This window comes from Ochotona curzoniae, unplaced genomic scaffold (genome assembly GCF_017591425.1).
Source record: "Ochotona curzoniae isolate NIBS_2020 unplaced genomic scaffold, NIBS_Ocur_1.0 contig_908, whole genome shotgun sequence".
NCBI classification, from domain to species: Eukaryota; Metazoa; Chordata; class Mammalia; order Lagomorpha; family Ochotonidae; genus Ochotona; species Ochotona curzoniae.
The window spans coordinates 17,406,053-17,544,641 of record NW_024466607.1 but is presented as its reverse complement, the minus strand read 5'-3'; the positions used below and the strand labels follow the sequence as shown (position 1 = coordinate 17,544,641).

The window sequence follows — 138,589 nt, the reverse complement described above, 5'->3', positions numbered from 1 at the left end:
ATTTGCTTTTTTTTAATTGGAAAGTCGTATATGCAGAGAGGAAGATCTTATATCTGATGGTTCACTCCCCAAGTGTCTGCAACGGCCAAAGCTGTGCCGATCAGGAGCCAGGAGCCTCCTCCAGGTCTCCGACATGGGTGCAGGATCCCAAGGCTTTGGGCCGTCCTCAACTGCCCTCCTAGGCCACAAGCAGGAAGTTGGATGGGAAGTGGAGCTCCTAAGACTAGAACCGGCGCCCATATGGGATCCTGGTGCATGCAAGGCGAGAACTTTAGTTGTTAGGCTGTTGCACTGGGCCCAAACATAAGTAAAGCTTTAAAAACAAATTTTAAAAGGCATGGCATTTTACATTCCCACTAGTGATATACAAGTGTTACAGTTTCTTTGTTACTCCAACCCTTGTTTTTATTTTTGTTTTTATTTTATACTCAGCACCCAAGTGGATGTGAAATACTCTTACTGTGAATTTGATTTGTGTTTTCATGATAAGTAATGATGCTAAATGTCTTTTCATGTGCATGTTGGCTCTTTCTGTATTTTTAAAGAAATGTCTGCCCATTTGCAAATTTTAAATTAGGCTTTTTTTTTTTTTTTACTAATAATAGTTCTTTATACTGGATATTATCAGATGATTTTAAACACCTGCTATATTTTCAATTTTATGCTACTTTTCTTTGACTCATAAAAATGATTTTGTTTTATGAAGTCTAAGTTTGGTTGGTTGGCTGATATGTTTTAGTTGTCTTATCAAAGAAATCCTGGTCTAACCCAAGGTCATAAAGATTTAGCACTTTTGTTTTCTTCTAGGAATTTCATAGGTTAGCCATTACATTTAGATCTTTGCCCCAATTTGAATTTCTTTTTCTGGAGGTAAGGTAGGAACTCAAATTCATTCTTTCACATGGGATATTATCCCAGGGCCTATTCTGAAAGGACCACTCTTTTTCCCATTAAATTTTCTTGACACCTTTAGTGAAAATCAGTTGATCATCTCTATTAATCCAGAAGTCTATTCTTGTGCCAGAGTTAGTTTTTGTTCCATTATTTAGTTAAATATTAATTCGGTCCCTGTATTTATCTTTTGTTTTTAACATGAGTTATTTATTTTAAAGATTTATTTATTTATTTGGAAGAGTTGGGGAGAGATTTTTTTTACCTGCTGGTCACTCCATATGTGGCTGCAGCTGCTGGGGATGGGGCAGGCTGAAGTTAGGAGCTAGGTGTGTCATCGAAGTCTCATAGGTGACAAGGCCCTGTGTAGTTGGACTCCTGCTTTCCCCAGGCCATGAGCAGAGAGCCAGTGCAAATATTGCAGAGCTGAGGTACTCCAACATGTTGGGCTTATCTTCAGTGCAAACTAGTGAGATGGAATTTGGATCTACTGAAGAACTGGTTTGACTGGCCTGGTATGCCAACATATTCTGGTTTAATTACATGTTCCTCAAATGGCAAAGACCTCCCATCCCTGTTCGTGGGAAGAGTGTCCCTCCCTATTGTGAGGCTTCTTGTATAGCACCCCCAGGTCCCAGCTGAGAGGAAGTACTTTCTGGGGAAGGGGACGTTTGATAAAAAAGATAGGCATATGGATTACATAGGGTAGAGGGGGTATGGTTTGCAGCTCATGACCCTAAGCTACCTGTCTACCTATATGCATTTTCATTCTCCCCTCAGGAAATTTTCAACCCTTAATCTTAAAGGTTGCTGAAGGGTGCATCTTCTGCAGCTACTTCCTGCTGATTAGGATTGCAGACCTTGCCTGTCTCATCTAATGGATCCATCTCTTGAGCCAGAGAATTGTTTTTAAGATTTTTTTTCTTATTGCAGTCATATATATATAAACACATACAGAGAGGCAAAGAGAAAGATTTCCCATTTTCTCATTCACTCCCTAAGTGACCACAATGGCAGTAGCTTGGCTAATCCAAACCCAGGAGCTCTTCTGGGTCTTCCAAGCAGGTACAGGGTTCCAAAGCTTTGGGCCGTCCTCGACTGCTTTCCCAGGCCACAGTCAGGGAGCTGGATGGGAAGTAGAGCTGCCGGGATTAGAATTGACGCCCATATGGGATCCAGGCGCGTTCAAGTCAAGGACTTTACCGGCAAAGCTACCACGCTGGGCCTAAACCAGAGAATTTTTAGTCAGTGCCAGTGTCTGTGTTCCCTGTATGATCCTCATTACTCTGAGAAGTTGTTGGATTCTTTTTGACTTTGAAATAAGTCTTCGGTTGGTTAACTGGAGTAGTCAGGCTATCTTTCCTGTGCACTGGGGTGTGTTCCTTTCCTCTATACGGGAGCTTTCTAAGGTGGTAGAGCAACATGCAATGTGTGCGCTGAGGTCATGGCTCATGCGCTCGGTTCCCTGATGTCTGAGATCTGGGGGCATCCAAGGCCAACTGGATATGAAAGCATTGCTGACCACTTTCTAATGCTAAAGGCCATCGATGGGATCAAGGACAGTTATATAAAGGCAGGTGTTCCGGGAAGACTCAGGTGACTGGCTTCCAGGACTTGTGAGGACAGGGGCAGCAGTGCTCCTGGATTATCCCTGCCCATGTCGCTCTGGATCCTAGACCCTCTGCCAGCCAGACCAGTCGACACCTAGGACAGGACAACCTCTGCTGCTAGTCCCTGTGTTCAAACTTCATAAATATGAAAAACGATCTGAGGTGTAATTTACAGTGCAGCAGACTTTCATTGTTTTCTAATTAGTTTTTAGAAATTATTCTAATCCTGTAAAGAACAACTTAGAAGAATTGCTTAAGTGAATAGAGGTATTCAGAAACCTTTTTGTAGTAATATCACTTAGACTTTTTGAATGCTAACACAAATGCTAAAAATTATTAGTAAAACTTTATCATTTGTCTTTTAAGAAACTTGTAAAATCAAGTAAGATTTCTAGAATCCATGTGTTTTCATTGCTTGATAAGATATTTTCAATGTGCAATATTAATTGCTAGTTGATATGATTAAGAAGTTTACTTTTGATCTGGTTATTTTTCCTAAGCCTAACTTTGAAGACAAAGGAAGTTTTTATTTGATATGTTAATATACTGTTAATTTAAGCTCTTCAGTTCGTGTGCATAGACTTTGAACCAGAAGAACATCTTTTGTTTCAACTTTTAGATCAGAGTACTACAATAGGATTCACTGTGCTTTGCCGTCAGATCTTTGTTTACCAGTTTTCCTGCTTAGCTTTAAAAGAACCGTGAGCATTTTAACTTACATTGAATTATAGGCAACTTTTATGAATGTTTTATGTTTGTGGATAGTGAAAGGAAGTTTGCTGCTTAGGGAAGGAGTCCCATAGAAATGGGTAAGAGTATACTTTCTTCAGTTTTTTTCTAAAATTTAGTAATTTTATCTTGACAGGATGCAAATTCAATTAAAAAAATATTTTACATGAAAAAGGCGGAAATTGAACATCATGAAATGACAAAGTCAAGTCTTCGAATAAGGTAGGTTAAAATATGTAAAGTCTTTGTGTAGTCACATTTGCCAGATTTTCTAGCTAACGAAATCAGTACAGTAGAAAACAAGATTTATGGGGCCCGGCAGCGTGGCCTAGCGGCTAAAGTCCTAGCCTTGAACGCACCGGGATCCCATATGGGCACCGGTTCTAATCCCAGCAGCTCCATTTCCCATCCAGCTCCCTGCTTGTGGCCTGGAAAAGCAGTAGAGGACGACCCAAACCTTGGAACTCTGCACCCGCGTGGGATACCCGGAAGGAGGCTCCTGGCTTTGGATCCGCGCAGCACCGGCCATTGTGGTCACTTGGGGAGTGAATCATCAGATGGAAGATCTTTCTGTCTCTCCTCCTCTCTGTATATCTGACTTTGTAATAAAAATAAATAAATCTTTTTAAAAAAATAAACAATTCTTTAAAAAAAAAAGAAAACAAGATTTATGTTGATTTACAGATTAGTTTTATAGTTGATAATGAAATTCTAAAGACAGAGGTAACCCCTTTGCAGCCCTTGCATAGTAGCTGATGGTCTTCATTTATTATTTTTAAAATTCTGTTTATTTGGGGCCAACATTGTGGTGTGAATGGTAGAACCACTATCTACAATGCCAGCATCCCATATGAATGTCAGTTCAGGACCCGGCTGTTCCATTTCTGGTCTAGCTCTCTGCTGATCTGCCAGGGAAACCAGCAGAGGACTGTAATTGCTTGGGTCCCTTTACCCACATGGTAAACCTGGCACAGCCCTGGCAGTTGTGGCCATTTGGGGAATGAACAAGCAGATGATTCACTCCTCCTATTTCTCTGCTTACCTTCTTTTTTTTTTTTTTAAGATTTTAAAATTTTTATTGCAAAGTCAAATATACAGAGAGGAGAAGAGATAGAAAAATATCTTCCATCCACTCCCCAAGAAGCTACAGTGGCCAGAGCTGTGCCAATCTGGAGCCAAGAGCCAGGAGCTCTTCCAGGTCTCCCACACAGAATGCAGGGTGCCAAGGCTTTAGGCCGTTCTCGACTGCTTTCCCAGGCCACATTGCTTCTCCTTCTTTGTAACTCTCTTTCAGCTAATTAAGTAAATCTTTTAAAAATTGTTTATGTATGTAAGAGACATACATACTGAGATCGTTATCTGTTGGTTCACTGTGCAAGTGTGCTCAATTGCCAGGGCAGGACCAGGCGGAAGCCAAGAGTCAGGAATTCAGTCCGTGTTTTCTACATTGGTGTCAAGAGATCAAATACTTGAGCCATTGCATGCGGCCACCCAGGAATACCATTATCAGGAAGCTGCAATTGGGAGCAGAGTTAGAACCTTAAATACAGACACTTCAGTGTGGTCTACAGGCACCCCCATAGTCCTTATTTAAAATATGTATATGTATAAGATTTAGTATCACTATATGCTTTCATTGCTTTATAAAGACATGAATATATATGTATTATCAGTCACGTGCATGTACTGTATAATGGTATATGCTTTTATTTGTAGTGACTATGTTTAGCCAGGTGGCAGAACATCTGATATCTTACCCTGGCTTTATCTGAAACTGGGACTGGGCCTTTGAGCAAGTCTTAATTCTAGGATTCAGTTTCTTTCTCTGCAGTGGGCAGTTTTTCTGACCACCTTCCAAGTTTTCTTTTGGCCCTGAGGTTTGTTCCTGCCTCAGGTCCTCTGGTCACTCTATAGGACTGGTCCAGATCATTCTCTGCTATGTTCCCTGGTCGAAGAGCAGGGACTGCTGCATAGCAGAGGTTCAGAATATGTTTACGTTTCTATTTAGAGAAGAAGGAAATAGTTGTCTCCCTTTTGTTTGCCCAGCATTATGGTTTCAGCTGTCAGTCTTCTCAACTTTTTTATCTTGTCTCTGGATAGGACTTCATCACATTTGGCTGCAGCCAGACTGACAGGTCCTGCACATAGTAAAAGCAGCCTTAGTGAAGAGAGAAATTCCACTAGCAAGTATTACCGGTGAGACAGTATTTGGTCTGAAAGCTAACCCAAGTTTATAAGGACAGGCATACTAATGTTACCTGGTACCTATTTGGAAGTAATATTTTTTACTATAATTGAGATATTGTAGGGTTTATTATAAAATTCCTTATTTAAAAGGTTTTAGTTCAATACAAATATAACAACAAAAAAATAGGGTGGAGTTCTATGAGTAATTTTCATAAAGTTCTTGGAAGTATATATTAAGCAAAACTATACATGACTTTTCAAATTTTTTGCAAAAAAAAAAAAGATTTTTTTTTCCTATTTGAGAGACAGAAAAATAGATGATTCCTATCTACTCTTTTCGCTCACAGAATACTAAAAGGTTTTGTGTTCATACCAGACTATATGATTGTAAAAACAAGGATCTTAGGTATAAGCTGTGACTGTAACTGAATTATTATTTTCCATAAAGTAGGGGGTAAGTAATGTTATTTCAATCAATAGCAAATCGCAAGTAACTTCTTCCTTTATTACACTTTCCTCATTATACCCCTCCCTCCTTACTGAAATAGAAAAAAGTGCTTTTCTTGACTAAGATCATTTATTAGACATATTAGGAAGCACAAAGATAAGCAAAAGAAACAGTTGAATAGAAATTAGTTCTCTATTAATGTTTTGTTAGCTATTCCTGTTTCTTATGAGTAAACAAATTATTATAATACCATTTTGTGTCTTCTAATAGTTTGTTTTTCTTTGTAGGAATAAAAGAACAGTGCAAGGGGGTCGTTTATCAGCAATTACCATGGCACTTCAGTATGGCTCAGAGAGTGAAGAGGATGCTGCTCTAGCTGGTAGGTATTAGGGCATTATGAGTTATGTGCTTTCTGCATGGGTCCTTCTGGGTAAGCAATGGTGCAGTCACTGACCTGGCCTGGAGTTTGCTGGTTCTTGGGGAATGTAATATTTTATGGCACTTACTTGATTTGCAGATTTACCCAAAAGCTTGTTGCTTTCCTTTGTGTAAAAACCCATGTCTGGGGGGATAAATACTTTCACAGCAGCAAGTGTTTTAGGGGTGGTACTGTGGTGTAATGGATAAAGCCACCACCTGCAATGGTGGCATCCCGTGTGGGTGCTGGTTTTAGTCCCAGCTGCTCCACTTCCAATACTGCTCCCTGCTAATATGCTTTGCAAAACAGCTGAAGGTGGTCCAAGTGTTTAGGTCCTCCTGCCTATATGTGTGAAGTATCAAAGATGCTCCTGGTTGCTGGCTTCAGCCTGGCCTACCCCTAGCCACTGCAGCCATTTGAGGAGTGAACCAACAGGTGAGAGACTTGTCTGTCTGTTGCCTTCTCTCTGTGTAACTGTACCTTTCAAATAAATAAACATAAACCTTTAAACAATGTTTTGGTAATGTAGCAGTTTAAAACCTACAATGGTAAGTAGTGAATACCTGGAGCCAGTGTGGCATTGCATGTTAAACCTCTGCCTGTGATGCAACATTCCATATGTATGCTGACTTGAGTCCCTGCTGTAAATAAAATAGATGTTAGCAATAATGATAATGAATACGTGTTACACTGTATCCCACATCAGGGTATCCCACAGAGAAATGTGTGTCATGTGAGATTTTTTTCAAGCTACTGACCTCTGTCTTCAATGGGCTCTGGTTTCTTGATCACAGCTCATAGTTTAAAGTTAGATATAAATATCCACAGAGCAGTTTGGTAAATTGACATTTAAACAAGCCAATAGAGGAGATGAAGCACTAAAAATCAGTGTAAAGGAGATGTGTTTATTAAAACTTAATTTCTTTATTTGAAAGGCAGGATTACAGAGGGAGAGACAGTTTTTCACCAGCACTCTATTTCCCAAATGGCCACAATGGCCAAAGGACAGACATGTTTGAGCCATGAGCCACTTCTGGGCCTCCTCTATGCAGCACAGAGGCTCAGGCATATCGGCCCTATTCTGTTCCTCAGAAGTATTAGCAGGGAATTGGCTTGAAAGTGGAGTAGCCAGGACTCAACCCAACTTCCCATATGGGATGCTGACAATACGAGCTGTGGCTAAACCTATTTTACCACAGTGATGGTCTGTTCTGTTTTTTGTTTTTCTTTTAAGAATTTTTTTTTAATTGGAAAGACAGATTTACAGAGAGGCCAGAGAGAGAAAACTCTTCCATCCACTAGTTCACTCTCCAAATGGCCACAATGGCCAGAGCTGAGCCAATCTGAAGCCAGGAATCAGGAACTTCTTTCAGCTCTCCAGTGTGGGAGCAGGGTCACAAATTTTTGGGCCATCCTCAACTGCTTTTCCAGACCATAAGCAGGGAGCTGGGTGGGAAATGGAACAGCTGGGACATGAACCAGCACCCATATGAGATCCCAGCACTTGCAAAGGGAGGATTAACTCTAATCAAAACATACTGCCAGCCATCGCAAACTGTTTTTTTTAAATCATTATTTTCCTCCAGCTATACACAGCTGCCTAGGTTACCTTTTTATCTAGGCAAGAATTATACTCCTGGGAAAAAGGCAGCCAGTAACTTGTGGGCATTGTGAGCCTGATTAATGCCACATTTGTGTTAACTATACAAGTATGCCATCATAGTTGCTTTTTTCTTTTCTTTGAAAGTTAAGTGGGGAAGGTGGAGATTGCTAGGCTGGTACACGCATCACTCCAGCTGCCAGGCAGAGAGGCTGTGCATTGGTGAGGGAAGAGTGTCTGGGGATGTATTGGAGTAGAAGTGACTAGGGACCATTTTTGACAGGAGAGGAATGACTTCTGGGTTCTTCCACAGACCAGGCCATTGCATTCTCAAGAAAGCAAGGGAGCTGAGATGGAGTGGTTTAGAAGGGGGAAACCAGAAGCCATGTCTGGATCAGGCCAAGGCACCAACCATGTGGAAGACCTGGGCTAGGCTAAATATTATCACCTACTGGTGCATGCAAAAGCTGGGGCAGATGAGCATGCCTGGTTGTGCTAGGCCACAATACCTGCCCGCCAGTGTTGGAGCATGGGGTTGCGCCACGTCAGGGTGGGCCACAGCACTCACCAGAATGTGAGAAAACCAGATCTGGGTGCAGATTCTGTAGGGAAATTGTGGGGTCCCCACTGGGACTGTGGCATCTGCCAGTTTATGCAAAAAGCTGGAGGTGGTGACTGGCCAAACCAGGCTTGACTACAGAACTCACAGAGTTCCTGTTAGGGAACTCTCCTGATGCTCACAAAAGCTGTGGCTGGCCCTGGAAGCAGGCCAGGTGGGAGCAAGCTACAGCATCCACCAACAAATGTGAAGGCAAGGACTGAAGACATACTACACCAAGCAGGGCTGCTGTATCTGCCAGCACGCATGGGATCTAGTGCTGGAAGCTGACCTGGCAGGGTAACTTGGGGTTCTCCCCTTCTAGGCTACAGTTCCTGTTGGGGAGCACAAGAACCAGGGTTGGCTGTGGGCCAGGCCAGGCAAGACTACAGCACTTGTCAGATTTTGTGTGGACCAGATCTGTGAATGGGACAGGCTGGGACAGGCCACAGCACCAACTGGCATGCACAAGAGCTAGGACAAGTTGTGAACTATGTCCAGTTGATGTTGCTGACCATGCCAGACTAGGTCAAAGCATCCCCTAGCATGCGCAAGTCTGGGCACTGGTAATGGGCCTGATAGGGGAACTCTGGGAATTTCCCTGTCTGGCAGCTCCCACTGGTGAGTGTAAGAGTTAGGACTATGAATGGTTCCGGCTGAGCAAGGCTACAACACCCATTAACATGCATGTGGTCTGGGTCTATGTGTAGGCAAAGCTAGGCTAGGATCCAATACCCACTAAACACTTGCAAGAGCCAGAATGGGTATGGGATGAGCCAGGGAAGCTGTGGCACCTGTGATTCACCTGAGATCCAGATCTGGGGTAGGCCAGTTGGACTAGGCCTCAGTGCCTGCCCTTAAGTGCCAGGGCCAGCCGTATTAGTCTGGGTAGCAGCACCCACCAGCACATGTGAGATCTGTTCCTGGGAGTGGATCTGGTACATGAACTCCCTTCCTAGACCATAGTTCCTGCGGGTGAGTGTGAAAGCTGGGGCTGGGAGCAGGTCTGACCAGGCTGGGCTGTAGCATATGTGTTGCATGTGTGAGCTGGGTCTGGAGGTGGGTTGGGCAGGGTCAGTCCACAGCATACACTGGCACGAGAACCAGGATGGGTTACAGGCAGAACCATTTGAACCATAATACCTGCCAGTATACATGAGGGTGATAATGGGCAAGGCTGGGCTAGGCTACTGCACCTGGTGGCAAGAGCTGGGACTGGAGATGAGCTGAGCTGAGGCAGACTGTAGCACCTACTGCAAATACCAAGCCTGGGGACAGGCTATCTCAGATTGGGCCATGGTACCTGCTGCCATGCACCAGACCCAGGGCTTGGAGCAGGCCTGGTAGAGAGCATTAGGAACTTCCTTGTTGAACCACTACTTCTGTTGATTATGAGAGCTGAGACTGGGGCCTGGCTGGTCTTAGGGCTAGCCAGGCTGAACTAGGCTGTCACACCCACTGGCAAGTGCCTGGACTGGGTACGAATCATCAGGCTGGACTGCAGTATCCCCTTGTGGGCACAAGATCTAAGAGTGAAAGTTGGTCTTGTAGGGGAATTATGGACACTCCTCTGCTGGACTGCACCTCCCACTGGTGAGCATAAGAGCCAAGACTAGGGGCAGGCCAGGCTGGACAAGGAGGTGGCATCTATTGGCATATGTGAGGGCCAGGTCTGGGAGGCATGGCAAGCTGAGCAAAACTGCAGCAGCCAGAGCCAAAAGGGATGTAAGTTTGGTGGGGCTATACCACAGCAGAAGCTGACATGCACAAAAACCAGGTGGACCTGATAGGGATTATTTGGGGTCGCCCTGACTAGGATGCAGCAGCTGCTGCTATGCATGAGAATTGGGTCTGTGGTTGGCTGGCTGGGCTGGGCAACAACACCTGTCAGTTCATGTGAGATTTGGGACTCAAGTGGAATGCTTAGCTATATCCTCCAATATGCATTGACTGGTACTGGTGACAGAGCAATCTGACCCTGCACAGGCTGGTGCACACAAGAATCAAGTCTGAGGTCATCCTAGGTTAGGTTTCTTGGGGGACTGTATAACTAGACTGCTGGACTTAGACCCTGGACACTGGGAAAATCACAAGTTACGTGGTCTTGACCTTGGAATACTTGTGTCAGGTCTGGGCCTCTTCTATTGCTGATGCCTGGGTAGTGGACAGCATGCCCAGATGCACACGGTGGGCATAATAGCCACTTGTCTGGATCAGCAGAGAACATTGAATTCCTCTGCCTTGTCAGAAGATGGACAGCAGAACAGGCTAGACCACTCTCGTGGCCAAGCTTTGCAGTGTGTTTGTGGGCCTGTGAATGTGCGTTGAGGAGGACTTGGTCAGCCAGTAGCCCTTGGGAAGATTTTCTCAATCCTGGTGCAACAAAGCCAACAATGTTCCTCAAGTAACAGTCCTCCCAAACACTTTTCCCCGCATCCCGGGTCTCTAAGGCATCAACGACTGTTCCCTGTTCCCCATTGCTGATGTGACTTTGACAGCAAGGAGCGGTCCCCTCCCCCGTGGACACAATGCTGAAACATTTGTCCCACCCACCTTCCTTTCTTCCTACCTGATCCTCCCCACCCTAATTGAAGACCCAAATGGGTGTGCGTCCCTCTCAACTATATAAACAATATTAGGAAGAAAATTGAAAATTAAGCAAAACAAAACAATATTTTCAAGCGTATGTAGTTAAATATGTAAAGTGTTAAAAGCTTTCAAGTTTAGTTCTTTTGTCCTTTCTTCCCCTTATGGATGCTGTTTTTCTGTCTTTTCAGCTGCACGTTATGAAGAAGGAGAGTCAGAAGCAGAGAGCATCACTTCTTTCATGGATGTTTCAAATCCTTTTTATCAGCTTTATGACACAGTTAGGAGCTGTCGGAATAATCAGGGGCAGCTCATAGCTGAACCCTTTTTCCATTTGCCTTCAAAGAAAAAGTACCCTGATTATTATCAGCAAATTAAAATGCCCATATCACTACAACAGATCAGGTAAGATTTCTTCTTTGGTTTTTTTCTTTTCTTTTAAAAACATTTATTTTCATTTTAATTGGAAGGCAAACAGAAAGGAAGATATCTTGCATATTCTCAAATGCCTGCAATATCCAGGACTGGGCTAGGCTAAATCCAAAATCCCAAGGCTCAATACAGATCTCCCACAAGGGTGTTAGGGATCCTACCTCCCAAGGAGCACATTAGAAAAAACTGGATTGGAATCAGAGTAGCCAGAACTAAGACAGAGCTCTAACGCAGGATGCAGACGTCCCAAGCAGTGGTTTAACTGCTGTGTGAAATGCCCACCACTAGAATTTAGTCATCTTCTACTGACTTGTCCATAGAGCCGATTGAGAGCATTTGATCTAAATTCACACCTAATGCTTCTAGGTTACATTCAGGCTCCAAAACAATGGGGCAGCTTTTATTCCGTGGAACTGTTTGCTGACTTCCTGAATGGTCCAGAAGATGAGTGCCCACTCTAGTTTTAAACATAAGTATCCCATGCCCTTTCTACCTGATATTAAATAAGTGTACATATCCTATAAAATGGATGCCAATGTCTAAAATAAACCAACATAGCTTATTAAATAAAACTTCAACCTCTTCTTTGTTAGTCTACATCCATTAACTCATGATTGATCCTGCACATATATGTTTTTTGGTAAAATGGATAAGGACTTTAGAGGTAAAAAATGCTTTTTACCTGAGTATATAACAGTTCATCTATGTTACAATTGAGCAAAGTGCACAAATTATTTTTTCCTATACCTTGTATTAATGTTTTGATTGGGAGAAGTGTTGGCACAATGGGTTAACCTGCTAATTGCCATGTTATCATCTTACATGAGTGCTGGTTTGCCAGCTCCTCACTAATGTGCTTGGGAAAGCAGTGAATGCAGATGAAGCCTCTAGCTCCTGGCTTCAGCTTGGCCCAACCCTGGCTGTTGCAGCCATTTGGGTGGTGAACTAGTGGAAGGAAGATCTCTTGGTCTCTTTCTCTCCCTCTCTCCTTTTGTAACTAACTTTCAAGTAAAAGTATTTGGTGTTTTGAAGTTATAATTGATGCTACTTCATACTTGTTAGGGTGGCTAAAACAACAGCAAAAGAACCAGAAAATAATATGAGTATGAGGTTATGAAGAAATGGGAACCTCTCTTGGGAATAGCAATGTAAATTGTCTGTAGAACAACATGGTACTTCTTCAGAAAAAATTAGGCATGGGCATTTAATGCAGCCATTAAGCTGCAACATGGGACACCGCCGTCATTGAAATCCCCACCCTGCCACTCATGTGGGGGACCTGGGTTGAGTTCTGGGTTCCTGAATCGGGCTCCACCCTGGCTTTCCCTGAGTGTTGTAGGCATTTGGAGAGTGAGCCAATTAATAAAAGTCTGTCTTTATCTTCCTGCCTTCAAATAAATAAAATAACTGATTTTAAACATTGAAGCGTAGGGTAGGTGTTGTATCATAGTGAGTTAAGCCAACACTTAGAATGCTCATATCGCGTATTGCTGCAGTGGTTTGTGTTTTGTGTTCAGCTTTCTGCTAATGTACCTAAGCAATAGTAGGTGATGGTTCAAGCACTTGTGTACCTGCTCCCAAATGTGAGGCTTGAATGAAGTTCCTGGTTCCCAACTTCAGCCTGGCCCAGCCCCAGCTGTCATGGCCATGAGCCAACAGGTAGAAAATCTCTTTCTCTCTCCATTGTCACTCTAATTGTCATATATTAAAAAATGAGTCTTTTTAAAAGTGATTAAGCAATTACTAGATGATTCAACAATTAGAATTAAAGTATATATTCAGAAAAATTTAAAGTGGGTTCTAAAAGTATTTATTGGGGCCTAGCACGGTAGCCTAGTGGCTAAAGTCTTTGCCTTGCACGTGCTGGGGTCCCATATGGGCACTGGTTCTAATCCTGGCGGCCCAACTTCCCATTCAGCTCCCTGCCTGTGGCCTGGAAAAGCAGTCGAGGATGGCCCAAAGCCTTGGGACCCTCCACCCACGTGGGAAAACCGGAAGAGTTTCTGGGCTCCTGGCTTTGGATCACCTCAGCTTTGGCTATTGTGGCTGTTTGTGGAGTTAATCAGCAGATGGAAGATCTTTCTGTCTCTCCTTCTCTCTGTAAATCTGACTTTGCAGTAAAAACATAATAATAATAATAATAAATCTTTTTTAAAAAGATAAAAACAGTAGGAAATAAGTACTACTATAAAAGATGCCATTTTTAGTTCCCACAATGTGAGTTAAATTCTGGAGTATAAACATAGTCAAGAAACAGAGTAGAGTATCTTCACTGGGCGAGGTTAGCATAAGCTGTGGTGTGTTTATGTGATGTCTTTGTGGCAGGTAAATAAGCTTTCTAAACGCGGGTACAGGCCATCTTCTGCTGATTTCCCAGAACATAGACAGGGAACTGAATTAGAAATGAAGCAGCCAAGACATGAACCAGCAGCACCTATATAGGATGCTGGCACTTGCAGGTAGAGAATTACCTATTAATCAACTATGTCGGCCCCAGCCCTTATTCTTTTTTAAAGGTTTATTTCATTTTATTGTAAAGCACAATTACAGAGACAAGAGAATCAGATCTCCCAGCAACTGACCCACATTCCAAATAGGTGCAACAGCTAGAGCTGGGCCAGTGTAAAACCAGGAGCTGGCAGCTTCTTCAGGTCTCCCAGACAGGTGCATGGACCACCATTTTCCACTCCTTTCCTGGCCACCAGCAGAAGGCTGAATGGAAGACAGAACTGCTGGAATTCAGTCCAGTGTCCACGTGGGATTTCAGTGCCACAGGCAGAGACTGAACCTTCTATGCCATGGTGCTGCCTCCCCTTACCTAATTCCCTAACCAGCACCTTTTTTCAAGTTAGAGAGCTTTCTGATGTAAACTTTGCTACTTAAATAGTCATTCTGTACCTTCCTCTTGGCATGCAAATTGAGGAGTATGAAGAAAAGAAAGTGAGTAAGGCTGAACACACTGCAATTTGAAAGGTTTGGTTTTCAGAGTGTCTGATTGTTTCCAAGGACAGTGAACCAGGGGTGTCTGATAGGGAGACTCGCTGTACTTTATGCCACTGCACCGTCCCCTAGTACCTTGGCAGACTCACTGTACTTTGTTCTCTTCCATTATTGTGTTCCACAGAAAAATAAAGTCTAGGGCAGTGCTGTTTACTAGAACTTTCTGCTTATGAAACTGTTCTTTTGTCTTATAGTGTCCAATGTGACATTAATGCCGTGCTGTTGAGTGGCATGAAATGGCTAATTCAGTTCAGGTGTTAGATTTTAAGTGCTATGGAAATATAATGCTGTTTTGGGCAGTTAAGGAATAAACCGAACAGGTGGAGAATGTCAGTTATATGTTTCTTTCTTGCTTCCTCTGTCTCTTTCTCTGTCTCTCAATTATCTTTACTTTTTAAATAAAGAAAATACTCTTGAAAGTTAAACAAATTGGATAGTTCACCCAGATTCTTCTTAATGGCTCTAAATCTCCTAAATTTTTGCCTTCTCAAAGTTTGCATATTACCATTACTAGAGTTTTTCCAATAATGTTTTCCTTGTGTATGTGTTTCCAAATTGATTATGTAATTTGTATTACTTCTGCATTTTTAAGTAAACTCTCGTACAGCCTGAATGTGGTGGTGCTTTTGCTTCCTCTCTTTATGTCTGGAAAATTATTTTCAAGTTGTCTAATCAGTATCACTGGTAAAGAGACCATCTAGTCTATCAAAATTTTTGCATTGGATTTTCAGGGAGAACGTCTCACAATGTTCATAAAGAAACCTTGTTTGTCTTTCACAGAACAAAGCTAAAGAACCAAGAATATGAAACTTTAGATCATTTGGAGTGTGACCTGAATTTAATGTTTGAAAATGCCAAACGCTATAATGTTCCCAATTCGGCCATCTACAAGCGGGTTCTAAAATTACAGCAAGTCATGCAGGTATGGTTTCTTGTTAAATGTGTTGTATATATGTATAAAATAATCCCACACATGTTCTTTTAAGATGCTTGGTTGTCCCTCCCAGCTGTATCATACTGTTCATTTCTACCACAAATAATGCTGAGATTTTTGTTTCTTGTTTATTTTTGAATTGTCAAGCCCATATAGAATAACAGTGATACTTTAAAAGGAATTAGTTTTGTGAGTGAAGACAGCAGGATTTTGTCTCTGGGTGATGCCCTCTGTAGTCACAAGTATTCCATCATTTAGGCTGTGTGTGTGTGTGTGTATGTTTTTAGATTTATTTATCTTCTTTGGAAAGGCAGATATACAGAGAGGAGGAGAAACAGTGAGTAAGCTCCTCAGTCTGATGATTCACTCCCGAAGTGGCTGCAACGGCCGGTACTATGCCAATCCAAAGCCAGGAGCCAGGAAGTTCCTCCAGGTCTCCCATGCAAATGCAGGGTCTCAAGACTTTGAGTCATTCTCGACTGCTTTCCCAGGCCACAAACAGGGAGCTGGATGGGAAGTGGAGCTGCCGGGATTAGAACCAATGCCCATATGGGAGCCCGGCACATTCAAGGCGAGGACTTTAGCTGCTAGGCCACTGCACTGGGCCCCATCATTTATATTTTATTCCTTTGGGTTCTGGGCTTTCTTAAAGTGGAGCTGATCCTATCGTAGGGTAGTCCGTCACTTTATCAGAGCCTCACTGTGAAGCACACTTGGAAAATTCCTAGGTCATGGGTAAGTAGGGGCTTTGAGACAGGAGCCAGTATTGTGGTTGGTGGGTGAAGCTGCTCGCTGTGAAGTTCACATTCCGTGTGGGTGCCAATTCAAGACCCAACTGCTCCACTTCCATCCAGCTTCCTGCTACTGTGCCTGGGAAACAGAAGAGTATGACCCTGCTGCACCCACGTGGGAGACCAGAGAAAGAGCTTGCTCTCTCTAACTCTGACTTTCAAATAATCTTTTTTTTTTTTAAGTATGAAATACAAATTGAGTGTATCACAGTTTTTGAGAGAATCTTGAAGCAAGGAAGCAATAAAGGCAGTCTTAGATCCCCCATAGAATCATTTTTTGTGCTCAGCACTATGATCCTTAGAGCTGTTTCAGATGTCTTCTTTTCAGTGCTCTGTGGACATGTATTTCCTGAGTCAGCTGTGCTTGTATGTTCAGCTCTGTTTAGCACAATGTCTTTAAAATGCATGTGTTAAAAACTAGATCTGAGGGCTCAGCGCAGTAGCCTAGCAGTTAAAGTCCTCGCCTTACACATGCTGGAATCCCACATGGGCTCCAGTTCTAATCCCGGTAGCCCTGCTCCCCATCAAGCTCCGTGCTTGTGGCCTGGGAAAGCAATTGAGGATGACTCAAAGCTTTGGGGCCCTACGCCCCCATGGAGGACCTGGAAGAGGCTGGTGTTTTTCTGAGTAAATCTAGTATATCTAATATGTCTTTAACATTCAGCATTCAGCTGAGTGAGCTTGACTCCCAGAATCTGCTCTGTTTCTAGGCAAAGAAGAAGGAGCTCGCGAGAAGGGACGACATTGAGGACGGAGACAGCATGATCTCGTCAGCCACCTCTGACACTGGTAGTGCCAAAAGAAAAAGGTATATACTTTTTCTCTTCAGAAACATCTCTGTTGCTAGTTATTCTTTTTTAGACAATTGCAGAGGCAAAAAAAAAAAAATAAGTTAAGCTATCAAGTAGGAATAATTCTTCAAGCTTTAAATATTTGATACTTACCTTTCATATTTTTTATAATACAGATTATTTGCTTTTTTGCTTTGTGAGTACTGTAAAGCTTTTGGATGACGTAGATGGACATTATCATATGTAGTTTGAAAGCACTCTTTTTTTTTTTTGAGCTGTTCAGGCTGTTTTCTTTATTTATTTCTATGGCATTTTTAAGAATACTTAAAATGTGATTTAGGTCATTTCAGCGTGGCGAATTCCAAGTAGGAAAGGTAAGGAGACTTTCAGTGCTGCCACATCATTGCTGTTGCCCTTTGTTTTTCCCTTTTTCTGTGATGTTTCTTTGCCATTCTAAAAATATAAGGTTGAAAACTATCAGATCATAATTTGTTAATAGTTCATACAGTGCTAAGATAGATATAGGGTTGGTTTTGTTTGTTTCTTTCTAACTTTTTTCAGCCCCTCTGTTTCTTTCCTAATGGATTTTATGGAATGGAACCTTACTGTAAGATTCTGACGCTAGACAACTGTAAGAGATCACACAAAGCCATCTCTTTATGTATGCCTTCCAAGTAGAGTTTATCTGGCCTGATCTGTGTGGAACACATTCTCCTTCACCCTTAATTGTCTTACTATCTTTGCAGCAGCAGTCTTTCCAGGGAAGATACATCCCAAACAAGGAATAAACTAAACACTAATAGCAGGGCTTGTCACATTCAGAATCAATGATGAAGTCATTTGTAGCTGTTGACAGATTTCTGTAGATGCTTTGCAAGATCTACTAAGATCAGAAGATTTTAAAAAGTGAATTAGAAAGAATAAGCTGTCTTGTCTGTCCCTCTCACAAAGAACAGTTGGGAAAGGGTTTTTTTTTTTTTGGTTGTTGTTGTTTTTTGTTTTTTAACTTTGCTGTGCTATGCCATGGTAACTAGATTGATTGGTGTACTGTGAGATGTGAGTCTCCTCCATTACTGGCCTATGAATTTCATCCTTCCAAGTTCTTAATTCCTTGTTATACCAGGGACCACGGAGGAAAAATGTGAAACCAGATCAGAGACATCACATCAAGAACATCTTTGAGTGTAATTATATAATTCTACTTCAACATCACCTGTGTTTTCCAGATCAGTCACCAATCAAAGATAAATACTTCTCAGGCAAAAGAAGGTAATGGAGGGAAAAGTGATGGTACAGTTAGTGCCAACACTAGATGAAAACAGAGAGATCTTAAAATAGCAGGTGTTACAAAAAGAATTTTCTAAGGAAGCATTCACCCAAGCCAGATCCATAAAGTTTTTATTGGCTTGTAGTTTGTGGGACACTCAGATGAAATTATTGCGCTAAAATCTGTCCAAAAAAAATTAAGAAAAACAATAAGCTTTATGTTCTTGAAATTCTAAAATCCCATTTCAGACAGAAAGTCTCTTATGAACAGATTTTCCAGGAAGTATTCTGTAAAACAAAATGGAGTACCCAAATAGAGAAAGAACAGCTATAATCTTCTGCCTGAACAGAAAAAGACAAAATGCAGTGTGAAGGCATGAAGGGGCATACAGTGACTGAGAGAATTTAAGTCTTGTGTTTTGGGCTATCAAAAAGAAAATAGCATTATGAACCTTTTAGAAGGTAGTTATGGTGAGAAGTTTTGGCAGTAAGAAACCAGCTTCTCCAGAAGCCAGGGAAATGACAGCTTGGCCAGAAATGTGAGGGCCAGTTGACTTCACTCCTAGATACTGTGTGTGTATGATTCTATCTTTGCCTTGTTTTTGTTTTAATAACAAAGTGTGAGAAAAATTGGATATGGGTATGTTCTCTTCCTTCTGGGAGTGCATTCTTTTTCCCCACCACACGACCCAAAAAATTCATTTTGTCTTCCATGTTGAAGTATTCTAAATATTACGATCTTTTATCCTTCAGACTGAATGAATAATCCTCTTTTTCTCAACCATATTTGGTTTTTGCATGACCCTCCAATGTTGCTTGTTTTATTTCTCTTTACATGTAATGTTTGTTTCTGCTTTCCCAGGAACACTCATGACAGTGAGATGTTGGGTCTCAGGAGGCTATCCAGGTGTGCAGTTCTTTTTTATGCATAAACATACTGTAAAAGGTGTAATTCTTTTTCGGCATGTTCAGTACCTATTAGGGGGAAAGCAAAGCCGTAAGCATATGAAAAAAAAGTATTTGGGCACCAGTTTATTTGAATAAGGGAAGCAACACCGCTAAAAGTTTAGTTAGTGAAATAAATTCTGCCCAACTAGATAAGTTCAGGAGTAGTTTAAATTTATTGTTAGGTTTGCTTAAGGCGGAAAACTCCCTTACCAGTCATTATGGCTATGCTCCTGTAACTAAAAGAAGAGCCAATATGGTAGCGTTGCCAGTGTCCAGGAGCAGGCAGGTGCTTATCCCTCTCAGTGCTATATTTTACTGGTTTGGGGTGGTGGAGGGATGAAAACCATTGACCATCCAAATGATGTCAGTGCATGCGGGCACCTGTGCTCTGGGTTGATGCACAAGCATGAATGCCTTTCCTCATCTCTGGTCTTGTCAAAGTCTCATTTCTTTAAATATCACCCACTTTTTTTTTTTTTTGCATGTTCTTTATTTAGGATTTTAAAACCAAGCTGTGAGTTGCCATGTCATAGTGCTAGTGATAATTGTGCAGCATTTTTGTTTTCACATTTGCTGTGTGACATTCACAGCCAGTTGTTTACACATCAAGAGACTCTATTCTTACAAGTCATGAAAGACAATATTCAGTTTTCCATCTTCCGGGAGCTTACTGACCAAGGAGAGAAGCAGGTTGAAAGCATGAAATTGCATAGAAGCACTGTAGTAAAATAATTTCAAGAGGTACACAACTGTGTGCTTGCATAGGAGTGTTGTACAAGTGCCCAAATAGCTTTAGGAAAGAATATTTCCCCACAATGCTATTTCTTGAAAGTTTAGTGTTTTATAGTTATCTACGTGTTGTTGCCATATGTAATCCATTCTACAAAACTAGAAAGTGATTATTGTCATATTCCTAATATTTTATTAAGAAAATATTTTTAATTAGATGGTATATTCAAGAAAAAGGCCTTGGGGCCAGCATTCTGGCAAAACAATTTTAGCTGCTGCCTGCGATGCTCGCCTAATTTAAGGGCAACACTTGGTGTCCTGGCTGCTCCACTTTCAACCCAGCTCCCTACTGATGCACCTGGGAAACCAATAGAAAACGGCCCAATTTCTTGGGCCCATATAACTATAGGGTAGACACAGATGAAACTCATAGTCCCTGGCTTCAGCTTGTTCCAGTCCTGGCCATTGCAATCATTTAGTGTGTGGACCAGTAGATGGAGGATCTTCTTTCTGTTTCATACCCTCTCTATAACTACATTTCAAATAAATATATACATCCTTAAATAAGAAAAAAGATGGATTAAGTCATTTTTTTCTTTTTTTTTTTAAGATTTATTTATTTTTATTGGAAAGTCAGATATATAGAGAGGAGGCAAGATAGAGAGGAAGATCTTCTGTCTGATGATTCACTCCCCAACTGAGTGCAACCGTGGTGCTGTGCCGATCTAAAGCCAGGAACCAGGAACTTCCTCCAGGTCTCCCACACGGGTGCACGGGTCCCAAAGCATTGGGCTGTCTTCGACTGCTTTCCCAGGCCACAAGCAGGGAGCTGGAGGAGAAGCGGAGCTGCCAGGATTAGAACCGGCACCCATATGGGATCCCGGCGCGTTCAAGGCGAGAACTTTAGCTACTAGGCCACACCGCTGGGCCCTATTTTTTTTTAAAGTTTTGTACAGTGTATAATACTATCTCTAGGTGGTAGTAAAAACAGGAATGTTGAATCTTAATTAAGTAGGATTGTATCCCTGACCTCTGGAGCCTAGCTGCCCAAGTTCAAATCCCATATTCTTTTTTGTTTTTCATTTGTTTGAGAGAAAGCTTGATAAGAATACTTCATTTGCTGGTCTCCCCAAATGCACGTAATAACCAAGACAACCTGGTGAAGCCTGGAGCTGGAAACTTAAATCAAGTCTCCTGATGGGGTAGCAGAAACCCAGTTCCTTGAGCCACCACCATTGCCTCCCAGATTAACAGGAATACAAAATCAGAAGATAAGAATTTCTGATGGAACCCTGACAGTTGAGGTGGAATAGGGCCGTCTTAATCAGCTTTTTAACAGCTGGCCTGAGCACCCACCCTCTGTTCTTGCAAGTTCTGTAATCTAGACCACGTATTAGCTTTTCCTCTCTAGAGGGAGGCAGTGACAGTACCTCCACAGGATTGCTCTGAGGACAAATTGATTAACATGTGTAACACTTTTCAGAACTGCACTTGGATGCAGTGAGTACTTGGTAATTGTAGTTCTGGGTATTTTGAAGCAGTTCCTGTTGACATTGGAACTTGGTATATTATTTTGTTTTTCTCAGGTTACCAGTCTGGAAGACTCATTGAAACAAAAGATTTTAGGTCTTAAAAACTTGAAGGTAAATGTAGTAAGGCTTGTAAAGTGAAGAACCTTTCCATTTACTTAGCTTAGCTGCAAGTACCATTGCAGCTCTAAGGCCCATGAACAGAGTTGACATTGATTAGAAGGTCCTTGGTAAGCAGCAACTCTGGGAAAACTGAGGGACAGGATAAAAGGAACCTGGTGCTTGGCAGCTGATAGGAGTGTCTGATGATTCACTCTGTGGCCTTAGGTTTCATCTCATTTCATCTCTCTAAATCTGTTTTTACATTACAGAGTTGTAGTGGTAGTTCCATTTGCTTCTCAGAGTTTGAAAAATTAAATGACAGTGTGTAATGTTTAGACATGGTAGAAGTGGTAGATGTGGTTATAAATAAGAATGGTTTATACATGTAAATGTAATAAGTAGTATATTTGGAAACAGAATAATGAGTACATTTGAAAAGATGGCCAGAATATTAGGCTCGGAACTAAAGGTTATTTAAAAAAAATGAAAGGAAAATCAGGTCAAAAAGCACTGCGGAAGTCCTTTAGAACTTGATGAGTGAAGATCAGGGTTTAACTGACATTCCTCTGTTCAGATTGGCTTCACTCAGGCAGGATGGTTTTGGGGGTGAGCCTAGAAACCTAGGAATTCATAACAGAGCCTCTACTGGCTAATACTCTTTATACAATCATAAGATACTCGTTTGTCAAAGCACTGACATATATTAAAAAATTGCTATAATATACTGATTTTGTTAGCACAACGCCTTTATGGCTCATCTAGAAAATCCTAGAAGCATATGTTTATTGAAATAAATTTTATGATCTTAATTGGTTTTCCCATAAATGGGCCCCTTGAGGATGACCAACCTTGGTTTTGAATTCCTGTAACATATATTTTGCTTTCATACACTGTAAGATGATGCTTAAGAAAAAATGAGATTTAATTTTATGTACCTTTCCAAAAGCAGAGACAAATGAATAAGCTATTCCCTGTTAATAGTCTGACAGGGAGATAGGATTTATAGAGGATTCCATGAGGAAGCTAAAAAGTAAAATGACATCGAAAACAACAGCCAAAAAGTATCAAACAGGGTCCTTTGGTAACTAATTTTTTGTAATGCAGTTTATATCATTTCAAGAAACAGTTGAAGCTTTCTGCACTCACAGATATAATAAGATCCATCATCCACACTGGAAAAAGATAAAGCAAACATATTGGCCAACCAAAGCTAATACAGTTATTAAATGAGTTCAATTCTGAGGGGTGGGTTTGTTTGTTAGCTAGAGTTAGTTTACTGGTGATGCTCCCTCTCAAAAGCAATATAAGGACCTGAGGGAAAAATGTAAACAGAATAAGATAATTGTATTTGTGTGGAGAAGGTAGTAAGTGAACCTAGTAGTAGAAATACTAAGTAGAACTTAAAACATGAAGGTAGAAATTATATATCACTCCCTCTTTTTTAGGGAATAAATGATACAAATGGAGAAAGGATACTAGTAATATGAGTGTTTAACCAGTAAATTTCAGTTATTGGAACAGTGGAACAGGTTGTTTTCTTTTTTAAAAGATTTATGTATTTTTATTAGAAAGTCAGTTATACAGAGAGAAATGTCAGAAAGACATCTTCCATCTGCTGGTTCACTTTCCAGATGGCCGCAATAGTTGGAACTGAGCTGATCTGAATCCAGCAGCCAGGAACTTCCTCCGGATCTCCCACATTGGTGTAGGGTCCCAAAGCTTTGGGCCATTCTCCACTGCTTTCCCAGGCCAAAAGCAGGGAGCTGGATGGAAAGTGGAGCAGCAAAAACATAAACCAGCACTCATATGGGATCCCAGCACTTGCAGTTAGAGGATTAGCCAATTGAGCCATCATGCCAGGTCCTAAGTTTTTTATGTGCAGGTAGATTTGGCTTCTGAATATGTCGTATTCAGAACTACTAAGTGTGGTTTACTGAGTTTGAGATAATAGATTATTTGAAGTTATTGTACTTTGTTGGCAAAATCCAATTGAAGACCTTCCCTCTTCTGTCTCATAAAAGTTTGTCCTATATTCACTTTCAGATGGGAGTAGTTACAGCAGCTTCATACAAAAAACAAACAAACAAACAAAAAGGACCTAGTAGTAATTTGGTGGCTTGCTAAAATCTGGAAAGAAATAGAAATCCTAGTCCAGGTCTGGATCTTAACCAAACTCTGTTGCATTGACTGGATTCTGAAATTAGAATTGGTTGTACTCTTAGTTGATTATTGAAGAGATTTTGTAAGCACAGGACCTGCAAATTGAATTCTTCAGTCTTATAATTTAAAGTCAGTTCACATGTGAGACCTGCACAAATCACAACTGTCCCTAGTATAAGTTTCAGTGAATTCAAATTCTAAAATTTTCCTTTGAGGATTACAGTCATTTGTCCTCTAATCGTCTGCTCAGATTGTTAGTTTTGTTGAAGCTTCCTGTTGTCCATTTATTAGACAATCCAGCAGACATTTCACGGATACACAGGGAAACAGGGAAGTGGTACAAGAAAAGCTGGCAAGCGCGACCGTAGGACCTCAGATGGAACAAGTGATGAGGATGATCTCAACCTACCAGTGGTGATCTTTTCTTCTTCTCTCCAGAACATCTCATTTTTAGTTTGTTTTGAGTTCCATGATGTTGGAGAAATAGGCATTTCTGAGACAATTAAAAATCTTAATAGTGAATATTTAGTTTTTGATTTGTGATTATTCTTTGAGTTTTGTCTCCAGTTTTTAGAAACATATCTTGAGTCTTGGAGAAAAAAATTGTGGCTTTGACTTCTTCAGGGCTCAGCAGTAGTTCATGTAGTCTAAGGACTGGACTGAAATAAGTACTACAACCACATAGTTTGATCTAGTAATAATTCAACTTATGAGGGTAGGAAAGAGATGTTTTAAAATTTACTTTAATTACTGCTCTGAGAGCTTAGTAAGTTTGTCAAAGAGAAATTAAATCCTGAATCATCCTTCATACTCGTAGTTTTTTGGTTAGAGAATGGCTAGAATTTGTTTCTTGGTATTATACATGTCTATTTACCAGCACCACAATGTGATGTTTTAATACATTGTGTAATGGTCAAATCAGTAATTAGTATATCTGTCACTCAGACATTTTTTTAAAGATTTATTTTATTTTTATTGGAAAGCACCTCAGACATTTATTATTTCTTTGTAGTAAAGACATTAAAAGTTCTCTCCTTGCTATTTTTAAATAAGTATTATTACAAATTCTGTCAGTACCAGAATTTGTTCCTCCTATTTAACTGTAACATGGCTAAAATTTCTTTACCGATGTCCCCAAGGCATAAGAACAGCTAGTTGTAAATCATACTAGAAGATCACCTCTCCTGATAAACTCTTGAGCAGTTTACCTTGAACCAATGATCTAACCTCAAAGAGTTTCTCAACACTTGGGTCACAAGACTCTGCTCCCCTTGATAGTTCTTGTCATGTACAAGAACTATCAGGAATTTGTTTAATTCTGATGATTTCATTGGTATTTTGGAAATACCAATAAGAGAAAGAGGGAAAGAAATAGGGAAGAAAGAAGTCTTTAATCTACCAACTCACTCCCTGAAAATGTCTGCAACAAGCCTGGATCTCCAGGCCAGTCACATGCAGGAACCCAAAGACTTGACCCTCATCAGCTGCCTCAGACACATTAACAGGAAGTTGGATCAGAAGCCTAGAGTCTGGAACTCAGCTGACCACTCCAATATGGGATGTGGGCATCCCAGGCAGCAAGTTTACCTTCTGTGCCCAATACATTTCTCCAGTCCCCTTTTAAACTTTGAGTTTTAATATGTAATTCCCTGTACTTTTTCCTACCACTCATCACTTTTTCAGCATCGCATTTCATGGTGGTCAGTTTGAGAAGAAAACAGGGGTCATATCAAGGATGAAAATAAAAACTCAGGTGAATCACAGAGCATTTCTTCTTTAAGTTAGGTTGGGACTGTGAGATAACAGGTAGGTAGGAGCAAGGGCTATCCCTAACAAGGTTAATGCAAGAGAGACATGCTGGTTATGAGACACCAAGGTGGTCTCCTTCTGTTCTCTGGCATCCAGGATGTATAGGTGTTCAGGGGTGATTGTCTTGAGAGATGGAATGTTTCTCTTTGTTAGACTGCTTTTGTTTGTTAGTTTGTTTGTAAGTTAGGATGTTAACAATAGGGAATCATCAGTTTCCTTAAACTTTTGTTCTGTTTGTCTTAAAAATAGTATTTCAATTGATTATAGAAGTTTATTTTGTTTTGGTGTCAGATTCTTTTTTTAAACATTGCATTTTGTGAAATGTTCTAAATAGATTTGGCCTCTCCTGTCAGTGTCACTGTATTTTTACTGTTTTAAAATTTTCCTAATGTTTACTTATAGCTTCCAGCATGCTGTGTTTGTGGCATTATGTAATCAACAAATTTTAATCATTATGAAGCGCCTCCCCACAAGATTAATTTGTTTCATTTCATGTTCATCCTTATATAAAGGAAACTGAACCTCTTCTCATTTTTTCTTCTTCTGCCCTCCTCCTACCCAAACAGTAAAAAGAACATAAGAAAGCAGCGAATGAAAATCTTATTCAATGTTGTTCTTGAAGCTCGAGAGCCAGGTTCAGGCAGAAGACTTTGTGATCTGTTCATGGTCAAACCATCCAAAAAGGACTATCCTGATTATTATAAAATCATCTTAGAGCCAATGGACCTAAAAATAATTGAGCATAACATCCGCAATGACAAATATGCAGGAGAAGAGGGAATGATAGAAGACATGAAGTTGATGTTCCGAAATGCCAGACACTACAATGAGGAGGGCTCCCAGGTAAGGATGAGGCAGGAGGTGGTCTTTGGGTGGCACATTTTCTTTTGGGTACTGATAAATAATGTATTTTGAGAAACTCAACTTTGGAGACCTAACTTTAGGTAGTTGTTCTTTTTTTTTTTTTTTTTTTTTTTTAATTATTTTGGTCACAATTTTTTGAAATTGTTATTATCATGGAGTGGGTGGTATGTGAGTGGGTGGGTGTGTGCATGGCTACCTCTCCATCACTCTGCCTTTAAAATAAATACTTTTGGGGAAAAAAAAAAAAAAACTCAGAAAAAAAGGAAACAATGGGCCCAATATGGTATCCTAGTGGCTAAAGTCCTTGCCTTGAACGCACTGGGATCCCTTATGGGCGCCAGTTCATGTCCCTTCAGCCCCACTTCCCATCCAGCTCCCTATCTGTGGCCTGGGAAAGCAGTAGAGGATGACCGAAAACCTTGGAACCCTGTGCCCACATGGGAGACTCAGAAGAAGCTCCTAGATCCTGGCTTCAGATTGGCTCAGCTCCAACCGTTGCGACCACTTGGGGAGTGAATCAGTGGATGGAAGATCTTCTCTGTCTCTCCTTCTCTCTGTATATCTGGCTTTTCAGTATAAATAAATCAACTTAAAGAAAAAAAAAGGAAAGCTAAAACTGCAATGATGCTTCTAAAGCAGTTCTCAAAAACTGCATGCATGTCTACGTGTTAGAATCATTTAGGAAGCTTACAGAACAACCATTTGAGAACCCAAAGTCTTCCCTTCAGAGACCGTGATTTTGTTATTTATTTGTTTTTTTTTTTTAACTCCCTCATATATAGTAGTAACTGAAAATAATTTTGAGTGTTTTTGTAAACTACAGGTATATAATGATGCCCATATCCTGGAGAAGTTACTCAAGGATAAAAGGAAAGAGCTGGGCCCACTTCCTGACGACGATGACATAGCTTCTCCCAAACTCAAGCTAAGTAAGGCAGCCTCTTACTATTGGTATTTTCATTTAACCTTTCAAGGAGACGCTAGGAGTTTTCTGAAAGAACCAGTATCTAAGTGGCAAATACATTTAACGCATTCATCCTGCAGCATAGAACTTATTCCCTCTTCTCAGCTCCTCTCTTACTGTACTTCTCCAAGTTGAGTGGAGAGCTTAGATAAATTAATAATATCCAGATATTTGTATTTAAATATATCTTTCCTTATGTCTTTAAAATTTAGGGAAAGGCAACTTTAGTGTGGAATGTTCATTTTCCTGTGAAGAATTTTAAGCATACGTGGATGTAAAAAGAGTAGTACAGCGAGCCTCTGTATTGCCTGTCATTCAACATTTATCAAGACCATGCCATACTTACTTTCTATACGCCTTTTTTTCCCTCTGCTTTCTTTTTAAAATTGTTTTAATAGTAGATATAATTATGTCATGTGGAATGCTGCTGCTGCAGGCTGTAGTTTAGCAATTTAAACCACAGTGTCAGGCCCCTTTCTACATATCATTATGAACGACTGTTTTTTTTTTTTTCTGAGTTTTAATCCATTTTAGTTATTCCACTCATCAGTGCTCATACTGTCTTAGGCCAGCTCCTCTGTTCTGTTAACATGACTATTATTTAAAAAAATTTATGGCTAGAGAACTGGTATCATGATGTAGTAAGCTAAGCCTCTGCCTGCGATGCCAGCATTCCGTGTGGGCACCAGTTCATATTTTAGCTATTCTGCTTCCCATCCAGCTCCCTACTTGTGGCCTGAGAAAGCAGTGGAGAATGGCTCAAGTCCTTGAGACCCTGCACCTGGAAGAAGCTCCTGGCTCCAGGCTTTGGATTGGCGATTGTAGGTGTTTGGGGAGTAAGCCAGCAGATGGAAAATATTTCTGTCTGTCTTCTCCATAACTCTGCCTTCCAAATAAACCTAAAATAAGACTTTTTTTAAAAAAAAAAAGTTATTAACTTAGTTTTTACTGTATCTTATTTCAGAACACACCAGACTTATAATTAGCAATTTATCAAGAATTACTAAACTTTTTGTGTTACTGCTAAAAGACCAGGGTTACTTGGAAACAAATAAACTTTTAAAGTTCTAATCCTAAGATATACTGCTATTGAATTGGACATTAATTAGAAAAAAAAATTAGAGAATTAGAGCATGCGCACTCATATTTAAAAACAAAATGCATCATAATTCATGCATCAAAATTCATTTGAGGTTCCAGGCTATGACGTTTTTAACTTGTTCTCTGCTTCTCCTGTGATGAAAGTCTCGCTTCTCAGGAACTTCAGAGATGATGGAATGAGTATACCATATTGCCACTTTATTCTGCCTTATTCACAGGTGCATGGGCATGGTAGTACTTGATGTCCCCTCAAAAATAAGATTTATGAAAACAGTTTTAGAATTCTTTGTATTTCACTAAAGACATGCTAATTACTATATCTTACAACTTATTTGTTCCTTTCTAAGGCTATGCTGCCAACTGTACAAATTTAGGTTCATTTATAACATTTCATCCATTTAATGTTACACCTCTTTCTCTAGGTAGGAAGAGTGGCATTTCTCCTAAAAAATCAAAATACATGACTCCTATGCAGCAGAAACTAAATGAAGTTTATGAAGCTGTGAAGAACTACACTGATAAGCGAGGCCGCCGCCTCAGTGCCATATTTCTGAGACTCCCCTCCAGATCGGAGCTGCCTGACTATTATCTCACCATCAAAAAGCCCATGGACATGGAAAAAATTCGAAGTCACATGATGGCCAACAAGTACCAAGATGTAGACTCTATGGTAGAAGACTTTGTCATGATGTTTAACAACGCCTGTACATACAACGAACCTGAGTCTTTGATCTACAAAGATGCCCTTGTCTTACACAAAGTCCTGCTTGAAACTCGGAGAGACCTGGAGGGAGATGAAGACTCCCATGTCCCGAATGTGACCTTACTAATCCAAGAGCTTATCCACAATCTTTTTGTGTCAGTCATGAGCCATCAGGATGATGAGGGAAGATGCTACAGTGACTCCCTAGCAGAAATTCCTGCGGTGGATCCTAACTTTCCAACCAAACCTCCCCTTACTTTCGACATAATTAGAAAAAATGTTGAAAATAATCGCTACCGGCGGCTTGATTTATTTCAGGAACATATGTTTGAAGTATTAGAAAGGGCAAGAAGGATGAATCGGTATGTTTTCAAAACCATTTGTAATTGAGGTGATGATGCTTCAGACCAGACAATTGGGTAAATGCTATTTTAACTGATGCAGGTTGGGGCTAATGAGGAGAAGGAGAGTAAAAATGAGAATCTATTATTTGAAGCATAAATTTAAAATACAGCCTTTTATAGGACATTTTTTCTTCTTAAGGATAAACACTCCTACTTTATTTAGGAATTAGGGGACCTAGGGCCCAGGCTCAACAGAATAATTATCCACCTTTCAGCGCCGTTAACCCATATGGGCACTGGTTCATATCCTGGCTGCTCAATTTCCCATCCAGCTCCCTGCTTGCAGCCTGGAAAGCAGTAGAGGATGTCCCAAAGCCTTGGGACCCTGAACCTACAAGGGAGACCCAGAGAAGACTCCTGGCTCCTGGTTTCAGATCAGATTGGCACTGGCTATTGCAGCCATTTTGGGAGTGAGCCAACAGATGGAAGATCTGTCCCTCTGTATCTCCCTATAGATCTGTCTTTCCAATAAAGATAAATAAATCATAAAATAGAAATTAGGGGCCAGTGCAGTGGTATGGCAGACTAATCCTCCACCTGCAGCACCAACATCTCGTAAGTTCACTGGTTCCAGTCTCAGCTTCAATTCCAGTCCAGCTCCCTGCTTACAGCCTAGGAAAGCAGTAGAGGATGGGAGACCTAGATGAAACTCCAGCCTCTGGCTTCTAGCTCAGTCCAGCTGCAGCTTGTGTGACCATTTGGGGAGTCAACAAACATGGAAGATATCTGTCTCTTTCTTCTTCTCTCTCTCCTCTAAAATCTGCCTTTCAAATAAAAATAAGTAAATATTATAATAATAGGAATTACAAATAGTAACAGGAATTTTTTATGTCTGATATCAATCAATTATTTAGATGATTTAAATAGCTAAGTTATTGATCTGAAGTTAGACACTTACTTGTAGGAGGGCCTCTTTTTTCTTTTAAATTTGTTTTATTTATTTGAAGATTTTTTTTTCATTGCTTTTCTTTATTGCTGTTTCTGAAACCACTGAATCCATTTAAAACCTTTTCGGTAGTACTTATTGGCAGTGTTTTTTAAATTTTTATTAGCTATGTTTGCTGATAGGTAGAAGCATTCTAGAGACCTTGCTGAATTTAAATTGGTTAGATGTGTCAGCAAGTGACTGGGTGGGTTTGCATCACCCGTCACCTTGTCCTAACAGGAATGTTTCCGTACCTACTGATAAGACATGTATCTGTGGTTAGTTTTCTGAATAATATTTAGACACTGGTATATTGAGTTAATACGATTATGTTTAACCCTCCCTTAATCCAGAGTACATTACAGGCAGTAATAAAATGATTTCCAATCTAAATTTTACAATTTATTTTGCCCAGTCTCCTTACTTTTAAATATCCTGAATGTGACAGGTTTTTTCCCCCATCTTTTGTTTGTTGTCTCTCCCAGTTCCCCCAAATTACTATTATTTGTGGATAACTAAAATGAACATAACTCTGGGACCTGTAACCATTATAGCAAGGACAAACTAACCAGAGACTAGATACAAGTAAGATTTGGACAGGATCTGGAGCTTTGGTACAGCAGTTGATTCTGCAAGCCACCTTCTTTTGTCAGAACTGATGGACATGTGTGTCATTTGTGTCTCAGGGAAAATCTCAGGCCTTCCCTATTACATGAGCTTTACGAGGATGAAGCCTTGAGGAAAAGGAGACTGGTGGGCATGGGGCTCTGGTAAAAGTGACACCTCATGTTCTGTCCTGACCTCTCCGAAATGTACTTCTAAGAACTGTAGAAAAATACACATTACAAAAATATACTTGGTCCCAGCGCAATGGCTTGATCGGCTAATTCTCCCCTCACTCCACCCCCCCACACACACACCCGGTCAGGTGTCGGCATCCCATATGGGATCTGGTTCATCTCACAGCTATTCAACTTCCCATCCCACTCTTTACTTGTGGCCTGGGAAGCAGTGGAGGATGGTCCAAAACCTTGCGACCCTATACCCACTTGGGAGTCCTGGAAGAAGCTCCTGGCTTTGGCTCAGTTTAGCTCTGACCATTGTGGCCATTTGGGGAGTGAACCAGCAGATGGAAGATCTTTCTCTTTCTCTCCTTCTCTCTGTAAATCTGCCTTTCTAATAAAATGTATGAATCTATCTTAATTTTTTAAATGTTCTTGAAATGTTAAAGAAGTATTTAATATAAATTGCTATATAGTTGAGGTATTTAAAAGAGAATGTTGATGTATTGATGAATACTGTTTATGCTGTTATAGGACAGATTCTGAAATCTATGAGGATGCTGTAGAACTTCAGCAGTTCTTTATTAAGATCCGTGATGAACTCTGCAAAAATGGGGAGATCCTCCTTTCACCAGCACTCAGCTATACCACAAAACATTTACATAATGATGTAGAGAAAGAAAAAAAGGAAAAATTACCAAAAGAAATGGAAGAAGATAAGCTTAAGCGAGAAGAAGAAAAAAGAGGTTGGTTTTCTTTGACTTTATTAAATATGAAGATGTATTATAGTTTGTTTTAATTTCATAATCAGCTGTGGAGAAAAGCCCCCTGTATGTGAATAAAAATTCAGGGTATTGGGCTTTTCAAAATAGGATGAAATAGAAGTGTTTTTATTAGTATTAATTTGGTCATCAGATTAAGTAAGATTGAAAGTGACTAGTGATGCTGCTGTGGCCAATGGCAGCCGGATGCCACAAGCCCATGCGCTCCTCCAGCAGTGTGTGCTCGCTTGGCTGCAGGTTCGCCCGGCCGAGGGGAATGCTGCGGCCCAGAAAGCAGTGAAGTGATACTTGATATGCTGAAAGACTGAGCCCAAATTTGTATAAACAGTAAAATTGGTTTTTAAAAATGAAGTTGAGGGCCCGGTGCGATGGTGTAGTGGTTAAGGTCCTCGCCTTGCACGCTCGGGATCCCATATGGGCGCCGGTTCTAATCCTGGCAGCCCCGCTTCCCATCCAGCTCCCTGCCTGTGGCCTGGGAAAGCAGTCGAGGATGGCCCAAAGCTTTGGGACCCTGCACCCGCGTGGGAGGCCCAGAAGAGGCTCCTGGCTTCGGACTGGCTCAGCACCAGCCATTGCGGCCACTTGGGAAGTGAATCATTGGACGGAGGATCTTCCTCTCTGTCTTTCTTCCTCTCTGTATATCTGCCTTTCCAATAAAAATAAAATAAATCTTTAAAAAAAATGAAGTTGAACACATTTCCACATAAAGGAAAACATTTCACTGCTTGCTGACCTGCCCTATTAAAAAGCTGAAGGAAGAACTTCAGGCGTAAAGGGAATAATACCCAATGAAGACATGGATGCATGAACAAGGCTAAGAGCATTGGAAATGGTAAATATTAATAGTGTTTTCACTTCTCCTTAGTTTCTTTTTAAAAAAATTAAATTGTTCAAAGCAAGCACACTCTAGTGTTATGTTTATAACATTTATAGAAAAGTATATTTGCCAGCATAGAGAGAAAGATTGGAACTATATTGGAGCAAAGTTGCAATATTGCCAAAATTAAGTAGATAGTGATGTTAAAGATGCATGTTGCCTTAGGCTACCTTACAAAAGCAGATAAATATCCCAAAAAGTGAACCCAGGAATTCAGTATTACTTGACAGTACAAGGGTAGGAGAAGAGGAGCAATTCAGCACTACGCAGTTACATTAAATACAAGTAGGCTGAGCACTCTGATCAAAATACGCAATCTGTGCAATTTTATGTAGAGTCTATAGGAATATGAAAACCATACATGTTTTGCTTTTAGTGTCACAAAAGGAATTAAATTTATTGGTGTGTGTTGTTGGAATCCTGCATCTGATTCTGACATCCTTTTAGTAAGTATCTTTTTTTATTTTCTTTCCTTTTTTTTTAAACCTAAGAAGCTGAAAAGAGTGAAGATTCCTCGGGTGCTGCAGCCCTCTCGGGCTTACATCGCACTTACAGCCAGGACTGCAGCTTTAAGAACAGCATGTACCATGTTGGAGATTATGTCTATGTGGAACCTGCAGAAGCCAACCTACAGCCACATATAGTCTGCATTGAGAGACTGTGGGAAGATTCAGCAGGTAGGTTTGAAATCAGAGGACAAATTGATGAGAACGTAAACATTCTCTGCTTTCAACAGTAGTTGTTCTCTTGTGTCAGCAAAGAGAAGCAAGCACCTACTGAATGACATCTGGTACTGTTAGGCGGTATCGCAGTTCAGAGGAAACACAACTTCCTTCTAAGTGTAGTGGAAATTCCATTCATTTAATCAGTATTAAAACTACACTGAGCAAAACTCTAGTTAGGATAGTAGGGATTCATGTTTTTTGCCCCTGGCAAAACTCACCAGTGAGGAACAAAACAGAAATTACAGGGAGCTCTAGTGCATTAGCTTAGAATTTGCTTTTGTAAAGGTATCCTAGAACAAATTTTTTTAAGTTGAGACATGGAGAATATGTAAGTTAATGAAACCGAAAACAGGTGGAAATATGATCCAGTCAGTTCCAGTTCTTTCAGCTGCTCATGATGTGAAATTTTTTTTTTAATTCTTTCACCTATTCTGAAAAATGAATCCTCAGTCCATGTTTCCTTGAGAAAATAGAGCTGTTTTTGCATACCAACGAGACTGGAGTAAAGAAGCCTCTGCGTTCCTCACCCTAGTCATGTCTTGATATGAAAGAAAGCAGCATTATTCAGGCCTCAGTACGCTTCACTGTTTTTAATTATTGTTTCTTCTGACATAACTGTATTAAGAAACTTCTAAAAAGCACGTTAGGGCTGGTGTCATGACATTACAGGTGAAGCCACCACCTGAGACACTAGCATCCCATAATGTACCAGTTAGTGTTCCAGCTGCTCTGCTTCCGGTACTGCTCTCTGCTAATGGTGTGGGAAATGCAGGTGCCCCAAGGATGTGGGCCCCTGACATCCGTGAGGAAGAACTAGATGAAGCTCCTGGATTCAGCCTGGCCCAGCTGTGGCTGTTGTGGCCATCTGGGGAATAAACCAGCAGATGGAAAAAAACATCTGTCTTTCCCTGCCTTTCTCTGTATCTGTTTCAGAATAAATAAGTAAATATTAAAAGCAAAAAAATCACAATGCTAGTTCATACAGTAGCAGAATATCTTGACGGAATATTTATTTACTATTTTGCAACAAATACATGGTTTCTGCTAATGACATTTCTTTTCTCTCTTTGAGGTGAAAAATGGTTATATGGCTGTTGGTTTTATCGGCCAAACGAAACATTCCACCTGGCTACACGAAAATTTCTAGAAAAGGAGGTTTTTAAGAGTGATTATTACAATAAAGTTCCTGTTAGTAAAATTCTAGGCAAATGTGTGGTCATGTTTGTCAAGGTAAGAAATGCGTTAGTCCCAAAATTACCTATCTTTCCCTGGGGATAAAATTGAGGCACAAAAGTCTATATTTACAAAATCAGGAACTCTGTTTTAAACTGTTTTTAAAGCTGTATGGTTGTATGAAAAAGATTTGTTAAAAAGTTAACTTGAGTATGTTGTGAAAGCATACTTGTTGCCCATACTATTGAGCTTCCCATTAGTTTAAAATTTTTGTATTGCTAGTTTAATTTTTTTAAATGATGTTTTCTGAGAAATAATCAGTATAAATTATCAGATTGATTTTAGGTAATAAAGTGTACTTTCCCTATATCTGTCAATAGGCATGAGCCCTTTCCAAAGACTTAAGGATCATTATAGCTATATGAAATATTAATGTATTTTCAATGAAAAAAAAAAAGGATAAACTGAATGGGACAATTTGTATTAGATGTTAAAGGGCGTGTATTTAATAAGTATGTTCTGTAGCCAGTAAGTCTAGTTCTCTAGCTGTTTACTATTTACTGTTACCTGCCAGGAAGTCGTAACAGTTTTATTTTTGTGCATTTTGCTGCTTGGTTGGGAGTCTAGCTTTGGCTTTAGTGGACGGATCTTCAAAGATTTACCCATTTGATTTTTGTTTTGTCCTCCACAGGAATACTTTAAATTATGCCCAGAAAACTTTCGAGATGAGGATGTTTTTGTCTGTGAATCACGGTATTCTGCCAAAACCAAATCTTTTAAAAAAATTAAACTGTGGACCATGCCCATCAGCTCAGTTCGGTTTGTCCCTCGGGATGTACCCCTGCCTGTGGTTCGAGTGGCCTCCGTATTTGCAAATGCAGATAAAGGGGATGATGAGAAGAACACAGATAATTCAGAAGACAGTCGTGCTGAAGACAGTCTTAACTTGGAAAAGGTATGTTAGTCCTAACCACACAGAAAAACCTACTCCAGAAAATGCGGGAGTGAGTACAAAAACCCAGAATTAGAAAAAGAGCAGAAACATAAAGTGGTAGTCCAACAGCTTCGGGTGTGGAGGCCCTCTGGGAGCCAAGCAGTGAATGGAAGGTCTCTATCTCTGTCATTTCTTTTCTCTCTCTGTCTTTCAAATACATTTAAAAAAAAAAGAAGAAGAAGAAGAAGAAAACTGGGCCCAGCAGCGTGGCCTAGCGGTTTAAGTCCTTGCCTTGAACATGCCAGGATCCCATATGGGCGCCAGTTCTAATCCCAGCAGCTCCACTTCCCATCCAGCTCCCTGCTTGTGGCCTGGGAAAGCAGTCGAGGATGGTCCAAAGCCTTGGGACCCTGCACCCAGTGGGATAACTGGAAGAAGTTCCTGGCTCCTGGCTTTGGCTTGGCATTGCATCGGCCGTTGCACTCACTCGGGGAGTGAATCATTGAACAGAAGATCTTCCTCTCTGTCTCTCCTCCTCTCTGTGTATCTAACTTTCCAATAAATAAATAAATCTTTAAAAAGAAAAAAAAAGAAGAAAACTTTCCAAATATGTGGGAAACAGATAAGCTGATAATGAACAGGTTGCAGAATGGGGCATATTCCCATTATTATTTAGAAACACCACATCCCCAAAAAAGAAAAGAACACAGAAGACCCAGGGCCTGGCACATTAGCCAAGGGGCTAACAACCTCAGCTTAACTGCCCCGGAACCCCAAATGGCAGTGGTTCTAATCCTGGCTGCTCCACTTCCCATCCAGCTCCCTGCTTGTGGCCTGGGAAAGCAGTAGAGGACGGCCCCAATAAAAATAAATGAATCTCTAAGAAAAATTTATTTGAAGGGCAGTTACATAGAGTGAAGGAAAGACAGATCTTCCATCTATGATTCACTCTCCACGTGACTGCAATAGCTTGGACTTCAATCTAAAAGCCAACACCTAGGTGCTTCACATGGGAGACCAAATGGAGTTCCAATCTGTTGACTTTGGCCTGGGCCAGCCCTGGCCATTTGGGCCAGTAGAGGAGTGAACCAGCCATTGGAAGGTACTTATTCATTCATTCATTCTCTCTCTCTTCTACTCTCATCTCTTTCTCCCTCTCTCTCCTTCCCTTGCTCTCTTTAACTCTGCCTTTCAAAGAAATCTTAAAGTAAATTAAGGAAGCTCAAAACATGAAGAAGTTTGTGAGTGTTATCTTCCTTACACTGTGTAATAGCACATGAGTGAATAGGCTCTGCATGCTAGTTATCTTGTCTTTGTGATTTTTTCCCCCAAAGTATATTAGAATCAGGAACCAGGAAGAGATGATAAAAACATCTTAGGGACCACGTTATTTTATGAAAATTCACTATAAATTTAAAATAGACTTCTTAATAAGAATTAGTTTGATTTCAACAGCATCAGGCTTTTGGTTCCTAGCCTTCTGTTTATGGTGGTTTTATCTTTTATGTTAGTGTATCTTTAAGGTTTTTCTCTGTCTACCTCCAGATTGCTAGATGCCCTTTTTGTTAACCACTTTTGTTTGCCACAGGAAAAGGAAGATGTGCCTGTGGAAATGCCCAATGGTGAGCCCGGTTGCCATTACTTTGAGCAGCTCCGTTATAATGACATGTGGCTGAAGGTTGGAGACTGTGTCTTCATCAAGTCCCATGGTCTAGTACGCCCTCGTGTAGGCAGGTAAGTGTCTTTGAAACAGGTAAAATGAGACTGGGAGCCAGTAAAGATTCATCACTCTTAGGATAACAAAAGTTCTTCTAGAGTTTCTCTGGCTACCTCACCTTTCACCTCTAACTATATACTTTTTAAAATTCCTCCTTTTGAGTGACTAATGTGACATAGTAACTTAAGCAACTGCTTGCGTTGTCAACATCCCATACTGGATTGCTAGTTAGTGTTCCAGCTACTCTGCTTCACAGCTCGATGCTAATGTACCTGGGAGGCAGCAGAAAATGACTTAAGTACTTAGACCTTTGCCACAAATGTAGGAGACCCAGGAAGAATTCCAAGAATTTCAGGTTCCTTGGCTTTTCCTTGGCTGTTGTCGCTCCTTCTCTCTATAAATCTGCCTTTCAAATAAAAATGGATAAATCTTTTTATATATATATTATTTTAAAAATGGATAATTTTTTTTTAAAAAAGCCTTATTTCTATAATTTGACCCGAGGGCTTATAAGTGTAGAATTATCATTAACTAATGTAAAGATGTTGTGTCAGGGCCTGGCGGTTAAAGTCCTCACCTTGAATGCACTGGGATCCCATATTGGTGCGGGTCTAGTCCCGGCAGCTCCACTTCCCATCCAGCTCCCTGCCTGTGACCTGGGAAAATAGTCAGGGATGGCCCAAGGCCTTGGGACCCTGTACTCATGTGGCAGACCTGGAGGAACTTCTTGGCTCCTGTCTTTGGAGCAGCGCTGCATCAGCCATTGCAATAACTTGGGAAGTGAATCATTGGGCGGAAGATCTTCCTCTCTGTCTCTCCTCTTCTCTGCATATCTGACTTTGCAATAAAAATAAATTTTTAAAAAAATATTGTGTCATGTCAGGAATCTGAGAATGTAGGACAATACTAACAGCTTATTGATTTGTCATAAGGAACAACATCATATCTGATACATGTCAGCCAGATTTCTTTGTTTCTGGGGACATGGCAAATTTATTTTCATCTGATTCGCAGATGGTAAAGATCACAGTTTTTAAAAACACTGTGCGGCACATAGTGCCACAGCAGTTTAGCTTCTGATTGGGGCTCCCACATCCATTATAGGAATTCCTTGAATCATATGCCCATTTCCAATGCAGCTTCCTGCTGATTCACCTGGGACAGTGGCTGAATTATTTGGTTCCCTGACTCAGGAGATCTAGATAGAGTTCCTGACTCCTGTCTTCAGTCTAACACAGCTCTAGCTATTGGCGGCGTTTCAGGCAAGAACCAGCAGATGGAAGATGTCTCTTATTTAACCTTCAGATAAGTAAAAATGAATGAGTAAATGTTAAAAGATGATAAACCGTGCCCAGCGGCGTGGCCTAGCGGTTTAAGTCCTCGCCTTGAACATGCCAGGATCCCATATGGGCGCCGGTTCTAACCCCAGCAGCTCCATTTCCCATCCAGCTCCCTGCTTGTGGCCTGGGAAAGCAGTCGAGGACGGCCCAAAGCTCTGGGACCCTGCACCCAGTGGGATAACTGGAAGAAGTTCCTGGCTCCTGGCTTTGGCTCGGCATTGCAGGCATTGCATCGGCCGTTGCACTCACTTGGGGAGTGAATCATCAGATGGAAGACCTTCCTCTCTGTCTCTCCTCCTCTCTGTATATCTGACTTTCCAATAAATAAATAAATCCTTAAAAAAAAAAAAGATGATGAACCATTATCATAAAGGAAGTCTGCCACTCATGTGATCTGACCTCAAATACTGAAGGTTTATGTTTGCTTTTATTCAAAAGTCACTGACAGATGCTAGTTATTTTTCATCATGGGCACCCTGGAAAAAATGCATTGAATTGTCCTACCAGAACAGCCAGTGGAAGTTCTCTAAGTGGCATTAACTGTTAAGTTTTTGGTTAACAAACCTTTTGTTAAATTAATTTTTCAAGAATGAAGCTATTTTAATTTCTCTGTTTTTCTAAGAATTGAAAAAGTGTGGGTCCGAGATGGAGCTGCATATTTTTATGGTCCCATCTTCATTCACCCAGAAGAAACAGAACATGAACCCACAAAAATGTTCTACAAAAAAGAAGTGTTCCTGAGTAATCTGGAAGAAACCTGCCCCATGACATGTATTCTGGGTAAGAATTTAGTGTTTTTACTTGATCATATTCATCCTGTAAAAATTGATTGAGTAATACATCTGTGCTAGAGTAGTGAACAAACCAAAATCTCTCTCAAAAAACATATCACGGCAGAGATTGTGAAATGAGCAGTTGGATTTTTGAAAAACAGTCGTATAGATCATCTGATGGCAATTAGGGTTATGAGCGAAAGTTAAACAGAGTAAGAGGCATTAGAGTAGTGTTAAAGTGAGATCCTGTAGTCATTGATAGGCTTGCTAATAGGTGGCATGAGAGCAGAGTCCTAGAGGAAGTGGGAAAGATAATCATGTTAATATCCGAGGTTTTGCTTCCTGTAGGCACAAGTAACCACATACAAAGACCTAAAGGTAGTGCATCCAGACATGTTCGAGACACAGTGAGGAGACTGAATGGCTACAGCTGGTCAATGGGAATGTTAGGAGATGAGCCCTCAATCATGGTAGGCTATATGGACAGTACAGAGATTGGATGTTGAATGCTTGGGAATTGGTGCAAGGGGTTTGAGCAAAGTGGTGACACATTAGAGCATATGTTCTAAGAATATGAAACAAGTGAGGCACACACTCAAAAAATGCTTCTCAGCCCTGGTGACACAGTTTTTCCATCTAGTCATCTTAGTGTTCACAGTAGCATTTTGTGAGATCTATTTGCATAGCCAGCTCATTACAGCGTTCTTTCCGTATCGTGTTTCTTTTGACCCTGAATTTCTTCTGCAGCTTTCGTCTTTTTGGAATCTTTTTAAAAATAGTACTAATTAGAAGCTTTACATTAATTGCTTATTGTTTTAAAGAAGCCACAACAACCAAAAAGGAAGTTGACAGATTAAAAAGTCTTTCATACTTTTTAAAATTTTGTAGTTACTTGGTTTTGGTTCTTTGGGTTTTTTGGGGTTTTTTTTCAAGGTTGGACATAATAAATATATCCAACTATCAGTTAAGCACATTTTCCTTTTCCCTTGTGGAGGGAGGGCACAAAGACCAGTGAGATCATTCAGTTCTTGAGTTTTTTAACAGAAAAGGTCTTTTTAAGTTATGATCTAGTCCTGAAGCATTGCCCAAGAACCTTACTTCTTAGTCAAAACCCCAAAGGACACCCAAAAAGAGCATTACAAATATTGTAAACAGGTATTTTTTTGTAATATCTTAAACATTGTCTTTTGATTAGACAATCAGATCATTGTTTCTCTAGTTCTTTTCTTAGTGGTTCCCTGGAATTCACAAGTAACATCTTATTTGTATTATAAAATTATATTATTTGAATTGATGTCAGCTTAGTTTCAGCTGTACATAGAGACTGCTCCTGTACTGATCTAGCCTTTGCTCTTTGTGATATTTTTGTCACATTTGTGTGCCAGTTGACAGATTTATAAAATTATTTTCTGTATTGTTTTAAAAATCATATAGGAAATAAGAATGTTCAGTGTAAAATGCAGCTGAATATTCTCTTTTGTGGTAACCTGTTGCTGTCTTTAGATTCTTTCTATGGTTTCAAGTCATGTGCTAATGTCCTTTAGCATTTCTTGTAAGACAGGTGTACTAGTGACAAAATCCCTCTTATTTGTATGGCAAAATCTAGTTCTCTTTCATTGTTAAAGAATGTTCTTGATACATACAGAATTCTCAATTCACATCTCAGTAATATCCCTGGTTGTGACCAAACCAAAATGTTGTTGATATTTGAAGACAGGGTAAAGAACTCAATAAGTAGAACCCTGTGGGTGAATGATCCATAATCTGTGTTGGTCGTTGCACTGATCAATAAAACCTCCAAATCTTGAACCACATGTCTCAGCCCATACTGTCTGCTATAGTTGCAGTAACCTACCCAGGAGTGGAACAGAGAAAGGTCAGAAATCTGCCTTCTGTGCCTAGACCCTTATTTGTCATAGTCACCACAGTTATTTCCATTATCTGAAAAATTGCTTATAAACTTCTGTGATGGTAATTTTTGAGGCTGTGTTTTTAATATCTGTTTACAGAAGAGTGGTTCTTTTTTTTTTTTTAAAGATTTATTTTTATTATTTTTTTATTGGAAAGGCGGATATACAGAGAGGAGAGACAGAGAGGAAGATCTTCTGTCCGATGATTCACTCCCCAAGTGAGCGCAACGGCCGATACTATGCCGATCCGAAGCCAGGAGCCTCTTCTGGGTCTCCCACGCGGGTGCAGGGTCCCAAAGCTTTGGGCTGTCCTCGACTGCTTTCCCGGGCCACCGCGCTGGGCCAAGAAGAGTGGTTCTTACATTGGAAAGTTGAACCAGTTGAGCAGACACGCCCGACCCCTCAAATAAATAGATCTTTGAAAAACAAGCAGGCTGGTGCGGTGGCCTAGCTGCTAAAGTCCTCACCTTGAATGCGCCGGAATCCCATATGAGTGCTGGTTCTAATACCAGCAGTTCCACTTTGCATCCAGCTCCCTGCTTGTGGCCTGGGAAAGCAGTCAAGGATGGCCCAAAGCCTTGGGATCCTGCTCCCACGTGGGAAGCTTTTGAAACATGTGAATATATTTGTTTTAAAAAATTTTAAACAGCTGCTAAGGGCCCAGTGCAATAACCCAGTGGCTGTCCTAGTTTCCATGTGCCGGAATCCCATGTTTGTGCCAGTTTGTGTCCCGACTGCTCCACTTCCCATCCAGCTCCCTCCTCTGGCCTAGGAAAGTAGTCAAGGACAGCACGAAAACTTGGAACTCTGCACACACATGGGATAACCGGAAGCAGCTCTGGCCTCTCTGTATATCTGACTTTCCAATAAAAATAAATGTTTAAAAAAACAAAGCAGCTCTTAATCGGACAGCAGTTTACTCTAATTCCTCTCCACCTTGCTTTTTCAGGAAAGTGTGCTGTGTTGTCATTCAAGGACTTCCTCTCCTGCAGGCCAACTGAAATATCAGAAAATGATGTCCTGCTATGTGAGAGCCGCTACAATGAAAGCGACAAGCAGATGAAAAAATTCAAGGGCTTGAAGAGGTTTTCACTCTCTGCTAAAGTGGTAGATGATGAAATTTACTACTTCAGGTAAAGTATAACTAAGAAAGAAAAGCACTTCAGATAATTACAAAACAGTGTCTAACCCATTATTTTAACTAATTCTTAAACCTGAACAGTCTCAATTTTAAAGAAGATATTATTCAGGTAAAGATTAAAGGAGGGGCCCGGCGGCGTGGCCTAGCGGTTAAAGTCCTCGCCTTGAAAGTGCCAGGATCCCATATGGGCGCCGGTTCTAACCCCAACAGCTCCACTTCCCATCCAGCTCCCTGCTTGTGGCCTGGGAAAGCAGAAGAGGATGGCTCAAAGCTTTGGGACCCTGCACCCATGTGGGATACCCGGAAGAAGCTCCTGGATCCTGGCTTCGGATCGGCATAGCACCAGCCGTTGCACTCACTTGGGGAGTGAATCATCAGATGGAAGATCTTCCTCTCTGTATATCTGACTTTCCAATAAATAAATAAATCTTAAAAAAAAAAAAAAAAAAAAAAAGATTAAAGAAGGGCCCAGCACAGTAGCCCAGCGGCTGAAGTCCTCTCTTTGCATGCGCTGGGATCCCATATGGGTGCCAGACCTAATCCTGGCGGCCATGTTTCCCATCCAACTCCCTGCTTGTGGCCTGGGAAAGCAGTTGAGGACCCTGCACCTGCGTGGGAGACCCAGAAGAGCTCCTGGTTCCTGGCTTCAGATCAGCTCACTCTGGCCATTGCAGTCACTTGGGGAGTGAATCAGTGGGCAGAAGATCTTCTCTGTCTTTCCTCTTCTCTGTATATCTGACTTTCACAAGAAGAAAAAAAGATTTAAAAAAAACGATTAAAGGAACAATTTCATCACCTGCTGAGACATGCTAACTGCTCTCATAATGGCCTTGGCTTGGGCTTTGGTGATTGTAGAATGGAAGCAGAAATACTTGGTTCTCCTTCATATTGTTGTTAGGAGATAGCTCAATTACACAAATTGAAAAAGACCCTTTTCACCATATTTAGGCAACTAGATCAAACTTAAATTCATTGCTTTTGTGGATGATAGTTAGAATTATTTGAAAACAAGCATCTCAGGGCCAGCATTACAGCATGGCAAGTTAAGCCACTGCCTGTAACACCAGCATCCCATATGGATGGCACTTCATGTCCTAGATGCTCCACCTCTGATTCAGCTCCCTGCTAATGTGCCTGAGAAGGTAGCAGAAGACAGCCCAAGAGCTTCACTCCCTGTACCCATGTAGGAGACCCAAAAGCAGCTCTCTTGGCTCCTGGTTTTGCCGTAGCACAGCTATATGCAGCTATACGGGGAGTAAACCAATGTATGGAATATATATATATTTCTCTCTATGCAACTCTGCCTTCCAAATAAATTTTAAAGATTTATTTATTTGTAGGCCCGGCGTGATAGCTTAGAGGTTAAAGTCCTCACCTTGAAAGTGCCAGGATCCCATATGGGCACCAGTTCTAATCCCAGCAGCTCTACTTCCCATCCAGCTCCCTGCTTGTGGCCTGGGAAAGCAGTTGAGAACAGCCCAACGCTTTGGGACCCTGTACTAGTGTGGGAAATCTTTTCCAAAAAAGATTTATTTATTTGTAATTGGAAAAGTAGATGTATAGAATGCAGGAGACACAGAAAGATCTTCGTCTGCTGGTCCTCTCCCCTAGTGACTGTAATGGCCACATCCGAGCTGATCCAACGCGAGGAACCAAGAGCTTCCTTAGGGTCTCCCACACAAGTACAGGATCTCAAGGGTTTGGGTCGTCCTCAACTGTTTTCCCAGTGCATGCAAGGCGAGGACTTAAGCTACTAAGCTGCTGCATTTGACCCCTTGCAAAGTTGTTTCTTTGTTTGTTTGTTTGTTTGTTTTTAAATCTTTTATGGCTCAGCGTAGTGGCTCAGTGGCTAAATCCTTGCCTTGCACGCTCTGGAATCCCATATGGGCACCAGTTGGTGTCACGGCTGCTCCACTCTCCATCCAGCTCCCTGCCTGTGTCCTGGGAAAAGCAGTGGAACATGATCCCAAAGTGTTTGGATCTTGCACCCAGGTGGGAGACCCGGAGGAAGCACCTGGCCTCTGGCTTTGGACTGGCTCAGATTCAGCTGTGTGATCCTTGGGTGGAAGATCTTTCTGTCTATCTCTTCTTCTCTCTGGAAAACTGTATTTCTAATAAAAAAATTTTTTTTAACATTTAATTTTAAAAATAGAACAAGCATCTTAAAGTAGAGATGCCTTCCTAAATACACTTTTAAACTCCCTTGCTGCCCCTAGAGTGTATGTTACAGATTGCAGGAATCCATTTCCAGATTCTAAGGTAGAATACTGCCTTCTGACTGATCCTGGAATGATATTAGTTGATTTTTATGTCATTTTCTTTCAGAAAACCAATTGTTCCTCAGAAGGAACCCTCTCCTTTGTTGGAAAAGAAGATCCAGTTGCTTGAAGCTAAATTTGCAGAGTTAGAAGGTGGAGATGATGATGCTGAAGAGCTGGGGGAAGAAGATAGTGAGGTCATTGAGCCTCCTGCTCTACCTCAGCTTCAGACTTCCCTGGCCAGCGAGCTGGACCTCATGCCCTACACTCCCCCACAGGTGAAGGTGACAAGTTCCTGTTACCTGTCTTATTCCCAGCTTTGGTTTTCAGCAGACTCAAACCAAAGTAAGGAAATATGCAGCTCCTCCATGTGCGAACTTCTGCTTCGAATGCCTCAGGAAGTGGCAGATTATTTTTTTCCTTTCTCAATTACTTTATTGACTTAGTTTTAATTGATCACAAATTAAATATATCCTGTTATTAAATCATTAGCAATTCATTGTATTATCCCATTAATAATTTGAAATTCAATACATTTAAAATTTCATAGCTGGTTGAATGTCAGGTTTAGTTAGAAGACTTACCCTTGCTTGTATTAAAGAAAGGCAGTAAGGAACAGCATCAGCCCGTTGTTCTTCAGCTTTTATCACCCATATTTTTTAATATCTATTTGTCTGGGAGCTAAACCACTGTTAAGATGGTCCTGTTGATATTTTTGGTTGTTTAGAATTTTCTCAAAATTATGAGGTCACCATTAGAGATTGCAGTCATAGAATTCAGTGAAACTTTCATTTATATTTTATATGGTAAGAGGAAAAGCAGAGATGTGTTTTGACCAAGAAAATGACAGGCTATAATAATAAACTGAGCATATTTGTATGGCAGTAGTTGTCCAGTTATATGTTCCTGGCTTTTAGAAACCAAGCAGTTAGCTAGATGCAGTGATCTGATGTACTATAAGAGCTTTCTGTCTTACAGTCTACCCCAAAGTCTGCCAAAGGCAGTGCAAAGAAAGAAAGCTCCAAACGGAAAATCAACATGAGTGGCTATATCCTGTTCAGCAGTGAGATGAGAGCTGTGATTAAGGCCCAGCATCCAGACTACTCTTTTGGGGAGCTCAGCCGACTGGTGGGGACAGAATGGAGAAACCTTGAGACGGCCAAGAAAGCAGAATATGAAGGTAAATAGAGGCTATGCACAGCTATCTCAGCTTTCTAAACAAGGGAGTGTTTACAGAAATGCACGTGCATAGGCAGGTTTTACTTTTCTATTCTTAACCACTTGCACATAAACTTTGTGTTGGGGGTTGCCCCAGGTGGTACCCAACCAGCAGTTTATATGCCAGCCTTGTACTGACTGAGCAGAGCGCTGCCCTTGACTTGGCCTCTGATCCTGATATTGTATTTCTCTCCCAAAATCTCTCAAGCAAGAAAACTTTGTTATTAAAAATTGCATGAATTTCTTCTTTCATTGAACCCTATAAGCACACATATGTTAAGCTGGAAAATGACTGTATACAGCTGTTATTTGTAATTTTTATTAACATACTCATCAGAAAAGGGCTTTTAAAATTAGCAGTCTTCTGTTACGTTTGTTTATAAGCCCTATGTTTAAACTCTAGACTGAGGCTTGGGTAAAGTACTTGGTTTCTGTAGGCCAGTCATGCCCTGTGCTGTGTCTGAATATAACTAGTTTTAAAGCAGCTGGGTTATGTCTGATAAGGTCAGCTGCATATATTTTCCTATAACTCTTTAATTAAAATGCATTGATCCATCAGCTATCATTCAAGGACTTAGTGAATCTTACCATTAGGGATAAGTACTTCAGAGAGATTCTGTTTAATTTTTTGTTATTTTTCAAGTATCAATCATGGTTTTAACAAATGACTAGTAAATATTATATTAGGCAGGACTGTTGCTCTTGGAGCTGTATTTTTTTCCATTGGAGGTTAATGTCTCAGTTTGTTTTCCTGTTCAGAGCTGTCTTTATAGCATTCAATTATTCATCTTGGCTGAGTCCAAATTAATTATTTTCTAGCAAATATTCATTACTAAGGTTGGCCCCTTTGTTAAAGTTTATGAAGTCACCAAAGAAACACTTTTTTAAAAATCCCATTCATTCATTGATTTAATTGATGAATTGGGAAATTCATCTGATAGGCTTCCCAAAAGATCTGCTGTTGTACCCTAATCCTGCAAGATGTTCAACAGCAGCAACAAAGAAATGCTCTGTGGCAAAACCAGTTTGAGAAGCATTCCAAGCTCTGTTTCTTGGATTCTCACTGTGCATATTACCATGTTAAAGTCTTAGGAAGCTATAGTAAAGAACTTGTCCTTTTGTTATTTGTCTTTTCCTGAATTTTGGCCACGTAGTCATATAATCCCTATTAGTATCATGAAAAAGTAACACTTTGTGGAACATTCTTTGAGAAACTATTTCGTTCCATAAGAACTAACTTGGGAGAAGCTTTGATATTTCTGACCTTAGTGAAAGTTCAGTATGCCACACAATTCAAGAAGGAGTAGAGAAGGAAACTAACACGGGTTTAATACCTGTTGCTTGGCCTATGAAGCCAGTACCCGATGACAAGTAAATTAGGGTGTGAATAGAGAGACAGAGAGCTACTCTGGAAGTTATATGTAAAGGTAAAAACGTTGGACAGAACTGGTAAGAGGAAGAGACTAGTGCTTTTCGGACATTCTCTCCACAGTCAGAAGAGAATGTGAAATTCTATGAGAACCTAGTGAGACTGTGTTTAATAACTTTTTTCCAAGATAGTCCAGTTGGGCTTCTCATAAAGAGCCAACAAGTAACCAGTCCAATATTCCATCCACAGTCTTGAATATTTTTGTTTTTTCAGCTTTGGGTATTTTTTCTCCCATTTTACTGCATCATTTGTAATCAAAATATAAAACTTAATGTGGGGGGTTTAGAGTCAGTTTTTTTTTTTACTACTAGTTCAGGAAATAGGTTGTTGAAATGGCCTTTGTCACACTCGATTGTATTGAGTGTCCAGAGGATCTGTAACCTGGGACAGTGCTAGAGAGGGGTAACTGTCACAGGGTCAGGGCCTTGACTTGCTTGACTTCCACAGTCTTACCCTAAAGGAGGACTGGAGCTGTTGCTTCTTGATTCTCTCTTAGGCCAAGTGATGTTGAGCTATTTTACCCCTCTGTTCAGTGGTAGCCTTTTGAAGGCCATGGTGGAGGCTTAATGTGTTTCAGTTGGGGTGTGATACCAGGAGTAAGGATCATAGAGTGCTGATTTCTCTCTGTGTTCTTGGGCAAGTCACTACTGATATCCTGTTTTATTTGCCCATTGGGAGGATTTCCTACTTATGAATGGTGATTCAGGAAAAAATCCTGTGTGATAGGAGCTTTGGGAATATGAACAGCATTTCTAGAGTTTTCTAGTAGCCTGCTAGCTCCCAAAAAGACTAGGAATGTGATCATTGGGGTGCTTGGCTCTGCAAATCCTAAGAGAGTAGCTCAGGCAAGCAAGAAATATAACAGGGTGTGTTCCATAGCTCAGAATTGCCATAATCAAATATCCCTCTTTCATTTTGGAAAAGTGAAGGTGGATTTTGGAACTTTCACTGCTTGAGGTAGATTTATAGTTAGTATTTAGCTGCTCTGCTTCAGAAAACCTGATTCTTTCAGTACACTGTCCACTGCTATATGTATGTATATCATCTGTATGTAGAGAGAAATATTTATATGTTCCCTGCTTCTGATTATTGTAGCCTAAAATATCATGCATTTTCCCCTTTGAGATTTATTAAACATAACTTCTTTGCTTCATGGGAATGTAGAAATTAGCTGTTTATATTGCCTAAATCCTTGTAGAAGAGGCAATAAGTTGCTTTTCCCTTACAGAGTTAATTTTCTTCAGCTGCTAAACTCTATGACACTAATGATAAAGAGTACTCAAATCTTAGGAAAATTGGGTACAAGGAATCAGGAAAATATAGTAAGTAACAATTGTGCCAAAATTATAATGGGCCATGGAATTGCTTCATGTTGAAATTATAAGTAATCTATAATGCTATTAATACTAGAATAATGGTAGTGCTTCTCATCTTCAAGGTGCCTCACGAGATTAACCACGTTGGTTACGCTGGTGACGTGTTTAAATAAAATCTGTGCTTTCTGAATGTGTGTTGCAGTCTTAACATTCTTGAAATCTTTGCAGACCAGTTCTCAAGATGGGATAGGAAAGCTGCACTCTAGGTTACCAAGTGAAAGCAGCCCGACTCCTCCTGTGTTGGAGACTAGTCATCTACTGTTTTTTTCCACTGAGACAGAACTGTTGCCTGTGTTTTTACTAGTCCTGTTGAATGCAATGGATGGTATTTTGAATTCCTGGGTTAAAAACAGAATTGAAAATCTGAAATGCCTTTACAGAGCGGGCAGCTAAAGTTGCTGAGCAGCAGGAGAGAGAGCGAGCAGTACAGCAACAGCAGCCGAGTGCTTCTCCCCGAGCAGGCACCCCTGTGGGGGCTCTCATGGGGGTGGTGCCACCACCAACACCAATGGGGATGCTCAATCAGCAGTTGACACCTGTTGCAGGTAAAAACAGGAGCTAAGACCATTTTTTTCCACTTTAAGAAATTCCTTCATTTTTTTTTTCTCCAATAAGGAGTAGGCCACAGTCTATATAGCCTTTTCTCATAACAGTTTCAAAGTTTGAAGTCATCCATGTTGTCCTGTATTGCCTTCCCAAATAGGCAATGCTTCCTCTTTGCCCCAAAAATGGGCGCCGGCCCTAACCTTGGGAATCGATAGGGAGTAGCTCTTATCTGGCTATAGCTAAGGTCTGGTGGTGTTCTCTACCCCAGACTGTGCTTGATAGAGCCCTAAAACAGAAGATATAAACAGACCCCAAATTCTGTTCTAGAAGGACTCCCAAGAGAAAACACAAAGCTAGTCTTTAGGTGGTGTCGATTGTCTTGTTTCATTCCAGTATTCAGTTTGCCTTGTTCTGCTGCAGCCATCCTTAAAAAGACTGACCATTTAAAAAGGATTTTTGGCAATGAATCGTAAATCCTTTCTTGGTCACCAATTTGCATGACTGCTAAGTAGAATACGAATTCCTTATTCAATTCATTGTGCCCACTCTGTAATGCTTTTCTATTTAATTACATTAAACTGCATTTTCTGTTAGTATCCCAGTCACATATCTTAAGTAAGAGAAAACAAAAAAGAAAATGATGAATGTGGTTTGCTTGTGTGTGTTGTCTCTGATTCTGGTAGCCGTAGCAATTTTGGCTATTCTTGAATTGAATACCCTTGTTGGACGTGTCTCCAATGAGAAGCCTGCAAACCCCCGTCAGGCCCCTCCTTCGGGGCCTCTCCAAGCCTGCTGAGATCTGGTCAAGCTACCTGTTTCTTTGAAGAAAGCAGTGTTGACCTCTTTTGTAAGGAGTCCAAGACAGTGTTGTTCAAGGCAGGCTTGTTGGAATGCTGTTTTTGTTTTGTTTTTTGCTTTTTAAGGAAGAGTAGCATAACTTTTCCATTGTCGCTCCTAACTTTTGTGATGGCAAGTTCTCAAATGCACTATCACTGAACTCAGCAGTTGCACTCGCCAAAACATCTGAATCATGGCTCTCAGTACTGTCAGTGTTACTGATGTTGATCTAACAAATCTCATTATCGCCTGCTCTATTCCATGGCCCATTTTTGGTTAATGGGGTTCTGGAGGTTTTTAGAAATCAGGCCCTAACATGGGGACTTTGAAAGTTAGAATTCCCTCACTGATATTCAGCCTCTTTTGTTGTATTCAATGTGTGATATTGTGACATTGTGCCCTTGACTACAAAACCCAGGGACACATTAACAAAATGAATACAAACAGCTAAAACCAGAAAAAAACAGCAGCTGCAGCATTTTAGCTCCCTGTTGGGGAATAAATCACAGAGCTGTTTGGGTGAGGGGGGTGGGCCCTTTGGAAAGCCCCTTTTCCATTTATTAATAAGGATGTGCTGCCCAGACTTCTGGGCCATGGGAGTGAAGGGCAAGCGTTCTAGATAGTGCGCAGTCTCTGGTCCATAGTACACCTCCAAGGATTATTTTTCATGGGCTTATTGTAGGTTGTTTAGGGCCTGAGTCTTAGCCTTGTTGCTGTCTGAGACCAGCTTTGCTTACAAGCATTGAAGCTCATTTGAACACATGTGACTGGGATAATAAATGCCAAAGTACAGTTTAATGAAGACAAGTGTCATGTCTTTCAGTTCTTAATAATTTCTACAACCACAGCCCATATAGGCTGCGTTCAGATGGGCTTTTGTAATTGAAAGCAAAGCCTCCTAATGTTCTTAAATTTCTCACCTACTTACCCCTGAATGCTGTGTTTAGTGGTGTGGTTAAAAGGCAGTTTGGTAGCATCAAATCTCCTCAAGCTTAAGGTGATGGTATCTGTTCAAAAGTTGCTTTTATTACCTGAACTGTCTTTTTTTTTTTTTTAATGAAACTCATAATCCTATTTCAGGTATAGAGATACTACTATTTAAAATTGTGGGTTTTTGATTTTGTTTTTGTTTTTTTACTGGTTTGTATAATTGTAAGTTTCACAGCTCATGATTAAGGAAGCAGGATGAATTAATCTCAGAATGCTTTCATAGCTTTAATAGACTAGACTTGTTTAAATAATAAATGTTTTTCAAAAAATTCTTTAGGGAAAATCAAGGAGTAAAACCCTTAGCAGAATCTGGAGTTTTCTCGAGTCCCTCCATAAAGAGCATTTTACAGAAAATGAGGTTTAGTCCCCTACTCTTTTCTTTTTAAAGAAGCTGTGACCAAAAGTGACTGAAGTTAGGGGGAATTCTGTGTTCTTGTTCGTCATGATTATTGCAAATCCCAGAAGAGTCATGTTGGCCTTGTTTTTTTAAAAAAAAATATATATCATGTGATTTTAAAGATCTTTTGATGGGTGAGTTCTTGACATTTTAAAATTATTTTATTACTTCCACTCCTTTGGCCACAGATGCTTGTTTGCTGGACCTCTTCCCTTGCCGGCAATCTATGTTATGTTAAGGTGCACTTTGAAAATAAAGGACTAAAAGCCTCCATTCCCAGAAATTCTGTACCTCCATTAAAACGCTCCCTGTTGCCTGAAGGTTTCCCTGAGAACAGTTGTGAGCTTGGAGACAGAGGACAGTTGGCCTATCTCATGTCATCAGAGCCTGATTCTCCAGCTCTTCTTCCTTACAGTCTTTGTAGAGATGCCTAAGTGACCTTGGCTTTGGTTGACTTGGTAGAGTTTAGGTTTTATCCGTATTTTATCATGTTTTGAGATCTAAAGATGAAACTGCATTCATTGGAATGGCTCGTAGAAGCTTGTCCACACCTCAAGCCTTAGTGCGGTCCTTTCTTACCAGCAGTGGTAGCTAGAAGAGAAGAACAGGAAATGGAAAAGTCCTGAAAAATTCTTGCCTCCAAGCTGGAGAACCATGCTTTGTGCTCAGGACTGTGCACCTCATTTTCTTCCATTCCAGTGTCCCCTCATGTGTACCCATGATAGGCATATGAGTGTGGGCAGAGTGCAATGATTTTTTTTTTTGTAGTGTTCGATTAGAATTGAAATCAGCAGACCTGGTCACACTGTTTGGACAACTTGAAGAGTTCTGATCTTGAGAAGACTGTTACTAGAACTCCTCTTTATTATTATTTAACTGAAAATATGTAGCATATGTATCCCAGGGAAAATAACTACAAACAATAATGTACTAAGTACTAATTCATCCAAAAATATTGGGTTCATATTTGTAATGTCTTATTTTGTTCATTATTGCAACAAAATAATTGCACTAATTGCCGTTCTATCATGCAGTACTAAGGGCGCTTTGTTCATTGGTAGTGCATGTGGGAGGGTTGTTATTACTTAGCTCATGTTGCATGTTAATGATGCATGTCTGAAATTTGTTGTGTCCTTCAAGGCATGATGGGTGGCTATCCGCCAGGCCTTCCACCTTTGCAGGGCCCAGTTGATGGCCTTGTTAGCATGGGCAGCATGCAGCCACTTCACCCTGGGGGGCCTCCACCCCACCATCTTCCGCCAGGTGTGCCTGGCCTTCCAGGCATCCCACCACCGGGTAAGAATTTCATCCTCATTTGCTCATTAATCTCATCTTCACATTCTTTTTCCTCCCTAAACCAGTCGTTCCAGGTGGCACCTGCTGCCCACTGTGACCAGGCCTTTTCTTACTGAAAATCTGAGATGTGAGCAGCAGGGCCTGTCATGTGTATTGAGCAGATGGCTCCAGCACCTGTGTCCTTGTGCTCCTGGCTGCCTTGCAGCAGCGTAGACCACATGACAGAGGCTAGACTAAGCAGACTCAGGGGCCGGAGGCATGCTCTGTTGTCATCACTCAAGCAATATGACATGTGCTTGGGGAAAAAAGAAAGAAACAAACTGCTTAGGAGGTTGTTGTGCCCTCTGTCCCTTGCATGAAGTTTCCCAATATCTAGTTGAGAGTCACATAGGAAGCACTGTCTGTGAGTGCGTTTCTACCTCTGGTGCAATTCTTACCTCACAGAGTCCTCTGTCCAAGGTCCATGGGTTGTCTCTCCAGCATAAAACTCTTCAGAAGTCCTTCACCACTGTGGTTTAGGAACTACCAGGAGGGATGAGCCCTGGAGAAGCATGGTATACCATTTTAAAGAACTTGGCTGACACTACTTGCTGTATAAACACTCGTCTGTGTCAGCAGAAATTGAGAAGTTCTTTCAGATAGAATTATATAAACGGGGTCCAGAAAGAACCACATTCAGTTTCAGAATGAATTAAAAGTTGGAACACTGTGTTAAAGAAAAAGGAAAATTATATGCTCCCACATTAATTGCCAATATCTGCAAAAGAACCAACTATTAGCTAAAATCTTGTTAGATGAAATATGACCTTTAGATGACTGGAATAACATTGTGTGTATTACTTAAAATATCACCTGAAGGGACTGGGCTCAGGTAAAATGTGGATGGAAACTCATTAAATTCACTAACACCAGCACTAAGCCTGTTGATCATTAGGTTTTGCAGGATTCCACATGATTCTTCCAAGGGTTGAGCCAACAGTTTGCAAGGCAGGCAGACCTAATGGCTTGCTTGGCCTCAGCCTCTAGTCTGTGTGAATGTTCTTAGAGAATGGCTGTAACTCCACTAATGTATCTTTTTCCTTATGTTCCTGGAGTAAGAAGTGTTTGTGAGGGTGGGTGCTTCATTATAAAATTGTGGCCTGTCTGTGGCTCCTGTTGTAGAAAGGGTCAGATATAACTTAGGTGTTCCTAATTATACATTAGGTGACAGGCAAACTGGCCCTCAGTCTGTGCCCTCTCCTCTTGGCCCAAGGTGTCATGCCAAGAACGGTGTAGAAATGACACCTTCTAGAGGCATGTGGTACTCAATAGAACCACACCCAAAGCCAGTACCTTCTAGTAAAGCAGCTGTCGGTGGATAGCTATATTCCATTGCCCCTTTCTCAGATTGTAAATTGCATTTGAAAGAGGCATAACAAGAGCAGAAGACTTTGGAAGCGCCTGTGGAGACTCCACTTACATTTTCCCTCGTGTCCTTGGCATGACGTATGTGAATAGGAAGCACAGGTGTTTGCAGTTGTGTGTGAGCTGCCCTGCAAACAGTGACAGGCCGTTTAGAGAGTCGTGCTGTGCTGATCCAGGAGACTGATGGGCATTCGACTAGAGAAACTCCTGCCTTTAAAGTAGTAGGTTATGCTTTGCTTGCTTTTCATATAGCAAATTTAAAAATGCTTAATACTTCCTGGAAGTGCCATTTAGCAATTATGATCCTAGAATAAACTGTTTCTTTCTGACCAAAATATCAATATTTAGACTCCCAACAGCCAGCAGGACTTATTTAAGTTTTAAACAACTTTCCACAGTTTTGATTGTGGTTCGTTAGTTTTTCACAAAGTGGATGCCTTGCCTATTTCTGGTTATTTATCAGAATCACAAATGAGATAAAAATAGCTTCAGACACTAAATTTAGGACATTTCATTATGATCAACAAGTGCCTGTGAGACAGTGATTGCTCAGGACCATTCTCCAAGGGAAGTTGACTGGTTTATTACCAGAAGCATGGTACAAACACAATAGGCCCATTTCTTTGTTCCTTGGTTGGTTGACTCAGGAAACAATAGCAGCAAGAGTATTCCCTTCCATGTGATCTTTTCTCACAGTGATTCTCTGTCAAATGGAAGTGTCCTCTCTACCAGCCCCAGTGTCTGCAGTTAGAACCAGGCGCTGCTAACCTGGGAAGGGACAGCAAGGCTATGCCGCAGCCTCCACAAAGCTAATGACCTGTGTTTCCATAGCCTCTTCTTTGTGAACCTACTGTCCTAGCACATTGCTTACTGCTAAGCCTGACTCCAGTGCCACTCCTGCTGAAATTAAGTACAGACCCCAATTATGGGATAATCTGTTGTCGAAAGAAAACCATACCTTGATGACAGAAATGCTTCCTGACTTACCTAGAGAATTACTAGGATTTTGCACAGAGTTCAAAACCTGTCTGAGCCATTAAGCAATGGATGTACAACTGACAGGTTATAATAGCATTGAGCTTTAAGTACCTAAAACCAAAATAATAGAAATTCTTTGAATCCTGTTTAGGGGCCTCAGGGTCTCTGGCTATAAACACTCAAGGGTAGAAGTGCATAGGTTGGCTTTATAAATGTCACCATTTCTTATCAGTCAGCAGTTTTTCAGTCACCTCAATCCAGAGCCTCTAATTGTGCCATTGCATTCTGAATTATAGGTGTGATGAACCAAGGAGTGGCCCCTATGGTAGGGACTCCAGCTCCAGGTGGAAGTCCATATGGACAACAGGTGAGCCTCCCAAAGGTATTTTCAGGGATGACAATTCTAGTCATCTTCCTTCTTAGAGCAGGTGGCCTGTGTTGTTTGTCTCACCATGTGATCCATGCTCTTTCAGGTGGGAGTTTTGGGACCACCTGGGCAGCAGGCACCACCTCCATATCCTGGCCCACATCCTGCTGGCCCCCCTATCATACAGCAGCCAACAACACCCATGTTTGTGGCTCCTCCACCGAAGACCCAACGACTTCTCCACTCAGAGGCCTACCTTAAATACATTGAAGGACTCAGTGCTGAGTCCAACAGCATTAGCAAGTGGGACCAGACGCTGGCAGGTAAGGAGAATTTTTATTTTTTTTAAAGGTTTCTTTTTATAGGAAAATCAGATATGCAGATAGGAGGGGAAAGAGAGAGGAAGATATTCCATCTACTGATTCACTCCCAAAGTGGCCACAATAGCTAGAGCTGACCCAATCCAAAGCCAGGAGCCAGGAGCTTCTTCCAGGTCTCCTATGCAGGTGCAAGGTCCCAAGGCTTTGGGCAGTCCTCAACTACTTTCCCAGGCCACAAGCAGGGAGCTTGATGGGAAATGAGGCCGCCCAGACACAAACCGGCGCCCATGTGGGATCCAAGGCAAGGACTTTTTTAGCCACTAGGTTACTGTACCGGGCTCAGGAAAATCCTTCTGAACAAGCCTGTGTGAAATGCATGAGATCCATGATTTTCAAAAGCCTCAAAAGCCTTCCCACTGCTGTTGGAATATTGTATAATAAGGACATCATCTTCTAATGTAAATAAAATAGTGTATTTCCTAAATGGTTTGGAGCTTCTTTGCATATTGGCATCACATATTGAAAATAAGCTTTTTTTTTTCTTTTTGCCAAATTTCAAGGTTAAGTTTTATCACAAACATCACTGTCTTTTCTTTTCTTTGTTTTAAGATTTATTTATCTTCATTGGAAAGGCAGATATAGAGAGGAGGAGAGACAATGAGTAAGCTCCTCAGTCTGATGATTCACTCCCCAAGTGAACGCAATGGCTGGTGCTGTGCCGATCCAAAGCCAGGAGCCAGGAACTTCTTCCAGGTCTCCCACGCAAATGCAGGGTCTCAAGGCCTTGGGCCATCCTTGACTGCTTTCCCAGGCTACAAGCAGGGAGCTGGATGGGAAGTGGAGCTGCAGGATTAGAACTGGTGCCCATAAGGGATCCCGGTGTGTTCAAGGCGAGGACTTTAGCCACTAGGCCACCGCGCCAGGTCCCATCACTATATTTTCAAATATATTTCAGGCATTATCCCAGGGCAAGTGCTTTCCCTAGAAACTATGAAGTCAGTTTGGGGTGCTTATATCCTACATTGGAGTACCTGGGTTCAAGCCCTGGTTCCCATGGCCTACTTCAAGCTTCCTACTAATGCAGACCCTGAAAGTCAGTGGTGCTGGCTTGAGAAATTGAGTTTCTTGGTACTGGTGTCATGGCATAGTAGATTAAGCCTTCGCCTATGCTGCCAGCATCCCAGGTAGATGCTAGTTTGAGTTCTGGCTGCTCTATTTCCAGTCTAGCTTCGTGCTAATGTACCTGCAAAAGCAACAAAAGATGGTTCAAGTTCTTGGCTCCCTGCACTCATGGGAGACCTAGAAGCTCCTCATTCCTGCCTAAATACCAGGTGCATATTTGAAGGCAGCCCATTGGCTTAATAGGTTAATCCTCTACCTTTGGCGCTGGCATCCCATTTGGGCACTGGTTGACATCCCGGCTGCTCCATTTCTGACCCAGCTCCCTGCTAATGGTCTGGGAAGGCAGCTGAGGATGGGCCTTTGGTAGTCGCTGTATCCACATGGGAGATCCCAAAAGGAGTTCTGAAAAATAATACCAGGGGTGCATATGATAAAACAATAATGCATTTTTTTTAAGATTTATTTATTTTTATTGGAAAGACAGATTTATAGAGAGGAGATACAAAAGGAAAGATGTTCCATCCACTGGTTTACTCTCCAAGTAGTCACAACAACCGGAGCTAAGCCAATCCAAAGCCAGGAGCCCGCAACCTCTTTCGGGTCTCCCACATGGATGCATAGTCCCAAGGTTTTGGGCCATCCTCAACTGCTTTCCTAGGCCACAAGTAGGGAGCTTGAAGCGAAGTAGAGCAGCTGAGATATAAACTGGAACCCATATGGGCTCCTGGCGCATTCAAGGCGAAGACTTTAGCCACTAGGCTACCGTGCCAGGCCCATTGAATATATCTTTTAATACCTAACAAAATAATGTAAGAAATTTACTTGGAAATATTTTGTAGTAAAAATTCACAATATTTCATAAATATTGTTTTATGTTTTTGTTACTGTCAGAACTTGGAACTGAGCGATGTTTTGTCACCTTAAGATTCCTGTTTCTGTTTCTCTGCACTTGAATTTTAGCTCGAAGACGCGATGTCCATTTGTCCAAAGAGCAGGAGAGCCGCTTGCCCGCTCACTGGCTGAAAAGCAAAGGGGCCCATACCACCATGGCAGATGCCCTCTGGCGCCTTCGGGATTTGATGCTCCGAGACACCCTCAACATCCGCCAAGCATACAACCTTGAAAATGTTTAGTCACATCCCTACGTTTCTTTTATAGAAGCATACAGAGTTGTGGAACAGTAGCCATTTTAGTTACTGGGGGTGGGGGAAGGAACAAAGGCTGATAATTTTTATTGCATTTTACTGTACATCACAAGGCCATTTTTATATACGGACACTTTTAATAAGCTATTTCAATTTGGTTTTTGTTATATTAAGTTGACTTTATCAAATACACAAAGATTTTTTTGCATATGTTTCCTTCGTTTAAAACCAGTTTCATAATTGGTTGTATATGTAGCCTGGGAGTTTTATCTTTTTACTTGTTGCCATGGAACTGAAACCATCGAAGGTTTTTGTCTTGGCTTGGGATTCTTGTTGTGTTTTTTGGGGGGTGGGGGGAGGAGGTGGTTTTTTCTTTTTTTATAAACAAACAAAATGGAAAAAAAATCACAAGAGTTTACAGATTAGTTTAAGTTGACAAAGAAATGTGAAGTTGATCCTAGTTTACATCATAGAGAGGGGAGTGTACTTCAGTGTCTGTTTCATGTGCCTGAAGCTCTTAAGCCACTTTCCACTAAAGCAGTTTCTTCCAGGTGACATGAAGTGCTTTCTTTGAAAGGTGGTCATTCTGATTGCAGGTGTAGACAGGCAGCATGTTTGCCCTGTGCTCTCTCAGGCTCCCTACGCAAAGCTGGGGCCTGGGCTCCGCATCCGCCGAGAGCCAGTGTAGCTAGACACGGGGTGCTTGGTCTGGTGCTGAGGAAGGCTTCTCTGCTAGCAGTGATTTTTGCAGAACGTGCTCACCTGAATGATATTTAGCCCAGCAGGTAAGTTTAAAGGTACTTTTGATCTGTTTATAGTGAATTCACAGTTTATGCCTATACATGCTAGATGATTTTATATTTTAAATCTGTTACATTGAAAAACATTAATCTTCAAGCATTGAGGTGTGCCTGGAGGTGATTTATTTTTAAAGTTCACACCTAACCTAACCTCAAAAAGGGAGTATATAATTGGATATGAGCTATGTCTGGAGGATAATTGTGGGACTGTAGATTGCCTGCATATGCAACTATGTTTTGTTTTATTTCCTTGTTATCCAATGTGGCTTTGTTTTTGTTTTTGTTTTTTTTCATGTAAATTTCAGGGTTCTGATTCCTGACCAGAGTTTAATTATTTTCTTCTAAAAAAAATTTTTTTTAATTTAGCTTATGCTTTTGAATTACAGAGAAAGGAGTAATAATTTAAGAAATGCTCTCTAAAAATACCATACCATATCCCACACACCTGGGTTTGGTGACCATGTCTTTCTATACAGCCCTAGAATAAACATCTGGAAGCAGTGGGGAACACGCAGTAGTGTTTAACTTGGTGGTATGTTTTGGAGACTGACCTCATTGTGACAGGGTGGTTGCCATGGTGGTGAAGCTTCCATTGCTCTTTCTCAATTGAGAGACTCTCAAAGGATACTATTTTCCTTTTAATATGCTATGAATCAATACCCGGATGTGTAATTATCGTATTTACTAAATCATGAGGGCAAAGGGTGTAGAATGGGGAAAAGTCTCTTGTATTAAATGTTACTTTAAATACAAGAGACCCTTGTAACTTAACTGCCTTTAGTCAACCACTGGATCTCAATTTGCATCACGTATTTTAAGCAGTTTTGGATTTTTAAAAATACATTACAAGAGTAGTGTCAATACCTTATTGTTAAACTCAATCAGATTAAGAAATCTTCAGTTCTTGGTTATTTGGGCCATTGAATCATCATGGAGTAAGAGTCTTTTCTTTCTAGACACCCTTGAATTACACCAAAGAACATAATTTTGTTAAATTATTTATTTATTTCCTGCATTTATTTCCCTTTTTAAGGTCTGGATGAGACTTTTTGGGGAGCCTCTATAAACTCTTCCCTGTGGGCCACATGGGGCATTAGAAACCAGAGCACTCCAGGCTCCTTGCCAGTGTCTCCAGGTGCTGTGGGAACCGTGGGGCCAGCCAGGGCATTCCCTGAGACATTGCAGAGCCGGCCCAGGGCACTAGAAGGCAGGCCCTGATTAAATGTTTTTTAAAAATGTAAAAAAAGGAAAAAAAAGGAAAAGAAAAAAAAAACTTGCGTATTTATTTTAGAATCATGTCTTTCTGCATACTAACCTGGAGAATATCAATTAGCGTTTAAGATATGAGATTTGAGACCGACCAGCCATCTTCCCAAAAAAAAAAAAGAAAGAAAAGTAAGTATTCTGACTTCAGAAAGTACAAGTAAACTACATCGTTTCTTCATTAATTTTAGGAATTGTAGTAATGTGGCTTAGATAGTATAATGGCCTAAATGTTTTCAAAGTTTAAGTTCCTGTGGAGAATTTTGTTATATGCAGGAAAACCTATAGGTTTAAAATAGTCTATTTTGTCAGCCAAGATTTAAAGGGCCTTTAACTGTTTTTGTTTTTTCTTACCTCTCCTTCCCTTCCTATGAGGAAGAATGGAAGGGGGGAGGAGGACATTTATTTGTGTAAAATCCCCAAATTGGTGTTCATTGACTTTCAGCTTGAAGGTTTTCAGACCTGATTAAAATTTGGTTTATTCTAATTTCTGTATCATCTTCTTTGGAGGCTTAAGTGGTAATTAGTCTTATAACATGTATGTATCATATGTTTGTTCATCTAAAGCTTTTTAATCCAAATAAAAATGGAGTTTGCAAAGTGATTTGGATTAATCAGGTTTGGTTGTTCTGTTAAAACTGTGTCAGATGTTAGTTTCAAGGAGATTTAACTCTCAAGCTCAGACTTCATGCTGACAAGGATATGGCTGCCAACTGAAAGGAAGAAAGCTACTCAGTGGAGGTGGTTCAGGCAGGGTTCTGGAAGTTGAAGGGAGACAAGCTGAAAGTGGCCCAGGCCACGCCTCTGAGGCTGGCAGCCAAGAGTTCCCTCCTGTGCTTAGTGTAGGTAGCAGTGTGGGTTGAAGCCAGAACTGAAGAGTCAGAAGAGCAGATGAAGAAAGCAAGTCCCCGAAGGTAAAGCTTCAGTCAGCCAGCTGGGCTGTGTTGAGAAGACACATACAGCTCAGTATGTCCTTAATGTGTTGGGAAGTTTTTATAAACAGTTGTTTTTAATAGAAATGCTTCCATTGGAAAGTAAAGGTAAACTCAACCAACCGTTTTCCTCTAACATCACTTTGCAAATCCCTGTGGTTCTGTGCAGAGAGTTATGGCCTTGACCTTCCAGGCCACCTGTTCTCCAGCCTGATATGTAAACACCCCTGCCCAATACTAAGTAGACAAACACCTTTTTCCTGAGTCTAGAGTAATGCTGGATCAGCCAGGTGAAAGTTCAGGGCTGAGCGAAGGAATGCATCTTTGCCCTAATTAGGGTTTCTTGAGGTGCTCATGACTTTGGATTGCACATAAATGTGGCGAGAAATCCCAAGGTTAATAGATGTGTGAAGACTAAGCACTGATGCTGCTTTACTAAGAGATTTTGAAAACACAAAGATGCAGAAGTGCATTTTTTAAAAGATAAATAATTGTGGGAAAAATGTAAATGTACATAAAAATCAGAGTGATTAAGAACTGACAGATGGACAAAACTAACCATTTAGTTTGTATCTAACCTCCATTCCCTGTCACTTAAGATGCTAAGAAAACACTCCAGAACTCCTGTGCAGATGCTAAATAGGCTTTTATCATACTAGAAGAAATGTTGTAGTTTTTGAAATGCATTAATTTTTGCTGTTAACCCAGATAATGTAGCATCCAAATTACTATGCTGTGAAAGTATTACTTGTGCTGAATACATGATCCTGTCATTTTCTAAACGTATGTTGTCCTTCAATGAATAACCACTTTACAGAAAAAGAGGGAGGAAGAATTGGTAAGGTTAACAAAATTCAGGCCAGTGAATGTCCCTGGGAAATATCTATCTAATCATAGAGACAGGCAGATGCAGAAGTTGGCTACTGGCTTTACTAACATTTACTGTTACTCTTCGTAAAATGGTTTTTGTGTTAAATATTCCCTAGATACAGCAAATGCAAGGGGAGAACCTAGGGAATGTGACCACCTCTAAATGAGACTCATATCACAATTTAATTTTCTTCATCAGTTTCTAATCACTGAGATGTTTAGGATCCCCCAACTTGAATTACCAGAACTCTATATGACACAGAACGTGAGGATTCAGGGAACCATTCCCTGATGATCAGCTGCTTGTTTTTTGTTGTTGTTGTTGCTGTTTGTTTTTTCCTTAAACATTCATTTATTTGAAGGGCCAATTTACCAAGAATGGGAAAGAGAAACAAAGAGACCTTCCATTTGCAGGCTGAAGTCATTCTGGAACTCCATCTTGATTTCCCAGCATGAAGGGCATGGACCCAAACCCTTGGCCCATGTTTAGTTGCTTTCAAAGGCACGTTGATAGGCAGCTGGATCAGAAGTGGAGCTGCGCTTCATACAGGATGCCAGCACCACAGGCAGCAGCCTAAACTGCTGCACCAGGAGGCCAGCCCCTCTCTCCTGCTTATCTGAGTCATAACACCAAACTGATTCTAATACTAAAGGACAAATTAGGAGTAATCAAATCCCTAGTGGTTATGGCAGAGATAATCAACCTGAAGACACATTATGATGTTAAGGATCAGCACATTTATTCTTACACAATAATTATACACTGTTTTGAAATGTAGTCTCCTTTAGTATGTATTTCCTTGCTTGGAAGGATGTTGGGAAACATGGGAAAATTACTTTTCCTTTTTTCCACCAGTTGTAAATATTTGCCAAATCTCTCAATAGATTGAGCCTTCTTTCTTTTTTTTTTTTTTTTTTTAATTTAATTCAAGTCTGCAGCTGCTTTACATTGTGTAGGTTGACTTTCTTTCAAAAAGAGCAGCATTTTCCTCAGGGGGTAGGAAGCTTGGTAGCCACAGTCCTCGTGAAGTCCAGCCCATGAATTGATGAGAGCACTAGCATGAGTAATGTGTAGTCTAGGCTACACTCGGAGTGGAAACGGTTCTCCATGATGATTCTGTTCACATGATTTTGCCGTGGAGAGCATGTATATGTTCAAGGTTTACTTTGAATTCTGCAGTAAAAAGTAAATGCAGTTTTCATGTGTGCCCCAAAAAGAAAGGGCTTTACAATTATCACCACACCAAGAAGCATGCTGATCCCTTGATTTCCTTAGTATTTACTTGATGGGTCAGATTCACTGGGCCAGTGTTGTAGGAGGCAGTGTTTTCCCACAGGGAACTGGTAAGTATCTGAGCTGAGAGGCCAACGCTATGGAGTCCCTGTGAGGCGCTTCTGGACGAGTGTGTATCTGCCAAGAGCCCAGCTGCGGAAGAACCAAAATGCTGAACAGTTCAAGGGCTGAGTGGTAGCGGCTGTCCTCACAGTCACTTTATCGGCTGCTGAAGTCCAACCTCGGACGCATCTTCCAGCCTTCTCTGATGCTGTCTTTCTGAGGCTTTTCTACGGTAGACATCATCTGTGTAAAACAAAGAGTTTGTTTGATTTTCAAGTAACTGGATAATTAAAAATACTCAAATTAGGCCATTCAGCCCATAGTCCAGGTCTGCTACTTGTTCCTGAATGCTTATCTTGGTAACAAAACAGAAATGTGAAAGAAATTTGAGCTGGCTGAGGACTGTTGAATGGAGTTCATATGTCTTCCAAGGTAAAATCATGTCCTAGCACACCTCTTGGAAGTGTTTAAGCTTCCCTCCCCACCTCCAGTTTCTCTTCTGCTTTCTGAAGCAGCCCTTCACTCCAGTCTTGCCCTGTGACTGCTGCTCCCTCTTCCACACCCAGAAACCTCCAATGGGGAGGGGAGGCCAGTTCCCTTGTTCCCAGGGGCTGCCCTTCCTTCTGGGCTTGTGCTACTCAGCAGCTGCCATCTTCTGCACTGGTACCTCAGGCTGGGGCCCTTCCTTGTCCCTCCCCTATGCCCCTGCACCCCTACCAAGTGTGGGGATGGAGCTCCCTTCACCTCTACAGCAGCCATGTGCAGGGTCAACCCACTACTGGCTCTGGAGCTCACCAGCTTGTGCTTATTCTTAACATTGTGACACCCTCAAAACCCCCAACACAGGACAGGCCATCCTCCAGCTTCTCTGTCTTGCCCTGCCGACTGATGCCTCCAGGTCAGCAAGCAAGTCCGATGATCCTGTTCAGCCATGACCCTGACGCTTGGCCCTCTTCTCAGCCATGAATTCTTTCAGAAAAAAGTCACTTGTTAAAGAGCTTTCACCTAACTTCCAAGGGCTGCTTAGTCACCAGGCCTTGTCCGTGCCACTACTTCTGGAGTGTCTGCTCATTTGGTATTCCACCATCTGCAATCTGAATAACCACACAGGAAGCCATTCTCCAAAGGCCAGGTAAAACCCTTCAGTCCCCGGGGTACATTCTTCTCCAGGCTCTGTGTGGCCCTGCCCAGGTCCTTTTCAGCCATGTCATGCCTTGACCTCAGTTCCTCAGAGTGCATGCTCCCACGGGATCTCCACTGGCCACACAGATGCTTGCTTCTCCACAAACCTTCCCCTCAGCTGGCTGACACCGGCTGGGTCTTCAGGTTCTTCCCTTCAGCACCAAGCCCGGTTGAGGTGTCTTGCCCGAGACTGGGATGGCCTCTCCTCTCAGCAGCTGGTCACAGCCATCTGTCTCATTCGCTCCTGGAGTGCAGGTCCCTCCGTCCTATCCTATCCTGTGGGCTCCTTAGCACTAACAGATGGAAAAATGAGGACTGGCAGTTCACAACGGGAGGGACGGAGCAGCTAGAGCCCTAAGCGTGGAGAACGTCTTGCTGCAGGAGGAACTGTCCGGTTCTGGAGTGAGAGCTAAGCAAGGCTATGCCAGGCGTTCTCACCATACTGGGCCAAGGACCGCAGGCCAAAGGCCTGGTCCCAAGCGGATCAGCTCCCTCGAGGGTTCGTTCAAAGAGAACTGGCCAGTTAGCTGGAGTCTCCGTGAGTCAGGATCTCCCCCCTTCTTCCTCTGACGGCTGTAACTCCCGAGCATGAGACCCAATGTCACCGGCAAGGTGAAGGGCACACGGACACTAAAGTGGCCGACTTGGAGGAGAGCCTGCCACGCGCTTGGCACCGCACTGACCTTTCAGAGTACGGCCAAAGGCAGCTCGGCGCTCCCAGCGAAGTGAGCAGTCTGCCATGTCGGATCACCCCCCTCCCGGGGAAAACGGGCCCCTGAACGGGAACTTACAGAAGGTCTCCTGGCCCACGCGCACTTTAATCATGATCCACTCCATCGTTCCTCCCAGGACAAAAAAGAAGGGCAGGAACCTGTAGATGCCGAACCACTGCTTTCCAGGCACCCGTTGCAGCACACGCCTCACCTGGGCCCTGGAGAACATTCTCTGCCTGGGACGCCGAGGAGCGCCCGCTGGGCTCACCCAGCCCAGAGCTGTCCCGCGGCCCCGGACACGGCTCTTCCCATCAGAGGGCGACAGAGCGCGGATATCCGCCAATCAGAGTGCTGCGGCGCGCGCGCGCCTGCTCCGTGAGTCAAATCCGCGTCCCCGGGAGCCGGCGCAGGCGCGTCTCAAGTGGCGTCTGCCCGGCCTCCTCCCGGGCAGGCCCCGCCCTCGTGGCGCAGGCCCCGCCCCGGCCTCCTCCCGGGCAGACCCCGCCCTCGTGGCGCAGGCCCCGCCCTCGTGGCGCAGGCCCCGCCCCGGCCTCCTCCCGGGCAGGCCCCACCCCCGGCCTCCTCCCGGGCAGACCCCGCCCTCGTGGCGCAGGCCCCGCCCTCGTGGCGCAGGCCCCGCCCCGGCCTCCTCCCGGGCAGGCAGCGGCTCCGGGTTGGTTGTGGTGCCCCCAGCTCTGCCACCGCCATCTTCTTTCCCAATCCCCGCTAGAAGGGACGACCCTCTCTGGTGACCGGATCATACTGCACCATTCCCTCAAACGCGGTTGTCCATGCCTTGCGTTTCTTTCGGCAACGTGGTTGACTACTACACTTCCAAAACAACAGAATTGAGTGTTCATTGTGGAACGCAGAACTTTGCCACAGCAAAAATCTAAGGAGGCCGTCTTGTGGTTTACCTTAAAATTAATTCATGAAAGCCTTTGTTACTAGGATCCATGCCGTTGTACAGGAACTTACAGGCGCTTTTTCTTTTTAGATACAGAACACAGGAATGTCGCTGTCCCGCAGCAATGGACTTGGTGCACGGAGCTGATAGTAACACACCTGGACCCTGAAGTTTATTAGTGGCATCAGACTTTATACACTGAGGGTCGCGTGTGATAAAAGAGGAGGTATTGAACTTATCAACAGAACCCAGCAACTGTTTCTATAATTTTGTTTGGAACTTCTTTTGTATATTCCACCAAGTGTTCTCATTCACATGCTGTCCACTCAGCTGTCCTCATACAAATGATATCCAGTTATACAAAAGGTATCCATTCGGTTGTTTTCATACAAATATTATCCAATCAGTTGTAATCCTGTGCTCGCTGACCTTCTAGGGTCACAATGTCCTCATACACAGGGAAAACAAGCTCCCCACTGCTGGCTCACTGCAAATGCCCCCTCTCCACCATGGCTGTGGCTGGGCAGAGCCAGGAAGCCTGGATCCCACGTGGGTGGTGCAGACTCAGCTCTCTGAACCATCACCGCAGCCTCCCAGGATCTCTGCATTAGCAGGAAGTGAGTCAAGAGCCTGAGCTGGCATTGAACCCAGGTACTAGCAGGACGTGGGCATCCTGACATCTCAGCTAATGGGCTAAAATGTCCATGTCATGCAGCATGAGCGCCCAATGCCCACTCATTGTGGAAAAGCCAGCGGGCTAAACACACCATGGGCACTGCTGGGCTGTGCCACAGGGGGCCTTCAACACCTGTCTCCACCGTGCTAACAATAGCAGCTACAATACCTGGCCCCTGGCTCTTAAGTTACCTCACCAGCTCTCTGCACCCATGGTGGAATCAAAACGGAGGCTAGAAACTATTCAAAGCACTGTGTCTACTGAGGGTGTGCAGGCTGTTTCCTGCCACTGAGCCCTAAGCAACACGGCCTGAGAAAATGCTACATGGTTCTCCTCGTGTCAGCCACAGCATCTAAACTGTCCACGATGACGGGCACAGAGGCTGGGCAAATACCACCGTCTCAAATTTTATGGGAGGGACTGGTATGTCTGCAGGCTTAGGACCGTTGCATTCTCAGACATGCCAGAGACAGAGCCCCGACAGGGCACCCTGCCCTCATCACTGCTGGCCTTCCCGCCGCACGCCACTGTGCCTCCTGAAGAAACGCTTTTAGGGAGTAGTCACCGCACCACGGGGGGCTGAAAAAACACCTTGAAAAGCTTAGGGCCAGTAGGAGGGCTCGGCACACTCCAGGGCCGGCGAGGCTGCGTGCTCGGAACGCGGATGGGAACCGAGGAGAGGCGGCGAGAACGCAGACTTTCCGTCGGCAACTCTAGCCACATAGCTAAAGGCGAGGTGGCAGCTGCAGAGGGCGCGGAGTCAGGTCCAGGCGGGCGCCTTGGCCCCCGGGCCCACAGCCCTGCGAGGCCTCAGGGCGGCGGGGCCACGAGGCTCACAGAAGACGCGGCCTCCGCCGGATCCGTGGGCGCGGGGTAAGGGCTCTTTATTCTCCAGAGGAGTGAGTGTCGCGGCCTGGGCAGTCAGGCAGGGGCTGGGCCGGGGGACACAGGACCCTGGTCGGCAGGAAGCCCGAGGCTCTGAGATGGAGCACCAGGGATTGGAGGGAGAGGAGGCGGACCCGGGGTGGGGGGACCGAGTGGATCCGCCGTCCGTAGCCTCGCGGGGACGGCTGCCCCTAGGCCCTCGGACCCGCGGTGCAGGGCACAGAAGGAGCCGCCATCGGCGCCGTGACGACCGAAGGGGGGCGCAGAGTCTCCACTGCGCCGGGGACCCGGGGAGGGGGCGGGGAGTCCGCCCCGTCCCGCCCCTCCCGGGGCCTCCCGCCCCCCACCCGAGCCGAGCCGAGCGCCCATTGGTTGGCCGGGGTCGGCGCGCCTCGCCCATTGGCCGGCCGCCGTGAGGAGCACGCGGCCACCGTGGCGGGCGCGCAGTCGGAGGGGCCGCGGGCTAGCCGGCGGGCCGAGGGCGGCGCGGGCGGCCGGGGGGCATGGCGGGTGCAGGGCTGCGGGCGGCCGCTCGGCGCTGGCTGCTGTGCGGAGGCCAGGGCGGGGCGCGCCCCGCCTCGTCCTCGCCGTCCTGCCCGGGCTGCGGCCCGCCGGGCCCCGGCGCCCACTGCCCCGGCGCTCCGCGCTCCGCGCCCGCCCCGACGCCCGCCGGCGGCGCCGAGCTGAGTGCTCACCTGTGGGCTCGTTACCAGGACATGCGGCGGCTGGTGCACGGTGAGTGGACCCCGCGGGCCGTGCGGCCGACGGGCCGGGAGCCGCCCCTAAACCCACTGGGGCGCCGCTTGTGGGAGGAAGTGCCCGATGGGCTCGCTGGGGTTCCTGGGGAAGAGTCCCCGGCGCGCGTCTCGGGGGTTTCGGGGTGGCCCCCCGAGTCTCCACCGGGAAGGTGGAGGGGTGTGGCGAGCCGGAGGCTTGTTCCCGGGCTGGATCTTCGGGAACTGGGGGCACCTGGAGCGGGCGCCGGAGTGTGAGATCCGGCGGTGCGGAAGCTCTCCCAGCCCCTTGTTCTCCGCCCGCCCCAGTCGGGGTGGGAGTGTCGAGGACAAAGCCAGCGCGGCACCGGCCGGAGTGGGCTCCGGAGGCTCGGGAGGGAGGGCGGCCTGCCTGGAGCGGGCACTGGCTCATCTTTTTTGGAACATCTTTTTTCACCCCGGGAAAGTCCGGGGTGAAAGCATTGGAACATCAAGGCCAAGTGACCCGCTCGCTCTTGGGAACCCTGAGGGTTGCTGGACTCCGCCATCATCCTCTCTGTCCCTCTGTGAAGTGGGTTGATGAGATCCATCTTCTTGCTCCAGCGAGTTCTGTGGGGTACTGGGTGGGCTGTGCACGGAGACTTGGCCTTTAGTGTCCTCGGGCTCAGACCCTACAGGAGCCTCTCTTGTGAAAGACTTGTGGTGATGACTGGGGAAGAAGGGTGCTGGCCAGGGGCTGGGAAGCTTCTGCAGGTTATTGTCTGTTCAGACAAAGTGGCCAGGTCGGGAGAGTTCCAACCAGCTTCCGCTGTCCTGCCCTGGAGGCCTAGAAGTGGAGGGCAGCCCCCACTTGCCTCTTAAGCGGCTGAAGACAGAGTAGGTAGGGCACCCAGCAAATGGTTTTTGAAGCCCTTGGGGCTGGAGTTGTCTCCCTGCGGGGACAGGTGAATCACATTAAGAAGAGGACTTGAGTTTGAGCCTGACAGAGCCGCTGTGTGAATGGGCTGGGGGCCTTGCCCTTCAGCCTGGGGCAAGTGGGGTATCTAGGGGCATTGGCCTTCAGCGTCCTCCCTCTCAGACCACCCCCCCCAAGATCTTGCTGTGCCAAGAACATGGTCGTGCCCAGCAGATAATATGCCATGGTGAGGGCTAGGAGGAGCCGACTCCACGGCCCTTCCCACCTGGCGGTGGGCTCTGGGAGAGTCTGTGTGACTGGGCCAGGACTGCTGCCCCCACCCCGCCTACCCTCCGGGTGTGAGGGGCACCTGCTCCTCTGTTGCCCATGGCCAGGGATTGGGAAAGGGTTACTTAACTTCCTCAAGCCTGTGAACCACAAAGAGCTAAGTGTACTGGACACCAAGACCGGTGCCGTGGGCAGGCAGGCCGGTGCGGGTGAGGGAAGACGCATCCTCACGGGTTCTGTACACTGCACAGCCCTGTGGAAGGGAGTGGGAGCTGTTGCTGTTTGCCATCCTGGAATGGGGTCAAGAGGTCAGACCCTGGGGGCTGCCTCCCTATCCTGCTTTGTTCCTGGGAAGATGGGGCTCTGGGAACCCCCTCCAGGGCAGAGGCACCTGGACTGAGAGCTCAGTGTCCACAGGACACGGTGTGAAGGGTCGTGCACCCATGGGTAGCCACCGCTGCAGGAACCAGCCCCACCTGTCCCCACATGCAATAGTGACAGCTGTTTGGCCTGCTGCAGGGCCAGGGCTCCAGTGGGGAGGCCTGCTCCTGGGTCCCAGGGACTGTATGACAGCTGTTTGGCCTGCTGCAGGGCCAGGGCTCCAGTGGGGAGGCCTGCTCCTGGGTCCCAGGGACTGTGTCCTCTGCGTAGGCACAGCAGAAAGGCTGCACAAAGTGGCTTGAATCCAGGCTGCTGCTGCTGCTTTTTTGTTTTTTTTAAGATTTATTTTATTATTATTGGAAAGTCAGATATTACAGAGAGGAGGAGAGACAGAGAGGAAGATCTTCCGTCTGATGACTCACTCCCCAAGTGAGCGCAATGGCCGGTGCTGTGCCGATCCAAAGCCAGGAGCTCACAACTTCTTCCGGGTCTCCCACACAGGTGCAGGGTCCCAAGGCTTTGGGCTGTCCTTTTCTGCTTTCCCAGGCCTCAAGCAGGGAGCTGGATGGGAAGTGGAGCTGGCAGGATTAGAACCGGCACCCATATGGGATCCTGGGCATGTTCAAGGCGAGGACCTTAGCCACTAGGCCACACCAGGCCCCAGGCTTCTTTTCTTTTGGAGTCAGGGAAACAGCCCCGAGGGCTGAGGTAATGTCCTTGAAGTCACAGCCCTGAGAGGAGGCTGGGCCCCCCCCCCCACCTGGACCCTCTCTCATTGTGTGCTTTTCCCTCATCCATTTTGCAGATAGGAAAAGCAAGCAAGGCAGGTGAGCCAAGGGGACCCTGGAGCCCTTTGGGTCCCATCAGAATCCACAGTGACTGTCACCCCATTCCCAGAAGGGAGCAGCCTGTGCAGTGGGCCCGGAACCTGACATTACACGTCTTGCCTGTCGTAATTAGCAATGTTCTCTGGCTAGAGCCAGAGAATGTCATTATGTGAGCTGGTGGCGCAGCTGAAATCTGATTAGAGGACCTGCTATGCAGGCTGCAGCAGGTGCCCAAGCTGGCAGCCCCGGGAAGGAATGAACTCCCACCTCACTGATGGGGTGCTCGGGACCAGCCCCATCCCTAGGCAAGGGTGAGAGGCAGCAGCCACCTGAGAAAGCTTTGGCCCCCTGGTATGGCCAGGACAGAGTCAGCACCCTGAGACTGTAGCCATTGGTCTCCACGTGCTCCCCCTCACCCCCGAGGGTCTGGGAGGGCCCAGAAAACAGCTGAGACGAGCAGAGCACCTGCGTCCCGAGGCCCCAGACTTGTAGGGTGCTCCTGGGCAGGTTTGGTGCAGCCTGCTCTGATGGCAGCTGTGCTGAGGCAGGTCCGGGTGGACAGATTGGCGGCCAGCGATGCTGCTGGCTCCTGGCCCAGCATATGTCCTGTGGTGCTTGATGTACCTGGCGGATGGCAGGTGAGGAGGGGAGGCGGGGAGGCGGGGAGGCGGGGAGGCGGGGAGGTGGTGAGTGCAGGGCCTGTTGCTCCGCTGCTCTAAGCACAGGCATTGACCTCTGTGGGGTCCCTTTGACCCCACTGCAGCCCTGGGCTGGGCATCACGGAGCTTCCGGGATGGAGTGCCCCCATGACATTGTCACCTTGCTTCTCGTTTCTCCAGACCTCCTGCCCCCCGAGGTGTGTAGCCTCCTGAACCCTGCAGCCATCTATGCCAACAATGAGATCAGCCTGCGTGATGTGGAAGTGTATGGCTTTGACTACGACTACACACTGGCCCAGTACGCAGATGCGCTGCACCCGGAGATCTTCGGCGCCGCCCGTGACATCTTGATTGAACACTACAAGGTGAGGCTGGCCACGGTGGCTGACCAGGGACCTGGCATGGCTTCCGTCCAGGGTTAATCTGCTCCTGTGTCAATCCCCTGGGGCTGCCAGTGCCCCCCGTGGCTTAGGTCTGCCCCCCCTTTTCTTCCACTAGTACCCGGAAGGGATTCGGAAATATGACTATGACCCCAGCTTTGCCATCCGTGGCCTCCACTATGACATCCAGAAGGTGAGTGGCTGGTCACTGGTTCCCCAGCACCTCCCCTAGGAATATAGTTCCCTTTGTGGTCCTTCCAGTGGAGGCTTTGGTTTGGGCCTGAAGTAGCCTGTCCCCAGGCTGGTAGCTGAACAGTCCCTTAATCCCCCTACCTTCCAGAGTCTCCTGATGAAAATTGATGCCTTTCACTATGTGCAGCTGGGCACAGCCTATAGGTCAGTGCCGCCTCTGCCCTGACCCCTGACCCGCCCCCGGGCTCAGGCCCCCCAGGTCTGATGCTGTCCATACCCCACTCAGGGGTCTCCAGCCGGTGCCAGATGAGGAGGTGATCGACCTCTATGGGGGCACCCAGCACATCCCACTGTATCAGATGAGTGGCTTCTACGGCAAGGTAGGCCTGCCGCTCAACTTGACACCCTGGGGCCTCCAGTGATAAGGTCTGGGGCTGAACCTGTGACTCCCTCTTCAGGGTCCTTCCATTAAGCAGTTCATGGACATCTTCTCATTGCCGGAGATGGCCCTGCTGTCGTGTGTGGTGGACTACTTCCTGGGCCATGGCCTGGAGTTCGACCAGGCACACCTCTACAAGGACGTGACGGTGAGGGTGCCAGACCTGCCCCGGCCTGTGCGGGGAGGTGAGGTCCCGCCGCATCCTCACTGCTGCCCACTGCCCGCCCCCAGGATGCCATCCGCGACGTGCATGTGAAGGGCCTCATGTACCAGTGGATTGAGCGGGACATGGGTAAGGTGGGCAGTGGTCTTCCTGTGGCTGGTGTGGGCAAGGTGACGGGGCCTGGCCCTCACGACCCGTGTCCTGCCCCATTAGAGAAGTATATCCTAAGAGGGGATGAGACCTTTGCTGTCCTCAGCCGCCTGGTGGCCCATGGGAAGCAGCTGTTCCTCATCACCAACAGTCCCTTCAGCTTTGTGTGAGTCCAGTGGGGGGCACCCGGGGACGGCAGTGGGGGCAACTCGGGCACCCTCCCACCTGCTGCACGGCCACCTGTACACAGGGACAAGGGGATGCGGCACATGGTGGGCCCCGACTGGCGCCAGCTCTTCGATGTGGTCATCGTCCAGGCAGATAAACCCAGCTTTTTCACTGACCGGCGCAAGTATGGGCCTGGCGGGGTGGGGCTGGGGCTGCACCCTAAAAAGAGCACTAAGGCACGATGCTGACTGGCACACTGCCCAGGGTGCCTGGGGCGAGGCTCTGAGGAGCAGGGAGCTGGCCCGCAGCCCTGCCCCGCCTTCACCACCACCTTGCCCTGCCCTGCCCCACCCGCCAGGCCTTTCAGAAAGCTTGATGAGAAGGGCTCGCTGCAGTGGGACCGCATCACCCGGCTGGAGAAAGGCAAGATCTACCGGCAGGTAAGAAGGCCCTGCCTGAGGAAGCAGCCCGGCTTCTCGGCCTGGGAGCCAGCAGGCATGGCTGGTGGGGGTGCCCACTGTCTAGGTGTGAACTCCAGTTCCACCTACCTGTGGCAGGGCAGCCTGGCCTAATCCCCCCCTGTCCCCAACTTGCCCCCTCTTCAAAGGAGACGTGATACCCCAGGCCCATGGGACTAGGGTGCAGAGCCCCTTGGCACATCAGCTGGTCTGGTAACAGTTGGGGCTGCTCTGCTGCTCCCTCCACACGTCTGCCTGAGGGCTCCCCGGTGGATCAGAAGGGCTCTGGGGCTGGGCTAGGGATTGGGTACCCGTGAGCAGGAGGTGATTAAGGCACTTAGCCCTGGCTAGAATGTGGAAATCCCAGCTGAGCTGGGCTGCTTAGGGTTTCAGAGGCCTTGGCACTGGGGGTCGGGGAAGGGGCAGGTATGGGGGGAGCTAGCAGGCCCAGCTCCACCCCTGGTCCCCCACAGCATTGGCTGAGGCTAGGGAGGTTCATATGCCTGTTGCTTAGCACTTTGCTCCTGCTTGGTCCTTGGGAGCCCCATTGCACGTCTCCACCTCTGCTTCCTGCCCCCCTTGTAGGCCTCTCCCTGGATCCAGGGGATGCAGCCACATCCTCAGCCTGTAGGCTTGCGCTTAGCTCAGCCCTCAGTTCTTCCTCAGTCTCCCTCCCACACACAAGACCCCTGCTGCTGTGCTGCATGCTCCACCCTGCAGGGTGCCAGCTCGCTGCGGCCTTTGCACTCTGGCTGCCTATTAGCCCCAGGAATAGGAGGGCGTCCCAGCGAACTCTTGCCCTGGGCCTGCTGGGTCCCTGGAGGCCGGGCTGCAGAGGCCAGCTCTGGCCTGCCCTGTGGTTTGTTTCTCACAAACAGGGGGTGGATCCCTAGTCAAGGAGCTGGGAAGGCCCTGAGACATGGGGCGCCACAGGGCTTCCCGAACCGCTCCCTGTGGTCGGCAGAGCCCCCCTTCCCAGGAGGGAGGGGACAGCAAGGCCACGGGAAAGGGCAGCCGGCATCCGGCTGGACCTGGCCGCCTCTGGGGTTGGGAAGGACAGAGCTGCCCAATATCTCCTCGCTGCTGCTTTCCCTCAGGGGAACTTGTTTGACTTCCTGCGCCTGACGGAATGGCGTGGCCCCCGTGTGCTCTACTTTGGAGACCACCTCTACAGCGACCTGGCGGTAAGGGGACTAGAAGAGGGGCAGGGCGTTGAGATGGGGTGGGGACTGCTACCCACCAGCACTGAGCCCAGGCCCACCCTGCTGCTCCCCCGGCCAGGATCTCATGCTGCGGCACGGTTGGCGCACGGGTGCCATCATCCCTGAGCTGGAACGTGAAATCCGCATCATCAACACGGAGCAGTACATGCACTCCCTGACCTGGCAGCAGGCACTCACGGGGCTGTTGGAGCGCATGCAGGTACCGAGGGGGTCCAGCTGCTGGTGGGAGGGACTGGGGCTGCATCCTCCTTTGCGCATCCCCCCAACATGCCTGGTCTCCCCCAGACCTATCAGGATGCAGAGTCCCTGCAGGTGCTGGCTAGCTGGATGAAGGAGCGGCAGGAGCTGAGGTGAGCAGGACAGGACTGGGGCAGGAGACCCCCCCCCCCAGCCATGCCTGCCTCCTTCACGTGCCCCCCCCCATGTCCCTGTGCCCAGGTGTGTCACCAAGGCCCTGTTCAATGCCCAGTTTGGGAGCATCTTCCGCACCTTCCATAACCCCACCTACTTCTCCAGGCGCCTTGTGCGCTTCTCCGACCTCTACATGGCCTCACTCAGCTGCCTGCTCAACTACCGCGTGGACTTCACCTTCTACCCACGCCGCACGCCTCTGCAGCACGAGGCCCCGCTCTGGATGGACCAGCTCTGCACCGGCTGCATGAAGACGCCCTTCCTCGGTGACATGGCCCACATCCGCTGAGGCCCCCTTTATTGTCTGGGGAAGGCCCCCTGCCCACCCCCAATCCCTGCCTCTGGCATCCGTCCTGACAAGCAATAAATGTCTCCTTCTGGCGCCTTCTGCATGTTCACCTCAGCCCGACCAAGTCACTGCACTGCCAGGATCCTCTGGGTGTCAGGGAAGTCGTCATCCAGGAGCGAGTCCTGGGGAGAGCAAAGTCCTCTAGGATCTGGCCAGTGGGGCCCGTGGCCATGGCCCACCCACTCCTGTCCTCACTACTCACCAGGGGCTCACTGAAGGCGTCATGGCTGCCGAAGACTGGGTTGGGGACGGAGACGAGGGTCGGGCTGGCCCCCTCTTGCCACGGGGAGAAGTCGTCATCAGCATTGTCTTCCGCCTGGCAGCAGCAGAAGGGTAAAGGCTTCGTCGGGGGGTGGTTCAAGGACCCTGCCTACCCTCTGCCCCACTGCTCCGTCACACTTTACCTGGAAGGTGGAGAAGCCGAAGCCCGTGGACTTGCTCCGGGCACGGACATAGAGGGCTCCGGCCACCAGGCCGAGCAGCGTTCCAGCGGCTACCACGGCCCCTACAGCCCCCACACCTGCTGCCTCAGGTGCCAGCACAGGCTCCTGCAAGTAAGGAGAAGGTCAGGGACCCGATGGGAGCTGCCCCCTCACTACTCCCCCAACTTTCTCCAACTCACGGGCTGGGGGGGTGCCAGGAGTGGGCTGGCCAGAGTGTGGATGATGCCGTTGACAGCTATGATGTCCCACATGATCACATGGCTAACCACAACTGCGCCCGGGGCCTGCAGGAGACCAGGTGGGCAAGTAGGTGAGAGAGCAAGGGCCCCAGCCTGCAGGGGAGGGGCGGTGATCGCACTCACCATGGGAACCCCAGAAGTGTTGTCCGGGCCCAGGCCACCTACAAGGAGGCTGAGGCCCAAGTATGTGGGGAGCAAGGTGCTGTGGCTGGCATTGGTGCTCAGGAGTGTGGCGTTGGAAGCGTGCAGTTCCAGATCTGCACCGCTCAGCGTCTGTGGACAGACACAGCCGCCTGTGGCCCCTGGCCAGTCGCCCAAGCCTCAGGAGCCCTGTCCCGCCCAGATCCCTGAAAGTTACCATGTTGCCCAGAAAGCCTTCATTGAGGGGCACAAAGAGCGTCTTATAGGTGAGCTCATCATTCAGGAAGTTCAGGAAGTCAAAACCCCGCTGGGAGGCATTAGCATAGCTCAGCAGCATCTGTGGGGTGGGACACACGGGGTTTGGGGCAGGCCCCCTCACAAGGAACACCCCCAGCCACCTCAGACCCACCCCCACCCTCGAGGCTGGGCCTCCCACACCTCATAGAAGGTAGAGAAGGTAGCAGTGGCAGCCAGGACGTCCATCAGCTTCCCGTTGCACGTGTCAATCCCGTCACCCACGAGGCCAGCTCGGCACTGGCAGCTCACATCTGTGGGAGAGGCGGCTCAGGACGTGGACGGCCAAGGGAGAGCTAGGAAGCAGGGTTGGGGGCAGTGGAGTGGCGCACCTTGCACACGGTAGCAGTAGGCATCCCAGCGCTCTGAGAGGTTCATCCGGGGACCCAGGCTAACCACGCCCACCTGGCCATTACCACAGTCAGCCGCAGGGAAGACAACAGGGTGGGCAGCAGAGCCGTTGGCCAGCCAACCCGTAAGACACAGGTGAAAGCCCAGCTGTAGGGACAGGAGGGGATGCTTAGAACCAGGGCCAACTCTGGGGGCCGTCACCCTCTCCAATGCCTGGACCCTCACGCACCTGCTGGGCAGCCGAGAGCTGAGGAAGCGAAGCAAGGACAGCCCCCTGGGCCCCACAGGCTGCCTCGGCCTCCGAGAAGGTGAGGCTGTGTGGGCCACTGCTGGCCTGGAGGTGGAAAACGCCAGCCCGCTTCTCTGTGCGAGAGTAGAACATGCAGTCAGCTGCCTGTGCGGACACACAAAGTGGGGTGTGGGAGCAGGCAGCGGAGCGTACCCTGGTAGTGCAGGTCTGTGCACACGGCATCCACGTGGCAGGGTGGTGGCTGGTCCAGGCAGCGGTCCACCGGCGGCTCAGACTCCTGCAGACACTGTTTCCCGTCGCCCACGAAGCCTGCGTGGCACTCACAGTGCCATGTGTCCTGGGGCAAAGAGACCCAGGTGTGCCCTTGACAGATTGCCACTCCTCCCAGGGCCCTGTCCTGAATGCTGGGCTCTCCCCACTCACTGGGCCCGTGTGGAGACAGTCGGCGTGCTCACTGCAGCCCCCGCGGTCGCTGCCTGCACAGGGGTTGTGGGCCCAGCAGTCATAGCCATCACTGTCATAGCCAGGCGGGCAGACACAGGTGAACGCTACCCCCTCCATCCTGCAGCTGGCATGCTTGCCGCAGTCGATCCCTTCCCGGCACTGCGCTGGGGGCCGAGAAGGAGTTCGTGGACCAGGTAGCTAGAGAGGAGTGGAGTAGGGGGGCAGGGCTCCCACCTCCTTACCTGAACACACACTGCCGTTCCCTACGAAGCCCACGCTGCACTCACAGCTGTTGCCTTCACGGCACACGGCGTGGGGTGCACAAGGTGGGGTGCACACAGGCTCCACCTCTATTTCACATAACCACATTAGTAGCTGGCCTCAGCCCCACCCTCACCCCAAATGTGAGCTCAACCATGGGCCCAGGTGCAAGTGTATGTAGCGGGGACACAAGCTGAAGGCCACTCACTCAGCTGCGCCTCACAGCGTGACCCCGTCCAGCCTTCGTCACAGAAGCAGGAGCCAGAGCCCCCAGGGCCCTCGTCACAGTGACCGTGAGAGGTGCAGCGGCAGGCTGCGTGAGGGTGAGGCAGGGGATAAAGGTTAGCTCATGGAGCTAGGGAAATTGGGAAGGGAAGGAGAGGTGACAAGGCTGGGACAACCCACCTTGGCACTGGGGTCCAAAGAAACCGGGGGTACAGAACTCGCAGGCAATCCCAGCAAAACCTGACTGGCATACACACCGACCAGTGCCACTCATGCCGTCCAGGCATATGCCGTGATTGCTACAGGGGCTGCCAGGGCCACCAGGGCAAGCTAGGAAATAGGTGGGGTAGAGCCAGGGGTCTCATCACAACCCCCACACCTGCATCCCCAGACCTCCCCTTCCAGGAACAATGGGATGCAAACCTTGGCAGTCACTGCCGTAGTGACCAGGGCAACAGCTGGGCACCCAGGTCGTGGTGACACAGTTACGGTGGCAACCCCTGGCCAGGCTGTGCTGTGGCGGGCTCCAGAAGCTGGATCGCATCCAGGTGCTGTGTGGCCCCCAGGAGTGCAGTGCAGGAGGGGGCCAGAACTTGGGGAAGTAGCGCCAGCAGTTCTCGGGTTTGCCCTGGGCCAGGAGTCAGAGCAGAGCAGACGGCCTGAGCTCGGCAGTACCTGGCCCAATGCCAGCCCCCACTCCACCCCAGTCCCCGTACCTGTTCCCGAAAACCTGCAGGACAGGGAGGCTCCATCCCACAGATACTGCAACCCTGGAAGAAAAGAGGCCAGCACAAAGCCGGTCAGGCGGGTGAATAGGCCAAGAGGTCTCAGGCCTCCACCCAGCTGCTCCCTGCCACACTCACTGTTCTCAGGGGCCGGGTCTCAAAGCGGTCACAGCGGGCACCGAGGCCTGGTGGTTCCAGCAGCTGGTCAATCCCATAGGCCAGGCCCCCCTCAAAGGGTAGGTGCCTCTGCACGATGCGGCCCTCATCATTTCCCACCATGAGCTCCCCCTGCAAGGGAAGGTGCGAGGTACACAGGGTCCCAAAGTCACAGCCTCACTCCCTGACTCATCCAAGCCATTTCCCTCCCTAGACTCACAGGTCGGGCCTGGCTACACGAGAAGGAGATGAGGTTTCCGTGCAGTGTTCGAAGAGGGCCCAGGTTAGGCAGGTCAGATGCTGTGGCCTGCAGACAAAGCCTCGGTTGGAATGGCAAAGGCATCCCAAGCCACAAGCAGTGGGGAGACCCAGGAGGGGTTGCACTCACCTCCATGTTGCGGATCACGTGACCCCGTAAAATGGCTGCCAGCTTGTCTTTGTGGTCCTCATGGTACAGCCAGGCCTGACGATCAGGGGTCAGGGCTTTGAGGGCAGCATCTGTGGGCCACAGCATGGTGAGGGGCCTGTGGGACACAGCTCGAAGCAGAGGCAGGACGCCAGACACCTGGTGGGACAGGTAGAGGAGTCAGGCTGGGAGCAGGAGCACAGACACTGAGGGGCTCAGGAAGCCCAGGGTATTGCCACCGGCCACGCATGCACAACCAGTGTCCCCTTCTCCCCCAGGTACCACTGCATCTTATGTACTAGGTTTTCCTCAATACATCCCCACAATAAAGGTGTGTATAAATTAGGCACAATCAGATGTGAACAGTAACTCATAGAATAAGCATAATATGTGCTACAGTGAAAGCTGTTTAAAATTTAGGAACTAAGGTCTGGCACGGTGGCCTAGCAGCTAAAGTTACCGCCCTGCATGTGCCGGGATCCCATATGGGCACTGGTTCTAATTCCAGCAGCCCCACTTCCCATCCAGCTCCCTGCTTGTGGCCTGGGAAAGCAGTCAAGAATGGCTCAAAGCCTTGGGACCCTGCATCTGTGCAGGAGACCCGGAAGGAGCTCCTGGCTTTGAATCAGCTCAGTCCTGGCTGTTGTGGCCACTTGGCGAGTGAATCAGCAGACGAAGGATCTTCCTCTCTTTCTCTCCTCCTCTCTGTATATCTGACTTTCCAATAAATAATAAATCTTAAAAAAAAAATCTTATCTGGAGCCAGCCCTGTGGCAGAGCTCCTGCTGTGCCAGCATCCCATATGGGTACTGGTTCAAGTCTTGACTGCTCCACTTCTGATCCAGTTCCCAGCTAATGGGTTGAGCCTACGAAGACATTGGGTCAGCTCAGGTGCTTGGACCCCTCCACGTTCAGGCAAGACTCAGAGAAAGCCCCTGGCTCCTGGACTGTTGGGGTCATCTGGAGAGTGAACCAGGAAGTGTAGGACCTTTCTGTTCCTAACTGCCTTTCAAATAAATAAAATGTTTCTGAAAATTAAAACCAGCTCATGAACTGCTCTTAGGGATTTTGCCTTTCAGATATGCACACATGTCAGAAGCACGCAGGCACTCCCGCGTGCTCACACGCCTGTGCAACACACACACAAGAGCAGTACCCTCAGTAGGCGGCTGAGGATCTTGTATCCGAAGCTCTCGGCGGCTTCTGAGATGTTTCTCTGGAAAAAAGCATTCCTGAGTGAAGCCTGACAGGACAGGAGCCCAGCTCCCAGGCCCGCACCCGGGCCATACCAGAGGGACCGGGGCAGTGTCTGGCTTCCAGTGGAGCACTTCCGGTGGCAGCAGGACATGATCAATGAAGTGCAGGACGCCGTTCACCGCCTGGTTGTCGCTGCTCACCACGCGTGCGAAGTCGTTCAGGTAAATGATGCCCTGGGGGATGGGACCCAGGAGCGTGGATGGGGCCCAAGCTTCCACAAAGCCAATTGGTGTAGGTGGGGGCATGGCTGGCTGGGGCACCAACAGTCCTGCGTTCAGATGGAAGTGGAAGGTAGGTGGGACCCGTGGAGCAATGGAGGCTTCAGGCAGCCTTGGAATCCGGGAGGGGCCCTTGGCCCTGGAGAGGGGCTGGATCACACTGGGACTGGGCTCATCTCTCTCCCTGTAGTGCCCCTGGCTGGGAGATGGGAGTCAGGCTCACCTCCCTCTCACTGAAGCGCAGGGTATGTCCTGAGAGGGCGGTGGCATAGCCCTCATTCAACAGATCCTGGCTCTGCAGCTGCCGACAGCCAACCACGTGATAGTGGAACACAAGCTGGCGATTTGCCCGAATCCGGTCTAGTTCATCCTGCAGTGAGGTCATGAGGTTCATGGGGGCAGGACTGCCAGCCTGTGCCCCTCAGCAGTGGCCACCCACTGCCCCTCCTCCCGCAGCCTTCCCACCGGGGCTGCAAACCTGTGACAGGTTGGCCATTAGATCCATGCGAGGCACGAAGATGGTGAAGGGTCCCTTGCCTTTGAGTTCCTTGTGTTCCTGGGACACGAGAGGAGCTACCTAGGACCAACTCCAGGCTTCCCTATTTCTCCTGACCAAGACTGGGCTTGGAGAAATGAGACCAGCCCGCTGCTGGAATAAAACATGGGAGGCCCAGGGAGGGGTGGGAGCTTGGACTGGTCATTTACCAGGAGGTGGAGGCCGAAGAATGAGGCCTGCTGGTCCCGAAGGAGCTCCTGTGGAAAGTGAGAATCAGCTCAGATGTTAAGTAGCTCCCAGCTGGGGCTCAGCGCCTGGCCCAACACCTGCAGCCCAAGGTCTGGCAAAGGCAGGGCTGAGCCAAGCCCAGGGTCAGGCAGGATGGGGCGGGTGGAGCTGGGACCTGGACCATTTTCCCAGGTCCTGTGAGGGCCAGGACTGGCATTAGGATCACATATCTAGGATCTGAGCCAAGGTCAGAGGTCCCGCCTAGGGGGCCAGGGCTAGGGGTCATTACCAGGCCGACATGGGTGCGGCAGGTGAAGCCATCCCCGACAGTGTGGAGCACATCACAGGTGCATGTTCTCTGGCCGGCTCCTGTGCTGTTGCATATGGCATACGGGCTGCAGCCTCCGTTGTTCTGTGGCAGGGGCAGGAAAGAAGGAGACATCAGGCAGCTTCTGGGGCACCACCCAGCTGGGGGGGAGACCAAGAAGTACCCTGCCTGACCTCCAAGGTCTGGAGTTCTCACCTGGGAGCAGGGGTCCAGAGGCACACAGGTCTGGATGCCATCCCCGCTGTAACCCTCGCGGCAGCTGCAGGAGACCTGTCCCAGTTGGGGTAAGCATGGCTGCTCGGGAGCCACAGGCAGGAGAGGGCTGCCCTGGGGGAGGCTCCAGCCCCACCACACTGACCTGCTTGGGACCGGTGGGGATACAATCGGCGTACACATGGCAGCCCCCATTGTGGATGAGACAGCTGTTAATCTCTGTGGAGAGAGCCCCAGAATGAAGGGTGACCCCTGGCAGCCCCTACCCACCCAGCCATGCACCTGTCTATGCTTTAGATGCTCAGCTATGCTGTCTATGTACCTTTAGCTGCTCAGTGCTCCCAGTTTCCACCTCTGGGCACCCCAGCCCTCACATTTCCAGGTTGCGGTCCCAGCCTTACCCTGACACAGCTCGCCATCGCCTGTGTAGCCATCCTGACAGGTGCATGTCCGCTGCCCAGGTGCCACCTTGGTGCAGTTGGCATGGGGGGAGCAGCCCCCGTGGCCATGGGCACAGGGGTCCACTTCTAGGGTTACAATGGTCCCAGGGCAGCAGGGTGGGGTAGGGAAAAGGGCATGAGAAGGTAAAGAAGAGAGGAGGGCGGGCCTGAGGTGGGGCAGTGAGAGAGGCCAGTCCTGGCAGGGATGGGGCTCTGTGGGGACAGCCCCCCATCTCAGGGAGGGTCCCGAGTGTCTGTGTAGCTGCACCTGCACAGAAGCTGCCATTGCCGGAGTATCCTGCAGCACAGACGCAGGTGGGGGTGCCAGCCGAGTCCTGCACACAGCTGGGGGAGGAGGGGCAGCTTAGCCTAGGCCTGTCCAGTCCCCTTCCACTGACCCCAATCTCTCCCCCATGTGCCCCCAGTTGGGATCACTCACTTGGCATTGGGGTCACACACCTTAGGGCACTGAGGGTTGATGATTTCTGCAGACAGGAGAAAGGGGCTAATCTCTCAGACCAGGAGCATCCCCTCCCCCAGCCCTTACAGTGGTCCCTCGGCCCCTTGGCCCCAGCACCCACTCACTCTGGTCACAGCGGCGGCCCTGCCAGCCCACGTTACAGACACAGCTGCCATCCCCTCGCAGCCCCTCCTGGCACAGCCCGTGGGCACAGTCGCACACTGGGAAGGGAACAAGTAGGAAGGAGTTCCCAGAGGCTGCAGCTGGCTCACCTCTGCCAGGCTCTCCGCCCTCCCAGCCTCACCTCCAGTGCAATTGGGCCCGTAGCGGCCCAGCTCACACATCTCACACGCTGTCCCGTGGAAGCCCTCCCGGCAGCGGCACTGGCCGTCACCCAGGAACCTGTCCTCGCACTGCCCGTGGTCTGAGCACACGCCACCCTGGCCCCTGGGGCATGGCTCGCACAAGATGCCAAAGAAGCCAGGACAGCAGTCAGGCACCTATATGTGTGGTGAGGAGAGGGGCGAGGGGTTGGGCAGAGGCCAGGACAGAAGTTGGGGGAAGGGGAAGGGAATCATCTCAGGGCCATAAAGACGTGGAGCCAAGCAACTTGCACCCACAGCCGGGGGACTGGAAGGAGAGCTGGAGGGAGAGTAGAGAATGCCCCCCACTTCCCTTCCTGTGGCCTGGGCAGGGCAACAGGCTCAAGCAGAGAAGCCCAGTTGCTGGGTCCCCTTCTCCCTCTGCCCATCCACAGTCCTGGAGCGGGCACTCACGGGCAAACCCCAGGCTCGGGAGTTTCAATCCTTTCCTGCCCCAGCTTGCCTCATTCACCTTACCTAAGTCACAGACTGCTTCTGCCCTTTGAGGTCCAATCCAGGCTGCCGCCTTGGCCCGCCCCTCCTCCCCCTGCCCAACTCTGTGGCAAAGAACTTGAGCTGAGCCACTTCCCACCCCAACCCTGGCAGGCCCGACCTGGATCTTCTTGGCACAAGTGTAGATGCAGCCCTGGAAAACGGACCGGCCAGACTTGTAGAGGCATTTCCTCTTGGGTACGTCCTGGGCACAGAGATGGGCAGTAGGGTTCAGCTGACACGAGGGGCAGGAGCAGGGAATGGGAGAGAGACGGACTGCAGGTGTCAGATGGACAAAGCAGCAGCCCAGAACAAGAGGGGAAGGGAACGAGCAAGACAGGCAGACCTGACACAGGGAGGGAGGGACGGTGGAGCTCCAAGCTGACCGGGACAGCCTCTGCCAGGGAAATCTACTACTTGTCTGGACTAGCAGCTTCCCAGGCCCAGGCTGAGCAGAGTTGGGTCGGGGAGCTGTGCTCCACCACCCTCACCTGTAGCTGGTAGCCCTGAGAGCAGCGATACTTCCGGGAGCAGTTGATGCATTTCTCCTGGGAGGTGGGGGGCACAGGAGGGGACAAGACATCAGGTGATGTTCTGTGGTCTGGGGGTGTCGACCCCCCAAACCCACTGCCCTCCTTCCTCCAGGGTGGCCTGACTGAGGGAACCTCCCGGTTTCTCACCCTCACGGCCTCATTGTGGCTGTGCAGGCAGCGGCTTGAGTCCACGGTCAGGACCCCCGAGAGGCCGAACAGTGAGCGGCCGGGAGCCTGCAGCACGGGGCCTTGCAGCGGCACATGATTCACCTCCGGCTAGGGAGTGTGACAGGAGGCGGCCAAGTTCACCCCAGCCCACCCTCACCCTGCAGTGAGAGGGAACCCCCAAGGGAAAGGGGGCTCCCAGGAAAAAGTTCTCAGGCTGGACCCCTCAAACCTGGCCACTGTGGTTGTAGAAGACAAGCCAGTATGCGGGACCCAGGAGGGAGTTGCGATGGCCCCCTCTCTGCAGGGCTGCGGGGGACAGTGCCTCCCCCAGGATCACGTGGTGGCGCACCGTGTCTGCATCCTGCAGGCCAGAGGTAGCTCAGCACGCCACACCCCTGTGTCTCTGACCTCTATGTGTTCGCCCTCCCTGGCCCTCACATCCACCACAGCCTCACCAGGTTGCTGCTGTTGCCCTGGGCTTCTAGTGAGTGATTTGTGGGCACGAAGATGGTGTAGGCAGTGGCAGCCTCGATCTGGGACACCAGCTGGTGGTGCTGGGGACAGGGGGTAGGGGTAGGCGTGTTGGTCCTTGGTCATCACACTGGGAGCCAGCCGGCTCTGCACACCTGAGGACAGCGCCCCCCACCCCAACCAGGCGCTCCCTAGTACCTGCAGCAGGTCACGGAAGAGGCCGAAGGCAGGCACAGAGCTCAGCTGCTGCAGCAAGCCTGGTCCAGTCTGTACGACGCCTCGCGGAGGCAGTAAGACCTGGCATGCAGAGGGAGAGCCCCGTAACCATGGCACGGCCTCTGGGCCGGTTAGGGAGGGAGCCCACCCCGACCCTGCCCTGTGCTGGCTGTACCTGGCTGATGATGTGCAGGACACCATTGGTGGCGAGGAGGTCAGCCACATCCACACTGGCGTTCTGCACCCAGACTCTCTGCAAGGCAGCAGGCAGTCAGCCATGGGCAGGCATGGACCTGCTCCTGAAGTGGCTCAGCCTGGGCCTGCCACACTCAGGCTACTGGCTGTGTGCTTGACCCACAGCTGGGCCAAGATGTGCCCGCACAAAGAGCCCAGCTGCCTCTAGCAGGATGGTCCCTACTGCCCAGAGAACACTTTGTGCTGTTGGCGTGTCCATGCCTCCTTGGGGGGACAGCTCTGGATGGTATGTGGGGACCCTGATATCACCCCTGGGTGCTGTGGTCTAGGGAACGGTGGTCAGGTGGCACTGTGTAGTTCAGGGAGGGCTGTGGCCAGGGGTTCTGTGGTCTAGGGGTTGTGGTCTGGAGGCTGTGGTCTGGAGTGACTGTGATATGGGGGCATCTGCGGTTGGGAGGGCTGTGGTCTGAGGGGGATTGTCGTCGGAGGGTTGTGGTCTGGGGGTGCTGCCTGGGTATCCATGTCCCTCCTGACCCCCTCTGCCCAGAGTCCTCCACATACCCCACTAGTGTTGCGAATCTCCCAGTGCACAGAACTCAGGGTGGCCACGTTCTGCCCACCCAGCCGGGCCAGGTCCTCCTCAGAGAGGGTACCCTGCAGGAAATGGGCCCTGATGGGAGTTGGAGCAGAAAGGTTTGTCAGGGGTCAGGGAACCTGGTGGATGTAAGGTACCTGGGAACTCGGGCCCGCGCCCCCACCCTGCACAGTCCGGGGGGCTGTGGACCTCCTGCTGCCCCCTGGGGAGGGGCCACCCCACCTGACCAGGTCGGGCAGCCTCCTTGGCTGCAGCCAGAAGGCCCGGTCCTCGGGGCTCATTCTGCGGATGGCTGCCTCAGAGGGCACCAGGGCTGTGACTTGGCTGTCAGCAGGAAGGGTGACGCTGGCGTTCTGTGTGCACACAGTGCAGGGAGGGAGCAGGAGGCATGATGATGGCGGCCACCTGCAGCCATGTCCAGGGAGGCTTCCTGGATTGGTCCCCCCACAAGCATTGTGCCTTTGTCTTACCTTGAACCACTCATAGAAGACAGAGAAGTGGGCATTTGCTTCTAGCTCCTAAGAGAAAGGAAAGGGCAGAAACCTCAGATCTGAGCGCTCTCCCCTCGCTCCCACCCACACCCAGGGCTTGTAGGCGCAGACAAGGTCCCTCCCTCCACACAGGGGAAAAGGGGGACTGGGCCTCACTCACCCGCAAGATGTCTCCATAGCAGCTGAAGCCATCACCTCCAAAGCCAGCGGGGCACTTACAGACCCGCTGGCCTCCCCCCACTGCACGGCAGGTGGCCTGGGACAGAGATATGGCTTCCGTTGAGCAGGCAAGCCAGAAGCCACCAGCCCTTCTCTGCTCCCTTTGCCCTCTCCCCAGGCCTGTCCCTCCAGCGAGGCAGCCTTTGTTCTCAGAGCTGGCCTGTGAGGTTGTAACTGTGTGACATGAGAATAACTGCACCCTCAATGGATGAGGGGCAGCCCAGAGAGGCCCTGCACCCTCGGGAGCCTGAGCTGAGAGATGGGGGCTGCTGTGGGGGTTGGGGAGAGCAGAGGGGGCTCAGGGGACAGGAGCTCTGGTAGCTGCAGGAACAGAGATGAGAGGTTGGGCTGGGGCAGGGGCAAGATCTGGGGCTGGGACGGCATCTGGGGCTGGGGCAGATACAGGCTCTTCTAAGCTCTTTCAGCACAGAAGCATGAATACTTGTATGGAGGGCAGAGAGAGATATAAGTGGCCCTGATGGCAGAGAGAGACCAATGTGCACTCCACCACCCAGGCCCAACCCAGCACACCTCGCCAGCCCCCCGCCCCAGCACCTGCTCACCAGGCCATGGCAGCCTCCATTGCCTGCTCGGCAGGGGTCAATGGGGCTGCACTTGTAGCCATCCCCAGCAAAACCCAACTTGCAGGTGCACCGGCTCTGGAGAGGCAAGAACAGGGAGCCTGAGCTCGCAGCCCCAGGGCTCTAGCTAGGAAGGCCTCCCTTGGGCCCCTTGGAGATCTGTGACCCTCCAGCAGGGTTGTGGGGACAGAGGCCTGGCTGACACTGCGCACTCAGCACCCAGCCCCGCCGCCAGCCCATACAGGTCAGTGGTGCAATGCGTGCATGCACAGGTGTGTGCAAAGACCACCCTAAGAGACAGCAGCTTGCACAGCCCCAGCCCAGCAGCCCTTTCCCTTGGAACGCTGCACCCTTGGTTCGTCCACACTGCCGCAGGTGACCAGTGAGCAGGTGATCTCAGATTTCAGAGATTTGTTCCCAAGGTAGGGGCACCTGGATCTTCAGGCTGCTATTGGAATCCAGAGCTCCAGCCCTCACATGCTGAGTTCTGATGGCCAAAGCCCCTGGGCTGATAACCAGGAGGCTGTCCTAGAGCTGGGTGCCCTGAGACTTGGGTGAGGTGAAAACTGACCACCCTCCCCTGCAGCTGGCATGGTGGGAGCTCCTGAACACTACTCAGAACCCCGAGTTCTCTGGGCACAACACACTTCATGTGGGGATCCCAACTTTGAGACTGAGAAGTTTTGACCTGGAGCTGGACCTCTTTCCTGTTATGGAAAGATCCACAATGCCATTGCTGTGAGGGGGCTCTTAGCCTGTTGTGCTCCACAGCACACTCCTGAGGCCCAAGGCACAGACCTCCCCCATGCTGGGGGAGCACAGGTGCAAACTCTGCCAGGCTTTGCTACAGCTCCAAGCAGGTGCCTAGCTTGCACCCAGGATTCCAGGGTGTCCCCCAGTGTCTGCTGTGGCACAGGGGGAGTCCCCCAGCCCTAAGGCCTGCATCCCCCTCCCCGCTTCCATGCCTTACCTGCCCGGGCCCCACGTAGCTGCAGAGGGCATCCTTGTGGCAACCACCACGAGCATCCAGCTCACACTCATCGATGGCCACACACACGCGGCCATCCCCGCTCCAGCCTTTGTGACACGTGCAGTTGTAACTTCCCCGGGCCCCAGGGATACACTCAGCCTGCAAGAGCCATGTCTCAATAACACAGGGTGGGGGGCCAGAGAGCCCACCTCCCCCCTGCCCTGGGGGGAGCTGCCGGAAAGGGGCTGGTTGGGGGGACACTGACGTTTTCTGAGCAGCCCCCGCGGTCTGGGCGGGAACAGGGGTCACTGCGCACACAGGAGTAGCCATCACCCTCGAAGCCGTCAAGGCAGACACATCTGGTGGGGGGCACGTGGAGGAGGGGTCTCCGCTGAGCCTGAACTGATGAGCAAACCCAGCGTAAAATCCCAGATGCGGGCCCAAGAAGCAGCGCCAAGTCCTTACCTGGCAACACCGGCCTGGCTCACGCAGCGGGCATGCAGGTGGCAGAGCTGCGATAGCCCCGTGGGGCCACAGTCCATCGTGGACTCGTTGCAGAAGCGGCCGCTGAAGCCAGGGGCACATGTGCCATGCTGGCACGCGCCTCCACTGCCTGGTCTGTTGTCACACAGCCCATGGACACAGCCACAGTCTGCAGGGAGGAGGGGATAGGGGCTGGGAAGGGACAAGGCTGGAGGAGAGCCCAGAGGTGCTGGGGACTGGGGCAATCAGGATAGAGTGCACTTTGAGGTCCTTCTCAATTCAACAGGGAGAAGGAAGATGAGGGGTACACCCCAAGTCTGCTTGCTTTAGGTTACACTATAGTTCTCTTCCTGGCATGGGTAAGGCGAGTGCCTGTAAACTTAAGTCTTCTTGCACTGTCTCTGGCTTCCACCCCCTTTCCTGGGGGGAACCAATCCCCTTTTTCTGGGAGGACTTATCTCTCCGGCAATGGCCTGGGCTGCAGCCACCCACCTTCCTGGCACTTGTCCCCGTGTTTGTTTGGGTTGGAGCAGATGTGGCAGGCGATGCCCTTGTAGTCCGGGAAGCAGAGGCAGGCCCCGTTGCCCTGGATCCCATCGTTGCACTGGAGGGGGGCAGGTGGGTCAGCCGGGGCAGAACCCTGCACACCCCTCCCCCATTGCCACTCCCCACACCTGCACAGGCCAGCTCTCAGCTCTGCTCCCCCAAGAACCCACCCATCAAAAGGCAGAGTTGCAGAAAGAAAGGGAGAGGGAAAGAGAGTGTGTAAGCACTTCCATCAGCTGATTCACTTCCCAAACTGTGGTGATGGTCAGGACTGGGCTGGGCTGGGCCCAAGCCAGGAGCTAGGAGCTCCTTCCAGGTCTCCCATGTGAGTGCAGAGGCCCAAGCACTTGGGCCATCCTCCCCTGCTTTCCCAGGTGCGTTAGCAGGGAACAGGATCTGGTGTGGCGCAGCTGGGACTTGAACCAGTGCACATACGGAATGCCAGTATCACAGGTGGCAGCTTAACCCACTATGCTACAATGCTGGCCAACATAGTGACTGTTGAAAATCACGGATATTGCTGAAGAATTAGCTCCCCAAAAGGCACCCTGCCCTGGAAGCCATGTGGGTGACTTCTGCTCAACCTAGGGAGATGGAACTCTCTTCTTCTATTGCCAGACACTGAAGCAGCCCCAATATTCAAAGTGGCAAAAAAACAAACAAACAAAAAAAAAAAAAACCAGGACTGCCAGAGTGGCTCAACAGACTAATCCTTCAGCTACAAGTGCCAGCAGTCCATGGGCACTGGTTCTAGTCCTAGCTGTCCTACTTCTGATCCAGCTCTCTGCTTATGGCCTAGGAAAGCAGTGGAGGATGGCTCAGGTTCTAGAGACCCTGCACCTGCGTGGGAGACCTGGAAGAAGCTCCAGGCTCCTGGCTTTAGCCTGGCTATTGTGACCATTTGGGGAGTGAATCAGCAGAAGGAGGATGCTCTCTGTTTCTCCTTATCTCTATAAATCTGCCTTTCTGATTAAAAAAATAAATAAATCTTTAAAAATACATACACAGAGTGGCAAAAACTGAACACCCAAGATAACTACTGGCAAAGATGCCAAAAAAAATGTACCTAGTAAGTGCTGTCTAGATAAAACACTGCAAATAATTTCCATTGCCAAGGCCAGAGAGATGCAGGCCTGGCTCAAACACACGGCCAATCACCAGCCAACCTGGAAGGAGCCCCGGCTCCCCAGCCCCTCCCCCGGGGACTCACTCTGCCCTTGCCGTAGCAGGGGTTGGAGAACCCTCCGGGACACTGCGTGCACTCAGGCCCAAAGAAGCCTCTACAGCAACCGAGCTTCTGTAAGAGACAGGGTGGGTCCCATACCCAGAGTCTCACCTCCCCTAGGTCAGTCGCCATCTCTAGGGCAAGGAGGTAAGGCTGGCCCCTCCATGGCACCTGCTCGCAGCCCGGCTTGGGGACCCCGGGCTAGAAGCATCAAGCCCAGGCTCACCGTGACAGTCTGGTTGCAGTACTGGGCACAGCCCTTCCTCATCACGTTGAGCCCAGCTGGGTCGTGGGTGTAGACACACTCCTTGGGCAACATGTCCTGGAGATGGGTCATGCCAGCCAGTTAGCAGGGCCAGTCCTGGGCAGGCCCCTGGGGCTCACACTGCTCCTCAATGAAGCCCTAAAGCTCTGGCCTGGTCTCCCAGTCCCTACTCCCCACCATCACCTGAGGTGTTTAGAAACCTCAGCAGGGAGCCAGGGAGCCCTGAGGCTGGACCAAGGGGTGCTCACCAGCCTCACGCTGTTCGGGGGACAGGTGCTGGTGTTCAGAGCTTGGCAGTCCACACAGGAGCCCTGGGCAGGGCAGGGCAGGGCAAGGCAGGGCAAGGCAGGGCAAGGCAAGACAAGAAAGGCAGAGCAGTTAGTGCGGATTCATTCAGCAAACCCTGGCCATGACACTGAGCCCAAGTCTGAGGAATGAGAGGGCAGGGCTGACCACAGGGAGGCCAGAGGACAGCACTCCACTCTGCCACCCAGCGGAGAGGAGGGGAACAGCCGAGCAGGGGGGAGGGAGGCTGGGATGGGGGGGCGGCCTTCGGGAACCTGCAGGGAGGCCAGGGGGGAGTCCCGAGCCAGTGACAGCAGGGCCAGAACCTTCATGGATGGAACAAGGGCACCAAGGGGGCAGATGCCATGACTGCTGGGACCCCGGGTAAGGGCTGGCACCAAAGTTGGGGCTCACAGTCCCCTATGCCCACCTATTGACTCAATACCCACTAAAGTCTCAGAATGCTGTGTCCCCACCAAAGCTCGTATTGCAACTCAAGCCTTCATGTGTCAGTGTTGAGAGTGGGAAGAGGTTTCAAGAGTCCCAAGGGCTTCACTTCATAACAGGATGGATGAGAGGGTTTCCGTTGCGCCGGGAGAGAGCTGTGAGTGGCCATGTTAGCCAGACTCCTTCCCGCCCCAGCACAGCCCCCACCCCCAGGCCTGTTCTCGAAAGTCCAAAAGCATTGCGAACTAGCATCATCTTTCCCCCAGAAATCATCCAGGCCCAGGGACTTGGCTTGTGGTGGCCTCCAAGGAGGGACTGAGACGGGAAGCCGCCCCCGAGGGTGCGGCCTCCTTAGCCAGGGCTCACCACCACAATCTCGTGCTTCTCCTCATTGCAATGCTTGGGCAGGATGGGCAGGATAGTTGGTGGCAGCAGGATGCCCTCCAGCAGGTGGATCACGCCATTGGCTGCCAGCAAGTCCACTGTCCGCACTGGAATGCCCTCAGGTCCCAGCAGGATGCGCCCCTGCAGAAGAGGCTGCTGGTGTGCCATGGCCGGCCCAGCCCTGGCTGCGCAGCTCCACCGCTGCAACCTCAAGGCCGGGCCCAACCAGCTGTGTCCACCTCATCTGCCTCCACTCTGCCCCACAGTGGCTTACCCCCCGCACCCCCCCCCCCCCGCTGGTCCTCAGGAGGAGAACTTGGCCTGTATTGCTCTCCTTCCTCTACCCCAAGAGAGCCTAACAGGGCACTCTGCCCGCCACAAAGTCCCAAACCTACAGGCCACTTGTCCTGAATGTCCGTGACTCACCTCTTCGGAGATGTTCACAGCCAGCACCTGGTTGGCCATGGTCAGGACACGGCCCTTGGAGAGGAGCTTGTCCACGGTCAGCTGGAGGGAGGCAAGTGGCTTGAGGCAGGCGAAGCCACACCTCGCCTGATGACCTCACAGCTGCCTCTCTCTGTGCTAAGGGGGGGTCCAGATAGCAACAGGGGAGGGGGAAGGAAGAGGTAGTTGTCCCCCCCAACTCCAGGGGCTGGGAAGATCAGATTCTACACTCAGCTCCCCAGTTCTGTGGGGAGCCTGTGGGGGATGCAGGGGAACAGGGCGCACCACACCCCAGCCCCACACGCTTCCTACCTGGCCATGGTTGTAGATGTGGTACCTCACCAGCTCCTGCAGTTTGGAGAGCCCCTGGCAAGCAAGAGAGGGTTCAGCTGCTGGAGGGGAGGAGGTGCCCAGCAGCCCCAGCAACGCCAGCCCCTCCTTCCGCATGATGCTTACAGCTGTGAAGAGGTAGATGAGGCGGCCATCACGCAGGCTGTCCACGGCCTCATTGCTGGGGACGAAGACTGTGAAGGGCCCGGGCCCCTCCAGGATGGAAGGTAACCCGCAGTTCTGCAGCAGTTGGGGGTGGTACTCAGGGGACCCAGACACCTGCCTAGGTCCCACTCACTGCCCAGGGCCCACGGGTGGGAAACATGGAAAGTGGAAGACACAAACAATGGGCCCTCGCCACCCTGGGACCCCAGGCCGCTGCCAGGCAGAGCTGGGAGCAAATAGGTCCTGACTCCTAATCCCATATGGGCCCGGTTGCCCACCTGCCCCCTGCCAACTCACCTCCAGGATGGTCTCAAAGCGGCTGAAGACTTCCTTAGAGGCCAGGATCTGGCCAATGGTTTTCTATAGAAAGTGCCAGCTATGAGGACCTCGGGGGACAGGCAGGCCATGCATCCCTGCCCAGAATCCTGTGCAGGCCTGAAGTCCCCCACAGGGGGAGGGGGAAGGGAAGGCACCCACTCACCTCTGAGTCCACGGTGAGCCCGGCAAATGGCTGCAAGCGCTGCACGCTCACCATGTGAAAGACACCGTTGGCGGCCACATAGTTGGTCCTCTGGATGCTGCCCATCTGCTGGGACTGGCTGCCGTACTTATAGGTGTACCTCGGCTGAGACACTGGGTGTCCAGCTGTACCCCATGGCAGCCCCCTAACCTGTGGAACACCCTCCCATCTCCATACCCTTCCCCCCGCCGGGGCTGTTCTCCCCACCTGGGACCTTGTCCCCTCTTACTAAGCGGTTCAGAGAGATGGTGACCTCCTGGCCAGCCAGCGTCCACCATCTGTACGTGTTTGTGGGCCTCGTGTCATCCAGAAGGTGCTGCCCCGCAATGATGTATTGCCTGCAGAGCTGCTGGGCAAAGGAAGTCTGCAGGGGAAGGGGGAGGGAGTCCAGGGGAGGACAGCAGGGAGAGAGATGGCACTCAGCCCATGCAAGCCAATGCCACCCTGCCCACATAGCACAGGGGACAGCTCCCCAAGCACACACCAGGGACCCTCCCAGAGCCCTGACACCAGGGCAGCCTCCAGGGTGGAGGGGTCAGGGGGCAGACAGAGGCCAGGAGCAGCCAGCTGGGCCATGGGCTGCAGCTCACGTTCATGGTCCTGGGGAACAGGGAGGAATGCGATGTGATGGACGGTACAAGCACCGTGAAGGGGCCAGATGTGGCGAGGATCTCTCGGCAGCCCTGCTCTGGAGCAGCAGAAGAGGAAAGTCAGGAAAGGTCTGGGGAGCTCCTTGGGAGTCCTTGCAGAATTTGGTCTGGCCCTCCCCAGCCCCACACTCTCCTGCTCCTTCCCTGCCAGGGGAGCTGGGCCAGGGGCGAGCAGCCGGATCCCAGGCACGCACTGGCGGTCATGTTCACGTACCCAGCATGCTGATGGCCACTTGAAGCCTCAGGATCATCAGGCCTTTCTGGTTGGCCTTCTGGATCTCATGGAGCAGGTGTCCATAGCAGGCACGCCCATCCCCTATTTCACCCTCCTTACACACGCAGCTGGGAGGGCCAGGGAAGAGTGGGTCAGGGTGGGGGCATGGCCAGTGACCTCCACACCCCCGGCCCCCACCCTAACCGCAAGGCTCCTTAGCTGAGGCCCACTTGCCCAGCCCACCTCCTTTGCTTTGCCCACTGATGTCACTGTGCCTACCTGGTCTTCCCATTGGGGGTCACCTGGCAGGTGGCTGACTGGTCACAGGAGCGGCCATGGCACAGGGCAATGCAGCCAGCAGCTGGGTTCTCCTTGATGCTCACCAGACCCGGCTGGCACGAGCAGATGGCCTGACCATTGGAAGGGACAGCAGGAGACAGCATGGCCGTCCATGAAAACTGCCGGCCTCTGCTACACAGGCCCCTGCATCCTCCCCCAAGGGCCCTGGGGCTCGCCCAGGTCCTGCAGCCAGTGTGGGCCTGGGAGGGCTCCTGGCTCACCTTGCCAGGCTTCTGATACAGACACAGAGTGGAATTGCTGGGACAGCCCCCGAAGTTGGCGGTGCATGGGTCCTGGGGCAGACACACTGTCCCATCCCCATGGTAGTTTTCAGGACAGTAGCAGCGGGCCTGTCCCATTGGGCTCACAGAGCACTGGGCCAGTGGGGAGCAGGGCGAGGGCTGGCAGGGGTTGGGTGCTGCCAGGGAAGGGAACATCCAAGTGAGTGGGGGCACCCAGCAACTCCGTCTACCCTCCCAGCCCCCGCCTGGCACTCCCGGTCTCACGCAGGCATTTGTTGCCCTCCTTAGTATATCCAGGCAGACACTGGCAGGAGGGGGCCTCTGCCGAGCACTGGGAGTTTTGTGGACAGCGCAGGGCCTGGCAGGCGGGTACCTCTGAGAAGGGAGACAAGAGAGTGCTGGGATTTCCAAGGTCCCAGCTGGGAAGCATGGGAGCAGAGGCATTCCAGCTAATTTGCTGTGTGACTTTCAGCAGAGCCTGCCCTCTCTGGCTCCTGGATGATACCCACTCCCCAAGGCCAGCCTACAGGCAGAGGTCTTGCTCAAGATTGGCGCATGGTCAGTCACCCTGGGTCATGGCCACAGAAGACCTTGGTGGTACCTGGGCTGCGCCAGCACATGCTCACCTTGGTCACAGCGTGGGCCAGTATATCCAGCAAAGCACAGGCAGCTGCCATCTCCTTGGGGCCCGTGTTTGCACACGCCATGTACACAGCTGCACACTGGAAGGGACACATAGGCACAGCTGGGAGGGCGGGGCCCCGCCTTTTGTGTTTTGAAACTCAGCCCTGCAGGTGCTGCCTTAGGAGCCCAGGGCAGGCAGCTCAGCCTATGGGCATGCTAAAGGCCCAGAGAAGGCACCTGGCCTCCAGAGCTTCCTGAAGGGAAGGGGGTTCAGAGAGGGCTTCCTGGAGGAGGCCGTTAAGGAGTTCATCACATACAAAGGCTGATGGAGTGACAGAAGCAAGCCTGGGAGGGGTCGGCTGCACCCCTCGCCTCCCCTGCCTCCCTTGGTTTACAAGTACTAACCCGACAGGCAGTTGGGCCCAAAGTGGGTGGCATCCCGACACTCCTGGCAGGCTGAGCCGCTGAAATTTTCCTAGTGGGAGATGCCCCGAGTCAATGTGGTGACTCCCAGCCCCATGCCCAGCCCTGTCCAGTCCTCACCTGGCACACGCAGGTCCCGTTCCCGGCCACACCATCCAGGCAGGTCCCATGGCCATTACACGGGGTCTCAGCACCTCCAGGGCATTCTGTGGACCGCACCCCGACAACTGGGCTCCAGTCCCCGACCCTTGCCTTGCCCTGGACCTCAGCAGCTATGGCAGGGGGTTCCACACTCACCCCACCCTCACCCCAGGGCAGTCAAAGCCAGGAGGCTAAACCTGGGTGATGGAAGGTGGTAGCAGGGAGAGCAGGAGAGGGGGGAAGGGGCGGGGGCTGGTCTACAGGCAGCTGGGGAGCCCAGGGCGGGACCACCCCCTACCATAGCACTGAGACCCCCAGTAGCCAGGGCAACAGGCCTTCTGTACAACGTCCTTCCAACACTCCAGGCTGCAGCCACTCATGGACATCAGGGAGTCCCCCAGCTGGACCTCGTAGCTGGGCACAGAGGGTGTACAGGGTCACGCCGAGGGCTCCCTGCCCCCAGCCCCCCCCCCCCCCCCGTGCTGGCTGTCAGGGTTCTCCCTCTCTCCCACCCTTCTCCCTTCAGGTACCCAGCCAACACTCCCTACTCTCCCTGGGGACTCCTTCCATCAACTCTGCAGGCGCCCTGCTCCCGCTTCCTGCCAGCACCCAGGCACCCCCGTACCGGCAGCCCTGGGAGATCTTCTGTGGGAAATAGGGAGTCCAGTCCGAGGGACACACTTGATTCTTGATGGCCGCACACGAGGTGCAGGGGACATGAGTGACGAACCTGGTCTTCACATCACAGCGCTTGGACCGCACCTAGGCCAAGGGCAGGGCGTGATATGAGGGCCATGGAGCCGCCATGGAGTTTGTGGTCCAGGTCAGCAGCAAGCCTCATGTCCCTCGGGCTTCAACCTTTCGCCTGTTGAGTGGGACACAGCAAGACCTCGGCACCCCACCGCACTGGCCTGGGAGCTGTAGCATCTGACACAAGAACCCAGATAGCTTGTCCCGTCGCAGCCCTGGCCAGTGGCCTTGCCCAGTCACTGGGTAATGGTGTGAGTTAGAGACCTACTCTCACAGCCTGTTTTGCTCTACATTTGGAAACAAACAGGTGGAGTGCTGTGGAGTAGCGAGCAAAACCTCTGCCTGCAGCGCCGCTATCTCATATGGGTACTGGTTGGAGACCTGCATGCTCTACTCCTGATCCAGCTCTTTGCTTATAGCCTCTTTGTTTAAGCAGTAGAAGATGGCCCAAGTGCTTGGGGCCTCTGTACCCACATGGGACAACTGGAAGTAGCCCCCTGGTTTCTGGCTTCAGCTTGGCCCAACCCCAGCAATTGTGGCCATTTGAGGAGCGAACCACCAGATGAATGATTCTCTTTCAAATAAACAAATCTTAAAAAAAAAAAAAAATGGGGCCAACATGGCCTATCAGGTTGATCCCCTGCCTACGGTGCCCACACATGTGTGCCATTTAGAGTCCCAGCTACTCCACTTCTGATCCGCTGTTTACGTGCCTGGAAAGCAGCAAAGCATGGCCCAAGTCCTCGGAACAATTCACCAACGTGGGCTGGAGGAGCTGAGTGTCTGTGGACTAGGGGCTTATCACAGCCAAGAACACTTGGTGTGATGGTTTATCTTGAAGCAACCAAGTCCCAATGTTCTTGCTCCTTCACATCTCCTTCTGGTCCTAAATAGTGGAAGAAGGCCCTCCAGCCCAAGGCTAGCCCTTCCTCTTTCCCTCTGTTCACTGGCTGTGTTGCTCTTCCCTTTTGGCTTTAACAGAAAAATCAACCCTGGAGACTGCTAGTTTCCTCCAAGATAATGAACAAGAGCTTGCATATCCTTACCTTTGTAACAAGAGCTTTGTCACCCTGGCTTTTTGGGACATAAAAGTCTGTATGTTCTTAGACAAGGCGTGTCATCCTAAAAGCATGGATGATGGCCGCAATATAGTTTAATAAAATTGTTTCTCAGGTTATTAGTTTAATAAAATCATCTCTCTGGGGCTTGGCACGGAAGCCTAGTGGCTAACGTCCTCATTTTGCACGCATCAGGATCCCATATGGGTGCAGGTTCTAATCCTGGCTCTTCCATTTCTCTTCCAGCTCCCTGCTTGTGGCCTGGGAAAGCAGTAGAGGATGGCCCAAAGCCTTGGGACCCTGCACCCATGTGGGAGACCCAGAAAAAGCTCCTGGCTCCTGGCTTTGGATCAGCTCAGCTCCAATCATTGCAGCCATAAAGGGAGTGAATCACTGGACAGAAACTCTTTCTCCTCTGTAAATCTGATTTTCCAATTAAAAACAATTTTTAAAATTTATTTTTTATTGGAAAGGCAGATATACAGAGAGGAGACAGAGAGGAAGATCTTCCGTCCGATGATTCACTCCCCAAGTGAGCGCAACGGCCGGTGCTATGCCGATCCGAAGCCAGGAGCCTCTTCCGGGTCTCCCACACGGGTGCAGGGTCCCAAAGCTTTGGGCTGTCCTCGACTGCTTTCCCGGGCCACAGGCAGGGAGCTGGATGGGAAGCGGGGCTGCCGGGATTAGAACCGGCGCCCATATGGGATCCCGGGCGTGCAAAGCGAGGACCTTAACCACTGTGCCATTATGCCGGCCCCCCCCCCCAAAAAAAAATCTTAACAAAAACAGCAGCAAGTGACCCATCATGGACACAGGCAGGGCACACCGGACTGGCCCTTTATGCGTCACTCAGCAGCCTGCCCCACTAGGCTGCCCCACAGGGCCCTCTAGTTTAGTTTGAGGATCCGCTCTGCCACCTGGGGCTCAGGGACTCAGGAGAGCCTGAGGCCTGACAAGTGGGGCTGGGGTGAACACTGGAGCAAGAGGGTGTCTGGTTCACGTGCCTTCGGACTGGACAGTCCAAAGCACAGCTCCCACCCATGGAGTCCATGTACCTAACACAAAGGGGTACCTGGGCAGCTTCTTGGGGACTGAAAGATGCCGGAGGGCTGCCTGGGCGGGGAGTAGGCGTAAATGAACCTGTATAATAGGCAAGGGGGCAGCTCCAGAAAGCAGTTTTTTGTGTTTTTTTGTGTTTTTTGGTTTTTTTTTTTTTTTTTTTGCATTTTTAACTTTTGCCCCTGGCTGCTGCCCAGGAATGTGGGGAGCAGGGAGTGGGCAGGCAAGAGGCTAGCACCTGAGGTGGGCATGCAAGGCAGGAGGCATCTGGTTTGTCCCCATGACAGGGGTCTAACAAACTGTAACCCCACAGGTCCCCTCTCTCCACAGCCCCAAACTTGTGGGTGGCTGGTCAATGCCCCCAGAGCCCAATGCTGGGGCTGTGAAGTCCCAGGAGCCTGCAGCAGTGCACCCCAGGTAGCAGAGCCCAACCTTAGGGTGTTTGGTGTTTGACACACAGGGACAGAAGGGAGGTGAACTGTGACAGAGTGTACTGGAGAGGCCTGGCTCCCATAGTTGGGAACTTCTGAAAAGTGCTGAGTATGTTGCGGCTGGCCGGCTGGCCCAGAACTGGCCCCCAACTGGCCCCCCGCACATCCTTCTCCTCGCCTAGGACCCAGTCCAGCTGTGTGACTCTCCAGGGCACGAGAGGAGAAACGGCGGCCCCAGCACTTTCTTCCCAAGCAGCCCTTGTGCCGCCGTGATTTGGCCTCTTCCGCTCATGCCTCTGCGGTCTGCTAACGGGGAAGTGGCTGGGGGCAGCCTGGATGCTACTGCGGGGCCAGCAGCCTGCGGTCTCACCGCACCCCCTCCCTCCTCCTGTGCCCTCCTCTCCTGTCCTCAGCTTTGCTGAGCCAGAGGGTAACTAGGAAATTGGGTAACACTGAAGGCGAGCAGCTGGGGGGGCTCACAGCCAGGGCTGGGTGGGCAGCAGGCTCCCCCTACCCCAGACCAACTGGGCCCTGCCTGGGGTAGGGGGCTGGCAGCCTCCCACTTGAAATAAAGTGGCACAGTGCCAGCTGAGGGCTCTAGGGCAAAGCCAGTGCTGAAAACCACCCGAGGCGAGGTAGGGTGCTGGTGTTGGCATTTGTCACCATGTGTGACAGTGATGGATGAAGAGGCTTTCCTCCTGCCACTTGCATGCCTCTGGGGACCACACCCAAGGGCTGGTGGTCAGGTCCTCCCTCCAGGAACACCTCAGGCTCCACTGTGAGCAGAGCAGCGGTGGTACCCCAGCCCCTAGTGGGGATCGAGTTTGTGGTGTCCACCTCTCACATCGACATCGAGGGGACCCCAGGACAGGGGGAGGCAGGACTGGGTCCTGAATGAAGCCCTTGCATTCTATGCTAAGCTTAGGGCATAACTCTCAGCAGCACATGCCTGGCGCAGGGACCAGCCAAGACTCTCCCGTGTTGGCCTAATCTGCCCAAGACCCACAGGACCTCCCAGCCCAGTCCTTACCCGGGTCCCTGCTACACGTGGTTTTGGGAAAGGCGGAAGAGGGGCCACGAGTGAGGTCAGCGTTGCAATCCTCTCTCCCCACTAAGAACCAAGGACTCCATTCCCTGGCCCAGGCAGGCTCCATCCCAGCCCTGAAGAGCAAACTCCAGGTGGCCAGAGGCAAAAATTTCTAACCATCCAAGCCGACATACACTGTTATTCCATGCATTCCTTATGCTGCCTGCGACATTGCCTTGCATCACGTGGGGAGACAGGCACAGCAGCCCAGCCACCTTGGCAGCCTTTCAGCTACCTGTCCCAGCTCTGGCAAGACCCCTTCCATGGTACCTGCCAGAGGGATTCAGGCTGTATAAGAGGAAGAGTGTGTGTTGGCAAGGCTCTGGTATGTGTTGTAAGGGCCTGGTGCCCACCTGCCTGGTGGTGGGGTCCTGGGCAAGTTCATCTGAGGGCTGCAGGGACAACAGCAGCCACCCCAGAGGGCAGGACTTGACCTCTGAGGAGACATATCTCCCAGGCAGGCAGGCCCCAGCCAGGGGATTCCAGCATCACACACACAGTGGAGGACTCCCTCAAAAGCTCCAGCGGAGACAGCCTGCTCACCCCTGGGCCTGGGGGAATCTGCAGAGATACAGTCAGTTCCCACCCAGGGCAGGCAAGATAGGGGATCCTAATTAGGCAGGAAGGGTTGGAGGTTGGTTCTGGTAGCTGCTGTTTGCGGGGCAGTGGTCATGACCAGCTCCCTGGTCTCCAGCACTTCCAGGGAGGCAAGGGCCGGAGGACTGCCTCCTTTACCTGTGGGCTGGCTGCCCACCCCACCCGGCTGCCAAATGGTGACCCACCCCTGTGCCCCAGGTGTCAGCCACAGCCGTTGGCTCCCCCAGGGGAGGCGGGTGGGCGCAATAGCCCAGCTGCCCGGGACATGCCCAGACAGGGCCACTTGTATGCCAGCTGCTCTGTGTGGCCCCAGCCCCATGCCGGATCCACGCAGTCCCTTCCTGCTGGCTGGCAGAGTGAGCCCTCCGCCCCCGCCCCCAGCCCCGCTTACTCACCTTCTGTACCTTCACGAAGCCAGGGCCAGCCAAGCAGAGGGCCAGCAAGCAAAGCAGGAGGTGGGCCTGGGGTCCCAGCATGGCTGGCGGGCACACTGGGCAGGACCGCTGGGGGAGTGAGCGCTAGGAGGCAGGCGCAGGGCGGCAGGCGGGACGGGGCGGGCAGTCGCCTTAAAAGCGACCGGAGGCCCCACCGGCTCCCCCCGCCCCCCCACAGGAACATGCCAGGATTTCCCTTCTGCGCATCAGCGGCTTGCAGGCGGAAGGGAAGGCGCTGGCTACTGACCTCCTCACCGACGGCCCGGGCCCCTGCTCTGCTTCCGAGCCCAGCCAGGAACCTCCGCAATGCTAGAGCTTTCCCCAAGGCCTGACGGAGTCAGCCGTGAATGTACAGTGCTTTCCCCTAACTGCCATCACATCTCCCAGGAAGCTGGGAGGGTGCGCACTCCCCAAACTGGTCAGCCCGACGCCTCTCAGTCCCACTCCCATCCCCCCCCCATACTCAGCAGCAGTCTGGATGGGGGGGTCTCAGGTGGGGGGCTCTCTGCTGCTTAGGAGCCAGCCTGTTGCTCACACCCGGCTCTGCCGTCCTCCGTCCTGGGCTTCACAGACCAGGTGCAGGTATTTACATTTACGCGCAAAGGAACGGGATTAAAACGTGAAGGAGAAAAACGTGCTTTTCACGCATGTGTGTGGCTTGCCCTGAGTAAAGCACCTCCAGCTGGGCCGAGGGTCTTGAGCGAGTGAGCGAGCTCCCCCAGCTGCAAGAGGTTGAGAAGCTGCGGTGCTGATGAGGTGGGAGTGGCGTTTCCCCAGGCAAGGAGGCACCTGGAAATTTTAAGGTCTTCCCATCAACTCCCATGTGGGGTTTATTATCTGTATTTTCATGGCACACCCACCCCACCCCGAACTAGCCGCTGGATGAAGCCAGTGTTTTCCTTCAGGAACGAGGAAAGCATTACACGCAGGGACTTCAGCTCCCTCAGACCTGAACTAGCTGCCTGCCGTCCCCTCCACACGGGAGCCAATTAAGCAGTTCTAAACCTCATTTTTATTTTTTTAAAGATTTAAAAAAATATATGTATATATGTAAGGTTCATTTATTTTTATTGCAAAGTCAGATATACAAAGAGGAGGAGAGACAGAGAGGAAGATCTTTCGTCCAATGATTCACTCCCCAAGTGACCGCAACGGCCGGTGCTGCGCCGATCCGAAGCCAGGATCCAGGACCTTCCTCCAGGTCTCCCACACGGGTGCAGGGTCCCAAAGCATTGGGCTGTCTTCGACTGCTTTCCCAGGCCACAAGCAGGGAGCTGGATGGGAAGTGGGGCTTTCAGGACACCGGTGTCCATATGGGATCCTGGTGCATGCAAGGCGAGTACTTTAGCCACTAGGCTACCGTGCCAGGCCCAGTTCTTAGTTTTTAAGATTTGTTTATTTGAAAGGCAGAGTGATACAGAGCTCTTCCATCCACTGGTTGACTTCACATCTGACTGCAATGACCGAGGCTGGGCCAGTGCACCAGGGAGCTGGATTGGGGGTAGAGCAGCTCTGGTACGGGATGCCAGCGTTGCAAACAGTGGCCTCACCCGCTGAGCCTGTCAGCTCCTTGCAGAGCAGGATGCTGTGCAAGCTGGGAGCAGTCGGAATGTTAAGAGGTTCCCAGCGCGGAGGTGTGGCGTGAATCACAAAGGGGAGCAGCCCCTCACTCCCCTGTTACTGCTAGGGAAACTGAGGCTGAGGTCTCAGGTCCTCCAAGGTCACTCAGCTCATTGGTGTCAGGTTTAGTTCCCCTAGTCCTGAACTGCAGCGCCGGGCAGCCAACTTGTATGCTGGCTGGGAGAAGGGGGCCTGGCTCCTGCTGTCCTCCTTGGCATGAGGGTGCTTGGCTGGGTGGCGGCTGGGGATGTGAGTGCAAGAACGTTCCTTGGAGACTGCTTCACTGTCCTGTTCCTTCCTCCAGACCCCCACGATGGTTTCTCCAGGCTTGAGTCTCCTCTGCTGGCTCGGAGGGAAACGGGGAGGGGGGACCAGAAGCAGGCCTGGGAACCAGCTTGGCCATGCCCCTCCTCGCATCAGCCTTGGAGAGGGCGCGCTGGCTGCGGGAATGGGAGCAAGGCCCACAGCAATCCTAGACTCGGGACCTCACGCTCTCTACAAGCTGTGGCTTCAGGTGGGGATGGCTCAGGGCACAGGATGCCCCGAGGAGGGGTCAGGCTGCAGGAGTGGAGGTGCCCCAGTGTCCTCTCCACCTCTTCTGCTTGGCCCAGCTTTCTGGGAGAGCCACAGCACTGCAGGACTGAGTGCATCCCAGCCAGTACCTGGCTCCAGGACACCCTCCCTCCCACGCCAACCATGCCTGGGCTGCTGCTGGGATGGGACGGCAGTGACTCTTCAAATGCGAACCCTGGGTTGTGTCAAATCTGCTTTATTGGGACAGACAAAATAGGCCACAGGAGTCAGACTGGGTGCTGGCAGCTCTGCGTCCCCTGCTCCCACCCCTCTCAGCCCCCAGGCCAGGAAGGGGTGTGGGCTCCTGTCTCCCAGGGCTCTCCCCCATGTCTGGACCGGGGGAGGCCTACGCCTCAAGAGACCAGGCGAGTGGCAGCGTCTCTATGAATTCTGCTCCCAGCGTCGTTAGCAGCGAACATTCACAATGACAGCAGCAGCAGCGAGGGACTGGACTAGACACTTCAGGAAAGGACGTGAGGAAGTCACGCACAGCCACAGCGCCACGTATTCACACGAAGTCACAAGACACAGCACCAGGTGACCACGGCCACATGGGGTGCCAGCCACGCCACTAACAACATTCACATTCTTAACGAGGTACCCAAAGGGAAGTGACGTCATTTCTAGAGGAATGAGGAAAGCTTGCCTCCTTGCCCCACGGAGGCTCCAGGAAGGACAAGTGCAGGCAGCTGCTGTCTGAACTAGCCCGTGAGCTCGACGGGCAGCTCTCGGCCGCACAGGGCCTCCCACTGACGGGCCAGCAGCGAGATTAGCTTCTCTCGGCTCTCAGCGCTGGGGACAAACACCTGCCACTGGACCTCCCGGCTCTGGCCAACCTTGGCCGGGCCGCTGGATTCCTCCCCAAAGTGGTCTGGGGTGACACTGCCCATGAGGTCATGTCCCTGCACATCATCAAAGATGAGGGTGAGGGCCTGTGGGTAGGTCTGGTAGCCCATGAGCACACGGTCCAGGTCCCGGATGCGGCGGCCGTCCTCCAGCCGGTACCTGTCCCTGTGCGGTGGCTCCCTGGCAAACTCTGGCAGTGGGTAGTGGATGCAGTCCTCATCCAGGAGGAAGATCTCTGCACTGGTTAGCAGCAGGGTCTTGGGGCGCAGAGGGCTCCGGCAGCGCCCGGGGGGCAGGGGGCCCACCTGGAAGGCTTGCACGTACAGCAGAATGCTGAGCTCCTCAGCCTTCTCGGGCTCGGCTGTCTTCTGGGCCACGATGAATGTCAGGTCCCCAACCTCCTCCTCACTGGGGTAAGTGAACTTGACACGGCTCGAGTGGATCAGCTCATAGTTCTCCATTTTGCCTGCAGAGAGACACCTCAGGCTCTGCAACTGCAGACAGGCCCGGGGGGGCCCGAGGTACCCCAGCATGAGTGTGGCACAAACCCCCAGGCCAGCAGCCCAGGCAGACCCCTGACTGCTGGGACGAAGGCTGAGCCATGGACAAGCCCATGGGGCCCTGGCAAGCTCAGCAGGGAGTGGTGCTGGGATGCCTCCCGGGCCTGCCTGCAGTTTGAGCTAGACAGGGTACCTGTGGTCTTGTTCCCAAACTCGGAGTAGAAGTCTTTGTCAACGGGCTCAGGCTCAGGCGTGCGCTCCAGCGAGGAGAGAGCACCCATGAGGTGCTGCAGGAAGCAGTGGGTCAGGTAGCTGTCCCTGGTCAGGCAGGTGACAGCCTGCATCGGGGAGGAGCCTGTGGGAGGAGAGGTGGTCCTCAGCCCTGCCCCGACCCAGCCACCTTGGGGGAGGGGCCCCCAGCAAGGCGCGGGGAGGAGGTGGCCGTTCCTGCAGCAGGAAGGGCTGAGGCGTGTTTCTGGAAGAGAACGCACAGGCTTAGGGAAAGAGCCCAGCTTTCTCTCTCCAGGAAGTGTGACTCAGAAACATCCTGCCGGCCCATTGCTCGGCCTCTGACCATGGCACCCGCCCCTTGCCCTTAACCCGGGGCTGGTTTCTGCACCCTCAGCAGTGCCTGAGGCAGTTTCCTCTCTGCCCGCCCGGCAAGCCGGGAGATAACTGCCCAGGATAGCAGGGCCACACATGGAAGGGGGCACAGGCGACAATGTCCTTCATCGCCGTAAGACAAAGCACAGCCAGTCACTCACCCGTCAGTCGGAAATGCTGGTCAAAAAGCCCCACGTTGACCGACTGCAGGTCGCTGAGCCGCAGTACAAAGCATTGGGAGATGTGGAAGGGGCTGTTGTTGTAGTCAGTATTCTTCTGATGCCAGAAATCTGCCACAGGGACAAAGCAGTGGAGGTGGCCATGGCTGGGGGAGAGCCACGGGGCATAGTTCTGCATAATGGCCAGTAAGGATTTGGTCCCCCCCAGGGCTGGCCACCAGCGGCACACAGGCCAGGCCTCCTATCCGGTGCAGCCTTGGGTCCTGAAGGACACAGGCTGCCTGAGGCCTCCCTGTTGTATTCAACAGCACATTTATATCACCTCGGGGCCCTTACCCTGGCACCTACCCTGCAATGGCTCTGAGAAGTAGCGGCGGAGGCCATCGTGCAGTACGAAGTACACGGCCTTGGTGGAGAGGAACACGCAGGCAGTCACCTCCAGCCCGGGCGTCTGGTAGAACAGCACGGATGACCACAGCAGGTGCCTCAGCTCCTCGTTCTCTACCTGCACAGAGGGTGGGGCTTGCTGCTGCAGCCTGGCGGGCCACTGCTTCCCGGACACCACTTGTGCCAGCCCCAGCCCCCCCGGGGAGCAGCCCACACACAGCCTTGGATGGGGAGCCATGAGCAGTTCACTGCATCTGGTTACCAAGACCTTGAGGGAGAATGTGAGGAAGGGAAACGGCATGGATGTCTGCCCTGGGGCTGGAGGCCACACAGCAGGAAGCTCAGGCCTCTCTGATGTGAGTGGTTGCCTGAAGGGCAAACTCTACTGACCTCAGGACTGACCAGCACCCCCACAGCATGCACACCTTTCCCAAGAGCCAGGCACACGCCACGTGGTATTACCTCGGCAATGCTGCTGTGGAACAGCTCGATGACGGCGCGCCCCGACAGGCTGGCAATGTGCTGGAGCGCTGGGCACACGGGCAGGTGCGAGGGGATCTGGTTCTCCTCCGAAGTGGACTGGATTAGGTGCTCGCTTGGGTACTGGATGGGGCTCTCAGCTTTCTCCCCTGGAACTGGAGCAGCGGCTGTGGCTGCAGTCAGGGCTGTGGCTGTGGCTGTGGCCAGCACTGGAGCTGGAGCTTCTGCTGGGGCCTGCTGCTCATTGCTGCATTTCCTAATCCCCGAGAAACACCGCATGAGCACACAGCAAGGGTGGCACACAGCACAGCATGCACCTTGCAGTAGGAAGGTGGTGTGCACGAGGTCACCCAGGGACTGTACGGTTAGCTGCTCCAATGGAGGATGAAAGAGCAGAGGATGTGCCCAGGGAAGGTGGGTACCTGTGGACATGAGCTTTGGCCCATGGGTGAATTCATTTGTGAAGGTGGCAATGGTGTCAGAAATGCCACAAGTGTGAGCACCACAGAGGAAGGTGCCTCTGGAGTGTCCTCAACCCACCCACCATCCTGCACGTGGCCTCACTGGGCAGCCAGTCTATTCTTGACATGAGGCCAGACCCTGTCTAGAACCTTACAGATTGGAGGCTGTGGGTCCCTGCCAGCAGCCGACACAGCCACGTGCAGGTTCAGAGGGAGTCCTCCGGGGGCTGCCCGTGCAGGTGGGTTTAGTCCAGCCCTGAGAACCCAGGACTCCGATCTTACACTTTGCAAAACCCACAGAAGCTCGTGGGATGCCTTGTGCTGGGGCGAAGCATGGGGTGTTGGATCTCAAGAGCCCTGTGGTCAGGGCCAGCCAGGCTGGGGGTGCAGAGCAGACATCACCAGGTGTGGCTTACAACGCCCCCACAGCAGACAGCCATACTGGGCCACTCTGCTGGCTGCTACCCAGCCCCTGGCAATAAGATGCAGGCTGAAGAGGCTGGGTGCCCTTGGGCAGTGCCAGCAGGTGTTGGGCCTGTGGGGAGGCAAGTGGAGGGTGGATAGCACCCTCAACTCATTGCCTCTTTGTGCCCCAGGCTCCCCCAGAAGTAAGGTGACCCACACAGCTCACTCCCAGCCACTTGTTAGCCAAGCAGGTTCTGAGAGGCCTTTGTGCCACATCAACAGGGCAAGCCTAGGTGTTGTCTCAGAGACGCCGAGCCTGAAGCAGGCTGCAGCCCCAGCCAAGGACTGGAGCCCTGAGGGGGTGGGGGTTAAGGCTGTGTTTTCACCCAGAACAGAGTGGGCAAGATAGGGCCACGCAGCCACCCACCTGGGATCAGGACACTGTAGCCTGTAGCTTTCCTACTGGCCAGTTAGAGTAGGGGGCCCCTTGGCCCACCCTGTGTGGGTGGCAGGAACTGGGACCAACCCATTTCTGGGAAGGGACTGCTTTTCTCGATCTCCTCTGAGAAACTGCGAGGCAATCAGTAGCCCAGGACCACACCTGGGGAAGCCAAGAGCAATGCCAAAGGCAGCTGAGGACAGAGAGAAGCCACAGGGAAGGAGCACAGCCCACGCAGAACCCACAGGCGCCTGGTGTTCATATACACACCAGGCTCTTGGCCCTGGAGCCTCATGCACCAGGCTGCCTCACCTGGCCCTGCCCTGGGCAGACTGGTCATCCGCCTGGGGGCTTGGGGAGCCGGCCCCCGTAGTGGGGTTCTTGGCAATGACCACGGTCTTCAGGTCTTGCAGCGAGGCTCGCAACTGGTTGTAGATGCGCAGGAAGTGGAACTTCTCATGGGGCAGCACGAAGATGGCAGTGACAAAGCGGTAGCCCACGAGCAGCTCGAGGACGTGGCCGTCGGCGAAGGCCCCACGAGGCTGGGTGCAGCTGCGTGTGGGGTCCAGCAGCACAGTGGAGAGTGGCACACGGCTCAGCTTGAAGCTATTGCGGTTGCGGCAGTTGTGAGTGCCACGGTTGGGCATGGGGTTGAAGTCAGCCTTGATGACGTTGAGATGCTGGGGCGTGAGCAGCAGCCAGTAGGGGATGGCAGCAGACTTGACAGCCTCAGAGGGCGCACAGCAGGAGCGGCGCACAGCAGAGCAGAGCGTGCAGCTGGCCCACTCGATGTTGCCCGAGTAGTCCCCGGCGGCGGTCTGCACCATGCGCTTGTCACTATAGACCAGGTACACTGGGAAGCAGCCCTGGCTGCGCTCCTGGCAGCCGCCAGCCACCTGGTAGAAGGTGAGCAGCTGGCGCAGGAACTCCTGCAAGCTGGTGTGGCTGCCGTAGAGCACAGGGCTGCGGAGCATGGCCATGTGCTGCGGGGCAAAGCAGGCGCGCAGGTCGGCATGGAAGTCGTGCAGGCTGGCGGCGTCTGAGATGATGAAGAGCGTGTTCTCACTGTGCCGCACCTTCAGCACCAGGCACAGCTCCGGCATGAGGAAGCCAAACTCGGTGAGGTCACCATGCGGGAAGCAGAAGACGAAGCGCAGGGATGAGAGGATGTGTTGGCTGCTGCCTCGGGACTCCTGGTGTGGGATCTCAAAGACAGCCACGCCAAAGTCTGTGAGCACGAGGCAGGCAGCGAACTGGCGGATACTGCCCTGCACGTGGATCAGGAAGCACCACAGCACCCGGAGGACACGGATGTGCTCCAGCAGGAAGTCTTCATCTGCACCCAGGGCCCATTCCAGAGCCAGGCGTGCCTCCTCGGCTTCAGTCTCCTCCTCATCTTCCTCCTCCTCATCCCCCTGGCCACGCTCCTCCACTTGCTCCTCCTCCTCTTCAGCATCAGGGGGCCCCATTTCAAAGTATCGATTCTCAGCCACGTCCTCCTGCTCGCCCTCCTCCTCTTCTCCCTCATCACCCTGGCCTTCATCGCGCTGGTTGGCGGCCTCGATCCAGGCAGGCAGCTGCCGCTCAATAGCCTGCCGGATCAGTGTGCTCAGGCGTTGGATGAAGTCCTGGTTGGTAGCCGTGTAGCCAATGCAGGTGAAGGGCAGGAAGATGAGCTGGCCGGACCCAGGCACCACCTGCACCTCTGGCTCTGCGTGCTCAGGACTGTGCAGGGGGAGAGACCAGGTCAGAGACATGGGGGTAGACGGGCCACCTCTGCCTGCTACCTGCAGAGCCTGTTGGTCAAGCCCATGCCAGGACAAGGCATAGTGGGGAACAAGGGGAGCTGGAGGCCTGGGGCTGGTGAGAGGCCACACTCCCAGGGGCAGGAGCCACACAGCCAGCCCTGCCAGAGCACTCATTCCCAGGACAAATGCCCACTCAGTCTTTCAGAGGTTCCCACAAGTTCTAGAACACAGGCCTGAACCCAGTTAGGGAGAATGGCTCCCTCCAGGGACAGGCAAATGTGCTGAACCTGCAGCTTTGAGACTTTACATTTGTCGATTGGTTGATTTGTCTGATTTACTTCAAAAGCAGAAAGAGTATCAGAGATCTTCCTTCTGCTGGTTTCACTCTCCAAATGCCCCCAGCAGCTGGGGCTGGGCCAGGAGCCGGGAGCACCTTCTGGGTCTCCAGGGTGTGTCTTAGCAGGAAGCCAGGACAGACAGCAGAGCCAGGATTTGAACCCCAGGCACTCTGCACGGACACTAGCATCTTGGCTGGCTGCTGCGCCCGCCTACCCCTCCACTTCACCTCCCGCCACCATGTCTTATGCATTTCAGGTTCCTGGTTTCACCACAGCCTGGCACACAAAACCAGAGTCAGAAAACAGCTTCTGCCAAGGGCCAGAGAGGCAGTGTTTAAGGGCTTACGGGGCCACCCTTACCCATATTCTCTTCCAACAACCCTGTCAGTCTAGCTCTCAGGCCCTACCAAGCCCTGCCGGCCATCCCTTGGCCAGGGAAATACATGGCACACAAGCTGAAAGCTGAGGACATGGACACACGTGGGTGTTCCCCTCGACTGTGTCTATCTGAAGGAAGAACTGGCACTGCAGGGTTCTGTGAGCAGCTCAGTGCTGAAGTGCACCTGGTGGCACCACCCACAGCCCAACTCAGAAAGCCCGCACAGCCTCAGCCCTACCTTGCACCACCAACAGCTCCTGGTGCGTCCCTGAGCTCATCAGGACCTGCCTGATGGACGAGAAGAGAGTCAGTCCCACCTGCTGCCATTCCTGGTGCTCCCTAGGGGCTGGGCCCTCTGTGGAAACTATACATGTACATGGGTCCAATTACCCCCAGTACACAGCAGGACTCAGGCTCAACTCCCTGACTCCAGTCACCCCACAATCTTGGGTGGAGAGTATGGTGCTTCTCTCCAGGACCTAGCATCTAAGGACTCCCTGTGTCACTCTGGATCCCAGTGGGTACTTAACCAACTTGGTTTAGCCCTAACTGGCCAGTAGCAGACACAACAGGCAGAGATGTTACAACCCTGGTCAGACCCTCCCAGTGGTCTCGGGAGCGGAGACAGAGCTAGGACTTGGGGTCCCTTTGCAGACCTGGTGGCTACACACTGCCCCCGCATCACTAAGTCAGGACTGTAGCACAGCGTGGGGCTGGTGAGAGGTGCGGACGACAGGCCATGCCTGCATGCAGCAGCCAGGGACGCTGCCCTCCTCCTCTCCACCCAGCACACAGGAAGTCATACTGCATCCCAGACGAGCAGGGCAGCACACACCAAGGAAAGAGTGGCTCCAGTAGGGCCAAGGGGCAGGGACTCGGGGGTCACCTGCCTCCGTCCGCCTAGGACCTCCATCAGGGAGAACTGCCTGCTCCTGTCTAACAGGACGGGGGACGGGGTGCTCAGCACAGACCCTTTCTGGCCGGGTCAACCGAGGTGCCTCACGCAAGAGAAGAGCACTGTAGCAAGGCCACGTGCTGCCGCATTCGCCCTCAGCGGAGGTCCCCAGTGGCAGCAGGAGGGCATTACCTGTCCCGCAGGAAGGGACTCCAGGGAGTCGGAGCATGCCAGGGCGATGGGCCGGTCCTCAGGAGTCAGGCTGTCGGTGGATGACAGGCTGCTAGCCAGGGCTTCCTCCTGCACGAACATGATTCCTGGAGAAAGCAGGGGGTGGACAGGTGGGGCGGGGCGGGGTGGGAGAGCAGATGTTCAACAACTGGAACTGGGCCCTCAAGGCTCCTGGCACAGCCAGGGGCTAGCTGGACCCCAAGACCCAGCCACAGCGGAGTAGGGAAGAACACACGAATCTGACATTTTAAAATAACTCAAGGAACCAACCCATGCCCGCTTATCTAATCTCGGTTGAGGGAGTGGCTTTCAGAATGTCACTGTGAAGGAAGAAAAGTGACATGTGTGACAATACATAAAAATGTAACTGCTGAACACACTTTTCAAAGCAAGATAACTCACAATGGAAACCGGTGCTGTGTGTATTTGACAAAGGTTGTGTCTTGTACCCTGTGAAAGCTCTTACATATCAGGGAGCAGTTGGAAACCCTACTAAGAGACTCAGGACACGTAAGAGCAGGATATGGCATCACTATATATATCACGGTGCATTTGCCCTCCCGGGTATACACGCAAAGGCAAGCTGCAACAGGAGACCAGCTGGGTCTTGCTCTGCCAAAGGAAGCCAGGGTCCTGGGGCTGGCCTGGCCTTAAGGGGCAGGGGCAGGCCCAGCAGTGCAAGCCAGCCCACTTTGGAGAAAGCAGTTTGCTGACGTGCACATCAAGACTCTTAGAGGTGGCTGCTCCTGCAGCAGCCCCTAGCAAAAGCAACCCCAGCCCCTGGTTGGCCACAACTGCAGGGCCTACCCCTTACGCATCATGCCACTAAGCTACCTGGGCCACTCCAGACAGCGGTGCTGTGACTCATGTGCCTAGAAACCTTCAGGGTTCCTAGGCTCCGCTGAGGCTCTCAGTAAACAGCCTGTCTGGACCCGTCATTCCAGAGGGCACCCAGGCTGGCGAGGGTAAGGGCGTTTATCGCATGCTTGAATGGCCGCTGGCTCTAGAAGAGGCCCTGGGCTACTGCCACAGTCCAGTTTTCCCATCTTGCTGTCCTAGTGGCCAACAACATGACTAGGGCTTCCAAAAGCCAACAGGCCTCAGGACCTTGGCCCAGCTCAGCTACTACCCAGGACAGGAAGACTCACATAACTCCTGCAGATTCTGTGGCCAGAAGCAGGCAGGCAGCCCAGACCAACACTTCTCAGAGTGAAGTGGTAGGAGCTATGAGGGTAGAGAGAGCAAGGAGCAGAGCTGTGCATGGAGGACGCCCCACAAGCCGGCCTTCCTCTGTCTGCCGGAATCCAGACTCCCAAGGAAAGACACGGTTCAGTCTCAGTCTGGGAGCCCTCAGAGGCACTGGCCTGGCTATTGGACCCTCATAAAGGAAGTGGGACAAGGATATCTCCTGACACATCCATCAAGCCCAGAGCAGTGCTGAGGACGCCCCAAGGGGCCACGCACACCTCTGCTTATTTACCATGGTCTAGCAAATCTAAGACGTGTGGATGTGGCACCATCTTGGTCTTGGCAGCAGTTGTTCACTGGAAGGTTCCGCCAGGACTCCATCAGGAATCCCAGCTGGCAACTAAGAGGCACCACAGACACACCTCAACTTCAGAGTGACAGGTGGAGACATGTGCACCTGGGTCCATCAAAGTAGGATGCACTCACTAGAGTGGGGTAAGCACTCAGAAAAGCTGCGACTTGCTCAAGGTCACACAAGGACATCGGGACAGACTCACTGGGCACCCCAGGCTGCTTCTAACTACCTTCACAGCCCCCACATCTTGCACATCAGCACCCATGGGTCGTGATGCTCCCGGGCTCTGACCGCTGGCTCCTGGTTCCTGTGATGGCCAGGGGCCCAGGGCTGGCTTGATGCTCCCCTCAGGCAGGCCCTGAGAGCCTGGCTGAGGGACAAGCACAGCCTCTCCGGTTGGGAGTGGCAGGTGCTGGTAGGCACGGCTGACGCTCCCACACATGACAGCTCCCTTCCAGCCATGCAGGTCTGGGGATACCTGGCCCACCACCACTTTCTTGCCACTGCCCTCCCGAGCCCTGCTGGACACGAGGGAATGTGGGCAGGGACAGTCTATCTACTTCCTTCCTGGCCTGTGGCCTGTACAAACAAGTGGTCATAGGGGTCATGCAGCAGGCAGATGGGATGGGGACAACAGGAGAGTTGTGACAAGGTTCTAACTTTGGCTGTTCCTCCCCCAAAGGAAAGCGCTGTGCACACATGGACATCCAGTGCAGCTTTATTTAGAAGACACAGTGTCTCACAGCAGTGGCCGGGGAAGGAGACAGGTTCTGGGGGGCCACCCTGCAGAGTCCCCAGGGCGGCCTGGCAGTGCAGAGAGGGAGCTGAGGCCCGGGCCGGTGCCCGCACAGGTCTGCTCTTCACCGGTGTGCTGTCATTCTTGCTCACCTCACTGACTCGCCAGACAGATGGAGGCTCACTGTAGCCCCAGCCGGGAGGCCCCAGGTTCCCCCAGGCCTCAGTGACCTCCGGGCTGTGTGGGCCAAGGAGGCTGTGGCTCACAGCAACACCAACTTCCTCTCCTCTTATGCAAACGTCATGCCCCCACATGCTCAGTGGACAGCCCCACAATGGCTCAGGGTCACCTCCCAGACCTGCGTCCCTGTGTCTCCTGCTGGGCGCCCTGGCATGTTGCTCTGGGTCAGGCCTGCTACCTTCACAGAGGGACGTATAGCAGCTCTGCCTCCTGCCTAGCTCTCTCCCTGATAGCATGCTGCCTCTCCCTTTCCTCCTCCTCTTCCTCCTGCGGCTCTCATGTCACAGCTGGGGGCTATCAGCAGTGAGATTTCACCTCTCCGTCCCAGGACCTCATCCCTTGAAGACAGAATCCCCACCTTTGGGGCTGCCAGCTCAGGGATGGGAAGGGTCCACCTGTCTTCCCCACACCTCACACAAATGCTGCGTCTCCGGGAGCCGGGGCGGGCGCCGTCTTCCCTGCACGTCCTGAGCCTCAGCTCCACTCAGGACCACACAACCTCCCCTCTTGCATGGGGGCCGGGCCAGCAGACACGCTCACGGCACCTGCGTCACTCACTCATCTCCGAGGATGCCTGGGTTCAGAGGTGAAAGTCCTTTGAAAATGCTAAGACAGCAGGCTCAGGAATGGACTGGTCTTTTGTGGGACCATGGGGACAAAGAACCCCATCCTGGTCCCACAAGCACAATGTTCTCTAGTATCACAAGAGCCAGAGAAGGCCGTGACCAAAGAAAGTCCCCCCTCCCCTCAGCAATGGGGCTACCAGACTTGGTTAGGCAAGTGGGCTCGGCTGGCTCTGACCAGGTAGGAGCTGACCTGGCCAGCTGCCTGGGGGACGGGGCCTGGGCAGCCCACAGCCCAGGACAGTTCTGAGGACAGTCTCAGGGCCCTCAGACCCCCTCCCCAAGTCTCCTATACAGAGGAACTGGCTGTGAGCATCAGATCACCTGGGGGTCCTCACTGAGCAAACAGCCGAGACCTGCCAAGCACCCATGCCCAGGGCCACAAGCCGCCTTAGGAGTCAGTGTGCAGACAGCACCACCCTCCCTCTGGCCAACCAGCTAGGGAGCAAGTGCCGACAGTGAGGGGCCCAGGCAAGGCTGTGTGGCTCCCCTAGGAGCAAGACACAGACATGATACCTTTGTTGGAGAGGATGGGCTGGGGCAGAGAGGCAGAGGCAGGAATCATAGTGGGAGGTGAACCACTGGATCCAAGCCGGGGGTCTTCACCCACCTGTGGGAAATACCTGGGTCAGCTGGGGCAGGAAGCCCAGGAAGAACAGATCCCACAAGGCAGGAATGCAAGAGGGGAGTGGCCCAATGTGTCCAACCAACAGGTGAAGAGGGGAGGAAGTCTTGCCTGTCTCTCGGAGTGACCCCGTGACTAACTCTCCTGAGAGGAGCTGGCATGAGTCGTGATCACTTTACCACGTAAGGACCAGCACCCTCACAGGAACTCACCTTCTTCTCTGGGTTGTTCAGTTTGGACTTGACCTCCTTGGCCTTCCGAATTGCTTTCAGCACTTCCACGGTGTCCAGCTCCTTCTCCGTGGTCGCTGTGTTATCCAGACAGACCTATGGTATTCATAAAGTGGCTCTCAGCACAGGGCCAGCAAGCAAGGCAGGAGGAAGGTGGTGGGCCCCACTGAGGCATGAGCCAGGCCCTGTGAGGATGCAGGAAACCAAGGCTGCCTCCCCACCACCGGTGCAGGTGCTCCGGGTGTTCCGGGTATCACCGTCCCCAGGAGTCTTCCCAGCAACCTCTCAGGTGGGTGGGGTGACAAGAACTCAGTCCCCAGTTATGGGCCCAGCTCCAACGGTCAGAGAGCAAGATTACTTGTGGCCTCTGGGCAGGGGAGCTGGTGTCAGGGCACAGGGCACAGCAGGGCCCAAACCTGCAAATGCAGCGGGCACTGGGGCAAGGCAATATGGTCAGGCAGGTCTCGATGCTACAGGGCTACAGTGGCTCTCGAGGCCTGCAGCCCAGGAAGGCAGGTATGTCATCTCAGCAAGACTATCTTGGTGACAACAAGGGGGTATGTAAGAGGACTGGGTGGGATACAGACTCCTGGGTATCTTCTGGTTTGGAATCTGGGGAAAAAGAGAGGATCCAAGGCCTGGTCAAAGGATGTGTGGACCTGCCGTAGGTGGGCAAGGCCAAGGCCCTGACTGGGTGGTGTGGAAACAGGGGTAGCCACAGCAAAGGCTCTGGGAGTACCCCACATTCTTCAAGAAGCCATCCAGGAAACACAATATCCCCCAGTCTCTTCTTCCTGCTCTGAGTCAATGATGCCTCTCACAGGCAATGCCCTCCTTGCATACCCAAGGCCCACGCCTGTGTCTGCTCCAGGGAGCCCTCCTAGCTTGAAGCAGCTCAGTGGAGGTGGGGAGAGGGGGTGCGGGGAGGGTTTGCCAGTCCCAGACCCCACAAGAGAGGGGTGAAAGGCCCTTCTGAAGGAGGCAAGGGTACAAGAACAGATACCTATCCAGGTCTACCAACACAGACAGCACCTTGCCTGGGCTTACCTCAGAGGCCCTGTCTCCAAACTGTGCCAACACCTTGGTCCGGTAGTCAGGAATGATGGTGAGGGGGTTGTTCAGCAACGCCACGCGCTCCAAGCACGGCAGGCTGCCTATACTCGTGACCTCCTCCATCTGCAACGGATGGATACCGCGCATCAGGACCGTTCTCATAGCCCCACAGCAGGCCCGACAGTCTCTCCAAAGGGCAGGGAACCACCACACTCTTACTGGGGGTCCTGGGATATGTAGCTCACCTGCTCGATTCGGTTGTCACTGAGGTCCAGGTTGACCAGTGAGTAGAGCTTGTGCAGGCCACTCAGGCTCTCCAGCAGGTTGCCCGCCAGGTTGAGAGTCTTGATGTTCCCCAGTTTGGTGTGGACGCCTTCCAAGGAGGACAGCTTGTTGTAGGACAGGTCCAGGTGTACTAGGTTGTACAGGTGCTGTGGCAGCATAGAGGACAGGGTCAGCAGGTCAGGTCAGCTCTCCAAGGCAAGGGGGCTGATGCAAACAGGGACAGGCCTGCTGGCTCCCCTCTGTTCCCCTGCATGTGCCCAGACAGGTGAGCACTGAAAGGCAGCTGTCCACTGTAGGGTGGAGGGGCACCAGCTGCTCAGGGCCCAAGCAGTACTGGCTCAACGTCTCGTGTTCTTGGAACCAGATCAGCAGTCACCCGTCTCACTGTTGGGAGCCCAGAGGGAAGCTGGCAGCCTCTGCCCTTCCTTTTTAAACCCCAGGGAACAACCACCCTCCCAACCCCTACAGGGAGCACCTGCAGGCAGGACTGGCTCCCAGACGTTACCTGTAGATTGTCCACGACCAGCACCCCATTGTGACTCAGGTCCAGAAACTCAATCTTGGGGATCAGTTTCTGGAGAAAGAAAGGAAGATCGGATGTTACCCAAGGAGGCTGCACCCTCTGCAGGCCCTGTCCAAGGCCGGTGGCTCCCAACAGCACGGTGGGTGACACAAATTTGCACCTGGCCAACCCTGCAGGGCCACTGATGGAAGACCTCCCACAGTCCTCCCAACAGTGCTCAAAAGAGGCACACAGGGCCCGGTGCAGAGCAGCATCCACTGTTGGTACACACTTGGCCTCTGGAAGCAGAACAAGTGGCCGAATCATAGCCAGAACAGGGAGCCTGGCCTCCTCCACACTGGCTCACCCGTTCCTTGGAAGGAAATGTCATCACTTTGTCGGCCCATTTCTCAAACATTTACATGGTTACTAATACACTCCATTGAATCTTCAGTATTGCTTGAGTTTAACTAAGCCTGTTTTGAAATTAATGTAGAAATTGTAAGCAAGGCACAGTGCACTGGAGACAGGTCCTTTCGTAAAAAGCCAAATTAAAGCCTTGTGCTTGGGGATCTGCTCAGGCCTGAGGTGTGCCCGGTGCCATGCTGAGGGGACCTACCACAGACTCGTCGATCTTGGAGATGCTATTGTGGCTTAGGTCGAGGGTGGTCAGAGCTTGCCAGGTGGGGATGATGGCAGTCACGGGGCCTTCCAGGCCTACGCCTTCTGGTTCCCACTCCTCAAACTCCGAGGCTTCGGGAACAAGGACTTCCTGCATAAGAACATCTGTTGAGCACCACATTCAGGCCCTGACGCAACCCTCACTGGGAACACGATTGTTGCAAAATTTAAGGAAGGGCTGGAACATATTTAGCTTGTGGAAGTAAACTTGCATGAAAGCGGGACTTGGTTTCATGTTTCTGTCCACAGTTGTGAAATAACTGCAAGGCTCAGCAAACCAACAGCCGCTGGGATAGGTCTGGCCATCCTAGGGGCCAGCGCCTCAAGCCCACCTGGGCCCCTGGCTGTACAGGGATGCCTGTGTTGGCTTCACTCTCCCAGCTGAAGGTCAGAGCCAAGGGGTTGCCAGGCAACTGTGCTTTCAGAGCTCCTGACGATGTCTCCGCATGAACAGGCATAAAAACAAACAATGCTGAGTGAGGGTGGCATGGTGGGCCCAGGGACCACAGGCAGGGAAGGAAGCCTCCCTCCTGTGCCCACAGCTCCTCCTCCCCGCCCCTGACTTCCAGGCAAGAGCTTTGCTCTCCCTATGGACGGCCTCAGGCTTCTCAGCCAGGCTGCGGGGAGGGTCTGGGGAGCCCTTGCTTGCACACAGCTTCACCCTTTCCATCAGCAAACTCAGAAAGACTTCACCATACCCAAATCTTTTTTTTTAAGATTTATTTTATTTTCATTACAAAGTCAGATACACAGAGGAGGAGAGATAGAGAAGATCTTCTGTCCAATGATTTATTCCCCAAGTGACTGCACTAGCCGGTGCTGAGCTGATCCGAAGCCAGGAGCCAGGAGCTCCTCCCACATGGGTGCAGGGTCCCAAGGCTTTGGGCCGTCATTGACTGTTTTCCCAGGCCACAAGCAGGGAGCTGGATGGGAAATGGAGCTGCTGGGATTAGAACTGGTGCCCATATGGGATCCCGGCACGTTAAAGGCGAGGACTTTAGCTGCTAGGCCATCGCGCCGGGCTCCTATGCCCAGACCTTAATCCAACACCATGAGTCAAAAAATTAGCCATTATGGGCCCGGCGCGGTGGCGCAAGTGGTTAAGTCCTCGCCTTGCACGCCCGGGATCCCATATGGGCGCCGGTTCTAATCCCGGCAGCCCCGCTTCCCTTCCAGCTCCCTGCCTGTGGCCCGGGAAAGCAGTTGAGGACGGCCCAAAGCTTTGGGACCCTGCACCCACGTTGGAGACCCAGAGGAGGCTCCTGGCTTCGGATCGGCATAGTATCGGCCCGTTGCGGCTCACTTGGGGAGTGAATCATCGGACGGAAGATCTTCCTCTCTGTCTCTCCTCTCTGTATATCCGCCTTTCCAATGAAAAAAAAATAATAAAAATAAATCTTTAAAAAAAAAAAAAAAATTAGCCATTACACATTTTTCTTTACCAGGATAAGGTTTTTTAATATTATATTACATTACTGGGGTATAATTCATAAAAAGAGAGAAAGCAGGGCTGGCACTATGGCATAGTGGCAATGCCAGCATCCCATATGGTGCCAATTCATGTCTGGGCTGTTCCATTCTGCTTCAGCTCCCTCCTAATAATGGCCTGGGAATGATCATGCACGATGGCTCAATGGCTAAATCCTCCTGTTACAAGTGCTGGGATCTCATATGGGCATCAGTTCATGTTCCAGATGTTCCACTTCCCATGCTCCCTATTTGTAGCCTGGGAAAGCAGCAGAAGACGGCCCAAAGCCTGGGAACCCTGCACCCACGTGGGAGACCTGGAAGAGGCTCCTGGCTTTAAATCAGCTCAGCTCCGGCCTCTGCAGCCACTTGGGGGGTAAAGCAATAGACAGAAGATCTTCCTGTCTGTATCTCCTCCTCCTTGTACATCTGACTTTCCAATAAAATAAATAACTCTCAAAAAACAAAAACCAGAGGTGTTCTTTCTCCTTTGAGGGGAAAGCATCTTTTTTCCTTGAAACATGCTATGAGCAGCACTGACTGATGGAGACCCCAAGGGTGCCAAGTGCATGGTGACCCAGGGAAGTGTCAGAGACTCATCTCCAGCAGCCTCAGCAGCAGGTCCGCAGTGGATCTTGTCCTGAACAGTGCCAGGCAGGTGGCAGAGAGGCTTACCTTCATCGAGGTAGCTGAGAAGCGGACGCTCAGCGTAGCCAGGCTGGGCTTGGAGGTGACCAGCCCTCGGATGTGCTTGGCATCACAGTGACTTATCTGGAATAGGGCACACCATATGTCAAAAATGGCTTCCAGAAGCCCCTGGGTGTGGTCACACAGCAGGAGGCAAGCTCCGACCCTGAGACCCAGGGAGCTCAAGCCTGGCCCCTCTGCCCCAGCACACGTGCTGACTTGGCACTCGGCAGTGTCTCACAAGAAAGGCATCTGGTCCCTTGACCCCCAGAAAGCCGTGAGCCTCACATTCTCTACCAGAGCTATTTGGGGTTGGCAGGCAGACAAGAAGGGGGTGGGGCGGGAAGCTGTGCTGCAGAAGCAGGAATCTCTCCAGTGGAGTGTGCCAGCCAGCAGCCAGCCTCCCTGGCCTCAGCTGCCCTGTGGTGTCTTCCGGGGAAGGCCCCAAGCCACCTTCCCAGCACCACACACCCAGCCACACATGACATGTGAGCTCAGGCTGCTTCTCCCTGCCCAAGTTTCTGCCAAGGGGGCAGTCCCGGATATCCATGGGGAATGCTGCGGGCAGAAGAGGGCTCTGTAAGAACAGTTTTCCCTCATGAACCTGCAGCCTGGCCAAACCTGTCTCCCTACTTCAGATGCTCCACTTGTTACGTGCGAGTGGAAGCACCCACTTCACAGAGGTGGTGAGACCAGCCAACATCACACACAAGACTCAGCGCTGATCACAAAGACCATGCTCACGAAGGACAGTCCTGGAGCCATTTTTATCATTCACAGCTAACTCTTTTTTTCTTTAAAACTGGGGACAAAGCTGGTCTTGCCAACTGACAGGCTCAGCAGTGAGTAATACAAGGCAGGGCCCAGTCATGGTGCCCTGGAGGGCAGGGAACCCGCAGAGCCCTCTGCTCACCTGCCTCAGCAGAACTGGAGGTGAAATCAGCTGCCCTCAGCAGGACCACCTCCCAACTGCTGCTGGAATCGTGCACTGCCTGGCCCCACTCTCCAGCCCAGGGAGGCCTGGCGCTGAGCATCTCCAGTTGTGGCAGACATAGAACCCAGGACCATAGAAGACCACCTCTGCCTTCAGAGGGGCTGGTGGAGCTAGACTTTCCTTGCCAACTGTGGCAACCACAAGAGCATGAGTGCCTCTTGGCTACACCTGGACCCCGGTGTCAGAAACACTTTCTACTTCCAGGCAGGCAGCAACGAGCAGCACCCACACAGCTCGGTCCTACCAACCCTCCCCTCAACCCTGGGCTTACCTCCACCTGACGTAGAGACTTGAAGATTGACAAATCAAATGGCAGGAGCTGCTCCCGAATGTTGCTGGTCCCGAAAGGCCCTTCTGTGCCAGAAACCTGAGGCCAAAGGTACAACTTAGATTTGGGGAACTGCTGCAACGGCCTCTGCCACAGTCACAGGGAAGTGAGCCCCAAGCTTCGTCCACTTCTACTTTCCATAAACTGTGCTAAGGGATGCTGGTCACAGCCGCCCCCTGGTGCCCACAACTAGGAGCACTGCAACACAAAAACTCATTCAGGCCCTGCCATGGTCTCCCAGACACGCAGCCAGCCAGGGAGCTGGTGGCCCCATGCCGGCCATGCGCCAGAGTGGCCACAGCTTTACCTTAAGATACTTAAGGCGACAGGTGAAGTCCAGGATGTGGCCCAGGTCAGTCTTGGCATCCCCGCTGGCACATGTCGGCTTTCCCTGCTGCAGCTGCTGGGTGACTGCGTAGAGCTGCAGGGGCCGGATGGCAAAGACCTCACCAGCCCCCAGGAGCTGCTCGCCTGCAACAGCCGCGCCCGGAAAGATGAGCGCCCACCCCTGGCCCATCAGTCAGGCCACCACTGCCCAGCAGAGCAACAACTACCAAGCAGCTGGCAAACACCTATTATGTACACCTAACCAGCCAGAACAAAGCCCTGGTCCTAGGCACTTAGGAGCAGATGTCTTCTTGGCTCACATGGGGCACAGGGCAACCCTGGACCTGTGTGGACAGGGAAGGGAAGGGCCACAGCACTCTCTGTGGTCAGCATGGCTACCGTACGGAGAGAGGTAAGTCAGGAGCTAAGACACTAGGATAGAATGTGGCTGCTAAGAGACAGCAACCTGAGTGACAGCCCTGCATGGCGACTGCAGAGGTCAAGCACAGGCCTGCAGAGCCACCCTGGAGCAGGAGGGCTCTTGAGGTTGACTGACCAGCTCTTCATTCTCCTTCCAGCCACACAGCCTCAAGCAAGTTCCTGCCTGGGCTCCCGAGGGAAGGCACCAGGGCTGGGCCAGGCAAGCATCAGGGCGCTTGGCTGTTGCTCCGAGGCCACGTGGCAGGACCTGAGCCAAGCTCAGCCTGTTTGCAGAGGACAACCCAGATCCGAGGGCAGCACAGCAGCTCAGCAGCTCTGCAGGGGTCTCTGCACCGCCCTGGCTCCTGGGCGTCTAGCAAGGTGACGTGACTTGGGCCAGCACCCCCAGGGCCTGTGGCCACGTACCTTTTTCAAAGAGCTCTTCAGCCAGCGCTGCGGTGATGCCGTTGATCTCCTGCAGGGGAAACACAAGCCACCATTACAAAGCCTTCCCTGCCCGCTGCTGGGCTGGCGTATGCCCTGCTCTCCATGCTTGCAGGGCCAGCTTCTAAAGTCACAGACAAAACAGCACAGAGAACACCTGTAACAAGGCAGCGGCTTGGGGAGGGCAACGCCGCCACCTGGTTCTGCAGCTATCCGAAAGGCCTCCTCGTGCAGGTGAGGTACAAGAACACGCGGCTTCTCCAAGGCCACATCGGTAGGGGCGGAGGTACCAGAGGGCCGGCAGCCCCCTGGCCAGGCTCTGGGAGTCCCTGGGAGGGGGCATGGCACCAGAAGCCCTGCCTGCCACCAGGCTGGCAGGAAGAAGGTGCTTGTGGAGCAGCCTCCCTAATCACAGCCCTTTCCTTTCTCAGCCAGGTCTTTTCCTGCTTAGCCCAGGGCCACAAGAAAGAGGTGGGAAAGGATTTTCTTTTCATTATATTCTCCACCCCTCCATATTTATCTTTCATTTCCAACCCCCTTTACAAAAACTAATTACTTTCATGTATTTGAGACAGTTCCCAACGACCTGTTCACACCTAAACGCCCAGCAGAGCTGGGGCAGGGCCAGGCTGGAGGTGAGCCGGGAGTTCAATCTGGCCCCCATGCAATTGACAGGGACAGCCGTCACCACTGTCCCCCAGGGTGCATATGAGCAGGAAGTGGAGGGGGAACACCAGCCCAGGCACTTCTGAAGGGAATGTAGGGCTGTCAATCACTATCTCTTTTTCTTTTTTTAAGATTTATTTGAAAGGTAGAATTCAGGCAAAGGGAGAGACAGACAGAGATCTTCCATCTGCTGGTTCACTCCCCAAATAGTCACAACAGCCAGGGCTAGACCAGACCAAAGCCAGGAGCCAGGAGCTTCTTCCTGGTCTCCCAAATGGGTGTAGGCCCACATTCTTGGACCATATTCTGATGTTCTTCGAGGTGCATCAGCAGGGAGCTGGATCAGAAGTCGAATAGCTGTAACTCGAACTGGTGCCCATTCAGCACTGCAGCCAACGTCCCAGCACCCACTATGCCACAGCACCAGCCCCTTTAAGCACTGACATCTAATAGGTCAGCTACCTGCCCTCATGACTTTTTTTATTATTAGTATTAGTAGTAATAGTATTTATTTATTCTTATTGGAAAGGCAGATCAAATTTACAGAGAGGAGAGACAAGGAGAAAAGATCTTCCATCTGTTGGTTTACTACTTAAACAGCCAAAACAGCTGCAGCTGAGCTAATCAGAAGCCAAGAACCAGAAGCCTCCTCCGGGTCTCCCATGCAGGTGCAGGGTCCCAAGGCTTTGGGTTATCCTCCACTGCTTTCCCAGGCTTCAAGCAGGAATTAGAAGGGAAGTGGAGCAACTGTGATACCAACCGGTACCCACATGGGATCCCGGGCACGTGCAGGGTGAGGATTTCACCAGGCCACCTCTTGGCCTTTTTAAATGCTATGATGGAGACATGTCACTGAATCCTCCCCTCCCCGTGTAAGGGGAAGCTGCTCTCTCTAGTCCTGCTCCACAGACGAGCACCCTGAGGTAGCCGGGGGCTGTGCCCCCAAACCACATCCCACAGGGCTAGAAACAAGCGAAGCCAACAACACACACTCAGCTCTGTGCACACAGCAGTGGCCTCCGCACTTTCGTGCTACCAAGGCCTCCCCTCCCGCCTCCAGGTGAGAGCTGTAACTAATGGACAGATGGCAGCTAAGAGGCTCCGGGAAACAGGTGCACATGGAGGTCGCACGTCCCTCCCCCAGCTTAGGGGCCATCGCTGTCAGGCCAGGCCACGTACATGTTTACAGGACAAGGTGTTCCCTTCGCTGCTTTTCTCTCAGCTTGTTTGTCTGCCCTGTGATCTGTACATCATAGCTACTCAGCGGTTGGCTGCTGGCTGAGGCAGCACCTGCTGTGGTGGCCTCATCTCTTTGTTGCGGCGGCATTCCTAACACAGGGACCTCGGATCTACGTTATTTAGCCTGTCGTTCTCTTTATGATTTTCAGTACCTCCTCTCCACTCCAGGATTAGAAAAATACTCTCCTTATTTTCTTTCCTTTGGCTTTTATGGCATTTTACCAAATGCACTTCTGGCTTTAGTCTGTGTGAAGCCCAGGTCCCAGTGAGAGCTGCTCTCCTAGCACCCCAGCCTGCTGACTTGGGGTCAGACAACAGCCCCAAGTGAGGGACGGCCAGACTCCAAGTAGGACAAGTGGGAAGATGACCTGTGGGCTTACTCTCAAGTTCAAGCCCATCTCTCACAACCACATCACCTCAGTTCCCCAGCAGCCAGAAAGTAGTGAAGATGAGGGCAAGCTTGGCTTGTATCTCCATGGACAGTTCTGCAAACCACACCCGATCTAGAATCTTCAGTGCAGCGTGGCTTAGAGCTGAGCGGTCAGGGCCACCTCCACCCTCCAGGAGCGTGGTGGGGCAGATCTTAGCCCAGGAGTCTCCATGCTGACAGCCTCGCCCCAGGAAAGGTTTCCCTGCCTTGGGGTCCTCACCGCCCAGTCAGCCCAGAAGGAACATGGAGAGAACATGTCAGCCCGAGCGCAGGCGCTGGCCCTGCCAAGGACACGGCTGGAATTTCTGGACAACAGAAAGCTGCACGATAGCGGTGAGGGCCAAGGGCTGGTGCTCGGCAGAGGGTAAACTTTCGCTAAGGAATCCTGAAAGCACACAGTGTGATGGTCTGTCTCCCTGTTCTCCAGTCACAAGAAGTACAGGCAGCTGTGACATGCCCAGGCTGGCCTCACCCTGTGGCTGGGGGAAACCGAACCACAGTGGAGCACAGAGATGCCCCAGCCTGCAGACCCATAGCACTCCCTCCTCAGGGCTCTGTGTGAGCCTAGAGGGATTCACCTGGCACAGCTCAGCAGGTGGGCTCCATGCTGCCCTGAGCTTCTGGGCGTCTAGTAAGGTGAAGCAACCCATACCAGCATCTCTGCCCATGTAGCCTCCTGAGCCTGGATGCCCAGTGCTAGGTGCCTGGCAAGGAAGCCACAAAGAATCCCAGGAGGTCACCTTGTGCTCCCCAAATATCTAGATTGCAGTACCTTTTAAAAGAGGACACTTCTCTATACTTTAACAAAAAATTTCAATTTAGGGGCTGGAACCATGACGTAGTAGGTTAAACCTCCAATTGCAACAGGTGTATACCATATTGGTACCAATTTGAACCCAGCTGCTCCACTTACAATCCAGCTCCTTGCTATAGTGTCTGGGAAAGCAGTGAAAGATGGCGCAAGTCCTTGAGCCCCTGCACCCACATGGGAGACTCAGAAGAACTACAGGCTCCTGACTTCAGATCAGCTCAGCTCTAGCCATGTATCCATCAGGGGAGTGAACCAGAAGATGGAAGATCTCTGTTTCTCCTTCTTTCTCTGTAAATCTGCCTTTCAAATAAAAATAAATAAATCTAACAAAAATGTCAATTTACAAAAGACACTAACACCTAGGTATGTTTAAAAACCACAATGTAACACTTGTTCCACAAGTATTACCTAACATCAGGAGCAGCCAACCACCACTTGGCATGCCTTCACAGGCCAAGGACTAGCTGGGGTATAGCTCTGCAATTTCCATTCTGAGGCTTGCTATGCACCAGGAACCCCAAGATACAGTGTATCTCCATACTTAGGGCCGGTGCCATGGCATCGCACGCTAAGCTTCTTCCTGCAGCACCAGCATCCCATATGGATGCTGTCCCATAGCTGACCCAGCTCCTTATTAATGGGAAGCAGCAGGGGATGCCCCAAGGCCTCAGGTCCCTGCACCCATATGGGAGACTCTGAGGCAGCTCATGATTCCTGGCTACAGATCAGCTCAACTCCAGACATTACAGTTGTTTGGGGAGTAAACCAGTGGATATAAGGAAAATCTCTCTGTTTCTCCTCTCTGCAACTTGGCCTTTCAAATAAAAATAAATCTAAAACAGAATAAAACAAAAAATAAACAAAACCACCACATGCCTGCCCTCCATTCTGCTCCCTTGCTGTTCTACTCAGTATATGCTCCAGCGGAGGGCTGAGCAGTGAGGAACTAACGAAGGAATCAATTACAGGTCACTGAGCCAATGCCCAAGCACATTTGGACACAAAGACTTAGAGTTGAGGGCCCTTGCCTAAACTGATGTCAGTGACAAGACATTTCTGCAGGGGTCAAGTACATTCTGTGTGATTCAACTTGAAGAAAAAATCTGAACCTAAATGTTTAGTACTTTGTAACTAAAATTATGGAGGAGAGCTGGCATTGTGGTGCTTTTACGTCACTGCCTGTGACACCAACACCCAATAGGAGTACTGGTTCGAGTTCTGGCTGCTCCATTTCTGCTCTAACTCCCCATTAATACACCTGGGAGAGCAGAACTCAAGATGGTCAAGTGCTTGGAGACCCCCGCCACCCACAGGGGAGGGAGATCTGAAGAGAGGTCCCAGCTCCTGACGTCAGCCTGGCCCAGTGCTGGCCATGGAAGCCGTGAGCAGTGAAGCAACAGGTGGGAAGATCTCTGCCCTTTGGGTCTCTCTCCTCTACAACTGTGCTTTTCAGATAAGTACAAAATACCTTTAAAAAATAAACAAATTATGGAGATAAATCGGATGCTGAATGATGACACCTCTGTCACAGCTTGATTTTAAACTCTGAAAAGCATCTTGGTTCCAGACAATTGGCTTTTAAGTAAGAAACCAATATAAATGCCATCTGTCTGGAGACCCAAGCACCTCTGCCCATGGTGCAGCATAGAGTGGCAGGCAAGTGGGGATATATATATATAGATATATATATCTGATTTTGCGACAAAAATACATCTTAAAAAAAAAAATCTACACTGCCAAAGAGATGAATTCTACCCCGTGCCATAATCTTCAAAAAATTAATGAAAATACATATCATGAAAAATAGCATGGGTTCCAAACACTGCTGCATCAAAAGGAATGTTCCCTTTTTGTATTTGAATGAGTTCCCACCCTTGGATTCACTTTCCAAATGTCCACCACAGCCAGCGCTGGACCAGGTCAAAGGCAGGAGCTGGGAACTTAGTCTAGGTCTCCCACACGGACAGCAGGGAGCCAGCCGCTGAGGCAGAACCTGCTATCTCCCAGGGGCTGCACTGGCATGCACTGGAATCGGAAGCAGAGCAGGGTGTTGAACCAGATGCTCCATGACGGGAGGGGGGGGGGCTGTCCCTTAAGCCAGCGCCTGAGCCACTCGGCCAGACACCCATCCAGGCCTGTCACTCAATTCTCCACATACCTGAAAGTACCTCATATGCAAAAAGCAACCGCAAATGGATACAAGACCTAGGTGTAAGAGCTAAAACCCAAACTCCAGGAAGAAAATACCACTGTGAATTCTTGTGAATCTGGATCAAACCATGGCTTCTTAGTTAATAACAGAAACACAAATGATTTAAAAAAAACAAAAAGATAAACTGAATTTCACCCAAATCTAAAATTGTCTGGAAAGACAACTGGAGTGGCAGGAGTTATGAGTGTATCACAATTCTAGTAAGAGAACAGTACCCAGAATAAATAAAGAACTCTCCCAACGTAACAGGGAAAGACAGGCAGACCAATCTTTACCAGGACAAAGGATATAAATCTGCTTCTCCAACAAGCACACGAAATGTGACTAGTGGCTTAATACCACTAGTCTCTAGGGAAACACAAACTAAAACCACATAGAGATAGCCTTTCACACCCACAAGGAAGTCTACAATTCAAAAAAAAAAAAAATAAATAACAATAAAGGACAAGAACAAGTGTTAGCAAGAATGGGGGGCTGGTCAGAACCCCTGTGGGAAACTAAAATGGCTTAGCAACCTGACAAACAACCCAGCAGGTGCTAGGACAGTCAAACGTGGTGCTGGCGCCACAGAATAGTAGGCCTATCAGCCACCCAAGGTGCCAGCATATCATACGGGAATGGGCTCATGTCCCACTGCTCTACTTCTGAGAAAGCAGTGCAGGATGGCCCAAAGCCTTAAGGACCTTGCACCATGTGGGAGATCTGGAAGAAACTCCTGGCTTCTGGCTTCGGATCGGCTCAGCTCCAGCTGATGTAGCCATTTAGGGAATAAACCAGTAGCTAGAAGATCGATCTTTCTGCCTTTCCTTCTTGCTGTAACTCTGCCCTTCAAAAAAAAAAAAAAGAAAGAAAGCAAGAAACCTTTAAAAAATAAATAAATAAAAGCTGACATGGCTGCTCAAAGACCCAACCTGCACTTGGGAGTGGTCACCCAACAGAAACACAAGCCTGAGTTCCCCCAGAAACTTCTATGGCAGTTCCCTGCTTGGCACTGATTTTACTCTCCACAGTTTCAATTAATTATGGTCAACCACAGTTTAAAAATATCACATGGTTAACTTCAGAACTGAATAATTCCTAGGTCTTCCGCCACATGCAGCTGTGAGCAGCTGGAAAAGCCAGGGACGCTCGGGCTCTGCCGGGCGTGTCCATGCCATGCATCGCCTCAACAGCCCATCCATCACTCAGCAGCCATCTCAGTTATCCGACCGCCACAGCACCACAGAGCTTGTGGTCAAGTAACCTTGTTTTGCTGAATAATGGTCCCAAGTTCAAGAGTGGTGGTGCTGGCAACTTGGATATGCCAAAGAGAAACTGTAAAGTGCTTCCTTTCAAGGAAAAGATACAAGTCTTTTACTAAGCAAAGAAAAAAAAAAAAAAACAACAAAATAGCCGAGGTTGCCAAAATCTATGGTAACAATGAGTCTTCTATTTGTGAAACTGGGAAGGAAGGAAGGAAGGAAAAGAAATTCATGGCAGCTCTGCTATTACACCTCAAACTGCAGCAGTTCCAGCCGAGGAGCATGGCAAGTGCTGCCTTACGTTGGCAGAGGCACTAATTGTTCACGTGACTGTACGGGGACACGATACACACGGGGTCCAGGGCATCCACAGTTTCAGGCATCTATCTACCCACAGGGAAGAAGGGAACAGGAATGAGCATTCCTAACAGCATTGCTCACAATGTCCAGGACTGGGAAACAAGCCAGATGTCCAGCCTAGGAGCAGACAGACACGATGGGGTGCAGCAGTCTCCCTCATCCCCAGAAAATACGTCTCAAGACCCCATGGGTGCCTAACGGTGCCTAGCATTGACTGGCGACACAGCCTATGTTTTCTGTTATGGACACACACCCACAGTAAAGCTTCATGTACGCAGGTGGCTCAGGGAGAGGTTGCAACTAACGATGAACTGGTGAACTGGTAGCACTAGACTGTAATGAAAGTTACACACTGGGTTAAACCGCCACGTGAGACACCAGCATCTTACACGGGAGTGATGGTTGGATCTGGCTGCTCTGATTAGCTTCTTGCTAACACGCCTAGGAGGCAGTAGATGACAGTTCAAGTACTTGGTTCCTTGCCACCCACACGGGATCTGGATTGGGCTCTTTGTATCTAACATTTATTTTATTTATTTATTTTTTGGGGGGTTTTGCTTTGTTTTGTTCATTTGAAAGGCAGTTATAGAAGGAAGAAGAAAGAGAATTTTTCCATCTTGATGGCCTCAATGGCCAGGGCTAGGCCAGGCCAAAGCTAGAAGCTTGGCATTTCATCTGAGTTTCTCAGGAGGGTGCAGGAACCCAAATACTTGGGCCATCCTCCTCTGCTGTTTTCCCAGCCACACTATCAGGGAGCTGGAACAGAAGTGGAGCAGCCAGGACTCGAACCAGCCGCTCTTAGGCTCATACAGGATGCTAGCAGCACAGGCAGTGGCATGACTGGCTATGCCACCACACAGACCCCTGGGATTGCATTCTTGCCTCCTGACTCGAACCTGGCCCAGTCCCAGCTGTCCTAGGCATTTGGAGAGTGAATCAGAAGAGAATTCTGTCTCTCAAAAAAGAAAAAACTGGGTGACCACGATCTCCCACTTCGTGATACTCCCCTTCCACCGGAGGGGTTTGCTCTCTGGGGCACACGGATTGCCCATATCACTACATGTCGGTCTGAAGCCAGCATCATCAACACGGGGCTGACACAAGTGCCACGACGAGCAACAATGGAACCACAAGGACTAAGTGACACCTACACGCGTGAACGCGCTCACAGCACCTGATGCATGTCCTGGTCAGGCAGGGCATGCAGGATTTCTTTTTTTTTTTTTTTAAAGATTTATTTATTTATTGGAAAGTCAGATACACAGAGAGGAGGAGAGACAGAGAGGAAGATCTTCCGTCCGATGACTCACTCCCCAAGTGAGCGCAACGGCTGAGGCTATGCCGATCCAAAGCCAGGAGCCAGGAACTTCTTCCAGGTCTCCCACACAGGTGCAGGGTCCCAGGGCTTTGGGCTGTCCTCGACTGCTTTCCCAGGCCACAAGCAGGGAGCTGGATGGGAAGTGAAGCTGCCAGGATTAGAACCAGCGCCCATATGGGATCCCGGCGCGTTCAAGGTGAGGACTTTAGCTGCTAGGCCATGCTGCCGGGCCCGGCATGCAGGATTTCCTCACACTCCTCAGGATGCTCGACTGAAATCTCACCACCCTTTCTCACTGTGTAGAACTGACACTGCAGCTACGAGCAGTCTACTGCATGGCATGTCCACACAACACAGAAAAACTCAGCAAGAGACTGTGCTCACATCAATGGACCTTGGCAAGCAAACATTCGATGAAGAGGTCAGTTAAGATGGCCATATCGTTGTGGCCTGTGTGATAGCTAAACTGGCCAATCCTGCACCTGCCAGCACTGGCATCCCCTATGGTTTGTGTCCCGGCTACTCCACTTCCCTGCTTGTGGCCCGGGAAAGCAGTGGAGGTTGGTCTAAGTCCTTGGACCCTGTACCTGCATGAGAGACCCAGAAGAAGCTCCTGGTCTGTGGCTTTGGATCGGCTCAGCTTCAGCCACTGTGGCCCTTTGTGGAGTGAACCAGCAGGCGGAATATCTTTCTCTCAGTCTCTCCTTCTCTCTGTAAATCTGCCTTTCTAGTAAAAATAAATAAATAAATAAAACGTAGAAAAAGGCCACATAGTGGTATATACCAAGAGACAAGTCCAAATATGATGGGAAGTGGGTTTGTGAGCACTAGGGAGCAGGAGGCCGGGGGGCAGGGCAGAGACACCTAAGCAGTGCTAGGTTCCTCTGGGGTGACATGTGTTCTGGAATTCAGGCCTTGTGAGCACACTAAAGCTACTGGACTGTACATATTCCTTTGTTATTTTTTAAAGTTTTTTAATTTCTGAATTTTTAGCTTTTTGAAATGCAGAACAATAAAAAAAAAAAAGAAATAGAAACAGAGATTTCCATTTGCTGGCTCACTCCTCCACTGCCTGCAAGAGCTGAGGGTGAGCCAGGCCAGGCCAGGAGACCAGAACTCAAGCAGGGTTGGCCACATGAAATTCCTGGTGAGAATCCTGGAGCCGTCCCCTGCCATCTCCCGGGGTGTGCCCTAGCAGGAAGCCAGAATCAGTTGGGAGAGAGGCAGGACTCGAACCCAGGAGCTCTGGCAGGGATATCCTACCCCCCAAACGCCAACAATGAATGGCACACTCTACCACAGTGGAGTGTGCCAGGATTTAATTACAGTATCCCAATTTTTAAAGTCCCCATCCTGCTGCCAATTAGGGGTTTTTGCATCCTCCCTGTTCAATGCCAGCAATACAACAGATGAGGCACACTCCGAACAATTCCCGAAATGGTGCTGCAGGCACAAAGGCGAAGAAAAGCATCCCACAGGGCCCTTGCAGCCTGCAGAACAGGCCGGGCCACGTCCAGGGCCTGCTTTTTCACACTCTTGAGGTTCACACTAAGCCAAGGGTTCTTCCCCAGAGTGACTGTGCTCCAGCAGCACAACTGGTCCGAGCTATGCCTGCAGATGCCTGTGCTGCTACGACGGGGTGGGCAAGTGCTGCTGTGTGATGCGGGTCCAGTCCCTCTCAGCAATTAACCACCCGAGGCATTATATCATATAATAAATGCAAATTTTTTCTCACATAAAAAACCAAAAACTTAAAAGTTTACAACCATAAAATGTTAACCAGACATTCTTAGCACATGTTACATAAAATCCACAGCAAATACATAGATGCCACCTGTAAACGCCACCCTTTCGTCTCCAAGGCTGGCACTGCCACCCAATTTCCAAGCTCTGTTTAGCACAACAAAAAAGGCCCAGTTGCTCATTCTCAACACACCATCCAACCTTACATCATCAATAAACCATATCTTTTCTTATTCACAAAAATCACCTAACCTTCATAACATACCCACATCCACTTTTTCTTCTAAACTATACAAACCCATCCACTTCACCCAACAACACAATCACCCTTACAACTTCTCCTAACCTTCACATTAATACTTTCTATTTCCTATACAATTCAACTCCTTCCCTAATAAATCTATCTGCAAAAATTTTTCCCTAAACCACCTTCATACAACCCCACCCTATTATATTCCACTTTAACTATAATATTAATTCCACCTAAATTTACTTCCCCCCTTTTTTCTAATTTCCTCATCACATTCACATTAACATATCATACATACTTTCTAATCTTTCTCAATTTTCTCACAAAAATTATTCTAACCACTCATACATCACTTCAATCTCACACAACCCAAAAAACACAAAATCCACCCACACAAATTAACAACCACCACACCCACCCCCTTACTATATCTCAAATGATACACATTCACAATTCATAGTAACCCACTACCTCCCCCACCCCCTCGGATGGCTGGGGACCGACAGCATCGGAACCCTGGCACCCTTTCCCCCGGAGTTACCTCCCACACTCTCCTTCCTCTCCCTTTTCACTCACGCCAGCATCTGTGACCTTCCAGGATGCCTTAGGGAACTGGACTACACGTGGAGCAGCCAGGACTCAAACCAGTAATCCTGTAAGGACGAGGTATCTCAAGCGACGATTCAATCCCTGTGCCACAATCCTACCCATTCCTATAATTTTGGTGTAGAATCTTCTAGAATTCAACATATCAACTTTTATAGCCAGATACACTGTAACCTTTTAAAAATGAAATCAAAGTTGACATATTGTTTTATTCTTTAAATCTACTGCTATAATTGACTTACTCTGTAGTCAACATATCCACCCCCATTCTGTCACTCCTGCTTTCCCACCCCTCAGCACAGCACCCAGTTGTATGGCTCCAGAGCATATGATTTTTCTTTTACCCTCTTCCAGATGCACTTCCACTTGGCCGTTAGCTGCTTGCCTCAATTCTGGAAGGCCTACCTCTGCAGATCCTCTTTGTATCCACCTGCTTCTTCCTTAGAATAATTCTCCAAATTGGAACTGTTAACTGCTTTTAACATTCTGGGGCAATACTGCGCTGTCTGAAACATGCCACTCATTCTGTCACCAGCCACCCCAATGTTCTGCTTCACTGAGGCAGGGTAGGGTTGCACTGCCACCCCGTCTGCCATCAGATGAAGGTGCACCCTCACCCAGCATCAGCACCCAGACATGCCCCAAGGTGGCAATGCTCTGCCATCACAAACTGATTTCTTAGCTTGTCCTGAACCATGAACCAAAAACATAACAATGGTTCTTGCCAGCTGTCAGCTATTCCTGCTCCATCCTCACCCCGTGGTTAAAAATCACACTAACTCATGTAGCCACAGATCCCTTCTTCAAGGCCACCGTCAGTCTAATTTAAGGCAAACTTGTCCATATTCATTGTCTCTGCCCACACTCTATGCCTAATCAGGGCGAGGCTCCTCCGTCCTCCAACCTCACCGTCTCACGCCAGCCACCTCCCCTCAATGCTGAGGCCCACAGTTCTGTGGTCCAGGGCTCTGGCACAGGTGAACCCTGAGGGGAACTCACGTAGAAGTGAAAATGCAGAAAGTGGGCCAGCACTCTGGGGGCTACGCCAGGGAAGGCAGCCAGCAGCGTCTGCAGGTACACCTCCAGATCCTTCTCCCTCTTCTCCACCAGGCTGCGGGAGTTTTTCCCAATGATTTTCTTGGGCGGAAGTAGGTTTTTATCAATCTTTCTCTCGGTGACAAGCTGTAAGAAAACACAAGCCAGTCAACCAGACACCAAGAGTCTGCCCCCAGAAGCCCGAGGTGCACTTGTCAGGGCTTCCACAGCCTTCCTGGTGACAGTGCCAAGATTAGGGGCCCAACTAGCAGGCTCTGGCCTCTTCAAACCCACACGGTGTCAGAAACACCAACAAGCCTAGATGAGACACTCCACTTGGGGACTGTGGAGCCCTCAGAAGTTATACCTCTGAGCCCCTCGAACTGCTGTTATCTCCAAATTGGAATGAAAACCAATCAGGGAGCATGCCTGTCTCTGAAACACACAGCCAAAAACCCAAGGAAAGGCTCCCTCCTGAAGCAGAAATGCAATCCTGGCCAGATCTGAAAGGGCAGGCTGTGCACCTGCTATTAAGTGGAACAAATTTAATAAATTTATCCCTGTCTCTTCTAGCACTGACAATTTTTTTAAGACTTATTTCTTTGAAAAGTAGACTTACAGAAAAGAGCAAGAGGCATTTAGGTTCACTCTCTAAATGGCCATAATAGATGGCTGAGCCAAGCCCAAACCAGGAGCTTCACCAGGGTCTCCTGCGTGGGTGCAGGGACCAGGCACTTGAGCCATCCTCTGCTGCCTTCCCAGGCAGCTGGAACTTGAACTGGCTCTCATTTGGGATGCTGGTGCCACAGGTGGTGGCTTTCCCGGCAACACCACAGCACCCTCCCAGGACTGGAAATCTTAAAAAGTGAAACTCAAATACACTTCCTGCAGATGGTCTTGCGCTTGGGCTAAACTCCTACGGTCCACTAGTTCCTTCACAATTACATTAACAGGCTGGCTTACCAAAATGAGCCTATTTCGCCTTAAAGCTAACAGGTAGCCCAACAGGAACCCAGGCCAAGAGGCCCCCCCTGAGACACCTCTCCCAGTCCTCTGTTACCTTTTCATGCAGCTCATGGAAGTCACTGTAGCGGTGCTTGACTGTCCACTCATGGCCGCCATCTGTGACCTGGATGATGTAAACCTAAAAGGGGAAGCCGACAGCCCAAGTGGTGAGGGGAGCCTGCCCCAGGGGTCTCTACCCCGGAGCAGTGACTTCAGAACACTCCCTGCCCCCAAAGGGCCCAAATCAGCTTATCCTTGTCCACCAGCCTCTGGAGGGCTTTTGCTGAGCTGGGTGGGGAGGGTAACCAGGGGGACAAGGGTGTCCCCCTCTATCTGCTAGAGGCTGGGAAGCCCATACACAGGCCTGTGGCTTCCCTACCCCTAACGACAGGGAAAGGTGATTCTAGAACAGGCTGCCCCTCTGGTTTACCTCTTGCCTCCAGGTAGTGCAAACCCTAACCTTACTGCAAGCAAGGCCACCGCTTCCCCACAGGCAGAAAAAGGACAGGTCCTGCAGGAGCTGGCCCTCTGCTGTGCATCTGTCTCCAGGTGCCCTGTCTACATCCTAGGAACAAACTCCTCCCCAGCCCTTTCTGCTGGTTCATGGCAGTGATTTCAGCTGCTGAGGTGGAAATCAAGGTCCCAGGAAGTTTACGGGAGAGTCAGGGGTGGGGGCGGGCAGCCAACAGAGTCCAAACAGGAGGCAATGCATGTGACTTTCCAACTAAGCAAGATCCAGGTTCAAATCCCCGGCTCTGTGGCATACATGTCACTAAACATAAATGATCGCCAGCCTAAGTTCTGCACCTCACTTTTCCTGTGTTAAATGCCAGTGAAGAGCCCAGGAGGGAAATGCACAGCAAGGGACTGAATGGGGTCCAACAGTTAGCCAGCGAGGAGTCATCACCCTACCAATCTTACCGTCACTGTCCGACCAAGCACCCCAGGGACCCAGCATGATGGGTCGGATGGGATCTCCTCCTCCCTTTCCCCTCCCTATGTGGAGACCACTACCTGCCTATGGCAGCCCAGGCCTGAGGGACTTGCCCGGATGCACCTCTGAGCCCCTCTGTGGCCAGCAGGGAGGCAGGGAGGGAACAAGGAGCAGCCATTTCCCCTGTGGCTCTCTCCACCACAACCCTCCCTCCCCATCACAGGAGAAAGAGCCAGAAAGGCCACCAGGAGGTGGGGCTTAGAAGGTCAGCCCAGAGTGGGGCGCAGGTAGGTCAAAGCCCCCACCCCCCTGCCCTCCAGGGACAAAGGATGAGAAGCTGGGCAGTTCCTGGAAGGCTCACTGCACCCCGACCCCAGGGTCCCTCTCAGCCTGGCAGTCCACGCCTACAGTCTGGCATCGTACCACTTCAGGGTCCGAGATGAACCCCCCCTTTCTGTCCTGACTCCCCTATGGCTTACAGGTAGGTGCCAGGGCCTGCTGCCTGCCCCACCTGGCCCCTAAGCGGCACACCGAGTAGCCTAAGGTTTCTTCAGCCGGTGCAACAGGCCTGAGGACGTCCCTCCCCTCCGCGGCTCTCCTCTCCACCAGACCACCAGAATCCCTCTTCATCAGACCACCAGAACGCCCCCCGCAGCCCCAAGTCGCTCTCTTTCACATCTCTGCCTTAATCCCAGGGCACCCCCCCCAACAAGCCCCGCCCCTCTCCCTCACGGCCCGTTGGGGCCCTGGTCCTTGCTCCTCCACCATGGCATCCATCACCGATTCTCCCCGAGCCCCTCCTCCCCAGCACTTACACCCCCGCACACACACCCCGCCAGCCTGGAGGGTCTTAGGGGGGCAAAGAGCATCCTTTAAAGAGCCCCGGCTCCTTCATTCCCAAACCCTTTCAAACCCAAGTCTCCTGTGGTGGTCGTATACCCCTTTCCCGCAACCCATCTGGGACCCTTCTGGTGGGCCTGCAAAACCCAGACCCCTTCCCCTAATTTTCCCACCCCAAACCCCTCTCCACTCAGTCGCACGCCCCTCCACCCTCTCCTCAAGACCCAGACACGGCCTGCCACCCACCCCCACTGAGGGTGTCGGCGCCCCCAGCACACACCGTGTACGTATCCACAAGCTCGGAGCCCACGACGCGCGCTTCCTTGGCCGGCTCGGCCTCCCGCTCGGGCCCGAAGCCGCCCGCCGCCGCCGCCATGTTCGGGGTTCGGCCGCCCGGCGCAGACTGGCAGCAGCAGGGGGCGGGCTCAGCGTTCCGCCGCCCCCCGGCCCCCGCCGCCCCCCGCCCCCGCCGCGCGCTGCGCCGCCATCTTGCCCCGCCGCCGCCTCAGCCTCCGGCCCGCCCCTCTGGCGTGACGGACAGGCGCTGCGGACGGCGCGCGTGCGCAGCCCGGGGTTGGTGGGGTACCTCCTGTCCTACACCCCAACGAGAAGCTCGGGTGGCCTGTGCGAGCGCCGAGCCGCTCCTCTCGGCCCTGGAGGAGGGAGGACGACAGAGGCTTGGTGCCTTCTGGCAAGCCGCTGCTCTGTTTAGCTAGGTTTCTTCCTCTCCCTGGGTGCGGTTCCCTGCCTGGCAGGGGCGGGGTCGACCAAGCCCTGAGCTCAGGGCTCAGGCAGAGTCGATCCTCGATTTCTCCAGGCCCTTGGCGGCCGCTGGAGAATTGAGTGGGCTCAGCACGCAGTGGTGCACAAGTTAGGGAGTTTGTCCAGAGAGGGCGTCGTGGGGAGGGGGTCTTGGCGGTGGCAAAGGGGAGCCGCAGTACAGGGGACCCCCAGATGGCATCCTGCCAGAGCATAAAAAAGAATGGGGGACAGAGGCTGGCCC

At 50.1% G+C, this 138,589-nt stretch overlaps 5 protein-coding genes across 13 annotated transcripts in view; 2 read left to right on the top strand and 3 right to left on the bottom strand.

Moving 5' to 3' along the window:
* PBRM1 (polybromo 1) overlaps nt 1–61,023 on the top strand; it is a 93,657-nt gene extending 32,634 nt beyond the window's left edge. The window contains exons 12-35 of one of the 6 annotated variants that reach the window (XM_040994603.1): nt 3,367–3,452; nt 5,331–5,426; nt 6,153–6,244; nt 11,259–11,472; nt 15,280–15,421; nt 16,935–17,032; nt 19,144–19,188; nt 26,125–26,401; nt 27,246–27,351; nt 28,910–29,552; nt 31,836–32,047; nt 33,452–33,637; nt 34,758–34,915; nt 35,550–35,813; nt 37,381–37,526; nt 39,472–39,629; nt 42,482–42,665; nt 44,999–45,209; nt 45,910–46,111; nt 49,335–49,499; nt 52,865–53,020; nt 55,699–55,769; nt 55,876–56,092; nt 58,172–61,023. In XM_040994603.1, coding sequence (XP_040850537.1) covers nt 3,367–3,452; nt 5,331–5,426; nt 6,153–6,244; nt 11,259–11,472; nt 15,280–15,421; nt 16,935–17,032; nt 19,144–19,188; nt 26,125–26,401; nt 27,246–27,351; nt 28,910–29,552; nt 31,836–32,047; nt 33,452–33,637; nt 34,758–34,915; nt 35,550–35,813; nt 37,381–37,526; nt 39,472–39,629; nt 42,482–42,665; nt 44,999–45,209; nt 45,910–46,111; nt 49,335–49,499; nt 52,865–53,020; nt 55,699–55,769; nt 55,876–56,092; nt 58,172–58,344 — 4,302 coding nt within the window. In that variant the 3' untranslated portion in view covers nt 58,345–61,023. The remainder of the gene's footprint in view (nt 1–3,366; nt 3,453–5,330; nt 5,427–6,152; nt 6,245–11,258; nt 11,473–15,279; nt 15,422–16,934; nt 17,033–19,143; nt 19,189–26,124; nt 26,402–27,245; nt 27,352–28,909; nt 29,553–31,835; nt 32,048–33,451; nt 33,638–34,757; nt 34,916–35,549; nt 35,814–37,380; nt 37,527–39,471; nt 39,630–42,481; nt 42,666–44,998; nt 45,210–45,909; nt 46,112–49,334; nt 49,500–52,864; nt 53,021–55,698; nt 55,770–55,875; nt 56,093–58,171) is intronic. The other 5 variants (XM_040994604.1, XM_040994605.1, XM_040994606.1 and 2 more) reach the window with 5 other exon arrangements.
* A 1,916-nt stretch (nt 61,024–62,939) lies between these two features.
* Nucleotides 62,940–65,733, bottom strand: SMIM4 (small integral membrane protein 4). The gene is made up of 2 exons (XM_040994602.1): nt 65,531–65,733; nt 62,940–63,800 (listed from the first exon to the last, which is right to left on the bottom strand). The coding sequence occupies exons 1-2, from the start codon at nt 65,679–65,681 to the stop codon at nt 63,709–63,711; spliced, it is 243 nt and encodes an 80-aa protein (XP_040850536.1). The 5' UTR covers nt 65,682–65,733; the 3' UTR covers nt 62,940–63,708.
* Nucleotides 65,734–68,318: 2,585 nt separating this feature from the next.
* On the top strand, nt 68,319–75,643 carry NT5DC2 (5'-nucleotidase domain containing 2). Of its 2 annotated transcripts, XM_040994600.1 has the most exons (14): nt 68,319–68,655; nt 71,864–72,048; nt 72,182–72,256; nt 72,404–72,459; nt 72,542–72,635; nt 72,714–72,842; nt 72,926–72,986; nt 73,071–73,173; nt 73,258–73,359; nt 73,534–73,615; nt 74,731–74,817; nt 74,915–75,055; nt 75,142–75,206; nt 75,295–75,643. In XM_040994600.1, the coding sequence occupies exons 1-14, from the start codon at nt 68,424–68,426 to the stop codon at nt 75,554–75,556; spliced, it is 1,674 nt and encodes a 557-aa protein (XP_040850534.1). In that variant the 5' UTR covers nt 68,319–68,423; the 3' UTR covers nt 75,557–75,643. The 2 variants fall into 2 exon arrangements, with proteins under 2 accessions (XP_040850534.1, XP_040850535.1); XM_040994601.1 differs by lacking the exon at nt 72,182–72,256 and having other exon boundaries at nt 68,554–68,655.
* On the bottom strand, nt 75,607–101,689 carry STAB1 (stabilin 1). Its single transcript, XM_040994599.1, has 69 exons — nt 101,589–101,689; nt 96,837–96,973; nt 96,510–96,625; nt 96,191–96,276; nt 96,053–96,122; nt 95,650–95,745; nt 95,288–95,398; nt 95,003–95,199; nt 94,722–94,852; nt 94,443–94,570; nt 94,169–94,266; nt 93,808–93,942; nt 93,540–93,683; nt 93,356–93,418; nt 93,020–93,133; nt 92,876–92,929; nt 92,546–92,626; nt 92,102–92,260; nt 91,252–91,314; nt 90,965–91,060; nt 90,724–90,810; nt 89,460–89,571; nt 88,950–89,136; nt 88,750–88,843; nt 88,485–88,643; nt 87,497–87,592; nt 86,875–86,970; nt 86,694–86,741; nt 86,446–86,576; nt 86,190–86,298; nt 85,609–85,686; nt 85,416–85,514; nt 85,202–85,300; nt 84,976–85,107; nt 84,726–84,854; nt 84,537–84,593; nt 84,167–84,250; nt 83,496–83,691; nt 83,317–83,412; nt 83,171–83,216; nt 83,000–83,076; nt 82,693–82,818; nt 82,437–82,510; nt 82,274–82,348; nt 82,040–82,162; nt 81,732–81,779; nt 81,505–81,582; nt 81,250–81,396; nt 80,841–80,981; nt 80,708–80,767; nt 79,534–79,710; nt 79,366–79,452; nt 79,122–79,277; nt 78,981–79,034; nt 78,688–78,892; nt 78,445–78,594; nt 78,248–78,352; nt 78,013–78,128; nt 77,758–77,937; nt 77,527–77,671; nt 77,314–77,447; nt 77,066–77,231; nt 76,878–76,987; nt 76,657–76,776; nt 76,422–76,571; nt 76,239–76,343; nt 76,021–76,164; nt 75,819–75,932; nt 75,607–75,738 (listed from the first exon to the last, which is right to left on the bottom strand). The coding sequence occupies exons 1-69, from the start codon at nt 101,667–101,669 to the stop codon at nt 75,682–75,684; spliced, it is 7,719 nt and encodes a 2,572-aa protein (XP_040850533.1). The 5' UTR covers nt 101,670–101,689; the 3' UTR covers nt 75,607–75,681.
* A 2,285-nt stretch (nt 101,690–103,974) lies between these two features.
* Nucleotides 103,975–138,201, bottom strand: NISCH (nischarin). Of its 3 annotated transcripts, none has more exons than XM_040994595.1 (21): nt 137,867–138,201; nt 135,868–135,951; nt 134,772–134,954; nt 122,879–122,927; nt 122,013–122,176; nt 121,649–121,744; nt 120,372–120,467; nt 118,168–118,320; nt 117,552–117,620; nt 117,007–117,192; nt 116,756–116,884; nt 115,691–115,804; nt 115,370–115,463; nt 111,673–111,797; nt 110,824–110,873; nt 108,433–109,845; nt 106,798–107,071; nt 106,297–106,453; nt 105,931–106,059; nt 105,360–105,521; nt 103,975–105,132 (listed from the first exon to the last, which is right to left on the bottom strand). In XM_040994595.1, the coding sequence occupies exons 1-21, from the start codon at nt 137,960–137,962 to the stop codon at nt 104,522–104,524; spliced, it is 4,434 nt and encodes a 1,477-aa protein (XP_040850529.1). In that variant the 5' UTR covers nt 137,963–138,201; the 3' UTR covers nt 103,975–104,521. The 3 variants fall into 3 exon arrangements, with proteins under 3 accessions (XP_040850529.1, XP_040850531.1, XP_040850532.1); XM_040994597.1 differs by having other exon boundaries at nt 106,798–107,062; nt 137,867–138,200; XM_040994598.1 differs by lacking the exons at nt 103,975–105,132; nt 105,360–105,521; nt 105,931–106,059; ... (3 more) ...; nt 110,824–110,873; nt 111,673–111,797 and adding an exon at nt 113,013–114,804 and having other exon boundaries at nt 137,867–138,022.
* Between the last annotated feature and the right edge of the window lie 388 nt (nt 138,202–138,589).

Coding starts and splice junctions, on each gene's coding strand:
- SMIM4 (XM_040994602.1), bottom strand. CDS start 65,681: ATGTTCTCCAGGGCCCAGGTGAGGCGTGTGCTGCAACGGGTGCCTGGA. Junction 63,801..65,530: donor CGTGGGCCAGGAGACCTTCT/GTAAGTTCCCGT, acceptor TGTTTTACACAG/ATGATGTCTACCGTAGAAAA.
- NT5DC2 (XM_040994600.1), top strand. CDS start 68,424: ATGGCGGGTGCAGGGCTGCGGGCGGCCGCTCGGCGCTGGCTGCTGTGC. Junction 73,616..74,730: donor AAGGCAAGATCTACCGGCAG/GTAAGAAGGCCC, acceptor GCTTTCCCTCAG/GGGAACTTGTTTGACTTCCT. Junction 75,056..75,141: donor GGCTGTTGGAGCGCATGCAG/GTACCGAGGGGG, acceptor GGTCTCCCCCAG/ACCTATCAGGATGCAGAGTC.
- STAB1 (XM_040994599.1), bottom strand. CDS start 101,669: ATGCTGGGACCCCAGGCCCACCTCCTGCTTTGCTTGCTGGCCCTCTGC. Junction 91,315..92,101: donor AGAAGCACGAGATTGTGGTG/GTGAGCCCTGGC, acceptor TGCCCTGCCCAG/GGCTCCTGTGTGGACTGCCA. Junction 84,855..84,975: donor TCTACAACCACAGTGGCCAG/GTTTGAGGGGTC, acceptor CACACTCCCTAG/CCGGAGGTGAATCATGTGCC.
- NISCH (XM_040994595.1), bottom strand. CDS start 137,962: ATGGCGGCGGCGGCGGGCGGCTTCGGGCCCGAGCGGGAGGCCGAGCCG. Junction 107,072..108,432: donor TCTGCCCAGGGCAGGGCCAG/GTGAGGCAGCCT, acceptor CTCGGGGATTAG/GAAATGCAGCAATGAGCAGC. Junction 106,454..106,797: donor TCCACAGCAGCATTGCCGAG/GTAATACCACGT, acceptor CCCTCTGTGCAG/GTAGAGAACGAGGAGCTGAG.